Source organism: Cricetulus griseus, chromosome 2 (genome assembly GCF_003668045.3).
Source record: "Cricetulus griseus strain 17A/GY chromosome 2, alternate assembly CriGri-PICRH-1.0, whole genome shotgun sequence".
In the NCBI taxonomy this organism is placed as follows: domain Eukaryota; kingdom Metazoa; phylum Chordata; class Mammalia; order Rodentia; family Cricetidae; genus Cricetulus; species Cricetulus griseus.
In genome coordinates, this window is record NC_048595.1 from 372,357,696 (window position 1) to 372,496,213 (window position 138,518).

The 138,518-nt window shown below is 49.0% G+C and overlaps 11 protein-coding genes across 11 annotated transcripts; 4 read left to right on the forward strand and 7 right to left on the reverse strand.

The window, feature by feature from the left end:
- Positions 1–8,242: 8,242 nt before the first annotated feature.
- Jrk (Jrk helix-turn-helix protein) lies at positions 8,243–13,005 on the reverse strand. The gene is made up of 2 exons (XM_027403804.1): positions 12,866–13,005; positions 8,243–11,454 (listed from the first exon to the last, which is right to left on the reverse strand). The coding sequence occupies exon 2, from the start codon at positions 11,056–11,058 to the stop codon at positions 9,376–9,378; it is 1,683 nt and encodes a 560-aa protein (XP_027259605.1). The 5' UTR covers positions 11,059–11,454; positions 12,866–13,005; the 3' UTR covers positions 8,243–9,375.
- Positions 13,006–19,140: 6,135 nt separating this feature from the next.
- Psca (prostate stem cell antigen) lies at positions 19,141–21,823 on the forward strand. The gene is made up of 3 exons (XM_027403805.2): positions 19,141–19,192; positions 20,548–20,655; positions 20,930–21,823. The coding sequence occupies exons 1-3, from the start codon at positions 19,141–19,143 to the stop codon at positions 21,142–21,144; spliced, it is 375 nt and encodes a 124-aa protein (XP_027259606.1). The 3' UTR covers positions 21,145–21,823.
- Positions 21,824–25,296: 3,473 nt separating this feature from the next.
- Them6 (thioesterase superfamily member 6) lies at positions 25,297–28,537 on the forward strand. The gene is made up of 2 exons (XM_027403806.2): positions 25,297–26,009; positions 27,639–28,537. The coding sequence occupies exons 1-2, from the start codon at positions 25,497–25,499 to the stop codon at positions 27,750–27,752; spliced, it is 627 nt and encodes a 208-aa protein (XP_027259607.1). The 5' UTR covers positions 25,297–25,496; the 3' UTR covers positions 27,753–28,537.
- A 2,542-nt stretch (positions 28,538–31,079) lies between these two features.
- Slurp1 (secreted LY6/PLAUR domain containing 1) lies at positions 31,080–32,186 on the reverse strand. The gene is made up of 3 exons (XM_027403807.2): positions 32,129–32,186; positions 31,662–31,781; positions 31,080–31,234 (listed from the first exon to the last, which is right to left on the reverse strand). The coding sequence occupies exons 1-3, from the start codon at positions 32,184–32,186 to the stop codon at positions 31,080–31,082; spliced, it is 333 nt and encodes a 110-aa protein (XP_027259608.1).
- A 5,329-nt stretch (positions 32,187–37,515) lies between these two features.
- Positions 37,516–39,406, reverse strand: Lypd2 (LY6/PLAUR domain containing 2). The gene is made up of 3 exons (XM_027404301.2): positions 39,349–39,406; positions 38,112–38,231; positions 37,516–37,721 (listed from the first exon to the last, which is right to left on the reverse strand). The coding sequence occupies exons 1-3, from the start codon at positions 39,404–39,406 to the stop codon at positions 37,516–37,518; spliced, it is 384 nt and encodes a 127-aa protein (XP_027260102.1).
- An 8,501-nt stretch (positions 39,407–47,907) lies between these two features.
- Positions 47,908–51,566, reverse strand: LOC103159315 (secreted Ly-6/uPAR domain-containing protein 2). Its single transcript, XM_027403811.2, has 3 exons — positions 51,515–51,566; positions 48,307–48,411; positions 47,908–48,044 (listed from the first exon to the last, which is right to left on the reverse strand). The coding sequence occupies exons 1-3, from the start codon at positions 51,564–51,566 to the stop codon at positions 47,908–47,910; spliced, it is 294 nt and encodes a 97-aa protein (XP_027259612.1).
- Positions 51,567–56,100: 4,534 nt separating this feature from the next.
- On the reverse strand, positions 56,101–56,792 carry Lynx1 (Ly6/neurotoxin 1). Its single transcript, XM_035439170.1, has 3 exons — positions 56,741–56,792; positions 56,439–56,540; positions 56,101–56,297 (listed from the first exon to the last, which is right to left on the reverse strand). Exons 1-3 carry the CDS (start codon positions 56,790–56,792, stop codon positions 56,101–56,103), a joined length of 351 nt encoding a protein of 116 aa, XP_035295061.1.
- A 4,319-nt stretch (positions 56,793–61,111) lies between these two features.
- Ly6d (lymphocyte antigen 6 family member D) lies at positions 61,112–70,235 on the reverse strand. Its single transcript, XM_027403812.2, has 3 exons — positions 62,579–70,235; positions 61,784–61,882; positions 61,112–61,617 (listed from the first exon to the last, which is right to left on the reverse strand). Exons 1-3 carry the CDS (start codon positions 62,628–62,630, stop codon positions 61,385–61,387), a joined length of 384 nt encoding a protein of 127 aa, XP_027259613.1. The 5' UTR covers positions 62,631–70,235; the 3' UTR covers positions 61,112–61,384.
- A 20-nt stretch (positions 70,236–70,255) lies between these two features.
- On the reverse strand, positions 70,256–104,319 carry LOC113834493 (lymphocyte antigen 6D-like). Its single transcript, XM_035440670.1, has 6 exons — positions 103,861–104,319; positions 103,239–103,299; positions 102,271–102,365; positions 77,640–83,087; positions 74,525–74,623; positions 70,256–71,433 (listed from the first exon to the last, which is right to left on the reverse strand). The coding sequence occupies exons 4-6, from the start codon at positions 77,689–77,691 to the stop codon at positions 71,222–71,224; spliced, it is 363 nt and encodes a 120-aa protein (XP_035296561.1). The 5' UTR covers positions 77,692–83,087; positions 102,271–102,365; positions 103,239–103,299; positions 103,861–104,319; the 3' UTR covers positions 70,256–71,221.
- Positions 102,897–105,461, forward strand: LOC113834494 (lymphocyte antigen 6K-like). The gene is made up of 3 exons (XM_035438801.1): positions 102,897–102,978; positions 103,808–103,909; positions 105,149–105,461. The coding sequence occupies exons 1-3, from the start codon at positions 102,897–102,899 to the stop codon at positions 105,451–105,453; spliced, it is 489 nt and encodes a 162-aa protein (XP_035294692.1). The 3' UTR covers positions 105,454–105,461.
- Positions 105,462–127,597: 22,136 nt separating this feature from the next.
- On the forward strand, positions 127,598–137,204 carry Gml (glycosylphosphatidylinositol anchored molecule like). Its single transcript, XM_027403764.1, is given in 6 exon segments — positions 127,598–127,746; positions 128,949–128,971; positions 131,898–132,037; positions 132,039–132,207; positions 136,454–136,593; positions 137,097–137,204. Coding segments are annotated over 6 exon segments (729 nt in total).
- Positions 137,205–138,518: the final 1,314 nt, after the last annotated feature.

Below are 138,518 nucleotides of genomic sequence, written 5' to 3' on the forward strand. Positions count from 1 at the left end.
AAACCCATCCATAACATCACTTTACTTGTGAGCATTTGCTGTCTCCTGTGGAACAAAACTTTCTGGGAAAAGCTGAAGGGATTCTGGCCAGCTCAAGTGTGGCAAAGGCAGCTCTGGCAGGCCTTGCCTTTCTCCCCATTCTCTGCCTTGCTAAAAATCATTAGATTCCATTCCTGAAACTAGCTACTCAGGTCTAGTCCCTTATTTGGCCACTTCTTCCTCCAGAGGCTGACTACGAAGGTCCAGCTATCAAAGTATTGAAGTCCAACAATCAAAAACTGCTTTTGGCTTACCTAATTAACAAACCGAATTAAAATTAAACACCTCATCCTAATATGGGGTTTCCCCTTATACCTTTATAAACTGCTGTTTTCCTATGTGCCGTGTCTGTCTCCTCTCTATCTAGAGACAGTCCTTTGTCATCTCCTCCCCGCCCCCCCCAAGGACAAGATACCTCTTCCTCTTGTTCCCTTCCCCTTCTCCCTCATCCTATGTCTCCTGTTTTTGTCTCTTATTCCCTGCCATCGTCCCTCTGTGCTGAGAACTTGGCCTTGGGGTGTCCTTTTAAAACCCACCAAGGACCACTGCTCCAGTAAGTCTAGTCCCAAGTCCCTAACAGGATCTATGGGTCAGCTTATTCTTTGATAGTGGTTTTGTCCCTCCATGCCCTGGAAGAACTCCTTTTGAGTCTCCTGGTTCTCGTCTCATGCAGAGACTGCTGAGCTGTTCTTATGGGCACATCTGTGAACTCCCTGGGGATGTGGTTGAATCTGCCCAATCAGCAGCAGGTCCTCAAAGCAGGGCTAACAATGAGGTGTAGGGTGTAGATGGCCACTGCAGAGGGATGTTTGAGAAAATCTTTCAGGAGGACCCTGGCTGAGCCCAAGGGAGTAAGGGTGGACTGCCTTAAAGTTTCTACAAACTGAGCAAAAGATGTGCAAAAGTTCAAACTCTCTAAGGCAGAGGGAACAGAATCACAAGCTGGAGCTTTGTGGGATGGATGAGGCTGGCCACCTCTCATCTGTGGGGGAGAGGGACCATGGCCAGGCTAAAGGAGTCCTGCTGAGCCATCACTTCAGACAGCAGATGGGCACATGGAGACAAGGCAAGGAGTGCTTCTGACGCTGGCCCCTGTCTACCCAGATTCCTGCTGTTCCTTAGGAGGGGAGACGGAGCCAAGGTTTCCAGAAGGAAACTAGTTTCTCTCACCTACCCATTTCCCATGAGCACCCACAAAATTTAAGCCATTGGCTGACAATCTAGGACTGGACTGCAATCTCTACAATAGACCAGTGGCCCAGGACAAGAAAGATGAGACTGGCTGAAGTCCAGGAACAGCTTCCTCCAGGGTAGCAGGTGAGTGGCTGGAGGTTAGGACTCATAAAGCTGAGGGCTAGGGGTTGGTACAGCAAGAAGTAACTATCTCCTCTGCCTGTGACCCACAGTGTGCTGGGAGCTGTTTCAAACCCTGAAGGCAGGCAGAAAAACAAACACTTCTGTGAACTTTCTGCTTATTGTGTTTCCATCCCTTGGGCTGCTCTGCTCTTCTAGGGACATTCAGCAAATCCCTTCCTTTGGCCCAAATCGTGCCCATCCCTAAATGGTCCTTTATTTTCCCTGTGTGGGCCCAAGTGAGAAGAGAGCAAGAGGGCCATGGCAAAGCCAGGCTAGTCCGCATTGCTGGGGCCTGAAGCTCCTGCTTTCTGTGGCCTGGTCTCTTGGTCTCTCCAAAGTGACAGAAACTCATTGACCTACACTTCAACTAAGGCCAAGAGGACTGTGACTGGTGGCCTGTGGTCTGGATCCTGCTGTGACATTGTTAGCAGAGCTGGCCCCATCCTAGGCACATCCAGCCTCTGTGTAGCTGACAGGCTTGCCCCCAGACAAAAGGTGAAAGGGGACAGACAGTCTGAGCCAAGCTGGCTATTGGTCCCAGTTCATGGGTAATGATAGTGGTCCCTGGAAGCTTAGACCACCATACTCCATCATCTACCCAGAGAGAGACATCCTTACCTTGCCCAAACCTAATGGGATATGGAGCTGGGATGAATCCCTGGACCTTGATGTCACCAGAGCAAAGGTCTCATTACTATCATCCCCTAAGCACAGGGCTGTTCTGGATTCCACATTTCTCACATCACAGGACCTTTGAGGGACTCCAGTACCCATGCTGGGATCTAACACACAGAAAATGCTCAATAAATACTGAGAAAAAAATGGAGGGAAGCAAAGCTTATGAGAATCACCAAGTCTCCAAGACGGACTGAGGCTACCTGGCACTCAGCAGACAGGTGACAGGAGAGCCAGACCAGTGAGGTAGAGACCCATGGTGACCTCTCCACCCTTTAGTGACTCTGGGGTTGTTGAATGACAGGAACCTCCTTAGAGGCACCACTGCCGCCTGCCCTGGGTAACACTTCTTCTGGGGGATGCCAGGGCAGAAAGTCAATTCTGGAAGCTTCTGAATGTGATTCAGGGAGATAAGCTGCTTGACAAAAATATGAGTTCAGCCCAGATGAGTAAGAGGCAAGGCCTAGTCTTGTCCTCACTAAAGGGCCCTAGACCCATCCTGATGCCCATGGCCTATATCCATCCCTCAGGCTGGGTGTGGCCCCATCTACGGGGGACACTGACTTTCAAGGAGCAATGAGCAGACCACAAAATGATTTAGGAGGCTTAGAGGCTGCCCACCTCCACAGTGGGAGCCTAAGTAAAAAGACATGGGGGACCCAGCTCCTCCAGGCCTCGGGATTTCCATCTGCAAAGTGAGGTAAGACAAACTCATTTGTAGTATGCAATAAGTCCAGTGTAGGGGGAAATGCTGTCCACACCCGCTTGGGGGCTGGCACAGGTGACTCTGACCATGCATACTTGGGCATGGTCAGAGTGATGTAGCAAGGCTTTAAATATGAGAGTTGCATGCATGCAGCTCTCTCTGTTCCCTCTTCCGCCTGGTTGTATAGGACTGGCTCCATTGCATGAGTACTTCCTAATAAACAATCTGTTTTTCAAACTAGTTCTGACTCCATTGAGATGTGCACTAATTGTGTTTCACATTACATGATGCCAGAAGTGGGATGAATGAATGACGGATGAGCAGATGAATGGATAGATAGATAATGGAATGAAAGGTGTTTAGATGATACATGGATGGATAGATATAGATGATGAATGGATGACAGATGATGGATGGGAAGGTGATGACTGGATGATGCTTGGATGATAAAAGCAAGCAGATACATGAATGGATGAGTACATGTGCTATGTAGTTGGATGAATGGACAGAACTGTAGGTAGGTAGAAGAGTGTAATCGGGTAGGTGATTAGGCTAGTGGATGCCTGACACTATATATATATATATATATATATATATATATATATATATATATATGTATATATATATATATCTGGTTCTTACTTGCAACTGATGCCTGCCATCCCCTGAGTCCATGGCAAACACTCAAGGGGTCAAGGGCTCTCTCAAGTTGCTTTCTGACTTGACACTCAGGACATAGTGAATGTTTTCATGTGCAATGATATCTCCAGGGCCTTAACTTTAGTAGGTACTCCATAAATTCAAGGAAAGAGACAAAGCCAGTCACCTCTGATAGTGTAGCCATGAATAGCCACATGCATGGCCAACCTTTGCTTATGGTGTGACTTTTGTTTAATGTTCCTTCCCCTTGGCTCTATTTCTTCATGATCCTTTCCCAACCTTCTTTGATGGTTTCTCACAAGCCTTACCAAGGAGCACAGATATCTCGAGACAGGAAGTGAGGAACAGCAGCACAGGCAGCCATTTCTTCTCTCCCTGCTTTGTGTGATTTCTCAGGCAGTGGTTCCAACTCCCATGTGTGACTCTGTACCCTCTTTCATCCCTTCAGGCTTCCTGGATGTTGGAGGGCTCCTGGTGGTCCTAGTCTTTCCTCTGAAGCTTTCTGTGCCCATCCCAGACTGCAGGGTGAACAACTCCTCTTTGGATCCGGCTGGTAAAGCCACCATTAAGCAACCTTTCAGCCATCATTGTACTCACTGTTGTGTGGCCATCACTACACATTTACAAAACAGAACTTCTGGCTTCATTAAACATCAGCTTCCCACAAGAAGGGAAGAAGAGGAAGGATGCAGAGGTCATGAGGGAGCAGAAAGGTTGAGTCAGGTGAAGAATAGAAGAAAGGATATGTGATAGATAGGGTTTTAGTTGGTAGGGGAGGAAGGGAGGGAGAAGAGAACTGGGATTGTCATGTAAAACAATCTTGTTTCTAATTCAAATAAAAAATGATTAAAAAAAAAAAAAAAACAGCAGCGGCCGGGCGTTGGTGGCGCACGCCTTTAATCCCAGCACTCAGGAGGCAGAGGCAAGCAGATCTCTGTGAGTTCGAGGCCAGCCTGGTCTCCAGAGCGAGTGCCAGGATAGGCTCCAAAGCTACACAGAGAAACCCTGTCTTGAAAAACCAAAAAAAAAAAAAAAAAAAAAAAAAAAAAAAAACCAAAAAAAAAAACCAAAAACCAGCAGCTTCCCACCTGTCCAATCAGCCTCTACTCCTCTTTCTGCCTTAGGAATCATGCCTCTCTGTGAGGCTTCATAGATAGGGACCCCACACAATTTTCTGGATTGTTTCACCAAACAGACCTTTCATGATTCAATATGCAAATGACCCACAGCCTTACTGTGGCAACATCAGCACCAGTCACACCCAGACCTGCAGCCGATGCAGTGGGGAAGTCACAGACGACGTCTGGCAGATGTGGATGCTCTCAGGCCATTAAGAGGGGAGGTGACAGAAGACACTGGATGGCGGCCTGCAGAGGTTGGCATGGGGTTAGATACTGGGCATGGTGACAGGCATAGCTATCCTTTCTAAAGCTTTTAAAGGACTCACAATGACATTCTGATCCCATTTATCAAGTAAGAAGCTAGGCCTGTCAGCCCACATGCCACTTAATGTCAGCAAATAAAATCCAATTATTAGGAAAGTCTCAGAAGTCCTTGACCAGAACAGCAGCCAAGGGCCTGGCTTTCCCACCATGAGAGAAGCTGCTTAACCAGGTGACCTTGTGGCTGGGTGGCACAGTGGCCAAGCTACAGTGTGGAGCTTGACACAAAGAGTTGACAGAGTATACAGAGACCAGGCAGTCAAAGTAGAGCCTGTAGGAAACAGGCACCCAAGAGCTGCAGGCGTCTTCAGTCAGGAGTGCTCTCTAAATGCCCACCACGACAGGAGCTCCCAGGAAGGGGAACAGGTATGCTGGCTGCAGAATGCCAAGGCTTTAGGGAGTGTCCTTCATGCTCAGGTTTGCTTGTATAATTACTACTAAAACAAAGAGATGGAAACTTGGGGTTTGTGCAGTCTTCAGTAAGCATAAACCTGCCTAGCCTTGCAGGACTGGGAAAGATGTGGGTGTTCCTGTTGGGAGGAGTCAGGGGCTGCCAGTGGGTCCATCCTAATAGTCTCTTAGCATAGCTGTGCACATGCTCTTGTGGATGGGATGTTCACAGAGGTGGGCAAGGGCAACTTTCCACTCTCCCACCAGAGGACAAAAACTTTCTGGCTTCAGGTCTGTGCAGAGATGGCATGCAGGGAGAGGGCCCCCTAGCGTCTGTCCTTCCACTTCACACCTCTTCTCTGCCCATTTGGGGTACCCATGGTCGGGTATTCCTCCAGCCTTCCCAGAATCCTTGTGCAGGAGGCCCAGAAGCTCCAAGTTTCACTGTGGCCTGCTTCCTAGGAAGTCCTGTCTACAGGGCACATGCCTATCCCCAGTGGTAGGACAGAGGCAATTCAGAACTCTGGGCAGCTGCCAACACTGACTCAGAGATCACAAAGAACAGGGGCATGAGGGCCATAACGGCTGAGGAGTGCATGGTGAATTTACTACTACTAGAGAGGGCAGGTGGGGACATGGTTTTATTGGGTGGTGCTTCTGTTAAGTTCCACAGAAGGCCTTTATTCATGTATTTAGCCATAGAATGCAACTTCTGTCTACCTCCTGTCCTTTATGAGCTGTGCACAAAGCTCCCCATCTCTTAGGGGCAGCTCCCTTCATCTGGACAAACTCCTCCACAGGCTGGTGCTGGACTAGGGGGTTCAGAGGCAGGATGGTGCTGAAGGCTGAGGCTGTAATCTCAGGGACGCAAGGACATGAGACAGTAAGGGGGCTGGGCACTTAGTGGGAGGATAACCCTGGCCTAGGAGTCCTACAGAGGGAGTTACATCAACTCCACCCGGAGGATTCAGCATCCACAAGGGCCCTCAGGACCCTGCATACCCTTTCCTCATCATACAAAAGCTCCCACGGCTTTCCAATCTGAGGATGCTCCCCCACAGGGCACCACACCCTGGCTTACCTCCCTCCCCTGGAGCTTAAACCTCTGCTATTAAACACATGGTAAGGGGTGAGAAGATCTGGGGGTTGCATCTTTGGAACCACAAACAAAATAATCTCAATTCCTTAAAATAAACCAAGCTGCAGCTGGCCCTGTCACTCAGCAGGGAGCCCTGAACTCCTTACTTAAAAACCTATTGTTCCATGATCAAGGACAGCATAACACTTATTGGGGATGCAAGGAAAGCAAGCTCTGGTGGTGGGGCTGGTGGCAGGCAAAGGGCCATCATGTAAATGAGCTGGAGTCAGGACCAAGGCTAGTCCACTCCACATCCACAGCCCTACTCTCTCCCTGACACATCACAGCTTCTACCTTGCTAAGTTCAGGGTGTCCTCTCGCTGAGGGCCAGGTTTACAAGAGGATGACCCCAGCTTCCACTCCCACAGATGTGAACCCTCCCTCGGGGTCCTCTTCCAGCTAACCTCAGGTCCAATCTTAAGGAAGGAGTTGACAGCAGTCATCACAGCCCCATCCAGGATCTTCCAGACCACACAGCTTCTTTCTGAGATCACATGGTACTTAGGTCCAGTGCAGCTGGTCACGAAGAGACTGAGCAGCTTCCCAATAGTTACCACCTCAGTAACTGGGCAGGACAGCAGCCTCCTCTTCTGCCCACTCACCCGGTTAACCCTCCAACTTGCCCACCCATTCATTGCTCACCATCCTCCACCCACAGGACAAAGGCTTGACTTCCAGTCTTGCTATGGATGTACTTCTGTGGAGACAACACACAGGGCTGTGACAGGGCACTTCTGCTCTTCCACCGAGCATCAAATACTGTGAGGGGGACAGTCCTGCCCAGGCCCTCATAAGCAGGGACAATCTCCATTGCTTCCAAGGTAATGTGGAGGGTCTCCGACAAATACATAGGGAGAAAAAGTTCTGCTGGTAGGGAGCAGCCAGGGAACTGTGACACTGCAGTGCCCAAGGTCTGTCTGTCAATGGAACAACAGCCTGGCTCCTGGTAGGAAGCAGGAAGGAGCCAAGCACAGCAGCATGTGCCCATGATTCTAGCACACAGGAGGCTGAAGCAGGGATGCCAGTTCTAAGCCAGCTTGGGCTACATAGGTATCTGGGAGGCACAGGGGGAAGCAGACAGTATATCAAGGGACCAGAGCACATTCTGTCCAGGAGAGCTCAGGGTTTTCTGAGCACCTCAGTGGCCACTGGACAAAGGGAAGGGAACAGGGTCCTGCCAGGTCTGTCTCTACACCTGACACAATGTATCTACCATCTCAGAGTCCTGAGGCCAACACACTGGACTGCCTGGGCTTCTAAGAGGCTGGTTCTAAGGGGGAGGCAGTACAGAAATGCATGCTCTCAGGGAATTGACACCTTCCCCAAGTCTGCACTTAGGACAAGCCTCAAGGAAGCTAGCTGCCAATGGCTGCAGAAGAGGAAGGCAGAACATTTGGCCTTCATCTTGGATCTCTAAAGGCAAAGGGGCCTGCCCACCTGGGTTGTTCTGGAAGGTGCCCTGGGGACAGATACCACAAATCTAGTATGTGGCAACACCAGGAGCAGGTCCTCAAGGTCAACCAGCACTGGTCCTGGAATGTGGTCCGATGGCACAAACCTTATGGATCCAGGAGCTCTCCTAGCCCTGCCCCATCCTCCCAGGGTAGGACTCCCCCCTCCCCCCACCAATGTCCATCATTTGATGCTTCAAGCAAGTGTGACTTCCAACCTTGGACCTGCAGCAGCTCAAGTAGCTGCAACAGTAACACAGAAGTCCCCATAGTGAGCTAGAAACAACACAGCACATGAGCATAAAGATGTCACCCAGACACACAGAAAAAGTGGTGTGAAAGAACAATGACCCCTGTCAACAGGGACCGAAGAATCAAACAAAGATTTCTAAAAACAACCTGGTTATAATGTTCACACATGCAGGTAAAGCAAAAAGACATCCAGTCACAACTAGAGCTGTCTGAAACAGCCATCCTTTGTTTGGACAGACATAGAAACACAAACCAACATTCCCCAAGTCCTCCCCGGCTCTCAGAGGCCCAACAGGCAAAAGTCTCTTGGTAAAGCAGCTGTCGAACACTGGAATGAAAACTGTGGTAAGTCAGCTACATGAATCCCAAAGGCAGTGGAGGTCAAGGACAAAGCCATGATGGAAAAAGAGTTAATGGCTGCAGACAAAGGGCTCTGGGAGTCACAGGCCCAACAACCACAGTGCTACCCATCAGCTCCAAGGTCAGGAAAAGTTAAGTTCAGCTGGCTGAACCAAGCAGTGCAGAAGCGTCTTCCATACAAGTACTGCTAACCTGCCTATTCCGTTGAGCTCCGAGTCACCAAGTGCTGCGCTGTGACTTCATGCAAACTGTTCACATAAAAGCTGTTACTTCCAAGTTCTGGGGAGCACAGACTTGAGGACACATGGTGGGCTCTGAGCAAAGCTAAAACTAGCATGAGTGTCTCCATGGAACCTGGACCCTAGAGGTGGGGCCTGCTGCAGACAGGGATACTACAGAGTCTCTCTCACCACTGAGCTGGCTTGCCCACGGCTGAGGTGGGTTCAGGATGGCATGTGACTATGCAACTAATTACTAGTGGGGGATGTGAGCACTGAGGTCAGGAGCTGAAGCCAGTGCCCCAGGACTCGGCTTAGGGTCCACCGGTTGGGGAAAGCCAGCCTCCCGAGGGCTGGAGGTACACCCTTCAAGGCACTTCAACCTGATAATGTGGCTCAGTCTTCCAACACCAGAGGCAGATCCGGCCCACTGGACCCGGATGCAACTAGGGGAGGCTCCAGGGCACTGAGGGATAGGGCACGGGTCTCCTGCCATTCAAATAATGCACACCTGTCCTAGGAGATACAGTAAAACCACTAGCTAGAACCCAAGGAGCCCTCTGTGTAGACAAGGAGTCATGCTTGCTCTCGTCTGAGTATTGTCTCCTGCCTAGCAGACGGTCTGAGCCCCACAGCTGAACGTGCTACAGAGCAGAGCTGCAGGGTCAGCAGGCACAGGCAAGGTTCATCAGTTGTCACTTGATGCGGATGAGCAGGGCAAGGCAGAGTGGGTTGTGGCCACACACACACCAGGGTGCTCTTGAAGAGCCTCGAGTTTGATGACAGCCCTGAGAGTCACACGGGCCCGCCTCAACTGCTGCTGACTCCTGAACACCGTATGCAGCGCCTGCAGCTGCCCCATTTCTTGCATGGTGAAACACGGCTGCTGCTCTGCAAAGCGCACAAGTGCCTCAAAGGATGTGGCTGCCTGCTCCCAGGCTGCCTCATCATCGTCGTCACCAGCACCTCTCTCTGCCTTTTCTGCACGCCCAGTGGCCTGGGACGAGGCCACAACAGCAGGGGCCTCATCCATGTCCCTCCCTGCCACACTCTGCTCTTCTGCCCTGCTGTTCTGAAGCCTGCTGCCAGAACACGAGGGACCTTCTTTGACGAGCTCAAGGATGTGTGCGAAAGTCTTATTGTGAGGCTTGATGCTGCAGCACTCTGCTTCTTCCTCAGAGGAGGAGCCTTCAGCGAATGTGACAGTCGTAGGCCATAGCTTCCTCCAGGCCCGTCTGAAGACCCGGCTAGGCACAGCATTCCAAGCACAGGCCACATTGACTATGGCATCGTTCATGCTGTGGCGGGTGGGGAAGCCCTGGAAGGCCACAGGAGGGTTAATAAAGAACCTCATGAAGGCTCTGCGAATGCCTTGCTCTGTGGGCTGCAGTAAGGAGGTCACACTGGCAGGCAGGAAGATGGTGAAGACATTCTCTGACACGAGCTCAGACTCCTGTGGGTGGGCTCGGGAATGGTCCAGCAAGAGAATTGCCTTGCTGTCTTCAGGCAAGCCTATGGTTCTGAAGTGCTCTCTTACCGAGGGGACAAAAATATGATGGAACCAGTCTGAGAAAATCTCCTTGTCTACCCAGGCATTACCCTGGGCCTTGTAAGCAATAGGCAGGTGCTGGATACCTCTAAAGGATCTGGGGCCACCACCTTTCCCAATGGCCAAGGGCTTGAGTCTGTGGGAGCCTGTGGCATTGGCACACATTAGGACAGTCAGCCTGTCCTTGGCTTGTTTGAAGCGGGGCATAGTTCCATCATCCGGAGCAGAAGTTGGCAAGCACTGCCAGCCCAGCCCAGTCTCATCAGCGCTGTACACCTGCTCAGGAGACAGCCCATGCTCAGCTGCGAGGCTCCTGAAGAAGCCACAGAACTGCTCAGCAGCTTGGTGGTCAGCCACCTGCTTCTCGCTAGAGGCATCTAACTTTTTAATGCCATGCCTGGCCTTGAAGCGCCAAAGCCACCCTCCAGAGAACACACAGGGCTCTGTCAGCCGCATCTGTTTGTAGAAGTCCTTGGCCTTCTCGATGAGCATGGGGCCTGACACAGGGATGCCCTCAGCACGCTTTACCAGGAACCACTCATAGAGCACTCGGTCCAGGTGCTCCAGCTTGGGAGTATGCAGGGTACGCCGCTGCTCCAGTGCCTGGCGAGAGTCTGAGCTGGCAAAGAACCTGAGCAGCTGGGCCTTGTGAGCTTTGATGTCATACAGAGTGGACATGCCCACATTATACTCCTGCATCAGTGCCTTCCTGCTCTCACCACGCTCGAGCCGAGTACAGATGTCAATCTTCTCTTTCAGGGTCAGCACCACTCGCTTCCGCTTCTCCCCCTTGCCCTTGGCTGCAGCCTGCTTGGAGGCCATGATGAGGTGGTCTAGGATAGGCTGTGCCTGTCCTTCCCTATGTTTCTCTCTGGCTCCCTGGGCCAGTCTCTCCCTCTCTTGTCTGCCTTCACACAGGACTGATCCCTAGGCTCAAGCCAGGTTCATTCTTGGCTCTGCTCTCTGCCTACAACAGTGTCTTGCTTCAGTTTCCCTTTAGTATTGAGGCTCCAGCACATTCAGGCCTAGGAGTGTAGTCAGCTACTGTTCTCTTCAGGAGAGGTGAACAGAGTTGAGTTACCCTAGAATGCTGGAGCCTTGGGCCTTCACACAGATGGCAAGAGTGGCAGCTTTCCACTTCAACAGTGTCCAGGTTTCTGAACTGGGAATACTTCTTACCAGGATTCACAATGTTGTCTTACCCATACATTTCAGGAACTGGAAAGCAGAGGAGAAAGGTTACTAAGAACACTCAAAATGGGCTTAGAGTCACAGGAAAGCATCATCTCAAACATCAGTGCCATTCCGCCTGGGGTTTGCTATTCAGTCTGTTAACTAGGCCTTCCTTGCAGACCATAGATCAAGCAGCACCAGCAACCTTCAGAACTGTCCAGACAAGGTAACAGTCATAATGGCTTATGCCCACCCCCTCACCCCAGCCCACCCCCCCGAAAACTTTATCTTTTATCTGGGTGGTTTCTTCCAATCAAGCATTTGATGAACCAGAAGGTACAGGTTACTTCCATGAGCAGCACAAAAGTGTACCGGAGACCACAATGTAAGAGACATTTATTCAAATGTGCAAGAGTTCCAAAGATACACGGGGAATGCCAGCTTGTCACCAGCCAGCTGTTACCCCCTCAATCAGTCTCTTAGTCTCCAGAACTTGGTGCTGGTCCCTGAGGGCCTCCCATTCCAGTCACAGTGAGGGCAGTGTGCATACACTGGCACACAGGACACTTGCTGTGTGCACCTCACTGTGGAACAGAAGGAAATCAAGGCCACAGTCTACTCTCAGGGGGAATATTTAATAACAAACCAGGGAGTGAGGAATTTTGCAGCAACTTGAGGGGCAGACAAGCCTCCAGAAGGCGGCTCAGCTCATGATGGCTGTCTCTTGGTGCCTGCCCTGCAGATGTGTAGAGAGTGGTCAAGTGGCTGAATACACCCACATCAGAAAAGAAATTTTGCCGAGCTGAGTATGGCAGCTCAAACCTGTCATCTTAGCATTTGGGAAACTGAGGCAGAGCTGCTTTGAGTAGAGGGCCAGCCTGAGCTACCCAGTGAGTTCTACGAAGGGAGAAAGGGAAATGAGGAAGAGAGGGAAAATTTGAATCTTGTACCACTCTTAGAACCTCCTAAACGGGGCTGCAGAAATCCGGGAAGCTTCTAACCTTGGGACTTCAAGGGGAGCACTGACAATCCAGTGCCATTTGAACAGGGGCTTAAAGAACTACTTTTCTGGGGCGGGAGTGTAAGCTCCTAAGTGGAGAGGCAAATTTTTTTCGAGTCGGTCCTGAGGCATCTGGAGGACAGGTGTAAGAAACAGCCTGCCATCGGGCTGCAGCCCTGACGACACAGGCAAGAAACGAATGAATGAAGGGTCCTGGGAGGGGAGGAACAACCGAGCTTGTCCGGTCTGCGTGCTGGTGGAGCCCATGGGAGCCGAGGGGACCCGATCCCGAGGGAGGACCCCTGAGAAAGGATCCGCCAGTACCGAGTGGGACTCCATTCCCAGGCGCCCCGGGAGGAGAAACGACAACGCGCGAACGGCTCCGGAGCGGGAGCATGGGCCCGGTCTCCAACCAGTTCGCGGTGGCGGCGACGGCCCCGGCCCGGCCCCACTCACCTGTGGACCCCGAGCCGCCACTACTGGCCGGAAATGCCAGCCAAGCAGCTCTCCACCGGTCCGCTCCTCGAGGCCTTCCCCGAGCCACTTCCGGGGACGCTCTAGACCACTTGGAGGCTTCTATCTCAGTGGTGTCTAGCTCGCTACACCGCGGTTGAGCAAGGGAGCAGCCCCGGCCTGGCAGGTCCCCAGACGGTAGAACGATGAAGGGCAGTGGGAGTCGCACGTTCATGAGGAGCGGAAGCCCGGACTGAGCGTCCGGTACTGAGAGCCATGACCGGGCGAGCACAGACTGAAGGGTAAGTCTAGCGCCACCTTATGGTGGGAGGTTTCCAAGGCCTCGTGTTGCCAGGATCCCTTTCCATTCCTGTGGACCCTTCCTTTAACTAGAGTTAAAATGTGCCCAATTTAGACGATTTTGATGATGAGATTTGAAACGTAGTGCAGCGTGGAGGCTTTGGGAGACCTTGACATGTGATGAGCCATTTTGCATGTGAACCATACCTGAATCTTTGTTAAAGGATCCAATGAGAAAAGATTCTGCAATGAAGCCATTGAAGGGACAACAGGGGCTGGGTCCTGTGTTTTGAAGATGAAGGAAAGCTACCAATCAAGAAGTGCAAAGCGGCTTAGGGAGCTTCGAAAGGCCAGGAAACATTCTCTCTTGGAATACAACCCTGGTGGCACTCTGATCTCATCACCCTGACCTGCAGAAGCACTAGAAAACAGAATTGTGTTGTTCCAGGCCTCTGAAGGGACCACCTCCCCATTTCGGCAGCCATAACAGCTGAACATGTGTTTGTCTGACCTTGTCTTAGTCTCTAAGGTCAGATGCCTGCCCCTTTCGGCAGCCATAACAGCTGAACACGTGCTTGCCCTGACCTTGCCTTGGTCACTAGGAAGTCAGATGCCTGCCTCGTGGCAAGGGACCAATCAGAAGTTAGGTGGTGGTGCTATGCTTTACGCTATGGGTATGCTTTACGGACAAGTGCACAGCAATGACGCACAGAGCATAGCAACCACCCTGGGAGGGCCTATGGGCCATAACAACCAGTTGACCAATCAACACAGGGCAAAACCTCCAAGCCTGGAGGCATACCAATCCTGAGCCTGTGTGTACCCCTAGGCACTCCCCTTATGCTGCCCTATAAGATCTCTATGCGGCCGGTTCTAGCTGTCTTTTCTAGCCATCCGCCATGGTGAATGGATGAAAGACCCGAGCTAACATGGGGTTAGCTCGTTAAACAACTATAATAAAGCCTCATGCAGTTTGCATCAAGTTTCCACCTCTGCATGGTGATTGGGGTGGCTGTGGTCCTGGGCTAAGATCCTGAAGGCCTGAGCTTCCGGGGGTCTTACAGTCTCCACACTGGGGTGATTTGTCAAAGTTCCATAGAAACACAGACTATGGCAACTTGCTCCTCCTTCACTCACATTCTTGCCTGAGCACCCAGGACCCTCTGCCTGCTCTTCCCTACCCTCTCTTGTTGGATCCTTTGCTCTCTCCATTCTCACCCACTAGGGATCTCCAGTACTAGAGTTCTAATATCACGGGAGGCTGGGTGGCTCCCAAATCCATGTCTCCTTCCAGAATATCTTCCCTGATGTCTTTTGCCCAGAAACTGAACATAGCTGTCCACATGCACCTCAAACACAGTGTTTCTGAATGGAGGTCAGGTGCCTCCTGACCAGCCTGGCTCCCCACTCCCAATCGTCGTGTTTCCTGGCAGTCAGTCCTACTTTCCCATCCACTAAGGGTCACTCTGAATTCTCCCTTACATCCAGTGGACAAGTTCTGATTAGCCCTGCCCCCAGAATCCATCCTTTGGATTTCCCCTCTCCCTTCATCTGCCTGACTTTGGGTCCATGCTCTGAGCATCAATTGCCTCCTCCTTGGTCCTGTTGTTTTGCCCTTTCCTCATTGTCAGCTGTTGCTGCTGTACTGTGAGCTGCCCTCAGGCAGTAGCTTGGAACAGCCATTGTCTCAGAGCACATGACTCTGGATAATGAATTGAATGATAGAATCAAATGTGAGGAATGCAGAAGGAAACTGAGTCACAGAAGATGCCAGGCATGTTGTATAACTGGAACCCAGGACCCTAAGAAGTCTCTCTGACATTTTTCTGGACTCCCCTGGGATAGCTGACTCTGCCCCTGAGTGTGGCTCTCTGCTTCCACCTTGTGAACCTGGGATCACACACTTCCCTAGTGGTAGTGGCATGGGAGTAGGGCTTGGCACATGACTCCAGGATATTTGGTCTTATCGGTCATATCTCAAAGACTTGAGTTCACTTTAGCCATGGGGAAGTGGTAGGAAAGAGAGAGGAAGACTGGTGTCCCCTTGGACCTGGCACTAAGAGGTCCCCTCTGCTCCTTCCCACTAACTCATAGAGTTAAGCCCTTGAGATGACACTTGTACCATCAAAGTCTCCTCACCTGCCAGACTTGCCCTCCCCATTTATCTAAAGTGGCCTTGGAAAGGGTCAGTATGAGCAGACCACTTTTCATGGTCTAGCTTATCTCAGCCATCTTCCAAGTTCCTGGATCATCCTGTAAGACTGTTCCCTCAACCTGCAAGCCTTTGCCTGGAGGAGGCCTGGACTACAAGGGTGCCTGTTACTCAGGTGGAGAAATCACCAACATCCCCTTCCTCCTTACAAGGTTTCTCAGGCCTCTCTGTCTCACTGACTTGCCTCCAAGGAGTATGGGTATGGAATATGGGTATGTGAAGAAAAATGGAAAGACAGGGACATATCTAAAATATTTAAAGCAGAAGGCTAGCTGGTGACAGTTGGGAGCCCATGGGAAGGGGGTGTTGCAGACAGATCCATGAATAGTGCTGAGGAAAATAATCACCTCTGGGTAAGCAGGGAACATGGAGATTAAAACTGAGACATGTCCCAGGATGCAGCAGGACCTGTGGAGTTTTATGCCCCCAGTCCACTGTCCAAAGGGTACGCCAGGACAGTACCCCCAATACTCATATTTGCATATATGTTCACTCTCACAATACACAATTTGATCTGTACCCACACTCTTTCACATAGCACAAGTTTCTATACCACTTCATCAACATACCACACACAGAGCTTGCAAGGAGTGGCTTTGACTTCTAGGACTCAACATGGGGACCTTAGTGGGAGATGATGCCCAGCTTCATGGAGGCCTGGCTGCTCATGTCATACCCTGACCTGAAGGACCACGTTTCCAAAGACCTGCAGTGGCATAAACAGAAACCAGTTGTGGCTTTACAGTCCACATGCTGACTTTGCTTTTAAAAGCCATCTATGTGCAAAATAACGATTCCACCCAACCATGATTTGTGTACAAGCAGGGGGCCCTGTGATGCTCCCTAAGAAGAGGTAGGGGTCTAATAGAAAGGCATAGTTTTGAGAATCCACACCCAAAGGACAGTGGCTTCTTTGCTATGTGAATGGGCAGGCTCTCCAGGGAGTGTAATGAGCTGTGGTGGGGAGTGGAAGAAAAGGGAGAACAAGAAAAACTAGAGACTCAGGTAGTGGAGCCAGGCAGGCTAAGGGTAAATCATGTCAAGGTCACATCCAGACCACATTCACTCCTGGAGAGACTTGGAGGGAGTATGCCCTTTGTGACAGGCTTTTTCAGGAAGTGTGCCACCACAGTGCACCACCAGGCTACAAGGTTGCATTCAGTGCATGCCCTAAGAATGAAGGGCAAGGGTCAGGGGTTAGCCAGTGGCTAAGTTCAGAGCTAAGTGTGTGACTGAGATCAGGTCTCATACTGTATCCATAATCAGGCTCAGCGTATGAGCAGCACCAGGGCTCAGTGTGTGAGTAGAGTCAACTACTCAATATGTGGCTAGAGTAAGAGCACACAGTGTGACCAGGATCAAGACTTGGTGTGTGAGCCGGGTCAAAGATCAGCTTGCAACCAGAGTCAGGATCACTGTGCGAGCAGGAGCAGAGCTCACTGTGTGTCCAGGAGGATTAGGTAGTGTGACCAGGATCAGGGCTCAGTGTGTGTCGAGGATCAAGACTCAGAGTGTGACCAGAGTTAGGGCTTAGCATACAGTCATGGTCAAGCTCACGTCTGAACATAGCCAGGGCTCAGGGTGTGACCATGATATTTCGATATTTGGGGACATTTGGGGCCTAGGGTCACCAGAATGAGTGTTCAGTGTTAAGCTGCGGTCAGAGTTAAGCCTGTGGTAAGAGGTGGGGCTGTAGGAAAATAGTAGTCATAGCCTTCAATATTTGAGATGAGGTGAGGCCACTAGGCCACCCTTTGGCCAGAGCTCCCTCTCTGGGCACCACTGGTGTGTGTGGCCCAGTGGTTCTGCAAGATTCTGGTACTGTGGGTGTTGAGCAGACAGTGGCCTGTGCCCACTATATCATCCAGTGTCCCTGAGCTGAGCCAACAGAAATGCCTCTAGGCATTCATATGGGGAGAGGAGGCTTACCCCAGTAAAGAACCACTGCCTTTAGAATATTCATTTCATATCAGTCATGATCGACAAACATTTACACACCTATAAATATTTGGTGAATGACTATTCTAGTTGGTGCTGGGTACCGGTGCCTCCAGTGCTGGGACAGATAAGCAAGGTCTCTCCAGGGGCAGCCATCCCGGTGGGTGAGAGCAGGGAGACAGCCATCCACACATAGACACAACCAAGCTGCAGGTGCTTACAGCACTCCCTGGGCTGGGAGGCCTGTGGCAGGAGGGGATATTCCACAGGAAGTTCTAGGTAGGCAGAGAACAGGAAAGCATCCAGAAGAGGGTACTGTCACCCTGTGTGACTTTGAGCAGGATCTTGCCTCTCTCTGAGCCATGGGCTCTTTACTGTCAAAGGAGAGAATTTCCAGGGAAAAGAGGCCAGCCCAGGAGTGCTAGGGAGTTCACAGAGGGCAGGCGAGATCACAGAGGGCCTGGGGTAAAGGGATGTGTGGTTGCTGCAAGTAGAGGCCATCTGTGGTTGCTGCATGGTCCTGGCATTGCTGGGGCTTGATGTGGCTCCTTGAGGCTAGAGGGGAATACTTAATTCTCACCCATGCCTTAAATGCCAGGGTGTTTTCAGAGAACATTTAGGGTAAAGGAGTAGTCAGGGATCTATCAGCAGGGGCAAGAGAACATCAGAGACCACTGTCCCTGGTTGTGGGCAAGTGGATGGTGGCCATGACCAGCATTTCTACTCACTGGTATCTGGCCAGAGCAACAGTGTGCCCAGCGAGATTGCCAAGAGAGCCTGGCAGAAGAATGATGAATGTAGGTGAGCCTCAGGTAGAGACAAGCAAAAAAGACTATGAATCACCCCAAAGCCAGTAGCAGTAGGAAGCAATGGACCCCTAGATCCGAAGGAAACTGTGATCAGAGTTGGCTGAGGAAGACTGACACACAAGATCTGTGGCCTCTGCTAAAGAGAGACAGCCACTACCACTACAACCCAGCAGGAGGCTGAACAGGGAGAGATGGCCTGACCTCTGTCCCTCCCTGCTTTGTAGGCTGGATGCCTCCCAGACCACAGAGCAGTGTGCAAGGTGGGCCTGAGGACAGCAGAACATATCAAGTGGTGGCCTGGGAGCTGTGTTTCCTGAATCTCTTGAAGCTAAAGTTTCAAGTTGGGGGATAACAAGTCCTGAAGATAGATGCTTTAGTCCAGGGCCTGGCACATTCCAATGCTCTAAGACATGCCCTTAGGACTGTCCAAACTCCTCACTGGTTCTTAGGTCCCCTATCCAAGAAAGACAATCCCAGAAGAGCCCCTATTCAGTGACTCCTTCTAGTAGCCAGTCATTGTCATTTGTATCAGTGAACTGCTACTATGTGTATTGCCCTTCAATCCAGGCCTGTTTTCCAGGGGGCATGGGCCCCAGGAAGGCAACACAACTTTGGTTCTGAGCACTGGGGTCCCATGGATGCACCTTTGTCCTTGTCCAAATGACCTGGGGAGTAGAGATAGAGAAAGTAATGTTTCAGAACTGGCCTCACTCCTCTGAGAAGGGCAGACATAGTGTGGGTGTCTTTAGGACTTCCAGCCCTAGTTCTGTGGGTGGCTGAGAAAGTGCTTCTAGCAGAGACAGTGGCCCCACCCTGGATAGACTGTGCCCTCCAGCACCAGAAAGAATGACAAAGGCAGTGGGAGGGGTGGTATTCGAGATCAGATTGGAATGGGCTGGTCTCTGGCCTTTCACTGGCTCCAGGGAACCAGTCATTGTTGACTGTGGATAGCAGAGCCTCCTATCAGCCGAAGCCATATAAAGTCTTTGGAGGCACACTCCCAGCTGCCCACTGAGACCATGAAGGCTGTCCTCTTTGTCCTGTTGACCACCTACTTGGCCCTGAAGCCAGGTAAGCTTCAGACACCCATGGAGCAGAACTAGGGAAGGAGTGGAGAAGAAATGTCAGAAGGGCGGATGGATTAAGAGAAGGGAAGAGGAGAGACAAGAGCAAGGAAGCCAGCCAGCTTTGCAGAGAGGGCCCTCACTATTGTCCTGTGAGAGACAAGCTAGAAGGAACACAAGGACTCCCAGAAAAGCCACTGAGGGACAGATGTACAGGGTTACTGGCCCTTAGTCAAGGAAGCCCAGGGGCCAAAAGTCTCAAACTGAGGAGTGTTACAGAGGCAAGAAGGGAGGAATGGAGCAGGAAAGGGTACTTAGGATGTCTCTCTCTCAATTTTTTTTGTTTTGGTTTTTGAGACAGGGTTTCTCTGTGTAGCTCTGGCTGTTCTGGAACTCACTTTGTAGACCAGGTTAGCCTCGAACTCACAGAGATCTGCCTGCCTCTGCTTCCAGAGTGCTGGGATTACAGATGTGCATGCACTACCACTGCCTAGCTTACTTGGGACGTTTTGAGAGGGAAATCAAGGATCCATCCTGGCTACCTTTGCCTCCAGTGTGAGAGTCTACTGGGGTGGGAAGTCTGTGGTGATCTAGCATGCTGGGCTCTCCCACCAAGTGACTCCAGGAAGGTCACTATACTTTCAAGCCTCAGCTTCCTCTTCCAGGATGGAAAAACAAAACAAAACAAACAAACAAGCAAAAGAACAACTGTCCCCAAGGCCACTGGAGACCTAACAAGGACAAAGTTTGTAGGCACTGAAGTCTGGTGTTTAGCATCTGTTCCTATAAGTGTGACTTGAACCCCAGCTTTGCCATTTTTTGCAGAGAGAAGACAACCAACACACCTGACATCTGGGGCCACTTGCCCCAGACACAGAACAGGGTAGGCCTGGGGGTCCTACCATTGCTGCACAGCATTGCAGAGATCTAGGAGGGGTTGAGAGGCAAGCTGGGCTTAGGGAACAAAGACAGGTGGACCTCAGTGCCTAGTAGCATGAGGAAGTAAAGGAAGTGTCTCTCTGCACCTCCCCCCAGCCTAGGGCCCAGTGGGTTTTTTCCAGGTGTGACCAGTCACTAGGGCCTTTTACCCATCTCTCAGGAATCATAGGTATTTAATAAAGCTTTAAATTCCTAAATAGTGAGTAAACAGCACAAACTGTGGGGCTTTGGGTGACCAAGAGGAGGTAGACTGGCACAGAGCCTCTGTGAAGGGTGTTGGAGGTCTTTGGGCTTATGCTTCAGCAGTCTGGAGGGGACTGAGATGAGTCTCTCCATTCTGCGTGGAGATGAGCATGTCTGTAAGGCTCTCTTGAAGCACAGCTGGTCAGCCTCTGAGCCTCAAATCTCCTGCTTCACCCACAGGGGCTGCCCTGCAGTGCTATTCATGCACAGCACAGGTGAGCAACAATGACTGCCTGAATGTGCAGAACTGCAGCCAGGACCAGAACAGCTGCTGGACATCACGCATCCGTGAGTCCCCCTCTACCCAACACAGTTCTCACTGCCCGGCTGCCCTGCTATTTCACTGTCCTGCTTTTTCAGCCCTCCTTCTCTTCTCCAGCTAAGCAACAAAATATCTAGACCTTGGGCTTTGCCCCTGCTCACTCACTCGTTCAACAAATGTTTCTGGGACCCAGTGGAGTGGTCTAGAGCTTTAGCATGCTCGGGAAGGGGCCTGAGGCAGGGACAGGGAGGTGAATATCAAGGCCTGGCTTTAACCTAAGCTGTCACTCTGTCTTCCCAGGGGCCATTGGACTTGTGACAGTTATTAGTAAAGGCTGCGGCTCAAACTGCATGGATGACACCGAGAACTACTACGTGGGCAAGAAGAACGTCACATGTTGCTACTCCGACTTGTGCAATACCAGCGGAGCCCACACCCTGAAGCCAGCCACCACCACCCTGGGGCTGCTCACTGTGCTCAGCAGCCTGTTGCTGTGGTGTTCCAGTCATCTATAGGCTCTAGGAAGCCCTACTACAGCCTCTACTATGCAGGGATGACCCACCACCACCACCACAACTCCTAACATCCACACAGGGCTGGCCTTTGCCCTGCCCCTTCTGGTGCTCCCTCCTCTCAGCTGCATCTGTTTCTACAGCTGGCGCTTTGCCCCCCCCCTCCACCACATCAGTGCGATGCCCCGCCAGTTCTGCTCTGGCACTTCTGCTGCAGGGCTCCCTGCACCACCCTGCTCCCTAGGAGCTGAGCCAATCTGCACAGCAGCACTTGGGAAGGGCCTGGTGAAGGCTGAGACGAGATGGACTGGGCAGAAATGAAGCTGGGAGGTGGGTGTGAGGTTCTGCTAGTCCTAGGAGATGATCCCGGTGGGTGGACCTGCCCCATGTTTATAGAGCCCCAGAACACAGTAGGCCTGTAATAAATTCCTGTTGGGTAAGTTGGAGAAAGATTTTGTCCTTAAGCAGCCCATGATGAGCCTGGCCTCCACCTGGGCAATGTCCATCAAGGGTCATGGACATGCCGTTGACCTTAGGTGTTAGAGGCCTGGTCTTGGTGGGAACACATATGTGGCACCTGGCAGGGGGCAGGACCACTTATCTCAGGACACCCGCCCTTGCTGTATAGACTCAGGCACATTTCCAAGCTTCTCAGAGTCCTGTGTGTTTCTCTGCTACCCTCCCAGTGGAAGGAAGTCTCAAGTTTCCATGGATAAGAGGAACCCCTAGGAAGGAGAACATTCTGCAGCTCCCTCCAGATTCAGAAAATCTACTATAAAAGACTTTGTTCTAGCTGGGCCTGGGGCCCCTACTTTAATCCCAGAGCTTGAGATGCAGAGACAGGCAAATCTCTGTGCATTTGAGGGAGGCCTGCTTGGTCTACATAGCAGTTCCAGGCCAGCCAGAGCTGCATAGCAAGGCCCTGTCTCAAAACAAAAAATCCTTTGTTCCAAGAGTTGCATGCTTCAGGAACATAGGAAATACAAGCACAAGAGTCTTGGAGCAGGCAGCCAGCTGCCCCCACCCCACACCATGCAGGAGTGTGTCCAGCCCACACTCCCGTGTTCCTACTGCTGAATCTGTGTCCATGCCATTAGAAGCTTGGGAGGGGATGTCTACAGGAGGACATGCCCACCGCTGCCATTCCTGGGAAAAACCTTTTGAAGGGAGCCTGTCTTACACCTGGGAATAGCCTGAACCCTGGGTGGGGATCTGCATGAGGACTGGTTTCTACAGCTGATGCCCCCCTCCCCCCTGCCATACCAGTTGAAATAGAAGCATGAGGAAGTTAAGGAAGTGTCAGTCTGTACCTCCCTCCACTTTGTGCCCAGCAGAGCGTTTTCCATGTGTGGCCAGTCACTGGGGCCTCATACCCCTCTCTCAGGGATTACAGCTATTTAATAAAGCTTTAAATCCCTAAATAGTGAGCAACATAACAGGCTGTGGGCTTTGGGTGACATAGGGGACACAGGGGACATAGGAGAACAGTGAAGGGCCTAGGTGTGTACGAGCTGGGCATCAGAGCTTGAGTCCCACAGTTCAGTGGTGGTAGTGAGAGCCCAGGGGCCAGTGGGACAGGGGTCATGCTGAGAATTATCCTGGCCAGAGGCTCCAGGGCTCTCTTTGAAGCTGATGCCCTCACCCTTTGTGTATGATCTCAAGCAAGAGGCATCCCTCTCAACCCTGGGATAAGGTGAGCATCCATCCAGAGCTGAGTCCAGGCTCTAGGAGGCCCTGTGTTTCAGGAGGACACCAAAGATCTGGTCTTTCAACTATTAAGAACATGGTGCAGGACTTGGGGCCAACAGCAACCACAAGGGGGTAGTGCTTAGGGTGGTACTTCTGGCAGCACAGTCTTGGGGACCTTTTGGTTGAGGCTCACTGTCTTCCCTGGAGATAGTGGAGGACAAGGCACAGTTTGCAGGACCCTGTCTGGCTCTATCTGCTCAGCAGTTATAGGGCGTCTGCTTGGTCCTGAGGGCTGTTCCTGGAATATAATATCCGGCAGTTACCTAGGCTTGGCTGGGTTCTCCTTGGCACTCCTCAACACCCTAGTGCGCCCCTCCCCCAGCATGGAGCCTGCAGGACAGCAGATTTAGATAAATAAGAGAAATAGGGAAGTTTTTGTTCTCTTAACATAGCTGGGAGAACAAAGGGCAGAGGATGCCAGAGCTGGTTCATGCAGAATGGCCATCCTCACTGGGCAGACTCCATCCACCAGGGACCAGGCCTCAGCTGCCCTTTAGCTGAGTCTCTTTCTCCCCCATGGTTGGTGCCCAAACGGTCCTGTAGGCCAAGGTCCCCAGGGACAGAGGGACAAAGGGTGTCTCACCCTACCCTGGAGACTTCTTTGCAATGAAGTTAGAGTGAGGGAAGTAGAAGGCAGAAGGTGACCCAAGGAGTAGAGGGCATCCCTGGGTGCCAAGACCAAACAAATGACCTGGCATGGGCTTCTAATAGTTGCTCTCTCATAGTTGCCTCCAGTGTAGCTCTGCTCATCTAGCAGGGCAGGGCCAGGGGAGGATGGGGCGGGGCGAGGTCCAGGACAAGTCATCCTGCTGGGGCCACCCTGTGGTCAACCCGTGCCTTGTGTTTCCCCTGGTGGCCAAAATGGTTGGCAACCTGCCTCTGGAGTTGATACCGGGCTCAAGGGCTCCAGGAGCCCTGGAAAGAGCCAAAGTCCCTGAGCGAAGCCTCTGTACCCAGCACTCGTACTCGCCTAGTGCTGGCAGAGAAAGAGGCCTATTGAACAATCCTGTAGACACCAAGGTGTGTTAGGGTGATGAGGCACTCCTCCAGTCAGAATTCAGCTGTGAGATAGACAAGCATTACTTTATTCATGAAACTACAGCGAGGGTGCTCAGATCCCTTCGAGGGGACCCTGGCAATGTGGTCTAGGCTGGGAGGGGGGAGAGAAAAATGGAAGCAGGGTGAACAGTGTGTAGAGAGCAGCCAGCAGAGAGGCTCAAAGCGAAGCAAGGTGACAGAAGCAGAGGAGGCCTGGAAGATGGGGGCTCATTCACATCTTTTCCTGTCTCAAAGGCCTGTTTACCTGTTACCCATGGCGGGTCTCTTCCCTGAAGGAATGAGACACGATGGGCAGAGTAAGTCAGAAGGCCCATTCTCTGAACAATGGACTCAAATTTAGTCTCTTCCTCCTCAGAGACTGCCATTCCCCTAGCCAGAGTGCAGACCAGGACAGGTGGGTATTTCAAATAGAAGCAATGTGTGGGAAAGATTCTGGTCATCTGAAGCTACACTGATGGCGGAGTTCCTTACCTCTTGGAGTGTCCAAGAAGACCCCGGGCATTCACTGTGCCGTAGCTCCTGTCCTCAGAAGCAAAACCAAAAAGAAAACAACTTTTCTCTGGACAGAAACCACAGCAAACCCAGCCTAGTATGGGTCAGTTGGAGTAATGTTGCCCAGGGCATCTGGAGCGCCGTCAGTCCACCCATCCTTGGGCTCCGTGTAGTCATTTACACATAGGATTATCGAAGTCCAGGAGGCTATCCAGGAGAGCCGGCCCGACCTCAAAACCTTCCCCTACCCTAAAGGAAAGGGACTGGCATTCCACAAACCATGGCCGGTTCCTTTAGCTTAGTTGATAAGTCATTTGCATTCATCCCACTCCTCTCTACACCCCACGTCTCCTCCATCTTGGATGTTATTTGCATTAAAAGAGGTAAAAGGTGGTAATTATTGGGGTGCGCTTAGGGTGAACAAGGCTTTTTGGCGGACAGGGGTGAGAACTGGGGGACAAATGTGGCTGCAGACTGGGACTGAAAGGCGCCCGAGAGACGGGATCTAATTCTCTCTACACTACAGTGAACGCACCAGGGGCTTTGCGGAAGCGGGATGCCTGGACAAGCTTGTGGGTCACGGGCAGCCTCGCAGAAACAGCACCTATAGCGAAGCAATGTCCGTTTTCCTTGCAAAGTTCCTCAGCTGCTCCGGGGAAGTTCTGGAAATCTTTGGTTATGCTCATCTGAGCTACTGGATCGCAGGAAGGAGCGAGCAGGCATCCCTGTCGCTCCTGCCCCCGCAACGCCCAGCACAGCGGCCAGGTGGCGCTATACTGCTCCGCGCGTTCCCGCCGCGCCCCGCCCCGGTAAAAGCGAAAGAGGCTCTGGCGGAAGAGCAGAACACACCACCAAGGGCGCGCGCGGGAGGTGGGATATGACCGGGTGTATGTGAGACTCCAGCAGGCGACGCTACTGCCTCCGGCGCGCCTTCCCCCGAATTGCTGGAAGAAGTGGTGCGCTCCGAGCGGTTCCCGGAGCTCCTAGGCTCCGGGGCAGGTCCGCGGCAGGCACCTGCGCACCGGGCTCCTGGGCACCGGGCGCACGCTGCCAAGATGCTGGGGCTGCTGGTGGCGTCCTTAGCCCTGGCGCTTGCCTTCTTCGCGCTGCTGGATGGCTGGTACCTGGTGCGCGTACCGTGTGCGGTTCTGCGTGCACGCCTGCTGCAGCCGCGCGTCCGCGACTTGCTGGCGGAGCAGCGGTACGTGGGCCGGGTGCTGCCGTCGGATCTGGACCTGCTGCTGCACATGAACAACGCGCGCTACCTGCGCGAGGCCGACGTAGCGCGCGCAGCGCACCTGACCCGCTGCGGTGTGCTGGGAGCGCTGCGCGACCTGGGCGCTCACAGCGTGCTGGCCGCCTCTTGCGCGCGCTATCGCCGCTCGCTGCGTCTGTTTGAGCCTTTCGAGGTGCGCACTCGCCTGCTAGGCTGGGACGACCGCGCCTTCTACCTGGAGGCGCGCTTTGTCAGCCTTCGCGACGGCTTCTTGTGCGCCTTGCTGCGCTTCCGGCAGCACGTGCTGGGCACCTCGCCGGATCGCGTAGTACAGCATTTGTGCAAGCGCAGGGTGAGCAGCCCCACCCCGATGCCCCTGCCCTGTGCAACCCCCAGCCCCCTCCCACAAGGAAGACCTCTTTGAAGTTCTGGGACTGTTTTTGTGTCGGAACACTTCATCACTTTTCCTTTGGGTCCATGCTGATGCCCCCTTGGGGTCCCCATCATCTATGAATTAAGACTATACTTCAGGCTTAACCATTTTTGAACCTTCCCAATCCCCACCTCAGGGTTTCTTCTCCCATATGAGATTCTCAGACCATGTTTCTTTACTTAGAGTTCAAGTCCTAGTTCTGTGTGGTCTAGAGTGCTGAGTCACCCTCTCTGGTCTCTGACAGGTGCCTCTTTTTGGGCATGGGATAACAGTATGGCCAGTTAGAAGCAGTTGCTGGGAATTCCAGTGGACCTGAGACCCTCTTTAGCACAACTTGCAGCTGAGAAGCCTGGGGTTGTATTGACCTCAAGAGACCACAAGCCTTGTGTCTTTCCAAGGTTAGAGGGAATAGCCCTGTACCTTCTGGGACCCAAGGTTCTTCCCCAGGGCCCACTCCTCCAGCTTGGTGGCAGAGCCAGCTCCTTCAATGTGGCAACTGTGACCCTGGAGACAGCCAGGGTAGTGATGGTTGCCAGGACAGGCTCCTGAAAGGTGCCAGGGCAGGCCCCACCTTGTCACTGCCTTAGACAGGTGTCTCTTCTAGAGCACGGAAATGACCTTACATCGGTGCTGGGGAGCTGTGTCTGAAGGGGAACACAGACTCAGATGCTGGCCATTCACCCAGGCTGCACAGAGACTGGTGGTAGACAGGCTCCCTGGCTTTCTGTCTTTGTTGAGTCATGAACTCCTAGGGGCTGGTTGGTACTGATGGGAAGAGTGCATGTGAGGGACTGGAGGTGCTGTCACAGCAATCAATGACAGTGTGGAGGAGGCACCATGCACGCAGGCAGGTATCCCAGCTCAGTTGGAGGGCTGGGAGTTTCCCTGGTTACTGGATTGTGTCTTGGGTTGGGTTGGGTCCCAGGGAGAAGCAGATATGATTCAAGACAGGCTGAGTCTGAGGTTGGGCCCTGGAATCCGAGGGGCTAGTCCAGGGCCATGTGCTAGGAAGAAGTAGCAGCGACTACAGATTGATGGCAGATTGCAACCAGAAGGGACCCAGGCTTTGGGACAGCAGTTCCCACCTGCTGTGGCACTCACCATAAGAGAGGTAAGAGCCTTTGCTCAGCCTCTACCCTTACCCCTCAGTCCTCAGAACCTATCTGCAAGGACTCACAGGAAGCAGCCTTGTCTGGCATTCCTGGAGATGTGCCTCCCTGTGTCCTGCCCCTCATCCTTTTCCAGTCAACCTCATGGGCTTTTGCCTGGTTCTGGACACAGGCCTTAAGCATGGCCCTGCTGATGAGGCCTAGCCAAAGGAGATGAGATAGAAAGAGCTAGGAGGGAGAAAATAGGTTGGAGGAAATTGGGGAGGTCCCAGGAAAGTGTCATAATGGGCGTGGTTCCTGCCAGGTCACAGGCTAGAACATGATATAAGCAGAGATCCAGAGGCAGGAGGGCCTGGATGGTTGCCCCTTTGTTATGCCTCTCCCTCAACACACAGCAGCAGTTGGCTCTCTGGAGCCTTAACTTCCTGTCCCCCTGCAGGTGGAACCCCCTGAGCTGCCAGAAGACTTGAAGCACTGGATCGCCTACAATGAGACCAGCAGCCAGCTGCTCCGTGCTGAGAGTGGGCTCAGTGACACCAGAAAGGACCAGTGACCGCCACATCTGCGCCCTCCCTGCACTGCCTATCAGCCAGTCCATTCTACAGAATGGGCCACCTGGGCTGCATTCCTAGCCAGAGTGGCCATGGACAAGCCTGGCACCTTTTACCCGCTTTGATACTCCTCTGTGCTTACCTCATCTTGGGCAGCTGTTGAGGTGAAAATTGTTGTCCTGGCCGAGCTTTGCCTCCTGGGTCCCTATAGCATGACTGTTCTAGTGTGTCCAGATGAGCAGGATCCTGGAGCAGAAGGGCCAGCACAGAGCCCAAAGTCAGGACTGTTTGTGGCCAGGCAGGCCAGAGTAGTCCTGGGTGTGGCTGGGGCCTGCACCTTACTCAGGGACAGCCAGCCCTCTTGAGGGTCACCTTATAGCAGGGAAGATAGGCCAGGACAAGCCCAGGGGCCCCTTAGAACACAGAAGGGCACGTGGAAGCTGGTCCCTGGCCAAGATTCTGACGATGCCCACCACTCTAAGAGGATGTACCCTGTCTAGCCAGGTCATCTAGGCTAGGAGTCCTAGTGTAGGGGGTCCCATGACTATGCCGAGCACCTGCCCTGTCATCTCAGGGAAGGGGACAGCTGCTTGAAGCTAGGCACTGCCTCCCTGCTACCTCTCTGGGAATTATACCTGGAGCCAGAGCCAAGAGCTTCAGTGATGCCCTGACCCTCACTTGCACCCCCTATCCCTATGCTACTATGCTTGCCTTAGTGCTGTCAAGGGGAAGCTGCAATCTGTTTTATTTAAAGAAAGCACAAGATTAAAGAGTTTAAAGGCATGTATGTTGGGGAGGCTCTCATTTCTGCAGCCTTGCCTCCCCTGCACAGACTTATCCTCTCCCTGGATGCGTCTTCGGGAAGAACATGGATGGCATAGGTACCTCTGAATTCAGGCTAAGCCTGACGAGTCATGGGATTGATGCCAAGAGTGAGCAGCCTAGAACTCCAGCTGGCCTTCCTACCTACCCCTACCCCCAGCCTTTGAACTTCGCAGCCCTAGTCACAGGTCCGGGGCCCACCTTTTCTGTTTCCTTCCTTAGAGTCCCAGGAAGTCAGCAGGAAAGTAGGGTATAGGCAGCAGGGTGAGTAGGATCCTCGGGACTTAGAGCAGATGTTTTATGGGGGTGGGCAAGGGATTAGGTCTGTGCTTTACCCAACACAGTCCAGAGGGTCTGAAAAGGAGTGGGTTAATTTTAAGTAATTACTCAGCGATGGGGTAGGGAAGAAGAGGTTGTGTTAGTAGCATACAGCTGGGAAGACCTGTCCCATACCTCTGCCTTTGCCACCTCTGGCCCTGAACCTGTAGGCACATGGGTGGCTACTCATTGTCTTCATTTCAGGGCCTTTGGGAAAAGGGTTTTTCTCTTTCAGGGCTTGGTGGAGTAGAGGGCAGGAGATGGGCAGAGAAGAAAGGGCCAAGGGCAATCTAGCATGAGGGTCCTTGGGAGGAGGTAGGGCTGTATCATAGCAGGTCTCTTGAGTACTGCTAGACTCCCACTGGGACTCCAGATAGGAAACGTTAGGGGCTTCTCTGTCTCTGCCTGCAGGGCTGGAGGGGTACATTGCGTGAACTCGGTGTTCCCTGCTTAATGACCTAGATGTGTGGTCATTCATCTGGATGTGTACATAGGTGGGTAGCTCCAAGGTCAACCATGAGGCAAGGGCTGTTGCAGTTCTCTGTTGTCACTGGGGACCAGGTAGCTAAGCTAAGCTTGTGGCTCAGCGAGCTGCCCTCTCAGGTGCTAAGCCGAAGCTTTCCTGCCTCCCTGTGGACCCAGGACTAACTAGGGTTAGGCTTGATAGTTCCCACCTCTGTGTCTCTGACAGGGTTTGAGGCAGTACCCCAGCTGTTCCACTAGGGGGAAACATCTGCCCAGTCTTCACAGTGAGCCACTAGCCCTGGCCTCTGGCCTCCAAATCCCAAAGCTCAGTGAGAGTCTGAAATTAAACAGCAGTGCAGGGGAATTGCTCCATTGGGAGGACTGCAGGTATGGAGTTAGCCCTAGAAATGGTGTTAGAGGCTGGGTGGTGATGGTGCATGTCTTAATCCCAGCACTCAGGAAGCAGAGGCAGGTGGACCTCTGAATTTGAGGCCAGCCTGGGCTACAGAGCTAGTTCCAGGACACCTAGGGCTGTTAGACAGAGAAACTGTCTCAACCAAGAAAAGAAAAGAAATGGTGTTAGCTGGTGAGTTAGGGGGGCAGGTTGGCATCATAGATGTTAGGGGGAAACGGTGCTCCACACATCTCTCAGGGGTCCTGAGGGACCCTGCCATTGTCTAAGTTACTCTCCTCCTTGCTTGCAGTCAGTTGGACAGTCTGCTACCTTTTTCACAGGGCCCAACCCAGCCAATGGGACTCCAGTGCCATGGGCCCCTTAGCTGGAGAATCCAGGAAGTGCTTAGTGATGCAGCATTCGTGCCTGGGGTTATTCAGGCCCCACAGCTGCCACATGCTTCACAGATGGCAGAGCACTGTGGAAGGGACAGCCAGAGGCTACACTGGTAAGGGAAAGTAGCAGCCACAAGGCAAGGGCTCTTGGGTACTAAGGAGCATGAGCTCCTGGCTGGGGAGTCAGCCCTTGAGTGTCCACTGTCCCCTCTGTCCTCCATCCTCAGGAGCAGCCCTGGCCACTGCCCCTGGGAGTCCTCTGGGCCCAACATGGCATTGGGTCTGGAGTAAACATTGGTTACATTTGATTTCCCAGCTGTCTCAAGGAGTGGGAAGGCCATTATAAGAGGTGGCAGGGGTGTGTGTGACAGATTTTTGGAGATGGACACCCCAAGAAGACTAGTGTAGAGAGGTTACTAAGCATCTGTCTTCCTCTAGGCCCCCCTGTTGTGTTCTTGGCAGATTTGGCAGACCACAAATTCCTGGAAGCAATGAAATCCCAACTTCAAGCTTCCTTTCTGAGACATGGTGATGTTCAGGGTGCAGGGAGATATTATTAAGAGAGGGTTTCCTGGGCTGAGGAACCTGCCCTGGACTGAGATGGGCTAGTTTGCAGAAAGAGTGACCCAGTAGGCCTTTCTCCCTCTAGTTTTATATCTCTTCATCTGAGATACGAATGAGGGTCAGGAGCCTGGAACATGCCAGAACACAGCCTGTCTTCCCTGCAGTCTAGCTCTTTATATTCCCAGTGCCCAGCAAGGACAGGAGCCCCTTCGCCCTTGGCTTATTTTATTTTCCACAATTTGAGGGGAAAGCATGGGTGACCTGAGGCCCAGCGAGCTCTGCTCTCAGAGCCGTGCAGGCAGAGATGACTGCAGGATGCACCAGGCCCTGCCAGGAGAATAGATATAAGAGGAATGAGGCTCCTTGTGTGGCTAGAGGCCTGTCACCAAGCCTGGATCCCCTGAGTTGCAGAGGTCACGGAAGCAACAGTAGACAGGGTGGGCAACCCCAATGCCGTCAGGGTCGGTGGCCAGGCAGGAACTGGAGCAGGAGCGGGTCACCATAGGACTGTGGTTGAATGGGAACTCTGTAGGATGGGCAGATGTCAGAGCCAGAACCCACTACAGCTTCTGTCTCTCTGCAAACCCTTCCCATATCATTCTACCTTCTCAAATCCCTCCTGCAACCCACACCCCAGATCTGCCCAACCCTCAGCTGTGGCACATCTGCAAAGCATGTGCACTCCCAGCTCCTGAGTGGGGGCTCTAGCCCAAGTCACAGTAGCAAACACTGACAGCCATCCCCACCCCCTATCCACACACTACTATCTCAGTGCAGGTGCTTAAGGGCTGTCCCTCTACATGCACACACTGACACACAAGCACACATCATCCTGCCCCTCTGCCTCCTAGGCTGAATAGAACAATGGTGGATGAAAAGAAGCATGGGGTTGGGGGCAGGAGGTAAACCTGACCCCAAGTGTACCCTCAACCCTTGCCTTTGCCCAGCCTTACCTGCTTCCACTGTCTCCAGTACAGTCTTACAGGCTGTATCTTCCAGCTTGCACTGAGCAATATTCTTGCAGGCATTAATGGCTGTGGGCTGCTCACAGGTATAGCACCTGAAGGCTTCACCTATCAAGTGTTGGAGGCAGGCACAGTCTCACCACCTAGCTCCAGGGACCCATAGTGGAACCAGGTAGATGTGAGTGAAAGTGACCTCTTGAGATTCAAGACCCAGATGACTGACTGACAGACTCGAACACCATGTCTACCATCCAAGTCTGTCTCCCTCCCTGGAAAACAGGGCCATGGCCACGACTCCTGTCCCAGGACACAGTTGAGATCTAAAACCCAAAAGGCTCACCAAGGATCCAGAGGATGCCTTGGCTATAAAGCCTCCCAACACCTTTCATTAGGAGATGGGGTAAACTGAGGCCCACAGCAGACTCCCCCTGTTAGTCTCACTCCCAGCCACTCACCAGAGCCCATGTTCCAGGCTGCCAAGAGCAGCAGCCACATGGCCCAGCGAAAGGCCATTCTTCAGTCCTCAGGAGCTGGGAGCCTGGCTGATTTCATGTTTGAGGATTTATACTCAGCCTCCGGCTTCGGCTCCTGGGTGTTGTCAGGACCAGTGTGACTCAGTAGGGTGGCACAAGGCTGGGGATGTGGGTGGTTGATGGGAGCCATCATCACTTGCCATCCTGGGGTGGGGCTGCTCCACGGACATCTGGGGAGTCCCTGTCGGGAGCCCTGGTCCTACTTCTGCTGGCACACCTCCAGTACTAGACCCAGCCCTGCTGTCCCAAAAATGAGGAAGGCTTTTAGAGCTTGGCTCAACTGGCTCTCTAATGAGCCCCTTGCCTCAACTATGTCTGAGTGAATCTAATAAGCCAGATAGCCCCAGTCCTGAGGACTATACAGGAACTGCATCCCCATTTGCCTAGCCAGAGCCCAAGACTGATCTATGTACCCACAAAGTAGAGGCTGAGCCAGTATAGAAAGGGGGAGTGCCTGGTGAGGAGTAGGTGCTATGAGGGTGGATGGAAGTGGATATGAGGCATTAGACTGATGACAACTGCCAGACCCCCAACCATTAATGAATGGCTTTTCAATCAAGCTTGAGCTTCTTGCTTTAGTCCTGGCAACAGACTACCCTCAGGACTCCTGAACTGACAGTCTCTCTTGACTTCCTATGCCTTTTCCTGTAGTGGGCACACTGGCTATTTTTCTATGCCATAAGGACTATCTAGGCCTTCATCCTCCCCAGCCCTCCCCAGCTGAGGTCTCATTTTTTTCTCAGTTCTCCAAGGTTCTAATGTGTGGCCATGTGGGTGGGTAGGGGACAGGAAAATGAAGGAGGGAAAAAACGGCAAAAAGACAGGTGGATGGATGGATGGGTGGATGGTTGGATGTTGGGGTGGATGGGTGGAAGATGAGTGATAGACGGACAAGTATATGGACAGAAGCACGGTGAATGGATGATGAACTGCATGTATGGATAGATGGATAATACTTAGCTAAAAATAAGTGATGATAGATGGGTGACTACATAGGTGGGTCGGCAGCCTACATGTGTGTCTTTGTCAGGAGCTGGTAAGTGGGCCACCTGTTACAGACTGTGACAGCAGAGTTATAGCCTAATCTTGCGACAGAGTGGGAGTCAAGAAGGAGCGTTGGCCCAGGTGCCTAGGAGACATGGGTTTTTCTCGTGGCCTTTCAGCTTTTTCTATGTGTGGCCTTGGGATGCCCCCCTTGTCTTTCCAGACCTTGGTTTCCCATTTATGAGGTTGCTAGGGCAGAAGTGACCTGGCACTGTAGGGTGAGGCCATTGTACAAGGTTTGCATGAAAGTAAGGAGAAGGTGTGGCTAGCAGAGGGAGCGACTGCAGTTCCTACAAGTTAAATAGTGGGACTACTCATCCCTGGGGCTCTGTCCACAGACCACACCCAGAGGATGGGAGATGAGCCAGAGAATGTCTGATTCTGAAGTCTGGGAGACTGAGTCTAGATCTTGCCTGCTGGGTGACCTAGGCCTGCTCACTGGGCATCCACTCTGGTCTCCCATTCTTTCATCTGTAAATGGGCAGATGAGCATCCACTGTACCTTGCTCAGCAGAAGTGGGTTTTTATGGCCCTGTAAGGCCCTTTGTACCTCAGTGCAGGTGAACTTGGAGCCCAGGGCTGGAGAGAGAGAGTTGATGAACAGTACAGGCTTGTGTATTAAGAACAGGAGATCCTGACATGAGGCTGATGCAAGGCTGCCTGAAGGGCCTGCTTGTCCTGGCTTTGGAAAGGAGGGGTGACCTCACAGGTAGGGGAGGTGCTGGGTGGAGCAGCAGCTAGGAGAGGGGACACAGCATTCTTGTGGGGGATCATGCCACTCCTCTAGCCCCCATTGGTAGGGTTGGGAAGGCAGCATTGTGTCTGGGTCAACACTGCTGGGCAGGGTAGAATTTATGCCCTTGTTTGGCAGCTTCTTTATGTAAGTTCACACCCTCTTCCTTGGTCCCAGGTGTAGAACCTGGAGACCAGGTTTGAACTCAGCATAGGATAGTGTGAGACTTGGAGGGCTAACTCACCCTTCTGAGCCTGGGAAAGAGATTCTCCATGAACCTGAGTGCTGCAGATGCTGTGATGTGGCCCTGGGCCAGTCATTTCTCCTCTCTGAGCCAGTCTAATCTTTAAATTGGAATGATGACAGTCCTAGCCCTTGGGGTTGCTAGGATGCTGAAATGAGGGAATGTGTGTAAAACCTGCCCAGGCCAACCAAGACTGCCTGAAGAAACCAACAGAGGCTCTGACAAGATTCCCCCAAATTGTCTCTTGCACCTGCTCTGACAGGGACCTCTAGGTCTCTCTTCAGGTCTGTACAGGCACCCGAGGCAATCTCCAGCTTTTATGAAAGCTGGAACCATGGGCCACTGCTTGTTCCCTCCAATCCAGATGGCCATTGTCCAGCTCTAGCCGTCTGCCAGATCATCCTGTCTGTTTCTGGGAGTCTGGCTCCTCTTCCTTGACTGCACCCTCTACCTTCCACTGAAAGGCACTGGCTAAAATGCAAATCACACCACTTGCTACTCTTCTCAGAAACTTCTCCTGGATTTCTATTGCCTTAAGGGCAGAATGCTCCACCCCTTGGTATGTGATGCTTGCCCTTCCTGCCTCCTGCTGGAGTATCAACATTGCAGGTGGAGGAACATTTTTCCATTGCTTTAGGTCCCTTCCCACTTCCAACCCAAGCCTGGCCATGCTGACTGTTGAGGGCATTTGCTGGAGGAGGAAAGGAGGGATGGAAAAGAGGTGAATGGATAGATGGACAATAGAATAGATAGATGGTATGAGAGGATAGATGGATGAGTGGGAGATGAAGAAAATGGTGGGTGACTGGGTAAATGGATGAATGTTTGAAAAGATAGAGAATGGATGGGTAAATGGATGGGTGGACAGTGGACAGATGATAGGTAAGATGGATGGGGTGGGCAAGTAGATGAATAGATTAAAGGATGGGTAGCCACCAGGCATGGTGGTACTTGAAAAGTGGAAGCCAGAGGGTCAAGAGTTCAAAGCATCTTCATCCACAAAAGTGAGTTTGAACCATACTGGTCTGCATGAAATCCTGCCTCAAAAAGTGATGGGTAGGTAAAATAATGGAGAACTGATGGGTGTATGGATGAGAGGATGATGGGTAGATGATAGGAGAGTTGGATGGAAAGATTTGTTGTGGTTAAATGTATGGATAGGTGGGTAGACAAGATGATGGATGAATGGACAGATGGAATGATGAGTGAATTAGAAGATATAAAATGGATGGAAATCAATGAATAATAGAACAGATGGATGGATGGATGGATGGGGTGGTAGGTAGAGGGATAAAAGGGTGGATGGATGAATGATGGGGTTTGTGTACAATTAAGTCAGGGGTTTGTTATTTCTTCCAAAAAGATCTATGATATTGCTATCTATAGCCCAACCTAGACCTCAGACTGCCCTTTCCTCAAGGTAAAAATGGCTTTTCTTGTAGCCCTTTGTAGAACGCAGTTGTCACAGGCCTGGAAACCCCAGGAATGAAGAACTCACCTCCTTTTAGGACCACCCTGTGCTCCCCAAAACAAATCTGTCTCTGAACATATTGTTTGGGAACTTAAATTTAGTTCTCTGTTCAGGACAAGAGCAAGGCTGGGAATGTAGAGAGGTTGTTGGTTAGTTCTGATTTCAAAACCAGAAGGATGGTGTTGGGTGTGTGTTCTGAAGGTGTTAGGCCTCAGGAAAGGGTTGGAACTTACCATATCAACTAGCCCTGTGTTGGAGTAGACCACTGGACACCCAAATTGCTTTTCCTTCCTTGCTTGGAGCTGAATCTTCATCCAGCTGAAGTTAGAGGCCCTCAAACTATCAGACCGTTAGGCTAAACTCTGCCCTATCTTCTTCCTACTGATTGATAAACTTCCTGGATTGCACATTGGTCAGGCCCTTGGTAAGGATGGGCCCTGCTGAAGCACCCCACTTCTGACCAGTGATGTGGAGAGGTGGCCCGCCGACAGACTCAGTTTTAGCTAGTCCAAAGACAGGGACGAGTCTCTGGAAGAGAGGCTCACAGCCAACGAGACTGAGGTCAAAGAATGTTATGGGTTCCACATAAGCTATACCTGGGCAAAAGCTGCAAACTAAACCCCTTCTATGGTGACACACTGGGTCCTGATTGTGGTCACAGACAAAACTGACCCTAGTTTTAGGCTGCTTCCTGATCCCTGGGACTTAATCTCTGGTCATAGACTGAGTCTTGCTCTATGGTCATAAACCGAGCTCTGCTCTCTGGTCATAGACAGCCCAAATCTCTTATCACAGGCAGGCCTTGTCCTCAGCCTCTGTGGTGGCCTGTGGAGTGGCTGTCCATGTTATACAAGAAAAGTTAGGTGAGAAAATGTGATGTGATAACAGGACAATGCCCCCCACCCTGTTGACAAAGTCAGAACTCAGAATCACACACACAGATGTGGGTATCCAAGCTAGCACAAGAATTGTAGATTTTCATTATTAATATTCTAGAAGTCTACTCATTCTCCCTTCAGAGGCCTACAGACAGAGATCTATAATGCTTGGGATTGATTGTACCCCAAGACTTGTGGTGGGCCTCACTAGACTGTGGGAGCCCTGACCTCGGAAGCTGGCTCAAGACTGAAGAGCTCCACATGAGGCAAGAATGTAGACCCCCCAAGTCCCAAGGACAGGGAGCCTCATGTCCAGGTTTGGAGTGTCCTCAATGGCACTGGCCATGGGACCCTAGCCTGGGACCAGAGCTACCTTTGGAGGTTATGACCAAGAGGAAGATCCCTGGATCCAGGGTCAAAGATTGGGGCAATAATGGAAGCAAGACTAACTGAAGATGCTATCAGCTGAGTGAGGGGCTCACTCCTACAGAGTCCCAGAAAAGGGAAAGTAAGCAAGGTGATGCCAGTGAGGGGCAGCAAAGACATCTGCAGGTCAGGGAGGAGAGAGGTGGGTTCCATCAGGAGAGGCGGAGTCTAGTCTTTCTGGTGAGCTTCTTCTCTAGTCCAGCCTCTGCCCACTTATCAAGCTTCCCCACAGGCCCTAAGGCCCAGAAGGCAGCAATTACCTGGTTGACATGGGTGTCCCAGGCCTGGTGACTGTCCTTGCTTATCATTTTAAACTTTAGGAGAAAGGAGAGAAGAACAGGGATAGAGATGGAGTCAGAGATGTAACAAGGAAGACCCTCTCCCTGCCCATAAGGCAGGTCAGTACCCAGGAAGAAGACTCAAGAGGCTGATGCAAGTGGCCATTGTACTTCTTCAAGTCATCAGGGAACTGGACTGTCAGGGATAAAAGGGAAGAACAAGATGACCATGGCTTTACAGCAGGTGTTCCAAGATAAAGATAAGTGCTGGGGCAAGGACCAGGCCCCCAGGACTGCCCAGGTTGGGTGCTCCATCCATGTTGCATAGGTCAGAATTGCAGCAGGACACTGGCCGAGTTAACCCAATGCCATCCACGTCTGAGGGCTCACACTTGCTGGCACAGGACTTGGTCACCGTGGAGTCCCCCAAGAAGGGAAACACTGTAGGATGCAGAAGTGTCCACCAGAAAGATCAGTCCTTTACTGACTCCATACCCCAACCCCAGGGGCCACCCATGCTGGGTTCACCCACCCCACTGGCCTTTCACCAGGACCACAGGTGCCTGTGACATACAAAGGACATCTATGGCATTGGTCTGGAGGGTGATTTGTACATAAATTGTAAAACCCAAGCTGTAAGACAGCCAACCCTTCCCAGAGGATTCCAACAAACTACAAGTGTCTCCCATCATGAGGGGAGAAGGGAAAAGAGGGAGGCCTGATGGCTGGGAAATGGTGGAAGACTGTGTGGAAGCCCAGTGGGCCAAGATCACTGGTCTGGAGGGGCTATGACCCTGGACCTCAGTTCTGTCCCACCCAGAGCCTACTGACCAATCTCCCGGGAATAGAGCGTGGTCTTGCACATGGTATCATTGATGTGGCAGGTGGTGATGGCGACACAGTTGGACACACTCACAGGATCCTGACACGTATAGCACTGTAAGGCCATAGCTGGGAAAGAGGTGACAAGAGGACAGTGAATGGGCCAGAACCCATCTGCTGGTAATGCCCAGCTCTGCCATGGAGGCTTAGTATAAGGAGACAAGGACATTAGCCAAGGGGCCAGCTGCTCACTGACCAAGCCCAGGGATGATACCATGACCACTGAGCTAGGTCTTACAGAATGTGCCCCTGGAAGAATGGGCTCAGTCTGGGGCCAGGATGAGGCCAGCTAGTTTGGAATGATCATCAACACACACACACACACACACACACACACACACACACACAAACACGCACGCACGCACACACACACACACACACACACACACACACACACACACACACACACACACACACACAGAGCCACAGGCCAGTTTCAAGCAGACATGGTTAAGGCAGGTGCCCTTCTACTTCCTCATCGTCAACTGCTCTTTCTGTTGCAGTGCCACCTGTCCTGGGATCAGGCAAACAGGTCCTTGGAGCACTGGGTGGGAGCTACACCTAGGTTCTCACAGGTGCCAGCGTGGCAAATGTGTCCTCTCTCAGGGGAGGAGTGCAGGTATAGAGCCTGACACTTCATCTTGCCCTCATCCCAGCAGCCCCAGTATGTTTGACTGTCTCCAACTGGTCTAAACAATCCCGGATTCACAGAAAAGTCACCTCCCCACTCCACAGTCACTTGGTAGTGCTTCTGCCTCTGGCCAACTCAGTCTCTAGAAATGTATAGGACCGCCTGGCTGACGTCCATATCACGGAGCACCTAACTGGTTGCATGTCAACATCATGTAGCTACCACATATTCTCTTAAACCCTGAGTCCAGTGGTCACCCCATCTCTGGACATTCCTGGTCCCCTTTCTCCCTCTACATCTCCAATGTACACAGCACCCCAGGCACTCTGCTCCAGTGTCCCAGATTTCCCTACTCCCCCAGCTCAAAGACCTTCCCTAGAAAACATGCTAAGACTCTGTAGCCCCAGCTGGCACCTAGGACTTTGCTGATGGCTTCTGTCTGTCTGTCCGGTCCCAGCTTTGCCTTCTTCCTCTCTGAATCCCCCCCCCAGGTACTCTCTGAAGCCAGTCCCAAGAAACACCAACCCTGCTGCCCCCACACTCCCCTATGCTCACCAAGCTCCCCGCAGGTGGCCAATACCAGTGCCAACAGCACCATCCAGGTCCCCTGCATAGTCCCAGTGTTCACTCTGGTCTGCCAGGTGGGGATGCTGGAATGCCTACAATGGTGGTCTGACCGGTTGGCAAGGGATTAGAAAGGGATAGGATTTCTGGAGGGCCGGCCCTGCCTCCTCACCAACACCCCATTCTCAGGGGCACTCCTCAGGCTCCTTCCAGACCATACCCAGCCCCCCTCAAACTGTTCTTCCATCCCTTCCTGACCCTGGGGCTGCTTTCCTCTCCCATTGGGGGCCCTTCCACACCACCCCTGCAAACTCCTAGCCAAGGGGATCTTCCAGATTTCTCCTTCTGGGACAGGTCAGGGGTCTCCAGGCTGCACAGAATGGGATGGTGGGGTTGAGTTCTCCTGCCCACTTCCAGCTATCTTAAAGACCCTTTACCGTGTGTCCAGCTACTGTCTGCAGAGCAGAGCAATGGCCAGGCTGCTCTGGGCCAGAATCTTTCCAAGGTGATCTTGGCCCTCCCACTCCTCCAAAGTAGTCAGTGAGAAGATGGGGTGTGCTGAATTGCCACTGACAACCAGTCCAGAGTTTGCTCAAAGGCTTAAGGAACAAAGGCAGAACTTGCCTGATCAACAGAAAGGTTTCTGAAGGAAGGGTGCAATGGGAAGGGCCAAAGGTGGCTTTAAGTACTATTCCATGTTTCCTGGAGGGTCATCCACTCTGGGCTTGTCTGTACACCTCTATCTCAAATGTCCCATGGGTTGATCTCAGGCAGGAGTTCCCTGGGCCCACCTACCTCCCTCTACCTCCCTTCACTAAAACTCCAACTAAAGTTGGAGCAGTGGTTTTCAGCCTGTGGCTAGCCACCCCTTTAACAAACCTCTAGTTCCAAAAATATTTACACTACAAGTCATAATAATAGCAAAATTACAATAGTATGAAGTTGCAATGAAAATAATTTTATGGTCGGGAGGTCAGCACAACATGAGAAACTGTATTAAAGGGTCAGAGTCATGGCATTAGGAAGGTTGAGAACCACTGGGTTAGAGGAAAGGAAGTTTCTCCTCTCTCTCTCTCTCTCTCTCTCTCTCTCTCTCTCTCTCTCTCTCTGTGTGTGTGTGTGTGTGTGTGTGTCTTTCTGTGTGTCTGTGTCTATGTGTCTGTGTGGTGTCCTTGCCCCCAGATAGGAGGCTGTGACAGGGATCCCCATGGCCTGGCAGCACTAGCTCCCTGATTCCCCATAGGCATCTCCAAAGAGGATCCTATCTCAGTTGAAAAGCATAGGGGTGGAGGCACAGCAGCCAGATTCTTTGCTAGTGGTCAAGGCCACACTGTTGTTGGGCCTTCCAGGAGACTTGTGGACATCCAAACCTCACTCCTGTCCTGGCTTTACTCTTGCTGTACAACAGCAAGGGGTGCCCATTCTTGCCTCTTCCCTGCCCTTCCAGTTGAAGTGATCGTTGTGAGTCTCCATCTTAGTCCTTTTATGGTCCCGGGGATTTCTGCTAAGCAGTTCCACTGAAGTCTAGCTTCACCCTGCATAGGAGATCCTCATTTGCCTAGGCATGAACCAACCACTGGACTTTCCAAGCCTAGCATGAGTCAGAGAATTGGCCTACCAACTGTATTTTTCCTCATGACAGTTCTGGAGGAACAGAGTGCTAATTAATTTTAGTGTGGATAAAGAAACTAGGTTCCGAGAAGCTAATTGACTAAGACAAGGTCACCTAGCAAGCCAGGCAGCATCCCAAGCCTGTCTGATTTTGCAAATCATTCACCACACATGGCCATGACCACACAGCATTAGGCACAGATGTGCTGAAGTTAACTGGATTACAAAGCCTACTCGATGCCCAAGTGTCCTTAGGTCGAACCCAGTCCCTCCACCACACCCAGCTCAGCTCAGCTCCTTCCTGTCCTCAGGCCCAGGGGCCCCACCTCTGTCTCACCCCCTGGAATATACCTGTCCCCTAGGCATCACTGTCCCTAGAGTTTCCACCATTGCATTGGGAGACCCAGGCTGTACTTGGGAAACTTCCATCATGGGGCAGGGAGGAATGTAGCTCAGCCAGGGTCTGGGCTGGCTCTGTCTGGGAGGCCTCTGTTCTGAGAGGCCCACACCCTTCCCTTCTCAATTCCAGGAACCTTTGGCTCAAAGCTTAATGCATGACTAGGGTCAAGTCTCACAGTGTAACCTGATCAAGACTCAGAGTATAAAGGGATCAGGGCTCAGAGCCTGTGACCAGGGTCAGGGCTCAGAATATGATCCGAGTGAAAACTCATAGTATGACCAGGATCAAGATCAGGGCTCAGTATTCAACCATGGTTGGGGCTCAGAGTGTGAACAAGATCAGGTCTCAGAGTGTAGCCAGGAATAAGGCAAGGTGATTGGGATCAGGGGTTAGTATATAACCAGGATCAGTTCAGAGTATGACTGGGGTCAAGTCTTATGTATGTCTGGGCTTCAAGCTCAAAGGGTGACTGTGGAGAACCTCCACAGCACTGCTACTATGCTAGGACATTGTAGGTTTTCTTCTGGGGCTACTGACATTGAGAAGTCATGCTGGAACTGTGACTCAGTCATATTCCACCTTTTTGCCCCTCTCACACTGCACAGCCACTGATTTTCTAGGCATACCCAGACTCTGCAGGGGAGACACCTCCCTCTGGCTGCAGCACTAAAGAAATGTGCTTGATTGGTGCGTGAGAAGAAGCCCTTGAGCAGGGACTCTGCATGGATTCCTGCCACTGCCTCTCAAGGTAATGGATATCAGCCCCAGAGACCTGGCTTAGATGTCTGGGAAAGGGAGCCGTGGTTACCTCCCGGATCCCAGGACAAGCTATGGAGAGAGGGGGGTCTGTCTGGATAGGTGACCTCCCAAGTTCAGGAGAGCCCTGACTCTGCCTTCTCTGTCTGCACTGAATGTTGTGGATCTTCCTTCATCCTCTCACGCCATCTCCCAGGGAGCATCCATAAACACCGTAAGCACGAGAGCAGGTCATGCCAGGGCAGTTTGTAATCCTATACCCCACCCACAGCCACTCAGGATTATTCTGGCCATGCTCAGCCTCAACCCAGAATGTTCCATTAAGGGAACAATACCTACATGCCTTCCTCCCCGGCTAGCCATGGGTCCTCTCCCTGCAGCCAGGCTCTTCTGACCTTGGAAGGCCAAAGGGCTCTTATTCTTCTGTGCCCCACAAAGGGGCATCCAGGAGAGCAGACAAGTAGCTCTTTTTGCTGTTGTTTTGTTTTGTTTTGTTTTGTTTTGTTTTGTTTCTCAAGACAGGCTTTCTCTGTGTAGCCCTGGCTGTCCTGGAATTCACTCTGTAGACCAGGCTGGCCTTGAACTCAGAGATCCAACTGCCTCTGCCTCCTGAGTGCTGGGATTAAAGGTGTTCACCACCACTACCTGGCCAGATGAGTGGCTCTTAAAATTCCCACACCAAAAAGAAGTGAACTCACAAACAGGACCCAGGACAGTACTCTGGAAAGAGGCCACTGTACTCTGTTCCTCCAGGATCTTTCTAGGAGGATGCTGGTATGCATGAGCCCCTGTGCACCAGCTTTGGGACCCATGAGTATTAGATATTCACAGTTTCATCCTTAAAGGGAGGCAGTAGACATCTCTGTACCTTTTTACCCACTAGCCAGATGTCAGAAGAATGTTTCTAGAAGGGCAGAGTCTGGTCTCAGGGGAACTAGAAACGTCCCTCCTCACTGTCCCTGGAATCATAAGCCACCTTAGTCTTCACTGCCTTAGTGCACCTTTCCAGGAGGCACCCAGGAAGATAAACATGGCGGTAATTGTGGTCTAACTGAAGCCCTTCCCAAAGGACCTATGTGTGGAGTCCTCAGAAGAAATCATTAAAGATCACCCCACATTCAGACATCTTTAGACTCCGAAACTGCACTTCAGCCTGCTAGATAGTCCCTCTCCTGAAAGTCTGCCTTGAAGCCTCTGATTTTGCAAATTAGTCATCCTGCATTGACATGGCCACCCAGCAGTGGGCACAGATGAACTGAAGCTAGCTGGGTTAGACAAGAGACACATGTAGTAGCTTCTCCCCTTGCCAGGGAATTTGTGTTAGTGGCCACACCCCTTTGGGCGTGGCTTCGGGTGCGTATGTGACTGCAAGGTGGAGAAACGTGGAGGAGGGCACTCTCTCTTTAGGGTTGCGGATCTTGTCAGAACGGCAGAGACCGCGTCTTCTGGAGCAGGAACGCAGCGGCGGTCCTTACTATTATCTGTGTAAGTTGTTTCCCAATAAAACACCCATTTATCATTTCTCATTGCTACCCCACCTTCAGACACAGGTGTCTAAAGAAGCAGTATCCGGCAGACTTCAGGCTACTTCCGAGTCTGCCCATTTCCCTCCGAGGAGTAGCACCGGAGGCCACCTCCCACATGCCTCGCCCCAGTATCGTTCATGGACGCTCTTTAGTGCCTGTGTCATAGCCTTGATACTAAGTGTGATGAAGCTCTCTCCTTTCTCCCTACCTCAGCACCCCTCTTTTCTTGGGCTCTCTGTGTGAGTCCTCTGATCATTTCCTGTGGCACTGCCCTGTGGGCACACATAGAGTGTTTCTTGGCATGTAGGACAAATGTTTCCTTCTTCTTCTGCCTTTCAGTTTTGCTAACAGACCCCTTTTGCATAACACAGGCTGGCCTGAACCTTCAGTCCCAGACTCCCAAGTACTAGGAAGCTTCTGTGTGTATATTTTACAGATTCTTTTTTTTTTTTTTGTAGATTTTTTTATTAGTTCAAATTAGGAACAAGCTTGCTTCACATGTCAATCCCTTCTCCCTCTCCCTCCCCTCCCTCACTCTTCTCCCTTCCACTGACCAACCCCCCCCCGTATTTTACAGATTCTTATGTAGTAATTAATGATTAAAAATTTATATTTTGCATCTTGTTTATCTTTTTCTTTTTCTTTGTCTTTGTTTTTGTTTTTTTGAGACAATGTGTAGCCCCGGATGTCCTAGGACTCACTCCGTAGATCAGGGATTCTTCTGGGATTAAAGGTGTGTGCCACCACTGCCTGGCTATCTTTTCTTTTTAATTTTCAGTGGCTTTATTGACTATACCTCATGTACTTGGCAGCTCACACATTTCCGACTGTATCAGTTGTTGATTGTGGTGATGCCCACCTGTAATCTCTGCATTTTGGTGCCTGAGAAATGATTGCCAGGGGTTCAAGGCCAGCCTGGGATATGTAGTGGCATGCTGGAGAGAAAGGGTTGGGGGAGATCCCACTACTGAGCTCAGTAGTTTAGACATAGCCATAGACATCTGCATCTAGTTGGGTTGATATGCTCCATTCCTACAGCACTGGGAAAGGTACTCTTGGTTTTCAGCCAAATTTCTTGACACACAGCTCCTTAAAACTCTTGGAAACCCTGTAGCAATAAGAGTGTCATAATTTTATAAGTTGATGAGTGACAAGTGGAGGGATGCCCCTCATTATTAGTTCCAGGATGGGGTTGATTACCTGAGAGATACCTGCACAATAGGAGGGTGAGGACTTTTATCCTCACCCTAAGTCTCCTCTGGAGACAGGAGAGGGACTTAAAGTTGAACTGATCACCAGTGGTCAATGATGTAACCAATCATGGCCACATGATGAAACCTCCATAAACCCCCAAAGGGACAGAACTCTCAGTCTCTGGGTCGCTTAACAAGGGAGTTTCTGGGCTTCTTGGGAAGATAATGAGAAAGTAATTATGCCTGGAGAGGCATGGAGGCTCTGATGTTCTTTACTGAACCCCAAGAATTCAGGTGACACTTTTACCCATTTTTTTAAAAATCAAGGACATGACCAAAGATGCCAAAAACACAGTATCGAAAGACAGAGAGTGAAGGATGTGAGATGGGCATAGCCTTGGGGACAGAGCCTCAACCTCTAAGATCTGATGAGAGCTGCACATGGTATCTGAGTTGTATTGGAGAATGGTCAGCTGAAGCCCACTGCAGGATTGCTTGCTGGCTGGCAAAAAGCCTGAAAGTTAATGACCCCAGGATGAGAATTTTTCTTGTCAGATCCCATAAAACTAGACACAGGCAAGAAGATGTGGCGAGAAGACTCCTGTCCTGTCTGGGACAATGATTTCCTCAGGATCCCTGTCAGAGGTTTCTTGCTCGGCACACACCCTGTGCTTTGCATGCCCAGCACAAAGACTCACAGACTTCTGTATCTGCAGCAATTTAGACAAGGACAGCTGTGCCTTGGATAGCAGAGTCACCACTGACCACAGTGGCCAAGCCCCTCCCTACATTTTCAAGACCAACAGACTGCTACCCAAGCAGCTTAGGCACAATTCTCCCACTCACCTTTCTCTCTGCCACAACCTCTGTCACAATGACATGTGTTCCCATCCTAGTGTTCTGTCATCCCCAAATAAATACTCCACTCTTGGAGAATCTTTCTGCTATTTAGAGTGACCAAAGAAATGGACGAGCATCTTGGTGATGAGAGATGGTGAATGGTGCCACAGAAGGACATGCTTTTGAAGTCTCCTCTTGCCCTGTACACATCTCTCCAGCATCTGTTTCTAGTCTGCCCTAAATCTCGCCATTTCATGCAGAGTTCTAGAGAACACAGTATTCTGCAGTGTTTTCAAGGGTCAACTCTGCAGGAGTGTGTCAGTACCTTACTCCTACAGGTTGGTGACTAGGACTTTGCGGCTGGAAGGATGCCATATTGTATGCGTTCATTCACAGTGATGGGTGTGTGGGTTTCCAACCTGTGACTCTGCTCTGAGTGACTGTGGTTCAGTTTCCATGGACATGTTTCCTCTTCTGTGTGTAAGTCCAAGGGGTAACCCTTCTGGGTCGTACCATAACCTGGGTTTAATCATTCAATTAATCATTAGTGAGCACAGAGTCATGTTTGAGGTCTTTTCTCTTCTGAATGGGCTAGCATTTAAAGAATTTCTTTTTAGCCATGCAGGAAGCTGAGCCAGCCTAAGCTATACAGTGAGATCAGTTCTCAAAGCAAACAAAAGGTGTATGATTTTACTTTGAAGTTTTGAACTGGTGAGAGAGGTCTGGACCCATTTCTTCTTGACTTTACATCTGGGTACCAATATGCAGCTAGCTGTTCTTCCTGACTGCCCTAGGCATCACTGACTGCCCTAGGCATCACTGTTGCTCATCGCATGAGCTTCCTCTTTTCCGTGTTTTGGCTGCTGCTGAGGCCCCAGCTTTCTGTCAAATTACTCTCTGCTTGGATATTGTCCTTCTCATCAGTGTCACCTTTTACAAGTGTTGATTTTTGTGAGAACTTTGCCAAATTGAGAACAAGCAAGTTAAAGTCAGGGCCTGCCTCTATGCCTCTGAAACCAAGAACCCAAAACTTATCTCTAGGCCTGGTTGGGAGCCAGTGAGTAAATATTTACAAGTAACTTCCACAAATTCTGTCTATGTGTGTCTGTCATGTCTATACTGAGGTGAGTGGTTATGCTGTTTGGGCAGCTCTACCCAGATGCCCCAGGGGAACAGCTTTCCCACTGCAGATTTCTGATGGGTGCCTGGAGGCAGAGCTCCTACTCAGGGCCACACAGGGTTTGATAGATGGGCAGCCTTCTGAGAGATATAGGCAAGGTTAACCAGGCAAGTACATGATAGAAAGATAGAACAGGAAAAGGTGCCAGAGACACAGGCCAAGAAGATAGCAGAGTTCCCTGAGAGCTCCTGACAACAGGTGGGTGGTCCCAAAAGAGCTATGGTTAGCGAACATCACTCTCCTCTGCAGAGCCTTCCTCCTCCACCTGCTCAACTGTGGGTCTGTAGTAGGTTCTGTGGTCTCATTCAGAATAAAGATGCTCATTGATTTCAGGTCAGAGCTCCTTTCAGCCTTCAAGCCCCGGTCAGGGTGTTCCTCAAGTGTCCCAAACCCCTATCAAGGCTGTCCCTTAAGTGCCCTTATTCCAAAGTTAGAGTTCTCCCCAGCTCTCAGCCCCTTGTTTGGGTGCTCCTTGGCCCCCAGTACCAAGTTTGGGGCACTCTTCTGCATATCAGCCCTAGATCAGGGTGATGCTCAGGTGCTCCAGACTCAATTTGGGATGCTCCTCAAGTGCCTACAGACTCAGCTCCAACCCCTCACAGCTGGCTCAGAGCAGCGCCAGCCATCTGCAGCCCCCTGTGCCTTTCACACCCTGTGTCTACCTGGAAATAGGCATGCTCTTCGTGGAAGAGAGAAGGTCAGTGGAGGCTTCAGCAGACAGCCTGGACCAAGGAAGCCATGACTGACAAGAGATGGGACCGGGTTAATGAATTGCCTGAATCTGGTGCCTGATACACTACTTTCATTGGACAACTCATACTATGGGATCCAGCTGCTTTTTATTGGGAGGTTTGTTGACACTGAGGGTGGCCCACAGTGGATTAGGGCCTTACGTTTGTACCACAGTGGATTTATACAGGGTTTCACTCTGAACTTCCTGAGGAAGTCTGAGTTGGGGGCTTTGGGTTGGCCAGGCTGGAATTATCTCCAAGGACCAGGCCTGGGCATAGTTCTGTGGGGCTAGCTGGTAGTGATAGAGTGTGGTCAGTCTCTGTTGCAGAGATTGGACTGGCAGCAAACAATAGATACATGAGGACCTAAGCCCAAGCTGCGGACCTCAGGGCAGCCATTGTAGCACATCTTCGTCACCAGAGGCAGGTCTGTAAAGCTGATGGGAGATCCTGGGGGATAAGAGAGAGACCATGATGCTTCCTGAATCTTTGAGCTGCCCAAATCTCTGTCACATCAGACATTGTGCTGAGGGTCACCCCTAGGCACTGAGAGCCCCTGCCTGGTCCCTGCCCCAGACAGAGGTTGCCAGCCACCTTCCTACTCTGCTTTTGGTCTGTTGGCCATCACATTGGCTTTGGGCTCTGCCTGCCCATTAGGCCAGCTCTCTGTGCAAGAAGGGTGTGTCCAGCCCACCCCTCCCACCACACTCACGGGTGGCAATGATGACACAGTGGGTGGAATTCCCTGGGCATCTGTACTTGCCGGAACAGCCTCCAAAGTCCTTGCACAGGTGGCACCACAGGCCCTCTGTTATAGCTATAGGTAGACAGAGACAGGGGCAACTGGTGAGCAATTCCTGCAGAGGGTGTATCCAGGACCTCAGCTCCATTCTCTGCCAGCACCAAGTCTCTGTAGCCCAGCTTCCCAACTGTTTTTATATTGCAAAGTCCCTCTAGACCTTGGAGGAAAAGCTAAGTGAGATCCTGGTGTTCAGCCTACCACTGTGGGAGATACAAGTGATCCTGTTGGAACCATCTGGCCTGTGTCCCTCTGCTCAGAGCACCAAGAACTGGATGGAGCAGAGGTGAGAACTTCTGGAGGAGGGAAGTGCAGGTTCAGGTGCCAGGGTGGGGGAGGAGTGGGACCTGAGACTTTAGCTATGTCCCCTTTACCTCCAGGGACCTGAGAAGGATCAATTTATACCCTTTGATGTAAATGTTCTGTGGGTTGAGATGATGGGGGCTTTATCCAATTAGTGGGGGATCCAGGGCAAGGCCAGGCAGAAGGAAGGTGGGAACTCACTGAGTTAGGTTCACAATTTTCCTGACAAATACTAAGTCACTAGTCTTGTATTCAGCCCAGGGGGTGCCAGTCAGGCAAGTGGCCTCCCATGCTCTCTCTGGATTCCCTCATCTGTCTCTCTGCCTCTTCCCAGGCTCTTTGCATCTCTCTCGTGCTTCCTTAAGCTCCCTTCCCTGGATTACAAAACCCCTAAGCCCATGCCCATCCCTGTGTACTTTACAGCAGCTGCTGAACAATGATCCTGAATAAGTCCAGAGCTGACACTGAGTGGGAAGCTACTAGGCCCTGTCCCAGTCTAGCTGGGCCACTAAGTAGTCCTGGAGAGTGGAGCTCCCCCTGGGGCTCCCTCTATAGCCACAGCTCTACCAGACCTCACATGTAAGTATGTTGGTCAGTTCTGGCCCGTCTCAAAAGCCAGGCCTTCATCCTATACACTATGGAGCAGGGGACAGACAGGAAATCCACACCACAGCAAGGTCCTCACCACTTGCCTTGATTGTTTACCATCTCTGCAGAGCAAGCTGAGACCTTGTCAGGGACACAAAAGGTAGCAACAAAAGCCCCCGAGCCTGTAGCTATACCATGGATGTTAAATACACTAAACAGACTGAACATGGATTCTCCAGACAGCAGCTGACTGAGGAGCAGGTGTTTGGGGCACCAAAAGGAACAGGCAAGGTGCTGGGGAGAATAGCACTGGTACTACCTACCATTCCTCTTCCTCTCCAAGTCTCCTAGCTTTGCCCAGGCTCATCTTTCCATCATCCATGTAACACAAGCTAGCCTCAGCTCATAGATCATCTCCTCCCAGGGAGCCGCTTAACTCTGGGGCATCAGTCCTCCTTTGATGCATGGACTGGCCTTGTTATTTTCACTAGGGTTCTGGATAAGAATGAGGTACTCTTCCCATTCCCCAGTGCCCCACAAGTATCCATCATACTGCACCCTGGTGCACTGATGAGTCACAGGAGATGTTTAGAAAATAAATGAAAGAATGATCTCTAGGAGTTGGAGCAAGAGCAGGGTCATTAAGACAAAAAATAACCATCCCTCTTGTGTGTGTGTGTGTGTGTGTGTGTGTGTGTGTGTGTGTGTGTGTGTGTGTGTGTGTTTTCATCAAGGAGGAAGCCAGGAAGGTTTAGCTCTCAAAAAGAAATTGGCTCTGGGATCAGTGATAGGTCAAGGTCAGCACTTGCTTAGAGAGAGAGAACTTTGGGGAAGAGGGTGAGAGAGATGATGGGATGAGCCTTGGGGCAGCACTCCACCATGTCCAGGCCCACTGCAATGTTGCCAGGTACAGTTGACTCCCTCTGGTCCTATTTGCTCATTCTGAGGTCAGCTTAGGATGAAGCTCACCCTTCCCAGGCTGCTTTGAGCCCCAGGGAGATGGCATTACCCACAGGTGACAGAGCAGGCACCCAGAAAAGATGTAGGGCATGGGGTATACTGAGAGAGGCACATGGAGCCTGGCTCCCTCCAACTTCTAACTGTCCAGGCTTAAGGCTTTTGTCTTGAGGGGCAGGCATGATTTTCATGGAGGAAGGGACTTGGAGGTCCCATTGTAGAGTAGTCTCAGGCTTACAGACACTCCTGAAATATTAGGGCCTTGGGTTAAGACAGACAGGGTGACTGGCCCATGGCTGAGTACTCCATCTGAAACCTCAGCCCTGACAGTGACACAGGTCTCTCAGCTTTGAGCTCAGGACCATCAAAGTAGATTTGGTCTGTCCTGAAGGTTTTGGGGAGCACTTAGGGATCAATAGTTCAGGCTTTCTCAGGTCAGACAGTCCCCATGCCAAGAAGGGTGAACTACAGCCAGAGATGCACACATGGACCTCCCACCCCACCTTAGGTGGACCCCCAAGTCCTGGAGCATTCCCACCCATGGATAGAAACAGGTTTTTTTTGTTGTTTTTTTTTTTTGTTGTTGTTGTTGTTTTTTTTGCCTTTGAGAGCTGGGTCTGACTGAGTTTGGAGCTCGGGTTGCTGATGGACAATAGGAGCAACTTTTTCTTTACTCAGGCATTGGTTGGGGTTGGATATAGGAGCAACTTGGTCTCCACTAAATGATGCTAAGGCATAGGGAGTGATATTTGGGGGTGTCCCTGGGAGGCCACCAGCAAGCACCAGGGTCAAAGTTCCTATTACTGAAGCAAATGAAACTAGGGCATAGAAGTCTGAGGGGACTAAAGTCAAGTGGATAAGTTGCCCAAGGAAGGTGGAACAGATAGAAGAATCTAAGCAAGGAGGTAAGAGGGCATCAGGAGAGAGTGGCTGCAGACCAGCTGGGGCTCTAAGGCTGGTGGAGGGCAAAGTAGCAGAGGTGTGCCATGCTTGTGTGTGTGCAATGGTGTTGCTATGGAATTGAAGAGGCCTAGGGGTGGGTTTCAAACTAAGAAGTAAGCTGAGGAGGGCACTTAGTGTTGTAGGGTCCAGAGAAGAGGATTTAGGAATCTATCAAGGCAGACAACAGAGGCTGGTGGGTAGGGAGGGTCTTGGTGCCCAGGATGAGGAAAGGAGACAAGAAGGAGCTACCCACAAGGGCAAGTGGTGACCCAGGTTGGACGGACAGCGATAAGTAAGGATAGTAGGGAAAGCGGCCACACCCCCAACTCACCTAGCTCCATGCTCAAGACCACGGCCAGAAGGAACCAGAAGAGAAGCCTCATGTTCTCTGTGTTAAGGATGAGGCTCACTCCCTGGCCACCCCTTATACCTGCTCATGGGTCCCACTCCACCCTTGGCTCCCATAGCTGCTGGCTCCCAGCCCTGAGTCACTTGCAACCTGGCTCAGATGGGAGGTGGCAGAGCTTGCTGCTGTGTGGCCTCAGGGAGCCTTGTACAATTTCACAAGCCTTCTTCCCTCCTCTGTGGAGTAGGGATGTCCCAATCATCAGGCCCAAGGCTCTCAAGAAATGCCTTGTGCAGGCCGGAAGCTCAGGATAGGTCCACCTCACCCTGGAGCTGCACGGGGCATAGCATAAGCAAGCCACCCTCCCCTCCTCAGGCAAGTGTGAATGAAGCTGGGGCCAGGTGAAACTACGGTGCCTTTCTCAGCAGCTCACTCTGTATGGAGCATGGTAGCCAGGATTTTGGGAGGTCAGAGTTTCCTCATCTGCCAAATCAGGCTTCAGTCCTGTCCTGGCCCTCCCAGGACTAAGAAGCTCAGGAGAAGCATGGCTATACACATGGTCCTGGGGACAAGGGGTGAGTGTTACCTGTCAAGGGATGGTACTGACATGGTATCAAGGAAACTGTCCTGTGGCAGCAGAAGGGAGGAGCAAAGCCTTTGGCCTTAAAAGGTTCCAGGTAAGAGACAAAAGCAACATATAGCAGGGCAGGGGTCATACTGCCAATAGGATGGGGTACAGGCACTCAGTCCAGGCAACAGACCCCATGTGTCTACTGTGGCTGTCCAGGTGGCTTTGATTTACTATTATGCTTTATGGGCCCCCAAAATCTGTGGGTTGGACAGGGCAAAGGGCCAGAGATTCTGAGAGAGGGGCTGAAAGAGTCAGACCCTCTTCCGGAGAATTAGGTAGCAAGTGGGATCAGAAATCAAAAAGCCAGAAGGCAGTAGCCAGTGTGTGTGTGTGTGTGTGTGTGTGTGTGTGTGTGTGTGTGTGTGTGTGTGTGTGTGTTTGTGGGTGTGTCCTGTCTTTTCCCACTCAGTTCCTCAGCCAACCCTTGGGCTTGTTGGCCCATTGATGGGAACTGGTGGGTCTGCCTCTCTCCACAGAGTGGGGGTGAAGTTTTGGAAAGCCCCTGGAATCCTATTAATACCACTTTTGCCTTGGCTGGCTCTAATATCAGGACAGGAGCCAGGGACCTTCAAAGAGAATACAGGTAGAAGAAAGCAAGATAGACACATGTCCTTCATTTGTTTATTCATTCAGTGGGGGACATTGACATTGGCCACTCTGAAGTGTAGGTACATAGGACTGGCTAGGGGAAGGGAACTGAGGCCTAAAAGTGAATTTCATGCTCTTTCTGGGTGAGAGCTTAGGATTGGCAGAGGCACAACCAAGGGAAGTGCCAGGCAGCATGTATCCATGCATCCTTTGGGGTCTCCTCTATGCAAGTCCCAGGCTTGACACTGGCCCCCAAGAGCCAGCTGAGTGGGTACTGTCACTGTCATTTCACCAATGAGATGGCTGGAGTAGGAGCCTGTGCATGAGGAACCCAGAGCAGGCAGCTGCAGGATGCCATGGTGCTTGCTAGGAAGTGTTCAAATACTGCAACAAGGGCCACCCTACTCCTGGAAACCTTTATAGAGTTTCAGAATGTGAGCTCGCTGCAGAAGATGAAGAAGGTGGTCTGCCCCCCCCCTTCTCCATTTGTACTTTGGGGAGGCCAACCACAGACATGGTGGCAGAGAGTGACTCCCCTGGCAGCTTCTCTCTGGTGGGCTAGACCAGACACCTCACTCTGTAGCATGCCTTAGCTTCATGTGTTGAACCGGCTTCATCAAATCCCACAGAGGCACATACACTCTGTGATATCATTGCTTCATCCAGCAGCTTCTCTCCAGTGACTTCCAAGCTGATTCCAGAATGCAATGCCATAGGTAACCACTGCCAGCCGCCCTGGACACCATTCATGTTGAGGGACGAGTTTACTCTAGTGTGACAGCACCCACTGCCTTGATCCCTAGTCCCTGACAAAGGCAGGGTCAGCTTGTGACATCTGATGGAACTTTGTTCTTCTGTCTGTTACTCCATCCCGTGTTCCTTCTCTCTGTATCCACACACAGGGCTGGGCACCCCTGGCTTACTCCCCAGACCTTCAAACCTCCAATTCTGATGTTCCCCTCTAAGGCCTCAGTTTCATAAGCTTTTACAACTTTATGTTCTGAGGTTCTCCGGCTTATGACACCACAGTCATCCTGAAGCTTTATAGTCTTAAAGAACTCCAGCTACGGAAAAGCACCCATAAGATAATGGGTTGGCACTAGGCTGAGGAGGAGGTCAGATGGCCCAGGAAAAGTAAGACCCCTCTGTGCCTCAGTTTCTTTTTCTGTCATGACCCCCCCCCCACACACATTTACACTTTGCAGAACTGCTGGGGAGTGTGCAGAGCCACCTGCAGTGTCACAACACCCCAGGCAGGACTCAGAACAGGCCACCTGGCACTGTTCCCCTAATGGACACCTCCTACTGGCAGGCTTGGCTCTGTGTTAATGGAGCACCATTTGGTGCTCTGTGCTAAGCACCAAGGACAGGCTAGACAGGTACAATGCTTCTTGTAGGGATGGGTGGCAGTGTGGACCCTGTGGGGCCTGTCTGGATGGTGTCATGGGACATGTGAAAGAAACTGCCCCCAAACACTGCAGCACTCTCAGCCATAGGTAATCAAGGGCCTCTTGCACATCACTCCCTTGTGGCGGGAGGGAGGACCCGGTCTCAGACATCCTCCCAGTTCTGACCCAGGATGCCACCTTGACTGGGGACAATGGACTTGCACAAGCAGGGTAATGTTTCCCAGGCCTCACCCACTGAGTCAGGGGCCCGCCTCTGACCCTCCTTACCAGAGCTCTGTGGCTTGCACAGTTCAGTCCCAATGCGCGCTCTCTCTCTCTCTCTCTCTCTCTCTCTCTCTCTCTCTCTCTCTCTCTCTCTCTGTGTGTGTGTGTGTGTGTGTGTGTGTGTGTGTGTGTGCGCGCGCGCGCTCTATGCCAGCTTGGGTAGGGGTAGCTCTGACTTCCTCCCAGCATCCTGCCTGGACCTCAGGGGACACCACAGCCAGCGCTGCCTTTTGGGCTTTGTAGTCAATGTGCTGCGTATGCACCTGTGCTCCTCCCCATGACCCCTGACCTCCCATGAGACTCATGGGTAGTCAATGTCTCCTCATCTCTGGGCCATTTCCCACCCAATTCACCTTTGTAATAAAGCCTCACAGTTCATATTCCTGAGGATCGGGGTAAGCCCATCAGCAGGCTTCTATCTCTCATTTCCCAGTGGCCTGTCCCCAGAAGGGGAAACTGAGACAGAAAACTGTATCTTTTCAGCAGCAGAGCTCAGGTCTGCCTAAGAACAGGGAGGAAGATCCCCAGGATGGGCCTCCGTGTCCTGAGCTCCTACAGCTGGGTGGTTTGAGAAAAGCATTCAGGATGTGTGACCAGGAGGGTGTGATGACCAATAAGACTCTCCTAGCCAGCCATAATCCCACTGCATGGACATTGGCCAGCATCCTGACCCCTGGCCTGGGCTAGCTTCAGGGGTTTCCTCAGTGGCACATGAGTTGGGGTGCTAGTCAGAGAAGAGGGTAAGGCCTCCTGGGTCAACTATACTGGCGTGAAAGGTAGATCAGTGTCTCCTAAATCAGGGTTGGGCTCTTTGGAGTCTTGACACCCAGAAGTCTTCAGTCACAATCATCCGGGACTTGGTCTGGCTCCCTATGCATTTGTCTTTCCATAATTTACCAAGAGGCCAGAGGACCTGCAGAACCTGCCTATAGGACCTGGGAAGCCCGTTTAAGTCTGCATTGCTGTTCTGGTCACCTCACTAGCCTGCTCTGACCTGCCTTTCTTCACTTCCTGTCATGCCCAGAATAGCTCTGGCCAGTGTACAGGCCAGACAAAAATACAGCATGGGCCGCCTGCCCCATGTCCCTGCCAGCCTCAAGGCTCAGCAGCTGGTGTGAGGTCAAGGGACTGGCTGAGATGTTAGGGCTGGAGGGATCTTAGTAGCCTATGGATATGAAGCCATTGCTAGCTATCCTCAGCTAAGAGCTGTCCCAATACCAGGTCTGGCAGAGTTTCTGAGACAGCTGGAAATAACAAAAGGCTTCCTCACATGGTCTCCATCGTACGCTTGCCCTGGGCAGCTGCTGGCCAGTTCATGATCTTTTGTCCCCCTCTGGCAGGCCTGTCATCTACTGGGTAGACAGAGGCAGGTTCCTGATGCTATCAAGGTGGAATTTGGCCTCTAATTCCTTCAAATTGGTGTGGCTGACTGACTGACACGTCCTCTTCTCTCCAAGTTTCTCTGATGCCCCTGATCCTGGCAGAGAGTTCTAGATCCATATATCAGCCTTCTGAAAGTGAAAAGTGTCTTGGAGTGAGGTATCTGGATCTCATCGATCCTTTTGTAGATAGCCATGGGCCCTTGTTGTGGCGAAGGAAGAGGGTTTGGTGAAGCGAGAGGGTGCAACTGTCTTTGAAGAGCTTTGTGTCTGAGTGGGTCTGTCTGGGGAAACAGAGCTTTACAGCAAGCTCCAGAAGGTGGCCAGGAGTACGGGGACCAGGGCCAACATCACTGGGGTAGCAAAGCCAGCCCCATTGCAGAGGTAGTACTGGCAACAGGAGGTGGCAGATGCATGCTTGGAGTAGCCGTCGTACACGGTCTCAAAGCAGCTAGGTACACACGACTTCCTCACTTTCATCCGGTATGGGGTGAAGTCTATAGGGGACAGGACACAAAAAGGTTGCAGTGAGAGGATGAGGACCTTGGAAGACTCAATTTCAGCTTGTAGGTTCACCAGTGCAAGTGGGGTCTCCCTCCCTGTGCTCCTATCCCTATGCTCCAGGTTACCAGACTCACAAGTACGTGTGGTCATGCAGTAGGTGGCCATGGCTGGGCAGCGCATGGGTTTGAAGCAGTTGTCTCCATTGTAGGCACACACATGGCACTCCAGAGCCTGGGCTGTGGGCCATGAGAGGGGGGTCAGAAAACAGGAAGAAATCCCTTTTCTGCCAGTCAGACCCCAGCTGTCTCCAGTCAACCTCCCACTCCCATTAGGCACCAGGTCAGGACAGTCAGAAGGCAGGGGAACTCTGGCCAGCCTACCGACTTTCCACCTGCCTGTCCCACAACCAGGTCCCTCTAGCTTCTATCCACCTTACCCACAGGCAGGCCCACCAGAACCACCAGGAGCACCGTGAGCAGGGGTGTCATGATGGAGATATGAGGACAGCAGCTGGTCCTGGATGCAACTCAGGCCTGGGAAGAAGCAGGGCATGGAGGCACAAGGTAGGCTCTTGCCCTGCTTGAGCTCTTGGTCTTCTAGGAATAAAGCAACCCTACATGGACAATGACAGAGACTCGTGGTCACAGATGGCCTGGGGGTGGCACAAGCACCTCACAGTTTAGTGGGTGTTATTGATTTCCATTTACCTGGAGATGGGAGAAAGGAGCTGGATATGGGGGCATTCCAACAGAAGACCAAAAGCAAGCAAAAGGTGAGGGCTGAGGGAGCTAAAGAAGGGGAGGAACTGGCAACATCAAAGAAAATCGGGAGGCCCTGGGATCCTTGAATGTCAAACCCAAAGAGGATTTCACCTAGCTTTTTTTTTGGTAGGGGCCTTATGAAAACTTGGCAGGCAGTCTTCTCCTGGCAGAGCCCAGAGTGCAGGAGACTCTCTAGAAGACTGGAACCCAGGTGTGGTCTCTTTTGGGGGCAGAGGTCCCTTCGCATTTGCTTCCCCTGCATGGGATCCCCCCACCCCACCCCAGGAAAGTGTAGACTCTGCTGTGTGAGTCCTCCGCCATAGCATAAGGGGTCATGATGAGTGTTCAGGTCCTACCTAAAGACTCTTCGGATTCATGCCAGACGATGCTTGCCCAAGACAGAGGTCCACAGGCTGGGTCTGGTGTTTGGCACTGTTGGGGGGGGGGTGTGAACCACTATTCTCCTCACTGCCTATAGACGCGATCCGGCCCCTGCTGGGGTTCCAAAATACACTCCCCGGAAGACACCCATCCTTCATGACCCATTTCCCTAGCACCAGCCCAGGATTCTGAGATCCTGAATCAGGCCAGGCCCGCAGCTCGGGCGCCTCCTGCCCCCTCTCCGGGAACTCCGCCCGAAAGACTGCAGTCTTGCTTGGGGAGGACTCCCAGCACGGGCTGGGTGCTGGGTGACCTCGCCCTTGCCCTTCACCACCACAATCCCTGTAGCCATGGGAACTCACCCGTGGCCTCTCCCAGGTGCCTCCAGCGGTCTGATGGTGAGCCTGTGCACTCTTCACGCTGAGCTTGCACCGTATCTCAGGGTATCTCAGGCCGGTTAGGTTCCGCAGCCGCAACCGACCCGCAGTGCCAGCTCACTACTGGCTCCGCCCCCGAAACCGCCCAAGCCTTGCCCCCAAGCTAACGTCAGTAGGCTCAATCGTGAGCTCTTTGGTTATGGCCCTAGTGAGCAAAATCTGGGCATCAGAACAGTGCCACAGTAGCGATCCTGAGGCGAGTATTCACTTCCTGCATATTTCATCGAAGCTCTTCCCACTCCTGCTGCCCTGCTCTCACAGACCAAACAGCTGTGTGGATATGCTGACTCTGGGAAGAGGTACCACCTGAAACTCGCTGTACCTCTGTCCTTACATGGGATCCACCAGCAACATTTGCGAGCAAGTTTTAGAGGCATCCCATGGCTCAAAGGCTGCTGTCACCATCAGAAGTCCATCACTAAATAAGTACTTTATGTCACTGAAGTTTTATTTTTATTTTTTATTTTATTTTATTTTTATTATTCTGTTTCAAGCAGCCAAAACTTAATAGGTTTTTCACAAACCCTACTCCATCCCCTTCCCCCCGTTTTGTGAGGAAGAAAATAAAGAAGTAGCACACCTCCTCCAACCAAGTCAAACTTCTTTTAGTGCCACTTGCTATGAGCTTATGGGGGCAATTCCCTTCAAACTGGCACATATGGCATGTCTTTTGTGAAAGCAAAGGGAATAGTTCTCTCCCTGTCCTAGATGGGTCAGGGATCTGCCCAGACCTTTTTGTGGGGTTGCTGCTTTGCGGATGGGATTGCTATGGCATTGTCCGGCTGCTGCCTCCAGCTAGGATCACCATTGGGGTCCCTTTTATCCTTATTATTGTCTTATCATTACCTCACCACATTGTTGTGCAGGCCTTGGGACTGGGCTCCTGCAGGAGGAACCCCAGGAATGAGAGGAAAGACTTCTGTTTTACCACTGGCCCCTGGAAGTCTGTCCACACACACAGGATTGTATGTAGCTGGAGAGGGCTCCCGTCTTTTCATACCCTGCCAAGGGCTGTGATCAGGTGGGTTCTGGTCAAGTGAGGGTGAAATTAGGCAAGGTCTAGGAGTACCAAAGAAACTGTCCAGGGAGATCATAAAGGGGCATCCAGGGAGCTGGGCTTGAGATGCCTATAGACTTCAGGTTAGTAGACAGAGCTGGGCTAGGAGAATCCACTACTCTCAGCTTTTCTGTAGTACCTTGGCAGCCTCAGGTGCTGTTGTGTTCCATAGGAAGCCTGGGGTCCCTGATACATGCAGGCTGCCCCTTCCCACAACTGCCTGGAGCCTGTACACATTTCACTCCATTGTTTGACAGTGGTTGTGTAGCTTTTTTCTCCAAACTGAAAGACTGAGGAGGGAGGCTTTTTAAGACTCAGGACCTACAGGAATTTTACAAGTCTTAAGAAGTAAATAAAACTTCTTAGTCTTAGGAAGCCCCCAGAAGTTCATTAAGATTCATCAGCTCCCCCCACCCAAGCTTCTCCAGGCTAGAGATAGACTCTCCCTCTTTTTGCACTGCCTGTGAGATGTACCCTAAGGATGCAGCTTTTATGGGCTGTCACCCAGGCTGGAATGGGCATTTCAGTGATGTGGCTGCATTCCAGTCACCCATGCTGGGTATTTTGTTTTGTTTTGTTTTAATTTATTTTTATTTTTACGTGCATTGTTGTTCTGCCTTCATGTGTGTCTGTGTGAGGGTCCTGGGACTGGAGTTACAGACAGTTGTGAGCCTCCATGTGGGTGCTGGGAATTGAACTTAGGTCCTCTGAAAGATCAGCCAGTGCTCTTAACCACTGAGTCAACTCTCCATCCACACTGTTTTAGGTAACCATTTACAAACACTCCTGTAAGCAGCCTCAGTAAACTCCCTAAACTCGGGTGCAATCGTTGTTTTGTCATAAGTGCCATGTCTGGGGTTCATGTCTCACCAGGAAAGAACACGCAACAGAGCTGTCCTTTACTTCCCAGCTGGATAGCCTGGGAAAAGAATTCCCTCCCACAGGTGTCTTCCTGTCTTCTGCTGCCTGACCACGTACTGGCCACTAGGAGGCGTGCCAGCAACAGGCTTGGCCCTCAGCTCCAAGAATGGCGGCCCCAGAGAACAGAACGCTACCCAGCACAGAGTATCACCCTTGGCTCCTGGGAAGCTTCCTGCTTTCTGGGTTTGGAGCATGTTTGTCCTCGCCTTTTCCTCCATCTCTCTTCCTCACGGTGGATTAATGTTCTGCAATGTCTGGTAGACAGAGTCCATGCTTTCCAGCAGACCCGCCCCCGTAACAGGTTTTGGTGACTGGGTGTTGGAGTCTGTGTAAAAAACCCCAGGCTCAGCAAATCATGCACCTTGATCCAAGTGGGGTCCTGGAGGGGCCAAGAAAAAGAGACTGACTGGGTAGAGGTAGCAGAGTTCATCCCACACCAAGCAGCCCTCACCTGGACGCTGAGGCTCGGTTTAGGGAGCCTATATCACACTCCACCTCTCACAAACCTCTCTTGGAAGCAGCTCCTGGAAGATGCTTTAAGGTTCAGGTGTAGGTGCATGAAGGGAAGAGGGGCCCTTATCATCCTGATAGCTGCAAAGGGCAGGGTTTGCCACGCAGACCTGCCAGGGTGTTAACCCTGTGTCCACCCATGTGAGCTTGCAGGGTAGTGGCTGCAGTGAAATGGGCTAGCCTGCTTGCCATCAAGGAGAACTGCATGTTTGGGTATTTGCTGAAACCTCTCCCTCAGTCAGCCTTACAGCCTCACCACACTCAGTGGACTGCCCAAATCCAAGAAGCACACAGGAGTCTAGGCAGCAGCAGGAACCCATTGCATGGGATGGGAAAGCAGCTTTCCTACGGTTCCTAGGGCTGTACACCACTTAGGCCTCTCCCAGATGCCTCTCATTAGCTTATACTGAGTCACCCTTCCCACCCCAACATACACATCTAGGTGAGTTGCCACTGAGCATCCTAAGGAATGAGGTCATCCTGGTAGCTAGACTCACCTTGGACCATGGTTGTGTGCAGTGCCCTCATAACTCTAAGACTGGGGTCTCTTTACCGCCTTGGGGAAGTAGAATCTTAGGGTTGGGGCCCGGGCACAGTGTCCTTCCCACATGGGACTTGGGGAGAGTCTGCCCTTTCTAGGATGGAAATGTCTTTCAGGCCAGTTGCTAGACGCTACTACATGCTGCAAGTAACAAGTACCAGAGGTTCCACAGTCCCACTCACCACTCCACACAGCCACAGTATTTCTAGATCATTTATTTCCAAGTAGAAAAATAAATGGAACAAGTACAAAATCAGAGGGGATGGAGTCATGTCTGTCCCCATCTTCCATGCTGGGGAGCAGGTAAAAGCTTCCTGTTCTGGGGCAGACACTGTGTTATGTCATCAGCTCTTGGTGCCCTCCAAGACCCAGCCCTCAGCCTTTAAAGGCAGTCCCCGTCATGGCCAAGGAGGAAGCCATGGGGACCCTGGGAACCAGAAAGGAAGGGACAAGGAAAATGCCAAGTGGTGTCTTATAGGCCAAGAACCATCAGGGCAAGGAAGCCCAGGCTTATTGCCAGGCCCAGGGTGGCATTGCTGAACAGGGCACGTGCAGGTGCGGCGCTGTACAGCCTCTCGTTGCACAGGTCACCCTGGCAGCATTGTGTGACCCAGGAACCGCTGCTGATCTGGCCCTGCTGGCTGTTGTTGGAAGTGCATGAGTCTACACAGTCTTTCTTCACCAGATTCCCCGTCAGAGTGTCCACTGCACACAGGAGAGGAAAAGGCATCAGGCCTGGCTTACCATGCACCCTGGCTCCCACAGAGCACCCTACATTCCCAACCACCACCATCACCATGACTGACCCATCTCTAGTATCATGCCTAGGGCTGCTCTCTTGGCCCTGGCGGGTACTTAGACCAAGACTCACCTGTGGTAACAGTTTTGCAATACTGGGAGCTGGCTGGGCAGGTCTGAGGTTGTTTACAGTTGGTGCTGCTGCTGCACACATGACACCGGAGTGCACAGGCTGGAGGATGAAGGGGCAGAGAGTCAGTCAAGTAAAGGCCTTTGCCATGACAGAGTCTTCTGTTATTTGTCACCTCAACTCCTGCCCTGAACCCCACAAGGCTTATGTCTTGTGTTTAGCTCAGAGGGTGTCTGGATATCATCCCTTGGAGCCCTAGAGAGTTGTTCTAACATGGAAGGTGTTCTATCCTATGTCACCTCTGGGAAGAGGTGAGGAAGCAGAGAGGGTGTAGAGTGGAGAGAGCCCTTCTCTGAGGACCTTGGGATGGTCCTGGTCTTTGCTAAGGACGGAGCTGTCCCCACCCCAATGATCTGGATTCCTGAAGAACCTGGAGCAAGAGGGCCTTGGCCACCCCAGGACTGTCCAGAACAGATGTAAGGTGGGGGTCGTGGTAGAGGAAGCCTCTTCAATAGCTCCAGTTCTCCTCCCTCTCAAAACACTCCCAGTTCTAAGGGTTAGTGCTAAAATCCCCTGATTCTGAAATATTGCATTTTTATGATTTCATTGAGTTAAGATGTTAAAGTCATTTTGTTTTAAAGAGGCAAGCATCCCTCAACATCAGTGTTCTCTAAGCCTAAATTCCAACTTCTAGTATTTGATGACCTCTTTGTCAGGTGCAGCCTGCCAGACACTGAGGGTCCAGTATCTAGACAAAGCTACCTACCCCTTCCCAGTTCCCCAGGTGCAGTCTCTCACCTGGGCTAGTGGCTACAGCCACAGCAAGAAGGAGTAGCAGAGCTGTCTTCATCCTAAGCGTTGTCTGGAAGCAGTGGGGCTCTTCCTCTCCCCAGACCTTATAGATAGGGCAGGGGCTGTGGGAGGAGTGAGGGCAGGCCTGACAGTAGCGTGCTAATCAGGGTTCACCCCACCCTTCCTGGACCAAGTCCAGAAGCCCAGAACAGGCCTGACTCCTGCCAGCTGGAGGGATTGAGGTTCCTAGTCCCTCACTTCTGGGGCCTCCCTGAGCAGGGCTGGCCTTGTAGGCTGTTTAGTCCCTGCTTCAGACACCTGATGCTGTTGAGACTCCATCTCTCCCACTGTTGTCTCTGTTTTCCTTGTTGGTTGCCTGCCTATTCCTGGGTCACATTGTCGTGGACTTGCACTTCTGTCTGTTACTCTCCTTGCTGCCTTCCAATGGGTAGTTCCTCCAGTTACAGCCCATACTGGTTCTCTCGATACCCACAGGTTGGAAGGCATAGAGCTTACATTCCTCTCTGCTCGGAGCTCAGTGCTAGGTTGACCCAGTGGGAACTTGGAGCAAGGAACTCCAAGGAAGCAAATGGTCCTTGCTGAAGATGTGGAGGTGACTGTGAGGCAGGGGTCCTGGGAGCTAGGGGGTCTGGCCTGTCTGTGTACTGGGTATGGCCAGGTTAGGGCTATGAAGACCCTAAACCATGTGAGCTTGACTATCCCAGGAAACTGGGTATGGACAGGGTCGGACAGGATCTCCTGAGGAGCAGCAAGCTGTGGGAGCCTCTCATTGCTGCAGAAATATACGTTTTCCTCCACTTCTTCCTCCCTCTGCTCGGGCCTCAGGCCCCATTCCCATTAAGTCCCCAACTCCATCCTTCACGCAATGGTAATGAGAACACCTTATAAGTATTGCTCTGCCTCCCACCTTATAAGTATTGCTGTCTCTCTGCCTTGCTCCCCTGTGGTTGTGCACCCCTCAGAGATGACCCCCAAGGCCTTAGGAAGGCCCTAATAAAGGTCTCAGTCCTGCTTTCTAAGCCGCACCTTTGCTCTATTTGCATGCATAGAAGATTTTTTTTTTTTTTGCCCCGTGACTCTAGTTTTTAGTAGAAAGGTAACTGTCCCCTAGTTGCTGGTTCTGTCTACTCATTTGGGGGTAGTGTGGGTGGGCTCTATAGAGCCCTCCTCCTGCCCCTGTCCTGTGAGTCCAGGCTATCAGCAATTGGCTAGGTACAGATAGAGATCAGTCCTGGGCCTGTTCTTCCCGTACTCGTGCAAAGCAGATGAAAAAAAGCAGGTCAGGGCATGCTTCAGGGAGGATCGGCTTGGGCCAAGCTGAGGTTCTGAGAACCCTATAGACCTTGGGCCAGTCAGACCTGGGGCTAGAGATCCTTGGGCCCCATTCTCTGGGCTAGCTAGCTCTTGAGTTAATGGAGTGGGATAAAGCTAGGACCGAATCAAGTGCCCTGGGGACTCCATGTGCTTCTTCTTGAAATGATTTTTGGACTTGGAAATGTTGTGTTAATATAATTCATCTTTATCAATAAAAAATCAGGACCAAATATTGGGGTAAGAACCTGAAAGATCAGAGAACAGGGAGCAGCCGCCAGTTGCTTCCTACCTCTCTCGTTCCAATATCCAAAAGAGATCCTCTATTTCTCAGCCCTGCCTTGCCACTTCCTGTCTCCTCTCTGTCTATGGTCCTCCAAACCTCGGTGGTTAATTTCTGGTCTGTTAGTGACTGGCCCCGTTCTCTGACTCCAAGCAATCTTTATTTGTCAGAACACAATCAAAATATCATACAACATGTCAGGATGTGGAATCTGGGAGGGTCTTGGATAGGAGCCCCCGAAGAAGGCTCATCTCTGTCCCATGCTGTTCTCTGTTTTGCTAGGTAGTGCTTGGCTCACTGGGATTTGCTTAGGGCAGCTGGAATGCCACAGGAAAGGCCCACTCAGCTCCAGGGCCACCCCCCCCCCAGTACTTCAGATGCAGGGAGAATGGGTGGGTGGAGGGAAGGGAGTGTGATTTGAATCCCTGGGAACAGTACTTAGGTCTCCATGACAGGGTGGTGACGGTGGAGTTGGCAGGTGGGGGAAGATGACTCATTGGGAAAGGTATGGAAACTGCTGGAAAAGCAGGTTTGGAGCTTCTCATGGGCTTGATGGAGTTGTGGGGTCTGGGATGGAAGGGCAGAATAGAGGTGGGGGTCTGAGCCGGGTGTTGGTGATGCACACCTTTAATTCCAACACTCAGGAGGCAGAGATAGGCAGATCTCTGTGAGTTAGAGGCCAGCCTGGTCTACAGAGTGAGTTCCAGGACACGCTCCAAAGCTACACAGAGAAACCCTGTCTCGAAAAAACAAAACAAACAAACAAACAAAAAGAAGTGGGGGTCTGAGCCTGAGATCCAGAGCAGTGTATGACAGACTTCATGCTCATACCCAGGGCAGGAGGAGGCACCTGCATGTTAGCATGCCCCCAGGGACCTCAGGCTTCATGGTGGCCATAGATCTTGGAGCTGGAGACCGTAGGTGAGGTCCATGGTGGGGTACATGGTGAGGTCCATGATGAGGTTCATAGTGGGAAGGGTATTTGTCCTTGGCAGGATTGCTAGGAGGATGTGTCAGTCAGCTATCCTCAGCTGGGTCCCAGCAGAAGTGTAAAACAGTCACATACCAAATTCACCTTTAGGAGAGAGTGGGTGGCAGGAGCTCTTGGAGTTACTGGGACAGTTAGCAAGAGTCTTGTTGGAGGTGGCCAGGCTAGTACTTGGAGGCAATTCAAGATGGAGTGGGCACAGGAGCCATCACGTCCCTTACACCTGCCTTTTGTACCTCTTCTCATGTGGGCATTCCCTGCTTTGAGGGCACGGGCCCTCCCAGCGCTTGTTTGTAACTCCCTGGGCTGTGGCTGAGACAAGACTTCTACCTTTGAGATGCTGGCAGAAGAATATTGCCCAGGATGTGGAATGAAGGGACTCAGGGCAGGGAATGCTATCACCTGTCTCTCTGGCTTGCCTGCTCCTTGACCTCAGCAGGCTGGCCAGGAAGTTGAGAGACAAATCTGGACCTCTGTCTGGAGCAGAGGTCTCCCTGCTCTTGTCCCTCCCCTTGCATTCATGTTGGTGACACAGAGATCATGAGAATTTGAGAGGCCCAGAGGGAAGGTATATGGGTGCACACAGGCACAGCGTAATACCACAGCCCTTTAGAAAGCTCAGCCCTGGGCCCTTTCCTGGCCTGAAGAGGGCACTCAGTATCAGGTCAAATCCCTAGGCTGAAAGTGTCCAAGCACCTTGGGGTATAAAGACAGGCACAGCTCAGGGCCCCCCAAAGCCGCCTTGTACTTCTAGGCAATTTACTCACTCATTCATAATATTCCATAAGGGCCCACTGTGCTCCAGGCACTACTGGTGTAAGGGGAGAGACAAGAAGGACAAAGATAACCCAGTGCTGTGTGTAATGCACTGCATGAGCATGACAACTAGAAAGGTGGGTGGGGGTACTGAGGCACTGTAGGAGGGCTTACCTAGGTAGATCTGAGTGAGCTGGGACCTGAGGGTAAGTGGCCATCAACTGGTGGAGAGGATACCAGACAAGGGCATCTGAGTCTCCACTTCCCATACCACACCCTAGCTCTAGCTCCTTTTCTGCAAGGCATGCAAATGCTCTGTGAGTCAGGCAACAAAGAGAGGGTTGTTTCCCTGGGGCCTATTCTGTCTTTAATCACACAGGTAAAGCCTCAGATGACACAGAGATGGGCAGAACCTTGGTCAGCATCAGTCAGGAAGAGGAGCCATAGCTGGGCCTGGCCTCAGGGCCTAGGGATCTTCCTCCATACCCCGTTCTTCTAGCATAAGAGTAACCTTTACACATGGAGCCACAAATCTAGACATGGGCGTTGCTCATCTGCTGTCTGGCACCTGGTGTAGCTCTGCCACACCTTAAATTATTCTCTGGGACCCTGGCCACCAGCCCCACCATTCGTCTATCAGCTATTCACTCATGTATCCATGTACTCATTCACTCACCCCTCCATTTCTCCATCACCTGTTTATTATATGCCCATTCACCATACATCATTACATCATCTATCTATCCCCATCCATCCATCCATCCATCCATCCATTCATCCAACAACCACTTATCCTTCCATCCTATCATCTATCCATCCATCCACCCATCCATCCATCTACCAATCCTTTACCGATTTATCCACCCTTGCATCCACCTATCCTCCTATGCATCTACATGTCTATCTGTCCACATATCCACTCACCCATCCATCCATTCACTCATCCACCCATCTTCTACATACCCATCTGTCCATCCATCCATCCATCCATCCATCCATCCATCCATCCATCCATTCCTTAATATGATCAGCCATGCGTACAAGGCAGAGTCCTGATGTGACAGAGCTCAGATTTTCAGGATGTCATTCACTAAAGACAGCAAACTGAATTTTGAGAGATCAAATATGAACAAGGGCAGCAGGTGGAGTGATAGAGGCTGTGTTAGATTGAGTGGTCCAGGAAGACCCAGTGGGCCAGATTTTGAGTTCAGTTGTAGGTTAAGGGAGTTACTCATAACTCTATGATGGGTGATTGCATTGAGTGCTTGCCAGTTTCTCACCTGCACCCCAACAACAGGGTGTGCTCTTGACGATCCCTGGGATACTTCCAGAGCCTCTGAGTGAGTTCCTACCTCACCCACGAACCCCTCCTCTATGACTCAGCGTAGACTTGCTCCCAGTGGAGTCCCACAAGGACTGTGGAAGTGAGGTCCAGCTTGTCCCAGAAAAGGAATAGTAGACCTGCAGCAGCTCTGCCCTCCAGCCCTTGTCCCTAGCCTGTGATCTCCATTGATGTGCTCTGCTATCAGGAGACTAGAAGCTACCCTGACAAAAGAAAGCTGAGATCGCCAAGGGCAGGAGTCCAAGTCAGCAAGGCTGAGGTTAGCCACTCAGGGCCTGTGATACACAGGTAACTGGAAGGATGGGAGAGGGCTTGGGGAGAGAGTCTCCAGTCCTACCCTAGAGGGAAAGGGATGCCTCACCACACTAGTGTTCTATTGACCTGTCTGTCATCAGTGCTATCCTTGGAGCAGGTGGCTGTCCTCGTGTGGCATGACTGGCGTGGAAGGATGGGGCTCCACCCGCTCCTTCATCCTCAGGTGGCTGAGGCTGGATCAAGAGTCTCAGCCAAGTACCCTTAAGGACTCCAATGCTGTATCCAGAGCAAGGGTGTGTTGCCTGTGAGGAGTTTTCATGGTGCTGTAGTCTTCTCTGGGTGTGGGGACAGCCCCAGGGCAGGGAGGAGGGTCCTAAACTGCCCTGCCAGGGAGCTTCACTACTATAATTCTAAGAGCTTAAGAGATCAAGAGACGTGTTATCTGTACCCAGAGTTACATAAGAGCAAGGAATGGCTAGGTCCTTGGGGTGCGGAGATGGCAGCGAGCAAAGTAGAGGATGCATCATGCAAGGTCAGATGGCCAGCTAGGCAGTTGCAAAGGACACAGATAGCACTGCCTTCATTCCAGAACTCTCCACTGACTGTCACAATGGATTTAACCCCAGAGCTGGCCTTCCATTTCTGGCTCCACTATGAGTTGTATCTTAGCCTGAGCCCCGGGGAGTTCTAGTTGCTTCTTCTCCACCCCAGCCTCTGTTGTGCTGGGAAGCCAGCACCTCAACGGTGCCAACAGTGACACTCCCTGTGTGCATCAACCTCTTCCATCTACACCATCTCCAGACCCTGGGGCCCATACCTGGCTGTCTCTACCTCTCAGTCAACCCCATGTCTGTCAAGCTGGGGGGCTGTGGCTACATCTACAGTTCCACCATCTTTCCCTCACTTCTTTCCTAGAGCCAAAGCCTTAGACATAACTGGATGGAGTCCCTTTCCTGCTGACCTAGTGCCCTTAGGGTCAAGCCCAGTCTCCCGTATCCTGCCCGTGAATACTGCCTGGGCTGGCCATTCCACTTTCCACTGACCCTTTCAGGGACTTCACTTTGTTTGCTCCTTCAGGCCCCTCAAGCCACCTCTAAGCCTTGCATGTGCCATGTCACTGTGGGTCAGCAGCTCTGGTACTTCCCCATGGAAGTCTGGACCACCCTCTCCCTGCAGGCCTGTTCATCCCTCTGCTTTGGCAACCCCTGGCATGGATTTGCAGCTATGATGAAGGTTGCCATCTCTTGCCACAGGGCAGGGAAGAAGCTGCTGTCATTAAGGGTTCCACATGTAGCAGGAGACCTGTTTGCAAGAGGCTCCCAAGTGTGCTGAGTCCAGACCTGTGGGCACTCTGAGGAATGGAGAGAGCTCATGTTACCTACACCATCTACCTCCCCAGGGGCCATAAAGGTTGGTTGGGAGCACTCTAGAAAGTTCTATGCACGATGACTTCCTTCTCTGAGACAAAGAAGGGTTCTTAGTTTGGCATGCATCCATTCCCCTGCCCTGCCCAACTTTTGAAAGCAGAACCCTGGGATGTGACACTTATGGCCACAGAATGGGGACTGGCTGCTGTGAAGGGTGAGGCTCATCTGGTTAGACAACAGAAAAGCTGGTCAGACAAGAAAAGGCTCCATGTTCCTGGATGGCTGCCTCTCACAACTCTAGACCTCCAGACTCCATAGAAGTAGGCTGGCCAAGCAAGGAAGACATACAAGGAGGTTCAGGGGATGAGGTATATCCAGTTTCCAGGGGGGTCTTGCTCAGCACCCTCAGCTCCTCAATATTCTCATCCTCTTCACCTTGTCTTCCACAGCAGCAGGTGTGTGATAAGGTGGGATCTGTCTCCACCAACCCAGCTTGTTGCTCCCAAGGCTTCAAAACATTGCCCAGTGTAAACTTCTGATGTGGCCAGTCTTTGAGAGCACGTGAGGCAGGACACTTGTGTCTCGACACTAGGGGATTGTGTCTCTGTGAAGCTAGAAGGCGTCTTCTGGGATGTGTGAAGACACACAGAGAGGTATAGGGGCTCTGGGGCTAAGTGGGGGGTATTAAGCAGGGAATCGGTGGCTGTGTCCTGGCTGGTTGTCTATGGATACAACAGATGAGAAAAGGGAGGCTGAGCTCTGTTTCTGGACTATGGGTGCAGTGTGATCAGATACTCTAAGCTCTGGTTGCCTTGACTTCCTTACCATGATGAACTAGACCTTGAGCTATAAGCCAAAATAAACGCTTTCTTCTGCTGCATTTTATTACAGTGATAGGAAAAAACCAGCAGGGGTGGGAAACAAAACTTTCTAGAGTTGAAGGACTCTGATTTTGCCCTTCAAGAAGAGCCCCAGAGGAGACATGGCATTGGGTGGTCTCAGGGTCCTGGTGATTGTCCATAAGGATGAGGGTTTCCCATGCCACCAACCAGGGGTATGGACTTCTGGGGTCCTGGGGGAACTGTGAAGGATATGAACATCTTGCCAGTACAGTAGCAGCATCAGGGACATCACATCTCAGAAGGGGTATCAGGGGACCCCTGTGAGTACCCCCACTTGGGGTGCGGGAGAAGTCTGTTCCCTCTATCTTGGCCAAGGAGACCCAGTGTAAACACAGGAGGCAGAGTGCAAGGCAGAGGCACCACTCTTGTTCCTGGGTTTCTGCGTTAAGAATTCCACCCTCTTAAGTGCCATGCCTGCCTCTGAGGATGAGACTGACCAAGGACCAGAATTCCCCAAGACCCAACACCTCGGACCAAGCAGACTTACACATTTATTTTTCTCTTAGGACAGCATCAGGGAAGGAGTGGCAAAACGGTGCTTCCAGGGAGACAAAGCGATTTCCCTATGCCCAGAGAGGATGGGCACCTATTCCAATGCCTGACACCAAGCCATAGGTGAGCAGCCTCCTCCACCCCCCACCCCTGCCACAGAGGGCAGTCGGGGGACCTTTTAAAAGTTTGTGTTCAGTTGGACAGGAACTAGTAGGGTTCTTGGACTGAAGAACTTGGCTGACAGATAAAGACCCTGGAAGGCCCTATTAGGCAGACTCTGATGGGTCTGTGCAACTAGATGCATGGGTGTATGTATGCATGCATGGACGGATGAAGGGATGGATGGGTGGATGCATGGATGGATGGATGGATGAAGGGATATATGGGTGATTAAGTGGGTGGATGGACAGAGAGAATATTGGTGGCCATAGAGTACAAAGAACTGGAAGGATCCAGTATCCAAACCTTATAATCACATCACCATGCCAGGGTCACTTCATGCATAGAAGAGGCCCAGAGGTTCAGATGGCCATTTACAGGGTCCTGTCAGTCACGGAGAGGGTAATACAAATGCCAAGCCTAATTTCTGTTGGATGCTCCTGAAATGAGGGTGGAGGGCTTGGGGGAAGACAGCGGCTCTTCACACTGAGGGTTTCTAGGCACTTCCAGGACTCAGCAAAGGTCTGAGGTCTCCTAGAAGTGGGAGTTCTTGGGGAGGTGCATTCTTGTGCCCTGTTGGAGGATTCTCTGAGGCAGGAGGAGAGCTGGGACCTTTGGGGGCAAGTGCTGGTGTGTTCTTTCTTCGAGAGAAAGGAAGACTGAGTGTGTCTTGGGGGAAATGGGGAGAGAGATTAACAGCCTGTTGGATGGGTGTAGGATGCTGCTGAGGCTGCAAACAGATCCCTGATGATAGGGAAAGGCCACCCAAGCCCTCACCAGGCAGCTCGAAGCAGTGCCCACAGTACACTGACAGAGGCACTGGCCCATAAGGCTCCAAGGCTGCTGGTCAGGCCTGAGGCAGCGCTGCGGTTGCACTGGCTGCCCTCACAGCAGAAGACAGAGAGAGCACGACCATCGGAAGACACGGTGCTGTTGGGGCAGGCTGGCGCGCAGGACTTCATAACCAGGATGCCGCCAGGGCTGGCTGTGGAAACAGGAGGAATGGCTATGGGTATTGTGGCCACAGTCCCCACAGATGTCACTACCCAGCCAGCTCTCAGGGGACCTGCAGCCTGGGGCCACATGTTTTGAGGTAATTCCTGGGACTCTGTGTGTTTGAGGTGGCAGCTTGGGGTGTCCCAAAGAACCTTGTGAATGGATGTCCTTCCTCAGTGACTGTGGGGGCATGTCTTCTTTATGATGGGCTAGATTTCATGATATCTGAGGCCAGGGACTTGAAGACTTCCTCCCTCCCTCCCTCTCTCCCTCAGTTTCTGGGTTCCTCAGTTTCTGGGTTCCTCAGTCTCTGGGTCCCTCAGCTCCCTCTATTTTCCCTTTCCTGAGAGATATCTGGTTCTACAATCCTCTCCTCTCTTTCCCCCACCCCTTCCTTCTCATTTCCTCCAGGTTTCAGATACCAGAAGATAGGCTTATCCCCTATTTAGCTCTCACACCTCTTGGGACTGGGGCAGACCAGACAAGACTGAGTGAACATGGGTCCCCGGCCTGTACAGCAGCTCATAGGTTTCATAATCCATGAGAAAATCAGAGGCAGGGCTCACAAGGGCCCCCTGGGTTGAGGGCGTCTCAGGAAGTACCACTGGGCAAGACATGCTCTCTGTGTGCTCAAAAGGGGATGAGTTGCCGTGTGTTTGCACACACACAGTGGGGACAGCAGGACTCTTGAGAACACACGGCCCTTGGAAAAGTAAGTAGCTGCCCTTAACCTGCACTGTTCAGAGATTCTGGGAGCTGTGACTCCAGACCCATGAGCCTGCCTCTGGCCTGCAGTTAGCACAGACACTGTATGAGGAGGTGGGATAACTATCTCAGGATGCTTGATCTTTCTATGCCTAAGTTTTCCCACCTAGAAAACACAGGATAACAAGGGATTTGTGGATAGTTTGAGAGCTGTGCTGATGTGAGGAGAGTGCAGGCATGGTAATCGTTAGTTGGCAGTAGCTAGTGGCTGAGCTCAGTACCACTCTGAACAGCGGTACTTGGCAACACAGGGCACAGAGGTTCAGAGTGGATTGCAACTGCTTCTGGACAAAAGAGAACCCAAGTTCACTGGCAGGTAGTGCTAGTGGCCATAAGGACATAGCCTGGGGCAAAAGGGACACTAAACTTCATATATTGCAGTAAATGCCTAATTCTAAAGTAGGGACCTTTGCTGTTCCAGATGAGACAAGAGAAGTTGTTTCAGCGGCTGTGTGTGAAGAATTTCTAGGAGATAATGGACACTATAGCACAACCATCTTCTCAGGGTTTAGAGAGATAAAGTTCTACACTGGTAATCAACCTGTTTTCTCTCTCCCTGGAAACCCAGCAGCTAGATGCTTCCCCAACCCCATAGGACTGGCACACAGGGCTTGCAGCAGACCACTAATGTCATTGCACCCCTTTTCTTCCTCACCTTGGGGCCAGGGAGGTTCTTGGCCTGCCAATGTCACTTCACTAGACAGGGGCAGGCACAGATGCCTCTTTCTATCCACAAAGGACTCTCCTACCCAAAGCTCTTGTCCCCTACCCATGTTGCTTCTCCAGGAAACTTCCTGCTGCCTTCTTAAGGCTATATTTCAACTCTGCTGGACTGTGACCTTTGAGGTCCTGGAGTACAGGAATGACTCCATGTATCTCAGTGTTCCTACAGTCAGCAGACAGCCAGGGAGATGGATGGAGAGACAATAGGCCAGATAGACACATGCTCAGCAAGGGGCAAATGCCATCAAGGGCAGGGACAGGACAGGAGCCCAGGAGTACCTGAGAGAAGCTCTTGTGCAGGGATGGAGCTTTGGGGCACTCTGAGTCCCGGGTACTTTCCCTGGAATTACTGTTTTCTGTCTTGATCTCAGAAGGGCCCCTCTGCTATGCCTTTGCTGGATTTGGTCCTGATGCGGCACTCACCCATTGCTGGACAAAGATTCCCATCCTCACTGCTCTTGCCTTGTGCCCTGGGAAATTGTGGGCCTACATCCCACTAGTTGTTTGCCTCTTGCAGCATTACTTGGTTAACTAAAGGCAGCTGCCTCTGGGAAGGATGCTCTGCTGCAGAGTGAGGAGGGTCTTGGAGGCAGTGGAGGAGTATATGATGTTTCCTCCTAGAGTCCTCTGAGCCAAGCAGCATAAGAACCAGCCAGGGTGTGGACAGGAGTATCACATAGGGTCTGGGCTGGGTGAGTGCGTGACTCCACCAGGACACAACCTCTTCATAAAATAGGGATAGCTCCAAGTCTGAGCTAGAAGTGCCTGTGCCACCACTGAGATTTGTGGGAAACTGTTGTGATGGACAGACCAGGGTCACTGTGAAGCCACCTGGTTTCCTTCCCCTGGTCCCAGAATAGGATCTTGGAAGAAGCTGCCCAGTGATCATAGCAACTTCCATTCACGGGGGCCAATGTCCTCATGACCCAGTTCCAATGGCAACAGCAAAGAGAGTACCCCCAAACCCTTCTAGACCTAGAGCGACACTGTCCACCTGGATCCTCAGAGTCTGAAAGGTTTGTCAACCTCCCTGATACACCCATGCTTTCTTCTGGGAACACTTCAGATAAGTGACTCCCTGTCCCCAGCTACACTCCAGCACCAAGCCTGAACCCCATTACAGCTACCATCGTAGCCCAACACACAAGCTCTAGGCCCCAGCTCAGCCCCACTGCTCAGGAGAGAACCAGATGCACAGTGGGACATAAAGGAGAGGGCCTGGCCTGGGAAAGGAGAGTACCCGTCAGCGGCAGGATTGACTTCTAGAGTAATGGCAGGGTACCCAGGGGCAGAGGCTATGGCCAACTGATTGGAGGCAGGGATCTCGGTGAGCAGGAAGGGCTCAGAGGCGCCTGGGAGAGCATGGTGTGATGTTGGTATCTTTAAGATGCCAGCCTATACCCAACCCTCCTCCCACTTAATCTTTAGCCTAGTTTAAAGTGTGGACTAGAGAGTGATAGTGTCCCTAGAGTCTGGAGTGGGGATACCAAGCGCTTCTGATGTAGAGGATGGAAAGAGGTCAAAGGGGGCCAGAAAATGCTTGTGTGATGCTGGTGGGGTGGGATGGGGCCTGCGTGGCCCAGGGTACTCACTGGACCGAGTGATCACACAGAACTTGTCCGTCAAGGCGCACTCCACGAGAGACTCGCAGTTCTCGTGCCCACAGCACACATGGCAGTGCAGGGCCCGGGCTGGGGGGAAGCACAGGCCATCAGTCTGGGCTGGGGCTGGGGCTGGGGCTAAGTGCCCAGCTGCCTGCCTAGTGGCCCACACAAGGTCATGCGCTCTGATCCTCCTCTCCCTGCAGGAGTTCCCTCTGGGAGGGTCTGAGAAGCTAGGGACTTCTTGGTAGTGATTCTGAGAGTTCCTCCCTCTGTTCCCTCTGGCCCTGTGTGTGTTGGTATCAAAGTGTCAGCTTGAGTGACAGGCCGGTGTGGGGTGTGATGGCATGCTACCCTAAGGCTAGACTCAAAGGTCTTCTGTCTAAAGCTCCCTCTCTGCTCTGTATTGATCTCTCTGTTAAGGAGATTGGGAACATTAGTGAATAGCCTTGTCAGCTAAACCAGGAGATCAGATGGATAGGTAGATGCATGTATGTATATACATATGAAGAGTCGGGTGGATGGATGGTTGTGTGGATGGGTGGGTTAGAGAAGGGGTGAATGGATGGATAGAGGGAGAGATGAATGTATGTACCGTTGGATGGGCAGATGGGTGGGTAGAAGGTTGAAGCATGGATGACTAGATTGACAAATGGATTGATGAATAGGTGTGTGGTTATATGGCTAGACAGACAGGTGAGTGAATGAATGCATGTGTGAGTGGATGAGCAGAGGAATGGATGGATAGGTGGTTGGGTGTGAAAGAGTGCATGGAGGGATGTGCTCGTGGGCAGATGGATGTTTAGATGAATACATAGGTAGATTGATGGGTAGGTGCATGAATGGAGGAGAAAAGGTGGATTGTGGGAAGGATGGAGCAGTAGGAAGCAATATAAAGAGGGCTGATTTAGAATTTCTAATCCTTACTATCCCTACTGCAATCCATGTTGTACTCACCTCTAACATGGGAATAACAGTGTTCTCAGCTTTCTCAGATAGCAAAATGACAAAATTCCTAATGCACAAGGCTCCTAGCCCTTCCTTCCTAGAAGAGGACTGAAGGGAGCTTCAAGGGCCAGGGACAGCTGGCTTCCTAGCCAGGGCAGACTGGCTCTAATGACTTTGTATCTCTAAGCATCAGTCGGCACTTAGATGCTGTTTATCTGGAGGGAAGGAACAGCCTGACCCTGCCCCATTCTGCCTAAGGCCTGCTGGCAGCCCACACCTCCAGGCTGAAGGCTGAAGTGCTAGGGAGAAGGCAAGCTCTAGAGACGGATAGCTCCAGATACTGTGTCATTGGTCACAAAATCTGACAGACCCTTGAGAGAACACAGGCTACCTAGGCATGGCTGATTCAGTGAGCAGCGAGACTCCTGTAAGGGCAGCTGAGGCAGCAGGTACAATGATTACTCTATGGTGACTCCTGAGAGGCAACATGGTTTGTGAGTGGGTACAACAAGGCCCCACATCTGAGCCCACATGGGTGGATTTCTATGTATGGTTGGGAACAATTTCATCGGTCAAAGGTGTGAGGCTGCAGAGACAAGGCCAGCTTGGAGACTTGCAAGGACCCTTTAGCTGCCACAGGACATGCTAGGGGTTCTGTGTGCAAAGGCTGGGTTGTTGGACAGATGTTTTTGTGGCCAGGCTTTGGGAGGGGTGTCTTGCAAGGAGTGTCTAGTAGGAGTTTCATTTAAGGGTACTGAATAGCAGATATGTTTGGTAGAAGTGTCTTGCAGGGGGCAGGGGAATGTCCTTTAGGAGTTTCCCTGTATGGGTGTCAGGTAACAGGTGTCCTTGGCAATGCACACCTGCTTGGACAGAATTAGATGGTCACACCTCCCACATAAGAATCATCAGTGTTGAAGTTGTGGTGGCCCTGTGTTCAGAGTTGGGAGGTGTCAGGTTAGGATCTCTGGAACCCTCAGGAAAAATGACTTCCCCATTGGCAGGGTCTCCTGGCTATCCTCTCCCGTTCAGTACCTCTGCATACTAGTCCCCAGTCCTGTTTGTCTGGGGAGACATTCCTAGGTTATTCTAGACAAGAACCTCCTAGTACCTCCGTTTCCTCATTGTGGTCCTCAGAGACCCTCTGCCCTAAGAGCTGGTGAGAGTTCCTGGGCTGTTCTCCTTAAGCCTTCAGAGGCCCAACAAGTTTCCAGCAGGCACCATCCTGCAAGAATGCTATAAGGTCAACCTCTCAGGAAAGCTGAGCCTTGAGGACAAAAGTGTCCCAGCCAGTCAGTGTCCCCACCTTCTGACTCAGCCCTCCCACCTTCCTGCCTTGTAGCTGCTTCCTGCCTCCAGGGTTGCCATTCCTGATTGGTGTCCTTGATCTGAGACCTTTCTTGCTTCTTCCTTGTGTTTTAAGCAATCTCCCAACCTGACCCTGACCTCCTCCTTGCTCTCCAGGCCAGCCTCCAGCCCTCATCCACTGTCCCCCCATCGTCCTACATGAGCACCTGGTGGCTAGACTGCTGCCCAAGGCTGTTTTCCTTTTCCCTCCACCCCCTCCCCAAGCTCAGGGGAAACTGATGGGGTTAATTATCCTGGAGATGATAATTATTCTACTGTTAATCACAGGCTGAAGTACCTCCCTCCCACCCCCGGCCTCATTTCTATCCCTAAACCAGGTCATCAGGGTCAGGGCAGAGTGTGTTGGAGAGGTTGACCCATGCAGTCTGTCTTGCCCATGTCCTTCCTTCCTTTTCTAGCACCCAAAATCCTGCATTCCTGAGCAACTCATCCTGGGAAGAGGGAGAATAGTTGGCCATTCTCGCTAAATCCCAGGTCCCAGTACTCACAAGTGGTACCCAGGGTACTTCCCCTTCTTGCACCTATGGCTTCTCACTCTAATTTTTACTCCCCCACTACACAAAGAGCCAGAAAGGTACCACATAATATCTAAAGGGAAGAGGATTCTGAATTTGGGTGGCCAGGGAGCTACTATAGGAGCCTCTTTCTCACTCCCTGCAGCCTCCTCAGCAGGCCAGTGCTCCAAATGGTACCTTCTCTCTCAGCTCAGAAGCCCCACCTGTCCCATGCTCCCGAACCCTTCCCAGAGGCTGCTTGCCTCCCTTCAAACCAGGTGCAGCCAGTGTCTTACCCAGAGAAGTACACACAACAGCCAGCAGCAACACCACCAGGAGGGTCCTCATCTTGAATGTCCACCAGCAACTGGCAGCCACCAGGGAGAGGGTGCCTTTATAAGGCCAGTGAGTGCCTGGGAAAACCTGGTAATTTGGCTGGAGGATGAGCTTGGGGTGGCAGGGCTGGCCTGACTCATGTCCTCCAGGCTCCCTCAGCAACACCTCCACAGTGCCCTTTGACCTGCCCTTTGGTGCAGAGCCAGAAGCCTCTCTTCAAGCAATTACCAGGAGACCCCAGCTGCATCAGGGAAAAGGAAGGGGGTCTGCAGCGACAGCCCTGTCTTGTAGTCTGAGAAGAATGTGGCTTTCCCCTGGGGGTCTCTGAATATCACAGTCCCTCCCCTCCTGCTTTCTCCCTCACATCAGGCAGTCAGAGAGACACCAAACACAATTTAATGGGAGAAACTAGAGTACTGTGGGCTAATCTGGCCCCTTCAATTTTAATATATGTACAGTTCCTGAGGACCAGGTCAAAAAGCTAATTCTAACCTGGAGGTCAAGGCTGAGGTTCCACCTATATAGGCCAATCTGGATCAAGGAGCTTCATCAGGGCACAGACTAGGTGCACTGACAGCCTGGTGCATATCCCATCCCTGCATCTGGATCCCACCTTGGGAGCTGTGCAAAGCCCAGGGTTCCCAGGGGAGACAGGAAATGACTTGTACTTATATTATGGGTCTTGATGAAGTCTGAGGCTGAGAGATGGGATCTCACATTTCTTACCATCTCTCCTGTCCCATTCTATGGTTGCCCCTGCCCAGGCCTCTCCATGCCTAGACCTCCTGGTCTCCCCTGCTTTATGTGTCTGTCCAAGTGGATTCTGACTCCCTCAGCCCTTAGTATGGGGCATGCTTGTACCTTTAGACCCTCATCCAGGCCCATCCTTGTGCCCAGAACATACCCTCTCAGGAAAATCACCTTTATCAAAAAATTCTTCTTAGGCCCTGCTCTGGCCTGTGCCTAGGAGGTGCTTACACAGCCCCAGAACCCTTTCTAGATGTCTTCTAGAGGTTTAGAGATGCAAGAGCCTATTTTCTGTCTCCCTTGGGTCTGAATAAAGATCCTGGGGGCCTTACTGGGCTGCGAGTGACAAAGGATAGTGGTGGAGCAAAGGAAGGAAGTGAGGTTGCATACCCAGGAAAGGGAGGCTGGAGTCTGCTCCTGGGGGTAGGGAACTGACTCTCTCACCTCCCCACCAGGGTTGTAGAGTCAGACTTTGACCTTACATCATGTGGTCCAGGCAGCTCTGCAGTCTTATTTGAATGGTTTCTCAGATTCTTTAGAACCTTCATGGTTTGGGGCATATTTGTTCCCACTTTTCTCAGCCTCTAAATGGCAAAGAGGAACTGACCTTTGTCAGGAGCCTACAGAGTGCTCTGTGAGAACTGTGGGGATCTGGTCTCTGACCAGCTTCCTGTCACAAGGGCCTTCATATGCTGCATACCAAAGGTAGTGTTGGCTGTGACCCCTGGTGTTCTCTAGCCACTGTTCTGCTTACCCACCTCACCAGATCATGCCCCCTCTGAGCTTGGAACATCCTACATGTGGGAAGGATTGTGAGTGAGCTTTCAGGGTCCAGTGGCACATAGCAGCCTCAGCCCTCCCTGGTCTGGAGTTGGGACTCAACTTCCCGGGATGCCATCAAGCTATCTGCCAAGTCTTGGTGTCTCCTTGTTCTGCTAGCCAGCCAAGTAGGAATGGTGTGATGGACCAAACCACCAAATGCTAGCCAGAAGTGCATGGACCCCAGAGAAAAAAAGAGGTAGACCCAAGGCTGTACCTGTAGATTTTAACACTTCTAATGGGTGGACCCCAGATGGGCACCTCAGTACAGGAGACATTTTACCTCCAGGAATATGTAAACTGCCACTGCCACCTCAAGTGATTTGATAGGACAACATTGTTTTCTCTCCTTCTAACCTGGATGGACCTGCTTCTTAGCCTCTCTCCATCCCTGAACCCATGAAGCTATGGGGCTCTGTGTGAAAGAAAAAAGGGAGCAGAGGCATCAGGAGTGGGCAAAATTGATACCCCTGTTCTAGGCAATGAGCCAGCTTCTTGGTACCAGTCTGGGAACCCTTGATGCAGAATACAAGCCCAGGGGCTTGGGACGGTGCCTGTGTGCACGCACGTGGTGGGACCCACATTCATAGAAGTGATCATGGCCAGATGGCAGCTGGGCCAGGGGCCAGTGGCACTTCTTGGAGAAGCTGCAGGGCGTATGCACTCTAGAGTGTGAATGGAATCTTGAATGGAAGAAGAAAACTAGCCAGTGTGACTCAGAAACAGGCCAGGATCTCAAGAGCTCTGTGCTGACAATGTCAACAGGGTGGCTCTCAAGTCAGGGTAGATAATTTGGAGATCTGCAAGGACAGTGTGTCCCCTAAGAAGGAACTGATGAATTCTGGCCCCAACCAACCTGAAAGGGCTTTTAAGAGGCAAAGATTCTGTAGCCTGCATGGGGTGAAGTGCTCCACTGCCTGCCAATGGGAAGAGGATGCCCATAGGGTAGGAGCCACTGGAGTTGGGCTGGTATGCAGAGGCTGCAGCTATCTGTGAAGGCCTCTTGTTAAGCTAATGAGCCACCCGAATCCCACTGCCATGCAGTCGGATGGGTGCTAGTTATAGCCTAGACTCTCTTAGCTAGTCCATAATTAACATTTATCTTTCTAGCCTGGCATTAGCCTCCACTCCCAGAAGCCAACAGGGGATAGGACTGCCACTCATGGGAAGTGCAGGGCAAATGAAAGAACCTGGCATGGGCCAACCATCTTTGCCAGTCCAGAGGAGTTCAAGTATATTTCAGAAGAATTCTGGCTCCCTGTCAAGAGCCCAAGACCTCCCTGTGAACTAAGGGCCTAGGTCTGTTCTTGTATACTCTGAGACCCTGGCTTCCACCTTGCCCTTTTCTACCTGTGCTGGGAACTTGGCAGAGTAGCCCGCTCACAGTGTCTGAAGTCACTCTATGAGAACCAGGCTGGAGACCCGGCACAGCAACCCAGAGCTTCATTCCACATGCTAGCTTCCAAAGTTTAAAGCCCGTGTGTAAGCTAACTCGATGCTCAAGTATGACCCATGCCTGTCCACTTATTCACAATGAGTCATCCCTCAGTTGCTTACAATGTCCCATCCAGTGGAAATGCTGTGAAAATTGTTATACCTTGTTAAGGGAGCAGCAACAAAGGAGGCCTGGGTGTTCAGATAGATCCCCCCCCCATACACCATACACACACCCAAGAGTTTTGGTTCAGGTGAGTTGGATGCATAGAGGTAGATAGTGAGAGCCAAATGCATTTTAGAAGCCACAACTCAGGCACTTGTGTGTCCACAGATCTTCGGCCTGCCACCTGCTGAGCCCAAACCACACCCCCCCAGACCCATTCAGACCTGCCAGGGCCTCTCTCAGGCATAGTTGACAAGCCAGTAAGGAGAAAGCGGGCCCCTGAGCATAGTGACCTTGCTAGTTAGTGAACGATCTGGAGCTTAGGCAGCATAAAATCCCTGCTCCCTTCACAAGGGGTAAACTGAGTCTGAGTGAGCTGGGGCTTTCAGCTGGCAGATAAATCCTGGGATTGGGATTTGAGAAGGTGGGCTTGGGATGGTTTCCTGTGGTTCCTGTATCAAGGTACCCAATAGGGGACCCTTGTTCTCAGGAAAAATAGGATAGTTTGGGAGTGCAGGGCCTATACTGGGATCAGTTAGAGTAAGTTCAAGAGCCCTAGGGGAGAGATAGGGTCTTGGGAGACACCTACAGTCAGATACCTGCACTCACATGCACCCACACTGCAGGGTGTTAGGCCTGTCCTAACCCCTTTTTGTAATCTGAAAGATCAAGATCAATAATAATATTGATGGCAAATAGTGGGCCCCACCAGGTAGGGCTTGCAGACTGAACAGAGAGACTGATAGATAACCTGGACAAACAGGCAGCATGCCCTCCCAGTGCTCTTGACTCCTGATATTGCTCCGTCGTGAGAGAAATGAGATTTCTGGGAGAAATGACTGATTTAGAGGTCAGACAGGGAAGACTGTGATGAGCACAAGGCACTTTTATTCAGATATCTGTTTTCAGATGTAATTTACATGTCCATGCTTTATTCCTTCCATCCCTTGGGTAGCCACAGCTCTCACCAACATCTGTGTCTGCCCCTAAAACATATCCGGTCCCATCAACAGACTCCCACCTCAGCCCTTGGAAACCCATGGCCTATTTTGCATTCCTAATGATTTGCCTCTTCTGCATGTTATATGTTGTTGGAATCATATAACACATCGACATTAGTTCACCCATGTTGCAGCATGTGTTAGCACATCAATCCTTTTTTTTATAATAGAGTAATCTTCTCTCAAATGGACTGGGCCACACTGTGCCCACCATGAGCCAGCTGATGAACATGAAGTTATTCAGCATCAAGAGGGACCAGCAGTTAAGAAAATGGTAAAAAGCTGGATGTGGTGGCCTGTTCCTACACTCTCAGCACTTGGGGGGCTCATGTTTCTAAACCCAGAGTATAGCTCAGTGGGAGATCACTTGTCTAGCATGTACAAGACTCAAGAGTCAATTCCCAGTACCGCACAAAATGATAACTAACAACCAGAGGGGGAGATCCATCTATATATGAGAATCCCACGTGAAGTACCTAGTTAGGTGGCAGCCTGCCTGGAAAGAGAAGAGCCCAGGTGGCATCTCAGTTGTGGCTGTGTTCAGCTTTAGAGCATGCCTCAGGAACACCAAAGGACACGTGGAGGCAGCTGGTTTTCTGGGGACCTAAATCAAATACTGTAGAAAGCCTTGCAACCAAGGAGCTACCAGAAAAGCATGTTTCTTCTGCTTCTTCCTATCTTCTCAGAAACAACCTCCCCAGCCCAACCCTCCCACCACACTGAGGGACATCCCACCATTTGCTCACAAAGATCCTAGGAAGTCAAGCAACATCTCTAGTCACCTCTTTCCAGGGGGAACTTAAGGGGTCATGAAGACTAAGTGTTAGGGGCTGTCAATAGGATTCTGCAGCAGAAAAGAGACATTTAGGGAAAACCAAAGAAAATTGCACAAAAACATGGGCCAAATGATGATTCATTAACCTTAATGAACAGACCACAGGAATCTAAAACGTGGGGGTAGGGAAAGTCGAGGGTAGGGAATGTGGAAACATGTAGCTACACTGTCTTTGCAAATTCTTTGTGAATCTACGACCATTATAAAAGGGAAAGTTGATATTAAAATATTGCAATGCCTACGGAAGGCCAGGGACTCAAGGTGTGTTGTGTCCTCAAATGAGCTATGGGGCAACTGCCACCTTTCTCATATTCAAACAGAGTGGGAGTGGCTGCTGTCCTGGCAGCCAGAAGATGCCTCGGGAGTGGTTTTGTTTTGCAGGCAATGATAGGATCTCTCCAGCAACCTGAAGAAGGTAAAGAAATTGTTTGTTTTAGCAGATAAGATGCTGAGATAATGAAGCAAAGGCCACAATTCAGGCCATCACTCATTAATCCATAATGATTACCCTGGCTTCCAGGTATGCTTGAACCCGGGACTTGGTCACCCTGGCCCTGACCTTGGTCACACCCTAAGCCCCTATCCTGGTCACAGGTGAGCTCTGATCTTGGTCACAGCTCTTGTCACACACTGCACCTTGATTTTGTTCACACACAACTGAGCTCTCTGATCTTGTTTGTATTCTGAGTCCTTATCCTGGTCACATACTGGCCCTGATCCTTGTCACATAGAGCCCTGACCTAGGTAACAGAGATTAAGAGTTGCCGTCTCAGATCTCAGAACAGAGCTTGGGAGAAACAAAGTGTATAGAGTAAGTACCCCACAAAGGGTCAAAAAGGCAGCTGTGATTTAGATTATAAGATTGCTTGAAAGTTAGGCAGTTGAGGGGATCCGGGAGCTTATTCTGGCCAACTTCATTTCATCCCTCATTTCAATCCCACGTATTACGTCTTGACTGCCCATTGTCTTCCTGTAAGGGTGGACACCAGCTTCCCCCAGCCCATCTTGGGAGAGCCTGTCTTGGTTCTAGGTTCACTCAATGCTACAGTTGCTACACTGGCTCCTGCCTGCCCAGGCATGTCCTGGCTGCCCACTCCCTGAGCATTGCTGGTTCCTAGTGGGGAGACAGGGGCGGGGAGGCAAGAACACAGATAATTTGTTTCAAGTGCCTGGGGCGGCTGGCTGTACCAGTCCTGGTCCTGGGAAGCAGGACTGGTATTTTTGCAGTAGACAGCTGTGTAAACAATGACATTCTGCCTGCCCTCCCAGTTCCTAGTACTTTGGGGGGTGACCTGACAGTTGCCTGCACAGGCAGTTCCTTCAGGGCAGAAAATTTGGTGAATGAGGCTGTGTCTTAGGGGACATTTGCCTGAGTTTCTTTCTCAGGTCATGGTACCCATCATGGTTCTTTCCCCATTGCCAGATAAAAATGTTGGCACCTTCTGGGCAGGGCACTGGGTTTCCCTGCTTAGCATGGGGCTCAGGGACAGGTGGTGCCAACAGAGTAAGGCTCCCTCTAGCACCTCCTGCTGGCCAAGCAGAAGCATGCCTTGTAGAGCTGTTGCCAGAGCCATGCTCAAAGGCTGGGTGCAAAGCTTGGCAACCAGCACCCCAACTGGGCAACTATGGCTCCTTCAAACTTCGGGAAATGATGTCCCAAGAGGTTCCCACTACCTCCAGATGATGACTGTAATGGTGATACTGCCCAATCTGTTTTCTCAATAGAGGTGAGTCTGAACAAGTTTCCCACAGGGCTGTGAGGCCTATGTCCTACAACGGTGGCCTGCTCAACAATGCATTTCCTTCATTGTTTCCTTGGACATGTCCCTTCATGCATAAGCCACTTGTTCTGTCACCTTCATTTTATGATCAGATTCCAGGAGAACCAGGACTCAGCACCTACAGAATCTGCACAGAGGTGCAGGCATAGCAACAGCAGCAGACATAATCCCAGGAGTTGCCAGAGGTCTCCAGGTGGGACACAGATTCTCTCTGTGTGTACCTAGAGGATCTAGGGACCAGGTTGCCATGATATAAATATGGGTTGAGTGTATCCCCCGAGCCTCAAATGTTGGAAGCCTAGTTCACAGTAGTGATGCAAAGAGATAGCAGACTCTTAGACACTGGAAACAGATCATTGAGAGTACTGCTTTCAAAAAGAATTAAGGTAGGGCTGGAGAGATGGCTCAGCAGTTAAGAAGACTGGCTGCTCTTCCAGAGGACCCATGGTTCAATTCCCAGCACCCACATGGTGGCTCCCAATCATCTGTAACTCTAAGTCCAGAGGATCCAACATCCTCTTTTGGCCTTCAAGGACACAAGACATGCATAGGGTGCATGGGCACACATGTAGAAGAAATATATGTACACATAAAAATAGATAAATAAAAATTTAATTAAAATTTAAAGCAGTTCTCCTGGTAGCCTACTTAGTTCTCACAGTGTGGATTGCTGTAGAAGAGCAAGGCTAGGCCCTAAACTGCTCTGTTTCCTATCTGGCCATGTGATCATTTTCTCTTGTATATAATCCTGCCTCATGGAATCTACCAGAAGGTGACTTTGCTATGGCAGTGCCCCCGCCAGCAGGGCTGCAACGAGGACCCAAACCTCAAAGGACCTGGAATGTAGGAACAAGAGACAAAGAAACAGACAGCAAGACAGGATCTCTGATCAAGCTGCAAAATTTTATTTTTCTCAGAGACCTTATATAGTGGTTGAGGCAGGAAGCTTGGCAGGGCGGGGATTCCTCAGGGAAAGGCCGTTGCCTGGTAACCAAACCTCAGAATGTCCCTGTGCTTGAGTCCTTGAAGGGAAGCAGAGAGTGCAGGTGTAGATAAAGCAGGATGCAAGCAGGGTGGGGGAGTGCGCAGGAGGAAGGGTTGCTAAGTAACCTGACTGTGGAATGTTTCTTTCTTTGCTGTTATCTGTTTCTGTAAGCACAGGTGCTATTTATCAGGAAGTTGGGGAGTGAAGGATTGATTGGGACTGAAGGTAGCCATTCTTCCAACATAATGCACTACTCCAAAAATTTTGGTTCATGGGTGTGTCACTGGCTTCTGGACTGTCGTGCCAGGAGTGATCATTGTTGTATGAGACCTCTTGTAAAAGATTGCCAGCATTTTTTGGAGTAGCCCATTATGTTGGACCTTCAGTCCCAAACCCATGAACCAAAGAACCATAAGCAAAAATATTTTCTTTATAAAGGAGAGTGCTTCAGAGATAAAATGTATTACTTGAAATATGCAATATCCCAGTGTGATAAACATACAAGGCTCAATGCAGCAAATGCCACCACTCTAATTGGTTGTCAACAGACCTCACTGATGTTTCTCACATCCACAGGGAACCATATGTTTGGACACAAATGGCAACTGGCATTTTTGGAAGTGAGGAGACACAGACAACACCTGTGGGAACCCAGGTGAATTCTTTGCTGAGCTGGACAGAAGTTTTCAACTCTGGAAGAGCAGTTTGTGCTTTCACAATGTAAGCCCTCCAAGAACATGGATTTCTGCATTATTAATATGCTCTGTCACATGTGTATATGTGTACATGTTGTGTGGGCACATGTGTGGGGGTGCACATGTATCTAAAGACTAGAAGTTAGTACTGGATGACTTCTTTGGTGACTTTCCACCTTTGCCATTGTTACGGGGGCATCCCTTGCCAATACTGAAATGTCCACGGATCCAAAAAGAGCCATGAGATAAACCACTCTGGAGATGGTTTAGGGAACAGTGTCTACTTTGTTGCACCACTTATATAGTGGAAACCTACCTCAGAGTGAACAGTGAGCTCTCAGACCACCAGTGTCTCTATGCAGAAGGAGCACTTTACAGGACAGTCCACTAGTGGCCAGTTACCAGCTACTCACGCTACTTCAGTATTCAGTGCTCTGACTTCAGGGGTATGGTGTGCCATGCTTCATATTTTTAGAAGCTCAGTGTGCCAAATAGGCTGGTCACCAGGTCATGCCTGCATTTTCTCCTGTGTGACTTACATTTTAAGATTGGTTTTATTTTAATTTTATGTATATGGGTTTTTGCCTGCATACATGTATGTGTAGCATGCCTGCTACAAAAGAGGGTACTGGAACTGGAGTTAGAGACAACTATGATCTGTCATGTCATGTGGGTACTGGGAACCCAATGCCAGTCCTTTCCAAGAACAGCAAGTGACCTTTCCCACTCTTCAGCTACTTTTCTTTTAAAAACAGTCTCCAACAAAAGTTCCCCGATTCATCTAGGCTGGCTGCACAATTAGCTCTAGGGACTTCCCAGTCTCCGTCCTACCCATGTGGGAGTTACAGGATATGCATCCGACATAGCTTGTACCATTATGCTGGACATCTAAACCCAGGTCCTCAGGCTGTGTTGCAGGCACTTTATGGATTGAGTCAGCTGCCCAGCTCCCTATCGCCTTCTTATGTCTAGATGATCAAAAACCAGTTAAGACCAGATTTCAGTATTTGTCTATTTCTGCAGCATCTTCATTTCTATTGCTATGACAATGACGATGACTTGTGTGGGAAAGGGTTGAGTTTACCCTAAGGCTTACCATCCTTCATTAAAGGAAGTCAAGCTTGGAAGTCAAGGCAGGAACCTGGGAGAAGGAATTGAAGCAGAGACCATAGAGGAATGCTTGCTCCTCATGGCTTACTCAGCCTGCTTTTTAAAATATCTATTAGGACCACCTGCCTGGGGTGGATGGCACTGCCTACAGTGGACTGAGCTCTCCCACAATAATCATTAATCAAAAAAAAAAAAAAGAAAAAAGAAAAAAGAAAAGACCCTGTATGGACAGTAAGCCACACCTGTTAGAGGTTGGCTACAGGTGTGCCGGTTAAGGCCTGTTAAGGCATGGTCAAGGTGAGGTCAGGATGACACCGAATGGGCTCTTAAGAGGCCACAGAGCACATCGAAGCCCCTTCTCCTTCCCCTTCTCCCTGGCCTTGCTGCTCAGCTGCCCTGGGCACGCTCTGGCTTGCGTTTGGCTGGTATTCATCTCAATAAAGATATCTTAAACCCACAGGCTCACGTTTTACCTGGCGCCCAACTGAAATCCACAACCCACTCATGCTCCGTGCAAGCCCCATTCTGGGAGGACCTTTGCTTGAGGAGCCGAAAGGCCAGAAAAGGCCCCACAGCCCAGAAGCTACGCAAATCGAGAGGGCTTTAGGATCTGCTACACTTTAGGTTTCCGAGTTGCTCCGACCCGCCAGTGAAGGAAAACCCACAGCCTTGCACCCTGACCCGACCTCCAGCAAAAACAGTGAGTTACCGCCTTGCTCGCCACCCTGTGCTCAGTTGCTGCCTGCCATCCACCCGGCTGGGAGAGTTTAAATCTTCCACAGGCCTCTCTGCTGGTTTTACTGCTCCAGGCAGCAATACTGCACTGCAGCTGCACGTTCATTTACCGCTAGCCATGTGCATGCACCAGCGGCTCTGAGCTGTGATCAACACAAGCTTGCCCTTTCTGTGCCGGCCGCTACAGTTTCTGTGGCCTGTAGCTGCTGGCGGAAAAACCACAAGTCTGCTGCCCGCCGCTTTCAGCCACACGCTCTCACTCAAATCTAGCTGCATGTGCACGCCTGCGGCCCGAAATCAAGAGCTGCGTGGCTGGTCCACCCGCATAGCTCCCAGTCCCGAAGCTGCGCTGCCCGACGCATAAGCTCAGCTATGAGCCCCTGTCCAGCTACATCTGCCAAGCTTGGTCTCCACCAGGCACCATTCGAAGGTTTTTCCCATACCTAGTAAAAACATACCCCCAATCCGTTCTTAACACACTCTATAAGGATTTTTTCAGGAAATTTCAGGTCCTACTCAAAACAACTGCCACCTGTGCCACCTGCTGGTCAAGTGTTTACGGCATCTGGAGTAAAAGCTGCTGGTGAATATGGCCTAATATCTCTCATTGGTCTCAATTGGTAACATTTTCACTTCTTATGTAAATTCAATGTTAGAGGAAGAGGTTGATCTGCCGAATATTGACCTATATGCCTTGCTAGCTGTTAGCGTGCTAATACAGGTATTATCACTAGCCAGAGTCCTCAGGAACGGGGATAAAGCTAATTTCACCACCTGCCTACAAGATATGAAAGCTTTACGTAATGAAGTTTTGGAGACCAGACTGACCCATGATATGTTTATGCAGCATGTAGAACAGAAGCTAGATGATAGGCTTTGCTTTATGTCTTGTACGATACAGGCAGAGCTGTCCATTACCCAAGTTGAAATGCAGCACATTTATGATAAGATAAATGCAGAGAGATGCTCCATTTCAGAGGCATTAGAGGCTAGGTGGTCAGAGGACCGTGATGAACTAAAGAATATATGTAGCCAACTGGAAACTCAGATAGCTTCTCTGTCCTGTAGTCTGGATACTAAGATGCAAGATACACAGGATGGGTTTAAACAATTGGATAATGCCATTAAATCAATGAAAATATGAAAAATATGAGAGGGTACATAATAGAGTTGAATCTAAGTTTGGAAGTTTGCAAGATGAATTACAGAACAGAGCTGACAAACTAGAAAGGTCCATCAGGTTGATTGCTGAGGCAAATCACGACCTTGAGTTTAAATTTCAATTCCGGGACAGCAGTCTCCATGCCACCCAGATGCTAGCTAGGGACGAACTATTAAACACCTAGAAAACCGTATAGAACAGCAGTCACAGCAATTCATGGATTCATGCCTTGAATCTTTCATGATTAATGAGACTGAAACTTTCCATGAAGATATCGTTGCTAGACTCAAGGATTGTTTTGAGGAAAGGAGACAGAATCACTCCACTCTTAGGCACCTACTCCACACAGGTATTGCAATCATTCTAAAGTCATTACGTGTACACCAGCAATATTTGTAGAAAAGCCACCAACTAAAAAACACTCCCAGGGACAGGTGGCTTATGTATGGCAGCCTATACAGTTGAAGGATCTTAAGCATATTAAAGAATCAGTTGTCTCATATGGTCTTCATTGCCCATACGTAAAACAGCTTTTACATTCATGGGCCACCTTTAGCAGGGTAATGCCCGCAGATTGGATAGGACTGGTGTCGGCTGTACTTGAGAATTCTTGTCACATTGAATGGAAGGCATTAATCAGAGAAGAAGGAAAGCTTCTTGAACGTCAAGCCATTAGGACGGTCATGATGTGCCTCTTGAAAAAATCCTGGGAGAAGGTATTTATGCTGACCCACAGGTCCAGACTGTATATGATGACCATATGCTGTCCCTATGCAGGAAAGCAACATTAAACACATGGGATAAGGTTTGACCAGAGCAGTAGATTTACAAGTAACAGATCCAGCAATAAGACATTTCATTGTGTATATAATAGCTTATGACAATGCAAACCCAATATGCAAAAGAATACTTTTGCCTTTAAAGATCAGATCAGCTCTGCTAGAAGAATGGGTTTTTCATACTTGCCCACATTGACTATAATGTGCAAGATACTGGAATCTGGGCAGGAGAAGCTATCCCAAGAGGTTTCAAAAGGCAGCAGGAGATTAAGAGTCCCAGAGATGATGACAGAAGGGTTTGGGAAGGAGAAACACCTTACAGGGATCGATATAGGTACCAAGAGGCCAGGGTTCATCACTACTATGAACCAGAGCCTCGGGTATAAGATCCCACTCCAGAAATCCACGGAAGCATCAGGAAAATAGATGTTTCAGCTGTGGTAGAATGGGACATATAAGGAGAAATTGTAGGCAAAGAAATTCTAATGATCCTTCACTCGAAAGGCCACTGCCTTCTGGATTGTGTAGGAGATGTGCTAAGGGCAGACACTGGACTAATGAGTGTAGATCGACCCTCATTCATGCAAGGGAACTCGTTAAGGCTGGGAAACTCCAAAGAGGGTCTCGAGAAGTCCCCCACATTGAAAAAGGTCTGGTCATTTCCAGTAGCAGTGGAAGACAATCTCTCACAGGACGAATAAATAGTTCTTCGTCTATTGTGAAAGATGATAATGCCATAGATGATAGATTGGCTAGCAATAAAGAATCAGATTAGGCTGGACAAGATGAAAAGCACATATTTTGGCAGACCTCAATCAAAGACAAACGACCTCACTTAAGGGTACAAATTAATGATAAAATTATTAACGGCATAGTTGACACTGTGCCAACATCACTATTATTACCCACAAGTCCTGGCCGAAGGAATGGCCACTCAGGGAAGGGAATGTACAATTTCTGGGTATTGGAACTCTATCTAGAGTACAACAGAGTGTGTGCTCAGTGGTCTGCATTGGATCAGAAGGACAGAAAGGGAGACTAAAACCTTACATGGCAAATAAAGCTATAAACCTCTGGGGTCTTGATATCTTACAGCAGTGGAAAACTCAAATTAACATCCCTCCAGTGTCAGATACAAATTATGTACAGTCACTGGATAGTAGAAAAGATCGGGTAAGACGCTATGGGAAATGGTTACCAACCATCCAGGCTGTACAGAAACTAAATACAAATGATAGACCTTCAGAGGAACCAAAGACCCTGCCATTAAAATGGCTTACAGATGAACCTGTCTGGATAGGGCAATGGCCTTTGACCTCTGAGAAGCTAGAGGCTCTAGAAAAGTTAGTACAGGAACAGCTAGAGGCTGGACACAAAGAGGAGTCTACCAGTCCTTGGAATTCTCCTGTATTTGTTATCAAAAAGAAGTCAGGTAACTGGAGAATGCTGACAGATCTGAGAGCCATAAATAAGGTAATTCAGCCTATGGGCTCTCTACAGCCTGGAATGCCATTACCTTCCTTAATAACCAAAGGATGGCCAATCATAGTAATTTACCTGAAAGACTGTTTTTCCACTATACCATTACAAGAAAGTGATAGAGAGAAATTTGCATTTACTGTACCAACTCTTAATAACTCACAGCCAGTTAGAAGATATCAGTGGAAGGTTTTAACTTTGGGGATGCTAAATAGTCCTACTTTATGTCAATACTTTGTACAACAATCTTTGGAAATAATTCATAAAAATTTCCACAATTCCTCATTTATCATTATATGGATGATATTCTTTTATCAGATTCCAATAAGGAAACTTTGGAATGTATATTTGACATGGTGAAGGAAGTTCTGCCTAGATGGGGTTTACAGATTGCCCCGGAAAAGATACAAAGAGGAGATTCTATTAACTATTTAGGTTATAAGATAGACTTACAAAGAATCAGGCCACAGAAGGAGCAAATTAGAAGGGATCGTTATCAAACTCTTAATAGTCTTCAGAAGGTGCTAGGAGAAATTTCTCAATTACAGACAATTATTGGGGTAGAAGGTCATGACTTAAAACATTTAAAAATGGCTCTTAAAGGTGACAAGGACCTAAACAGTCCACAAATATTATCTGCTGAGGCAGAAAAAGAACTACAATGGGTAGAAAACAGAATATTGGATGCGCATGTAGATCAGTTAAACCTTGATTTAGACTGTATTCTGGTCATCTTGCCATCCAAAGAATATCCTTCTGGAATTCTGATGCAGAGGGAAGACACTATATTGGAGTGGATATTTCTGCCACATAAACAGAATAAAAAGCTAAAGACATATATAGAAAAGATTTCTGATTTGACTTTAAAGGGTAAATTAAGACTTTGTCAACTGACTGGAAAAGATCCAGCAGAAATTATAGTACCTTTAACTAATGAGGAAGTTTCCTCCTTATAGAAGGATAATGAATATTGGCAAATAGCTCTTACTGACTCTCTGGGAATGATTAGCAACAACTATCCCAAAACTGACAGAATTAAATTCATAAAAAAGACAATGTGTATCCTTCCATAAGACAAACTCCTATTTCTGGAGTTCTTATCTTCTACACTGATGCCAACAAATCAGGTAAGGCAGGTTATAAATCAGGAGAGGTAAGTAAAGTAGTTCAAAGTCCGGATACATCTGTACAGAAGGCAGAATTATATGCATTCGCATGGTCCTTATGGATTTTACAGAGCCTCTTAATATAGTTACCAATTGTCAATATGCAGAGAGAGTCGTGTTACATATTGAGACTGTAGAATTCATTCCTGATAATACAGAACTAACTTCACTGTTTATACAATTGCAGGACACTATCAGAACAGAACTAATCCTTTATATATAACTCATAACAGATCCCATACGGGTCTGCCAGGCCCACTACCACAAGGCAATGATGAGATTGATCATTTATTAATAGGAAGTGTGCTAGAAGCCTCAGAATTTCTTAAGAAACATCATGTAAATTTCAAACATCAAAGGTTTGAAAAAGGACTTCTCCATCACTTGGCAACAAGCCAAGGATATAGTAAGAAATTGCCCTACCTGTTCATTCTATAATCAAGCTCCATTGCCAGCAAGCTATAATCCTAAGGGCATTTGGAGAAATGAGGTTTGGCAGATGGATGTCTTTCACTTTGCAGAATTTGGAAAGTTGAAATATGTGCATCATACTATAGATACATCTTCAGTGTTTCAATGGGCTACTGCTCTTAGCTCTGAAAAGGCCGATTCTGTTATAACACAGCTGTTAGAGGTGATGGCCATTATGGGCATACCTGCACAAATAAAAACTGACAATGCTCCAGCATATGTCTCCACTAAATTGGAACAGTTTTCAAATATTATGTCATAAAATATGTAACTGGTATACCACACAATCCTATAGGATAAGCAGTGGTAGAGAGTTCTAATAGAGCACTAAAAGAAATGCTCCACAAACAGGCTAGGTAAACAAAACCTCCCAAACATAGGTTACATAATGTGTTATTAATACTTAACTTTCTTAATGAGAAAGGACAAACAGCTGCAAAGAGACAATGGACTACTGAAAAAACTGCTGAACTGAATCAGCTAGTATACTGTCCCGCGCACTGTATGTTCTCGCCGGCAAGAAATACACGCAGGACACTCAGATCCTTCTGCAGACAAGCTTTAATGCATCTTGAGAGGGGAGAGCATAAGCTTACCAGAGTGGAGACTCTGAACCAAGAATCCCATTCCTAAATAAAGGCTGGCAAGCCGCCTGGGACGTGTTACCCTATGAATGGCTTCAGCTCCTCAGGCCAAATGAGCCACGGGATAGGCAGAGATCAAAGGAATGGAGATTACCCAGCGCCTGTGAAGTAATTTACATCTTGGTGTCTTCAGGCACCATTATTGTAATGGAGAATGCAGGAACCGGCTCCCTACAGTATACTTCAAAGATGTACTGACTTCTGTATGGAATCCAGAACATGTGTTCCATTGAGGAAGGGGTTTCGAATTTGTTTCCACAGGAGAAGGAAAAATTTGGATACCATGAAAGTTAATCAAGATTCGAGTTGAAAACGGAAAAACCTCTCAATGAGGAAGAATGACAGGTAACATACCAAGGAATATTTCATAAATTGTATAGAAACCTCCCAAAGGAAAGAGAAGTGTTTTGCTTTTATCTTCACAGGAAAACTCGTCTCCAGAAGTCAAAGGTCACTCCATGGTTAGATACTTAATAAGATAAGGTAGCTATAACCCTCAAACAAAAGGAATGTGCCATATGGTTAACTTACAGCTGTCTCTCAGGGAACTCCATTTCTCTTTATTTCCTAGTCCATATTCACTTAAATCAATGCTGGACTTAGGGGTGCATTTGGCTTTCCTCCTCTAATCCAAGCACGTTGTTTAACTAAACATTAGAGTTTCTGTATTATATCAAGAATCCAATTTATATAATACAGAATAAGAGGAGAATTTGGGGACTGTCTTTTGTCTTTTCTTGACTCTTTCTTTCAAGGTGTACACCATCACATAATTCTTATTTTCCCATGGTTGCCTTTCCTGGTATGCATACATACACAAGCAAACATTTCTCTGCTGACACTTATGTTCGAGTCCCATACAGTCAATGAAGACCTGCCTGACAGCAATCTCTGAAGTCTCCAAAAAGAAAATGGACGACACCTACTCAAGTACACTGGATCTTACTTGCTTCATTTCAACTGACACACCTGCCAGAACTTCGGGTACTGACTTCAATAAACACAAGAACTTCAATCAAGATAACGATTTCAGGGGCTGGAGAGATGGCTCAATGGTTAAGAGTACTGACTATTCTTCCAGAGGACACTGGCTCTATTCCCAGCACCCACATGGCAGCTCACATCTGTGTATAGCTCCAGTTCCAAGGCATCTGGCACCCTTACACAAAAATACTTGTAGGAAAAATACCAATGCACACAATAAATAAGTAGAATTACATTTAAAAACAAAAGATAAGGACTTCAACCTAGACCTTCAATCAAGCATCTCCCACCAGACACAAACTGGATATAACCCATTCAGGACTTTCACCACAATAACATGCCTGATGAGCATCATAGTCCTGAGGGATGGGCCAAGAAAAGGATGGCATCAATGTGGAGCCCCGGAAGTGAGTCAGAACCCTGAAGGAAGTACAAGAGAGAGTCAGAGCCCAGGGGGAAGCATGTCAAGAGAGTCAAGTGAAGGTCCAACTCCGAGCGAAAGTTCACCAAGAGATTCTGAACTCTGATAGAAGGACACCAACACTCGATTTGAGACTTGAGAGAAGAACACCAAGAGAGGAATGGAGGGCTGTGAGACGAAGAGGAGCAAGAGAGACTGAGTACTGAGGTGTCAGAACCATAAATGAAAATCTCCAAGACAGTCAGAGTCCTGAGGAAAAAGCAAGCACCAAGATGGGGACAGAGTTCTACAGAACTGCACCAAAAGACTGTTGGAATTATGAAGGTTTAGAATAGGGATTCAGAACCCCGAGGGAAGGACACTGAAAAGATGTAACTGAAAAGTTACTCTGCTACTAGATTGTCTCTCCCACACGCCCTGCTTTCACTGAGGTGACAGGATCTTACCCATAGCTAAACCCTGGCAATTGCTGCTTATTTTCAAATTTTATTACCTTTATTTTTTCTGTATGTGTGTGCATGTATGTGGACCTACTTGGGTGTGGGTTTTCTTCATATCTAAAATGCAGAGTAAATCTGCATATGCATACACACCAGCCCATCTACAGAGTGTGACAGAGAAAGGCAGAGAATCAGTGATATGGAGAGATTTACATGAAAAAATTGCTTCTGAATGTGGTTGGCATGAGCTTTTAATCCCAGAACTTAAAGATGGTGTTTGGTGGGTCTCTGTGAGTGGGTGGTCAGCTTGGTGTACAGGTGTCATAAAGAAGAAAAAGGAGGAGGAAAAGGAGGAGGAGGAATATTGGTGATGATAGGTATGACTTGTTCTAAATTTGTGGACCAGTGCATCAGGCTTGGGTTTAGTTAGGGATGGTCTGATACAGCAGCTGGGAGTTCAAATTCTTTGACCCACAGGCTAGAAGCACAGAGTGTCTAGGTTGCAGTGTGTAAAGGAAAATCCCATTTGAAGGATCCTCCTTCTTTGCTCACAAGGCCCTCAACAGAAAGGGCTGAGGCTACCTATATTCAGGAAGTCTACCCATGTAAAAGTCAATCACATTTGAAAGTTAGCACTGCAAGAGCATGTAGACTGAGGTGCCTCCCATGCTTAGTACCACACCCAAGTGGACAAGAAAGATCAGTGTCACCTTTAAAACTGAGTATTGTGGGTCTATGTCTGGATTATTATTTTTTTGAGTGGTGCCATCCATGTCATAAAACAGAGGAGGGCTCCATGACTGTTCAGCTGCTTTAGTCACAATGTCTGGATGTGTAAAGTAGAGTGAACATGATGGAATTATGTAGACCAGGGAAACTAGCCTAAGAGCAGCATGTAAATTAATAGAAATTGGTTAATTTAAGACATAAGAGCTATCTGTAAATGAGCCTAATCTATTGGCCAAGCTTTTGTAAGTCTCAGTGTAGTTATTTGGTATCTGGCTCATGTGACAGGGAAAATCCAAGTACAACTCTGTATCATTTGCTTCGAAAGTGAGGTCATCGATATTTAAAATTAGCATTGAATGTGAATAGTGATTGCAGTCATTGTATTGTTGACTTTTAGTGGTGTTGTTTGTGTGGTCACTGCTGTTTTGTGTTTCAGTAATTATAGCTTTGTTGTCTTTCTACAATCTCTTGGTTATGCTCCCTTCTCCCTTCAACTTGCAATATTGCAACACATGTTTTCTTTAAGATTGTTTTTGTATATAACATTTTAGACTGTTTATATCATGCATAGTTTTTCTCTCTACTTCAATTATGGCATACAGCTTGCTGAGTGCATTAGTATAGGCTTCTAGTCATGGTCTATTAGGACTTGGAATGCACTGCTCCAGCCTATTCTGACTTTCAAAATTCCATGAGAAATCAGTTGTTATTTGAAGGGTTTTGCTTTGTATGTGACTTGTGCTTTCAGCTTTCAATACTCCTATGATCTGTACATAGTGTTTGAACTATGATACGGTTTTCTTTTCAGGTCTTGTCTAGTGGGTTTCTTGGTGCTTCTTGTTATCAGTATGTGTGTCTTTCCTCTGTTTGGGATTTTTTTTTCTATGATCATGTTGAAGACCTGCCTATGCCTTGGACTTGGGAATCTTCTCCCTCATATATTCCTGTACTTTGAAGGTTTCATCTTTTCATGGGGTCCCATAATTCCTGTCTGTTCCTTTTCCTTCTTTTCTCATTATCTTTGCCTATTTCATCTAGATCCTCTGCTTCAACTTCAAGACCTGCTATTCCATCGTCTGATTTATTTATTCAACTTGTAAAGCTGTCCCATGAGTTTTCTATTGGGTTATTGGGAGCTTTGATCACATGTTCATTTCAGTTTGAGCTCTCTTCAGTGTTTCTCTTTATTAAATTTTGTTTTTAATTCTTGGACTCTCTTTGCCATTTCCATCAGTCTTATGTTCATATTTTCTTCGGATTCACTCAGGTGTTTATTCTCTTTAATTTCATTATCTGTTTCTTTTGATGCCTTTTTTCTTTTGAAGTCAAATTAGAAACAAGCTTGCTTCACATATCAATCCCTTCTCCTTCCCTCTCCCCTCCCCCAATCCCACCAGCCCTCCACCTCATTTCCCCTCTGCTCCCCAGGCCCTCCATGGGGGTTCCCCTAAGTCTGTCATATCATCCTGGGCAGGACCTAGGCCCTCCCCCATGTGTCCAAGCTGAGAGAGTATCCCTTCATGTGGGATGGGCTCTCAAAGTCCCTTCTTACAACAGGGATAAATACTGATCCACTACCTGCAGCCCCATAGAGTGCCAAGGCCTTCTCATTGACATCCATGTTCAGGGGTCTGGATCAGTCCCGTGCTGGCCTCACAGACAGCAGTGTGGGGTCCATGGGCTCCTCCTTGTTCAGGTCAGCTGTTTCTGAGTGTTTCACCAGCCTGGTCCCAACCCCTTTGTTCTTCATTCCTCCCTCTCTGAAACTGGGCTACAGAGTTCAGTTCAGTGTATAGCTGTGGGTGTCTGCCTCTGATTCCATCAGCCACTGGATGAGGGCTCTAGGATAGCATATAAGACAGTCATCAGTCTCATTATAGGGGATGGGCATTTAGGGTAGCCTCTCCACCATTGCCTAGATTGTTGGTTGGTGTCATCCTTGTAGATCTCTGGAAATCTCCCTAGTGCCAGATCTCTCCTTGGACCTATAATGGCTCACTCTGTTATGATATCTCTTATCCTGCTCTCCTCTATTCTTCCCCCGACTCAACCTTTCTGCTCCTCCATTTCCTCCTCTCCCCTCCTCTTCTCCCCCTTGTAGGGGACAAGAAGCCACGCCTGTTAGAGGCTGGCTACAGGTGTGCCTGACCATGCCTGTCACGGCATGGTCAAGGTGAGGTCAGAATGACACGGGATAGGTTCTTAAGAAACAGCGAGCACATGGAAGCCCCTACTCCTTCCCCTTCTCCAGGGCCTCCCTGCTCGACTGCCCTGGGCATGCTCTGGCTTGTGTTTGGCTGGTATTTATCTCAATAAAGATATCTTGACCTTACAGATTATGGATTGTCTCTGGAGTCATGTAATACCCCCTCTCATTTTGCCAGCTCCTTCTCCCCTAACCTCATGCTTCCAATTAGCTCAGGAGATCCTGCCCCTTCCCATTCTCCAGGGTCTATGCATTTTTCTCTTAGAGTCCTTCATGTTTCCTAGTTCCTTTGGTGATGTGGATTGTAGCCTGGAAATCCTTTACTCTATGTCTAAAATTCATATATGAGTGAGTACATACCATGTTTGTCTTTTTCTGACTGGGTTACCTCACTCAGGATGGTTTCTTTTAGATCCATCCATTTGCCTTGGAAATTCAAGATTCCATTGCTTTTTTCAGCTCAGTAGTACTCCATTGTGTAAATGGACCACATTTTCTCTATCCATTCTTCAATTGAGGAGCATCTAGGTTGCTTCCAGGTTCCAGCTATTACAAACAATGTGCTATGAACAAAGTTGAACATATGTCCTTGTTGTATGAATGTGCATTCTTTGGGTATATGCCCAAGAGAGGAATTGCTGGATTAGACTGATTCCCATTTTCCTGAGAAACCATCATACTGATTTCCAAAGTGGTCATACAAGCATAGACTGTTCTTTTTCTCCACATCCTCTTCAGCATAGACTGTCATTGTGTTTTTGTTTTTAGCAATTCTGGCCAGCATAAGATGGTATCTCAGAGTTGTTTTGAGTTGCATTTCCCTGATGGCTACAGATTGTGAGCACTTTCTTAAGTGTCTTTCGGCCATTTTAGATTCCTCTGTTGTGAATTGTCTATTTTGTTCTGCACCCCACTTTTTAATTTCATTGATTGTTGTTTTGGTGGCTAGCTTCTTGAGTTCATTGTATATTTTGGAAATCAGCCCTCTGTCAGATGTGGAGTTGGTGAAGATCTTTTCCCATTCCGTGGGTTGTCGTTGTGTCTTACTGACTGTGTCCTTTGCCCTACAGAAGCTTCTCAGTTTCAGGAGGTCCCATTTATAAATTGTCGATCTCAAAGTCTGTGCTACTGGTGTTGTGTTCAGGAAGCGGTCTCCTGTACCAATTCATTCAAGGGTATCTCTCACTTTCTCTTCTAGAAGGTTCAGTGTGGCTTGATTTATGTTGAGGGCTTTGATTCAATTAGACTTAATTTTTATGCATGGTGATAGGTATGGATCTATCTGCCATAGTCTGCATGTCAGAATACAGTTGTACCAGCTGTATTTGTTCAAGATGCTTTCTTTATTCCATTGTATAGATTTAGCTTCTTTGTAAAAATCAGATGTTCCTAGGCGTGTGGGTTAATATCGGGGTTTTCAATTCGATTCCATTGGTCTATGTGTCTATTTTTGTGCCAATACCAAGCTGTTTTCAGGACTATGATTCTACAATAGCGCTTCAAGTTAGGGATGGTGATGCCTCCAGAAGTTCCTTTTGTACATGTTATTTTTGGCTACTGGGTTTTTTGTTTTTCCATATAAAGTTAAGTATTGTTCTTTCAAGGTCTGTGAAGAACTGTGTTGGGATTTTGATGGGGATTGTGTTGAATCTGTAGATTGCTTTTGGCAAGACTGCCATTTTTACTATGTTTATCCTACCTATCCAAAAGCATGGGAGATCTTTCAGTTTTCTGGCATGTTCTTTAATTTCTTTCTTTAAAGACTCAAAGCTCTTAATGTACAGGTCTTTCACTGTCTTGGTTAGTGTTACTCCAAGATAATTTATGTTGTTTGTGGATATTGTGAAGTGTGATATTTCTCTGATTTCTTTCTCATTGCATTTATCATCTGTATATAGTTGGGCTACTGATTTTTTGAGTTAATTTTGTATCATGCTCCTTTGCTGAAAGTGTTTATCAGCTGTAGGAGTTCCCTGGTAAAGTTTTTCGGGTCACTTATGTAGATGATCATATCATCTGCAAATAGTGAAAGTTTGACTTCTACCTTTCCAATTTGTATCCTCTTGATCTCCTTTTCTTGTCTTATTGCTCTAGGTAGAACTTCAAGTACAATATTGGAGAGATATGGAGAGGGGACACTCATCTCAGCAGAGGTCTTTTGATGTCTCTTAAACCCATTCAATTCTTTGAAGAAGCTTATGATTTTCCTTTCAAATTCTGTGTCCTAGACTTCATTTAGGTAATTCTCATTGGTATCCATTTCCATAGAACTGGTGTATATTACTGCCTTGATTTCTCATATTGTCTACATTTTCTCTATGAAATTTGGACATGGAGGCTTCTTTTGTTATATCTGTCTCTGATATGGCAGAACAGTTTGGACCAGGACAAAGGATGTATGGATCAGGTTGCATAAAACTTAGGTAGATTGATGAAATAGACTCAGGGAGCTGGAACTGGGATTGGTATATAAAAACATGTCAATAGAATTAATATGTGTAAAAAATTTTCACACAGAGACACTCACGCATTGCCCAGACACACACACACACACACACACACACACACACACACACACACACACTGCATTTGTGGTGGTATTAAGAGGTGCAGAACTTGGAGACTGGTTAGGCCATGAGGGGTCCTCTCAGGCATGGGCTTGCTCTACTTTTAAAAGGGATGCTGGACGTAAGATCAACCCTTCCTCCCTTATACCCTGTATCTATATGCAGTGCCATCTAAAAATGAGCCCTGAGCAAACATAGAGAATCCTGGCACCTTGAACTTGAGGCTGCTTGCCTTTACAGCTGTGAGGCATATATAAATCTAACTTGTTTGTACCCTCATGCTTCTGCATTTAAAAGGAGACTGACAAATGCTTTCAAATGAAAACATCTCCTTGCTTAAAGTACTGGCAACAAATGGGAAGAGGCAAAGATGTGAATTTCTATCATTGAAAACAACAAAGTATCTCACTATAAAGAAACCAATAGGAAAATGGAACACAGACACACATGGAGAGGTCGTGGGAGATAGATAGATAGATAGATAGATAGATAGATACATACATACATACATACATACATACAGACATGAATGCGTAGATAGATGAGATAGAGATACATAGATGCTGCTATCAGCTGGAAATAAGGACACTGGTTCATAGCATATCACATAGAAATAAAGATACATGTTCAGTCCAGTTCATTAAAAAAATTGAGACTAAAAGTTAAACCAGGATCTGTGTGAATTAATAAGATAGAATACAAAGGATAGATAAGAATGCCCTTTTCATTTTTTCTAAAAAAGTGCATGACCTCACACATTCATTTATTTTGACATGAGGCAAAAGTTACCCACTAACAGATGCAGCAGTTGGGGAATACTGGTCCACATTGCATATGCAACTAGCCCTTTGTCTTTCTACCTCATTGCTGAAATCCTGCCTTTGTGGAGACTGCCACACACTGAGAGTGACATTCTAGATAACTCAGTACTGCATATACCATGTAAACTACAGCCCCAAACGTCACTGTTATGTTAAAGGACATGCTGTATTAAATTTCGGCTACAGGAGACATGCAACTGAGGAAAACCGCGAGAAACATTGTCACTGGATCGTGGAGAGAAAGCCAGGTGAAAAGGAAGCAAGAGACACTGCAATGACTTTGGCTGGAGTTCTATATGGGACAGCTTGTTGACAAATCCGAAATAGCGCTTCTTGTGCGAGGTGGAAGGAGCTGTGACCCTTAACCCTGTCACTCCTGTACTGTGTGCGTGCTTATTCATTCATGGAACTAACCTGAACACAGACTTCTGTGCCACATCGGCCCAGGAGGCATAAGAAAGCCAGAGTGGGGCTGTCGTCTGGTGGCCAGCTCCCAGCAGAGAAGGGGCCTATCGAGTGAAGAATAATTACAGTGAGGTCAGGCAGAGGGCGCTGTTTGTGGAGTGTAAAGCCGACCCTGAGTCGCCCCCTCTGGATGGACCTCAATGAGACTGGCATGGTGGAGCTGGAATGTTCCAGAAGGAGCACCAGTGGCACCCTGTAGGGGGCAGTGTGAGAAAAGAGACCCCAAACCAGCTTTTTCTCAGACCTCGACTCAGATGCCAGGACTCATGGACCCGCTGAGGCAAGGACTGCTGAGGAAGTGAGTGTGGTTGAGGGGTGTAGGCAAATTAACCGCTCATCCCTCGGGTCAGCAAGTGGCCCAGAGCATAGACTATGTGGGTCAAAAAGTGTGAGAAAGGTTCTGAGGTGTGAGTGCATGGGGAGCTGCAGAACAAGGAGTGAGGGTGTCTTGGTGGGGATGGGGTGGGGCCGGGGAGTGGATTCGACCAAGAGAGGAGAGAGTTCTGTTCCAGGGAGACCTGGAACATCAGTGAGCAGAGCTAGCCACGCCTCTCCTCCACAGGTGTAGGCACCCTATGGAGATGTTGGTCCTGCTGGCCTTGCTCACCACCATGGGCTTACCATTGGCACAAACCAAGGACAGGACCAAGCGAGAAGGTAAGTGCTGCATCCCTGTGTCCCTAGAAGGTACAGGATGATGAAGGTTAGTGGCTCCAGAGAGAGTCCACTGTGGTAGGGTACACTGAAGTCCAGGAATGTGAGACCCGAGATCAAGAAGGCTACAGTGGGGTTGGGGGTGGGAGGTGGGGCACTGACAGGAGTGGGGGTACCGCAGATGGAAGGGTGGAGGTTTGGGGATGGAGGGAGTGGGGGATGTGCTTTGGGTTTTCGGCTTCCTCTAGGGCAAGCTTGGGTACCTCATTCTCCTGGGCGCCCTGGTCAGTCTCTCCAGTCACTCTTCCTTCTTGTACAGAAGTCCTAGAAAAAAAACCAAGGCCACCCTGACCTCTGAGCTTCAGCCCTGTCTGAGGATGGGGAATTTGTGGGAGAGGGGGCCTCCATTGTCTTCCTCAAAGTGGAGCTGCCCTATCCTGACCCAGAAGTGTTTATATTGCCCATCTAGGATGGGACCTGGAAACTAGGAGGGTGCGCAAGGACAAACAGTGTTTGAGGAACTCTGATGTTGAAAGTAAAGGGACAAGGGTGGCAGGGAAAATGGATGTCCTTCAGAATTTCTGGACGCTTCAGTGTCCGATTGAGAATATGGGTTCATGCAGTGTGCCCAGATGTGAAGGACCAAATGCAATCCCCAGCAGACAGGAGAGGGAGCCTCCAAACAGAGGCTGAGCCTTAGGTGTCCTGTACAGACTGCGGGCATGGGAGAATGGGGCCTCACTGGACTTGGCAGAGGACACTTGGATGACAGGTTTGGACTTGCAGGAGGAACAAAGGTCCCATTTTCTCTCTTTTCCAATCCCTACTTCAGAAAAATTCTCCTGTCATGTCTGTGAGTTAGAGAACAGCTTTAACTGCACGAACCCAACGGAGTGTCCTTCTGACAAACAGTTCTGTGTGATGGCTGCCATTCGTAAGTGTTACTTCCTTCTGGGTGCTTCCTAGGATGCTGTGGGCAGGACAGCAAAGCTGTCAGGAATAGGATCTGTCAATAAAAAGGGACCTTTACAAACACAAAGAAAGAAAACTAAACTACATAGCAACAATAACAAAAACAAAAGCCCAAAACAACCAAAGAAAAACACTGAAGAGGAAAAGCCATGTAGGGATGCAGGTGCAGGCCTCAGTGCTGGGAAGCACAAGCCTGGCAGGAAAGCATGCAACAGTAGCAGTTGGGCAGTAGGGTTAGCATGCTGGGACACTAATAAGATTTACCTTTTTCTCTAAAAAAATGAAACTCTAATAGGAGGCACAGTTACAGCTTTATGTATATCTTGGAGAATGGCCCATGCTTTGGTGTTTGCACACTGGCTCAGTCTGCCATGATTCACTACAGAAATTCTTTTTTTGTTGTTTTGTTTTGTTTTGTTTTTTTTTTTGAGACAGGGTTTCTCTGTGTAGCTTTGGAGCCTAATCTGGAACTCGCTCTGGAGACCAGGCTGGCCTCGAACTCACAGAGATCTTCCTCCCGAGTGCTGGGATATAAGGCGTGTGCCACCAACGCCCGCTTCAGAAATTCTTGATACAAGACGGGCTTCCCAAAATGGATCCATGGAATCTGTGCCATCCTAACTACAGTGAGGGTTTTCAGCACCTGGGAATTCGAATTCAGTCCCTCCAGCACTACCACACACATCCCTGTGTGCCTCTCTGCGTCCTGGGAGTTTGTAGGATGGTGGAGCAGCAGACAGGACTTGGCTCAGCTAACAGGAACTTTATTCCTTAATATGAAAAAAACATAACAACCAAAAACAAAACAAAACAAAACCGAAACAACTATCTTGTGCAATGCAAGATGATGTCCAAAGACTAGCCTCTCATTTGGATCTAAGTCAGAATGGACAGAGTTCCTCCTGATATGTGCCTGTCCTTTTCAGTCTTGAGTCACTTCTGTGTTTTAAAAAAGGTGAGGATCACGCATCCGCATCCTGTGTTTCCAATAGTGGCACAAATCCCCATAGCATGTGGAGGACCACACTGTCCCCCCTAGGGCAGTGCGGCCTTCTTCCCCTGAGTAGTGGCTCCTACACTCTGACCTGATGCTCTCATTGAGTAATAATTTCTGATGGTTCTCAAGGGGTACAGATAGTGCACAGAGGCTCTGCTATCAGATCCTTGAACTCATAACATCCTTTTCTTTCTCTCCTATTAGGATTATTTGAACGTTTCTACCTTACTTCAAAACAGTGCTCCAAATCCTGTCCAGTCCCTCCATATGTCAGACAAGAGAAGTTTGTACCTCCTGAGCCTAAGCCCTTTCTGCCCCAAAAACCCTTGCCCTTCATGTACACAAGGTGCTGCAAATGGAACTTGTGTAATGAGGGTGGGCCAAGCATATCTGTTTTCAAGGAGCAGCCTGGAAAAGCCAGTGAGAGAAGACACAGATACACTGAGCTGTTCCTCACTGGCTTCATAGTCCTTTCTGCTTCTGCTGTCACAGACCTCAGCCTGTTCTAAGCTGCAGAGGGACCTGGAGCATGCCTTGTGGGATATGAATTCCCGGTACCCTACTGAACCCTTCTAATTAAATTTTTTCCTTGTAAACCTCTTGTCTTGACTCCTGTGGTCTCTGGATTGGCTGCTGGGAAGTCAGGCTCCATGGCTGTCAGCCCAGATGCTCTTTGGCTTCCATAAGAGCCAGTGGCAGGTCTTGCCATAGTTTTGCTGGCCAGTGGCTCTGAAATTAAGCCTTGCCCCTCCCTTTTATGTTCCAGTGCCTGAGGGCCTCTGAGTTGGTGCAGAGGGAGCCCATTCTCCTCCACAAACACAACACACAGAGAGACCCAGGACCAAAGGGGAAGATGAATTTTCTGGTGGTTAACATCCTGAAGGAAAAACTCCTCTTGACCATCTAGCCCAGCACCTGACACATGTGCTTCCATTTGTAAATGTCCACCATGGCCTTTGCTGGCATCAGAAACTTGGGCCAGACAGATGGCAGCAGGAATATGTCGTCCATGTTTCTGGTGACTGCAGCCATCCATATGAGCTGCCCTCTACCAAAGAAGAACTTCCTGCCATTGAATTTACCTAATGTCAGGGCAGGGTATAACTATACACTCCATCTCATTCTGGTTTAGGGGGCTAGGCGAGGGATGCCTCGAGAACTCCCTAGGAAAATCTGTGTAGTGTTTCTGAGGCATGTCTCTCATAGGAGTCAAAGTCTAATATGGACAGGGATCAGGACTGGAATGGACCTTTAATATCATCTGTCCATCACAGGCTATGAGTTCACACCCCACCATTGATCCACTAGCTAAAATCAGCCATTTTACTACTTAACTACTCCTGTGGTGTAGTTAAGGTATACTACTGTTGTTAGGGCAGATAAAAGTTGAGTAACCTGAAGAAACATATTTGGGTAGTGTGTGGTGAACATGTAAGAGAATTAATATGATGTCCTGATAAATGCAGTTCCACAGACATTAACTGGGGACCAAGTACTCAGATGCATGAGCCTGTTGTGACATTTCTCAGACACCCCTTAGCAAACTGTTCCTGAATCCAATGAGTCTGTAGCTACCACAAATTCCAAGTTTTTTGCAGTTCACCTCAAAATACCCCATGCCTTAGCAGTTGCACCACTGTTGTGAATTCTAAAGTATCTTCTGGGACCCTAGGCCATCTCTTAACTGTGAGTCCTCTAAAAAATAAAGCTCCAAGTCATACATTTCTTACCTACAAAGACTATGAGCAATTGTGTCCACTCTGAAAGTGAGAAAGAGGGGCTGTCTTAGTTTCATTTTTGTTGCTGTAAAAAGCAGCCCAACAACATCAACTTATGAGGGCAAGTATTTGTTTCGCTTACAATTCCAAGTGACAGCCTATCATTGATGGGACATCTAGTCAGGAATTTCAAATGACTAGGCACATCATATCCACAATCAAGAGCACAATCATGTACTCCATATTCTTATGTTTCTCTCTGCTTGATTTCTTCACGTGTAGATAGTTTAGGCTCCTTAACTAGGGAATGTCACTGCTCACAGTGGCCTGGGTCTTCCAATATCAATGAACACAAAAGACCTAGTCACCCACAGACAAGTTGTAGGAAGCCGGTTCCTGCATTATAATGTTGCCTGAAGACACCAAGGTGTGAATTACTTCACAGGCGCTGGGTAATCTCCATTCCTTTGATCTCTGCCTATCCCGTGGCTCATTTTTGCCTGAGGAGCTGAAGCCATTCATAGGGTAATACGTCCCAGGCGGCTGGTCAGCCTTTTATAAGGGATGGTTTTCTTAGTTTAGTGTCTCTGCTCAGTCTCTGTTCAGTCTCCACTCTGGTAAAATGCATTAAAGCTTGTCTGCAGAAGGATCCGAGTGTCCTGCGTGTATTTCTTGCTGGCGAGGAATACAGAGCGGGCGCGGGACATATGGTGCCGAAACCCGGGAAGCTTAACATCTCCAGCACCGCGGAGACCCCTTGGCTACAAGGCGGATTCAGAACTGCAGGATGGTAAATTCGGAGAGGTATGATTTTTCTGGACTTTGGCTTGGGACAATCTTAAAGAAGTCCAGAATTACATATCAGAAACCGAATGTAATGAGAGAAATTCGGAGAGGTATGATTTTTCTGGACTTTGGCTTGGGAATGTTGCTATTGTGGGAGGTTAATATAGAGGCTTCTATGCTTTTACTAGGAGCTATTTTGACTTTTCTCACTGTTGTAGCAATCTTAAAGAAGTCCAAAATTACATATCAGAAACCAAATGTGGTGAGAGATGGGGCGCGCCTAACAATAAAATATAAGAAAAAAGGACCTCCCGGAATGTCTAGTGACATGGGAGTGTGTGTAAGAAGAGAAACTGCAACGTATAAGAAAAAAGGACCTCCCGGGGTGTCTAGTGACAAGGGAGTGTATATAAAAAAAGAAACTACAACAAAAAGTTCAAGAGATAAAGTTTTAAAAGAAACAGCTCAGCTGGATGAGGGAGAGACAGAGAAGGAGGGAGAAAGAATGGGGAATGGCCGGTCACACCCCGGTAAATTTAGGAGAGATGAGGACTCGGAACCTAGCCTCTGCCCTACAACGAAACTGGAAGCCTTGGAGCTGAGCAGCTCAGACTCTGAGATTTTAGACTCTAACAAGGAAACAGAGCTAGAGGAGGAGCTGCCAAAAGTAAAAACAAATATGAGGCCATCGCCTGTTAATTCAGCGGGTGTACTTCTATCAGCACACCCACTATTTGGAACCGACTCCTTCTTACCATCAGAGGAGCAGAGAAAATTACAGATGGCTTTCCCAGTCTTTGATAGGGGAAAAGGCCATGCCTGCTATTCAACACTTCTTAAAGGCCTAAAATGCCTGGGGCTTTAAAGCCTCATTTACATTAACGCTGGGGGCCATACCGAGGCCAAGCGTCTCACCTCAAAAACTAAAAGGCCAAAAGGAAATGGTAAAATGGAAAGATATCTTAACTGATTTTTGGAAAGGCCCGGATCCTATTCTCATAAGATCCAGGGGAGCGATATTGTGTTTTCTCACAGGATGAAGAGAATCCCCTGTGGATCCCAGAAAGATTCAACCTAAAGAGCCTCTCCAGACCTTCAAAAGTCGGAACTCCACCCTCTACCCCCGGGAGTTGAGAGCCGCTATTGTTATCCAGATTAACTCCTGCCCTTGGCGGAGAAGGGGTGGAGGTGATTGTTTGATGCAGCCGTTTGCAGATTGCTGTTATTTTTGGCTGGTCTGTGAGAAAAGGGGTGGGTATATTTGTTTGATGCAGCCGCCTGCGAATTGCTGTTACTTCTTTGGCTGGCATGTAAGCTCCAGGGCTCAAACCAAGAGATCACCCAAGCGCTTATATTTTGGCTAAGCAATAGGCCGCCGGCCAGACAGCTCTTGCACACCCGGAGCCTAGGCTCATTGCACAGGGTAGAGTGTCTGGTTTGTGCAGCCCCAAAGAGGGATGCTGAGCATAGGCATCGCACAGAGTTGCCTATTATGCAGGCTTCTCTGGGAGGTACGTTGACCTGCATAAGGGTTACCTGCCCTGAGAATTTCCCTTTCCCAGAAAAACGGCAGAGGACAGGTCGGGAGTACTTCGGGTCAAGCTAACAGCCTGATGGTGACTCCCGTACACAGTCTTAATGTTTGATTTTGGGAAGGTCAACCTCTACCTCTATCCCTCAACATATGGGTGACCTATTTGCTTGTAATAATATAAAGCCTTTTCATTAATTAATAAAAAAAGGGGGATATGTAGGAAGCCGGTTCCTGCATTATAATGTTGCCTGAAGACACCAAGGTGTGAATTACTTCACAGGCGCTGGGTAATCTCCATTCCTTTGATCTCTGCCTATCCCGTGGCTCATTTTTGCCTGAGGAGCTGAAGCCATTCATAGGGTAATACGTCCCAGGCGGCTGGTCAGCCTTTTATAAGGGATGGTTTTCTTAGTTTAGTGTCTCTGCTCAGTCTCTGTTCAGTCTCCACTCTGGTAAAATGCATTAAAGCTTGTCTGCAGAAGGATCCGAGTGTCCTGCGTGTATTTCTTGCTGGCGAGGAATACAGAGCGGGCGCGGGACAACAAGTAGATAGGCTGACCAAATGTAGACAATCCCTCATTGAGACCCTCTTCTCAGATGATCCTAGGTATTCTCAAGTTCACAATTGAAGCTAATCATCACAGGGACACAGTGAATGAGGGTCAGTTCAAAGCAAACCTGGAACTTAAAGGGGCAAGAAACAAAAGGCTTAAGTTCCATGTTTGGTTGGCATCTAGAGATCAAGATCGCATCATCAGGGCTCAGTGTGCTTGGCAAACCCTACGTCTTTAGGGCTGTTGATTGTAGGCTGATGTCTCTGTCAACCAAGTTCTACTCATGACTTGTAGTTCTCCTTGGCAGACACCCACATTTCCAGCATCTCTACTATCGTGAGGTTTTCACTGCAGCTTAGGGTTCCTCCTCACTTCTTCCTGAACAGCCCACTCAAGCGTTTCATGTTGCCCATCCTCAGCAGCTTTCTACACACTCAAGGAAAAGCCTCTTTCATGCCCTCACTTGTACACCCTCCATCTCTCCAAAATCATCATCATGTGGATGATGCCAGAGTTCTGCTGCCAGCAGAAGGTATATCCAAGGGCTCCTTCTACCACAGCCACAGTGATCCCCAGTGGTCTCTGAACACCACTCTGTATGAAACTGGGGAAATGTTTCCCTAGAATAGAAGTTGTCTTAATCATGTGTATTTGACCCTGAGTCCTAAGAAAGACTGGATGTTTTATCTCCCCAAGCTTGGGTTCTTAGTTTCTATATGCCAGTCCTCTTATTCAGGTGCAAGGGAAAGTGTTTTGCTTATTTGTGAATCTCTCTAATATTATACCACTGATCTTGACTCTTCTCTTTACAATATTAACTCCATTTATACCCTTTTCTTCACCAAACTGCAAGTTTTCATGTCTTTCTGATTCCCTTGCTGTATATCTAAGAATAGTGAGTAACCAGCCACATCAATATTTTGCTGTCCTGAAATTGTTTCAGCAGAAAACTTAGTCTACTATATTTGATTTGGCTGCATTTCAATTCCAAGGCATGTTTAGAATGCAGCCAGATGCTTCGTAGACTATCACAAATGCTCTCTAATCCTATTCACAACAAAGTCCTTCTTTTCTTCTAGATGCTCACAAGAGCTTCTAGACATTACTGCCCTAATATGAGAAATCATTATTTTAAGATTTTGCAGAAGTGAGTGTCAGGGTCAAGAGGATGTGAAATTGTAGGGAAGGAACTGTGCTTCCTGTGTTCCCTAATCTAAAATGTATTCCTACTATCTTTTCCTCATTCAGGCTGGTCCTCCAGAGAGTTACCATCTTCCCATACAGAACTAGCACAGCCTCCTTCCCAATGTCCCTGTCTTCCTGGGGCTCAAGATTCTCCTCTCTCTCCTTTGAGGACACATGCATTCAGTCATGCAACAGACTGTCCGATAATCTTCAATCCTACAGTGAACCCAGAGAGACTAGACTAGCGGGCTCCAGCTTCTAGCTAGAGAAAGACAGGAACCTACTGCCTCCCAATTATTTGTGATCCCCTGATGGAATCTAAACATACTTCACCTTGAAAGCAGACCATAAGGATCCATTTCTTTTATTGTAAAGAGAACTTGGGTACCACAATGGTTAAGATTGGGGGTTGAGGTGGGGGATTAATCAGGGAAGGGTTAGAAGATCAGGCCAGAAGGTTAGAGCTGACATGACCGGAGCCAAAAGGGAAATGCAGGCTTCCCTTCAGAAACCTGGAGACGGGTTCCATCAGAAGCTTAAGGTAGGTGAATAACAGAGACAGGGGAGACATCCAGATAGGCCAGGGTGAAGGCAGGTCTAAAGGAGAAAGAGAGCCTTCAGAGATGTTCCCTGAACAAAGGGACTATCTGACTTCCAAAGCTTTTCAGACAGGGAACGGGAAATTCCACTTGTGAACTTAGTGCCAAGAACCCAGATGCTGGCAATGATCACAAATTCATCTGGCAGCTCTGGGGTGGGGGAGGGGCTGGGCTTGCTTCCATCCTCTATGGATCTCTCTGCTTTACAGCAGGGACCTGTCTGCTGCAGGGGCATAGCTTGGTTTCTGGGAGCAAGACAAGTATAGCACCTGAGATCTAGTGGAGCTTGGCAGCAAGCAGCTGTAAATAGGGAGGCAGGAGACTGGCACTTCATTTCCTTACAGATGTCCAAACAGGAAACACAGAGCAGACACAAAGAGAGTAGGGCCAAGTGAGAGACCCTACACCCACCACAGAGGTCCATTTTCTTCAGATAAGTCCCCCCCAGAAAAAAACATTTTGTAGTCTCTCCAAACAGATCAGCTTATGTGTTTCCATAATTTGCCTCAAGCAATTGCCTCCAGCACTTCTACTCTTAGGCTTATACCCAAAAGATGCACATTCATACAACAAGGACATCTGTTTCACCATGTTCATAGCAGCGTTATTTGTAATAGCCAGAAACTTGAAGCAACCTAGATTCCCCTCAACTGAAGAATCGACAGAGAAAATGTGGTACATTTATACAATGGAGTACTACTCAGCAGGGTGGGGTGGGGGGATGGAATCTTGAAATTCGCAGGCAAATGGACGGACCTAGAAGCAACCTTCCTGAGTGTGGTAACCCAGTTGCAAAAAGGCAAAAATGGTATGTACTCACTCATATATGGATTCTAGATCCAGAGCAAACAAGTAGCAGCCTACAATCCACACCGCCAAAGAAAAAAGGAAACAAGGAGGACCCTAAGAGAGACACACAACATCCCCCAGAGAAGGGGAAAGGGACAAGATCTCCTAAGCTAATGGGGATCATGGGGGAGGGGAGAGGGAGTTAGAAGAAAGATAAGTGGAGAAGATGAGGAGAGAGGAGGACAGGCGGGAGCAGGAAGATGTAGTCAGGGGTAGAATAGAGGAGAACAAGAAAAGAGATGCCATCATAGAGGGTACCTTTACAGGGTTAAAGAGTATTCTGGCCCTAGGGAAATGTCCAGAGACCTACAATGTTGACCCCAACTAGCAATCTAAGCAATAGTCAAGAGGCTACCTTAAAAGCCTGTAACAGTAAGGCTTTATCCATCCGTCTGAGCCCACCGCCACGTGGGTGCCTAGAATAACATGCAGAGCCTTATATTAGTTTACAATCTGGTGGCCAACTAACTGGGATTTCTTATATGCTAACTCAGTCTTAATGATCATAAATCTATATATTTGATAAGACTTATCTTATTGAGGACACCTCCAGTTGGCATCTTCTTCCCAGGATCATGTGGAGACTCCATAGAGAAGAGAGCAGGAGGAAGAAGGAGAGGATGATTTCCTGTTGTCCCTCTTATATTCTGAGTCAGCCTGCTATGTCACTTCCTGCCTGGATCACAAGACTTCTTTACTACATTTCCCAGAATCCTTCTCAACTCCTAGTCCCACCTATCCTGCTTTCCTATTGGCCAATAACACTTTATCAACCAATAAGGCAAACATATACACAGAAGGATCTCCCCCATCATCTCCTCTTTTCTGTCTAAATAAAAAGAAGGGTTTTCATTACCATTTATAACCAATCCCATTTAAATGAAAACAAACATTTATAAACAATATTTGGCAATCTGGGCGTTGTTCATTCCAAACTGCTTCCTGCTGGCTGGGGGAGATGTCCATACCATGGGAATCATGATAAAAGACAGAAATCCCGGCTGTTGTCAACTATGACAGCATCATCTCAGCTGTTTTGGATGTAGGCTCAGCTGGGCCACTGCTTCAGAGGATCTTGCTTGATCAAACCATAGCAGTCTGGAAGGAATCCATAGCTTTTCATTTTCTGTGGAAACATAAGTAGAAATTCTTTTTCCAAGTAGCCTGTCCTTAGACTTAAATTTTGAAGTCAAAGAATTTTTTAAATGTATAATTTGGATTAATTTAGGAACATCAATAAAATACAATCAAATGTATTTTAGCAGCTTGTGCTCTTTCCTCAGCAATCAAACTATTTAAAGACAACGATATAACATATAGTATCCAGACTCTCTGTGTATTTTCCATCTTTACATTACTTTTTCTTTATCTTTTACTTTTTGTTTTCCTTTTATGAGACAGGGTTTCTCTGTGTAACTTGGACTGCCCTTGAATTCACTCTGTACAGCAGGCTGGCCTTGAAGTCACAGAAATGTGCTTGCCTCTGTCTCCCCAGTGCTGGGAGTAAAGGCATGTGCCATAACACCCAACTACTCTATTTCCTCCTGTTTCTTTTTCTCTTACAAGACTACATACATTTTTAAACACAGCATAAACCTTTAGAGGTTTTTCTTCATCTGAATCTGTATTTATTATAAATTTTTACCTTTTTCTGGCCATGCAATCTTTTATCTGTTAAACAACACTGCTAAAATGAAAGCAACGGCTTTTTTTAGCCGCTGTCTTTCCAAGATGGTGGGGTATTTTTACTAACTAGCTGTGCTCACTGCCTTGGTCTATGCTGCTATCAAGAAGCAGGCTGAGGGCTTGGAGATGTGGTCACTGCCACTGCCAGCCTCTGGTACATGCCATACAATTGTCAGCCAGGCGTCTTTAAGAGCCCAGTGGTTTTTGCCACTTATGCTGAGTCAGGAAACCTCCCTTAAAGGAGCTGTGAGCCTCTGCTTGTCTCTGCCTAACAGAGACCACCCAAGAAAATGCTGCTACCAAGAAGTTGTGCTTGTCTCTGTTCTTTTGCTTCTAAAATACTTTTTAAAGCTTTTGTGAAGTTTTTAAGTGGAAGTTTGTAAACCCACGTCCTGACACCATTATGTAATGATAACTCTCTACTCTATCTGCCCGAGCCCTGCCACCTCATGGGTACTCAGAATAACACAGAGAGTCTTGTATTAGTTTACAATGCTGCTGGCCAATTGACTAGGATTTCATGTATGCTAGCTCAGTCTTAATCATCATAAATCCATATATTTTATAAGACTTACATTATTGAGGATGCTTTCCACTGGTGTCCTCTTCCTGGGTTCACATGGCAGCTCTGTAGATAAGAGAGCAAGAAGAAGAGGAAGCACCCTGCTTATATTCTGAGTCTACCTGCTATGTCACTTCCTGCCTGGATCACAAGACTTCTTACTACATTTCCCAGAATCCTCCTGGACTCCTAGTCCCACCTATCTTGCTTCCTCATTGGCTGAACAGTGCTTCATTCAACAACCAATAAGATAAACATACACAGAAGGACATGCCCCATCATCTCCTCTTTTCTGTCTAAATAAAAAGAAGGGTTTTACCACTAACATAATAAAATATATAACAAAACAGTTAAAAGTAAGAACTATAGTTATGATTTACAGTCCATTAGCATTTAGCAAGATTTAAAGAAAATAATCTATCATCTATCTTATCATTGTGAGTCTAAGGTAGTAAATGTAACTTATCTTTTATAATATGTAAAGAAAGCCATAAACATAACTATCTGTCTTCAACTCCATCAAAGACCATAGAAGGATAATATATAAACTCTAGAACTGACAGACACATCTCGCTACCTGGACAGTCACCCAAAATTCCTCTGTAATGTTGGGGTATCCGTCTTCAGCCTATAGGCCACAGTGTGTCTGGCAGACTTCTCCATTTCAGCAGGAACCCTTCAGGACTGTTGATCTTGCTTTGTAAGTTCAGCAGTCACTTTCTTGTGGGCCCTGCATGTCCAGTTTATACAGGAACAAACAGTCCAGGAAAGAGCAGTTTCTTGCCCAAATGGCAAATCTTGCCATGTTGAAGGCAAACTCCATACCGAGTTTCTTCAATGCCCATCTTCCTCTCAGGTGTAATTGGTGTGCCAGGAGCAGTTGTGTCTCACTGCCATGAAAAACACTAAACCATTTAAATGCCAATTATTCTGTAGGTCTTTGAAAGGTTTGAAGAATATGTATCCATCACAAATACATCCTTGTATATCTAGAAAACCTAACTAACCTAACTGTAAGTTTTGACTATAATAGGTGACTATATAATCTCTATTTAATTGTGCCTGACATTTTAAAAGATCTGTATGAACACAATCCCAAACAAGAGGAGAAATTTACATATAACAAAATTAACCTTAAATTTGTGTCAATAAATGAAAATCCATACCAATGTGTTCATCACCATATCATATTCCCCCTTTTTTTCCTTTAAAAAGAGATTGACTATGATCATTACCATCCACTTCTGACACCATTGTGTAATAAGTCTTTACTCCATCTGCCCAAGCCCTGCCACCACATGGGCACCCAGAATAACACACAGAGTTTTATATTAGTTTACAATGCTGCTAACCAATTGTCTAGGATTTCTTATATGCTAGCTCAGTCTTAATTATCATAAATCTATGTAGTTTATTAGACTTGTTGCAGGGGACATTGTAACCAGGCCTACTAGGGGCTGGCTACAGGTATGACTGACCATGCCTCTGAGGGCATGGTCAGGGTGATAGAGAAGGTTTAAGAGTGAGGGGCATGCACGTGGAGCTCCTTCTTCCTTTTCATCTTCAGTTTGCTGTGCTTACTCCTGCACTTCTGGCTGGCTAGGTCTCTCTGTAAGTAAGGCTTCTCCCTAATAAATACCCTTATTTTTTACCTGACTCCATATTGGTAATTCCCACATTAACTTATCTTATCGAGGATGCCTTCCTCTGGTGTCCTGGTCCCAGAATTACATGGGGGCTCAATAGAGAAGAGAGCAGGAGAAAGAGGAAGATTTGGTGTTAGTCCCTGCTTATATTCTGAGTCTACTTCTTTACTACATTTCCCAGAATCCTCCTCCACTCCTAGCCCCACATATCTTGTTTTCCTATTGGCCAATAGTACTTTATTTATGAACCAATAAGACAAACATATACACAGAAGGACCTCCCCCATCAAAAGCCCTTCTCCGATAATGAGATGGATGATTGCCTTATATGCCATCCTAGTGCCTTCATCCAGTAGCTGATGGAAGCAGATGCAGAGACCCACAGCTAAACACTGAGATGAGTTCTGGAATCCAGTTGCAGAGAAGGAGGAGTGATGAGCAAAGGGGTCAACACCATAGAAACAACTGACCTGAACAAGGGGTTGCTCATGGACACAAGACTGATAGCTGGGAAATCAGCATAGGACTCTTCCAGACCTCCTGAAGGAGGAAGTCACTTCGAAGGTCTGGAAAAATCTATAGGGCCATGGTAGTGGATCAGTATTTACCCCTAGTATACAAATGAACTTTGGGAGCCCTCTCCACATAGAGGGATACTCTTTCAGGCTAGACACACTGGAGAGGGTCTAAGCCTTGCTTGAAAAGATGGGACAGACTTTGTAGATACCCCCTATGGAAGGCCTCAGCCCCCTGGGGAGCAGAAAGGGGTTGGGATAGAGGGGTCAGTGGGGGGCAGGGGAGAAGCAGAGAGAGAGGTAACTGAGATTGACATGTAAACAAAGCTTGTTTCTAATTTAAAGAAAAAAGAAAAAAAGAGAATTATGGTTGGTTTGGCCACTCACTCATCCACCAAAGAATACCTGGCTCATTTCTAGTTTGGGGCAATTCCTGATGCAGCTCCATCTTAGGATATAGCTCTGACTGGCCTAGAACTCTTTGTGTAGACAAGGCTGGCTTCAAACCCACAGAGATCTGCCTCCTTCTGTGTCTTAGTTACTTCTCTATTGCTGTGAAGAAACACTATGATGAAGGCAACTTATAAAATAAAGCATTTAATTGGAGGTTTTATTACATTTTCAGAGGATGAGTCCATGGCCATCAGGGTGGGAATCATAGCAGCAGGCAGACAGGCAGGCATGGTGCTGGAGAAGTAGCAGAGAGCTTACATCTGATCCAACAAGTAGACAGAGAGTGAGACAGAATGGTGGGTGGGTTTTTTTTTGAAACCTACAGTGGGACACTTCTAACAAGGCCACACTTGATAATCCTTCCAAAATAGTTCCACCAAGTAGGGATCAAGCATTCAAATACATTAGTCAATGAGTGTCATACTCATTCAAACCACCATAGGCTTCCTCTCTTGGAATCTGTAGCTGAAAACATATACCACCACATCCAGCCTAACAATAGTTCTCTTCCTTACATTCCTTTTATGAAAGATGTATGTATTTTTATTTTATGTTTGAGAGTGTTTTGCCTGTATTTTTCTGTGCACCACATCCATGCAATGCCAGAAGAGGGTTCTAGATCCCCTAGAACTGGAGTTACAGAAAGTGGAGGAAGATGGATGCTGGTGCTTGGATTATCTTCTCCTTCTATGTAGTCCTGGACTCCAACATATGGAACAGAGCTGCTTACATTTAAGGTAGTTCTTCTTATCTCAATGAACTTAATTTAGAAAATCTCTCACAGAGATATGTCTTCTAGATGATTAGGGATCCTGTCAAGTTGACCGAATTAGCTGTCACCCCTACACACCCAGTCCAGTTGACTACTCTTTTGAAACCAAGGGTTTTCTTACTCTGTGGCATTGTGGAGTGGCTCTCTCTCAGTTAAATATACATCAGCCACTTGCTTTCCCACTAGTGTACATGGACTGCTACCAGGAAAAGTCTGTACTCAATGACATTCCCCATGACTGCTCCATGCCTCCTACCCCATGACCTCCCTTCTCTCTTGCCTTGAAGGAATGCTCCAGTTTGCTATCATGATACTCAAAGGCCAGCCTCATTTTGAACTCTTGTTCTGAGACAAGCAGAGAGACGTGGCTGTCAGAAACGAACATGGTTTCCAGGTATGGTGGCTCACACCTGTATTCTAGCACTCAGGCAGCCTAGGAAATAGGGTCACAAGTTTGAAGCTACATTGGGCTACAAAACAAATTCCAAGCCAATCTTAAGAATAGAATGAGACCTTATCTCAAGGAGAAGGGGCATTCTTTCCCCTTTCCAGATATTTAGTTTAACAATGTCATTTACCGAACATTGACCACCCCAACCCTCATCTCAAAACTCACCCCAAACTCCACCCCAGTCCCCTCTGCTACCCCCACACCACACAGGTTTCTGTGTGGTCCTGTTGCTATGCCAGGTTGATGGGATAATGTCCCTGGCCTTCTAGTGGTGTCTGGCCCAAGACTTGTCCCCTTTCCACCTGGTTTTCCTGGAGCCTGCCCCTGAACCAGTGGGGCTGTGTCTGCTTGCTCTTAGTGAGCTTGCTTATAAGGTAGTGCCCATCCAAATCCCAGAATTTCCTAAACACTAACCTCTGCATATCCTTCCTTCTGCAGAGACTTTTCTGGAAAGTGAATCTAACACTTGCAGACAGCATATCCTTATTTCATTCTAGCTCTTCATACCTATGTCAGTCTGGTACAATCACAACCACAATTAAGTTCATGAATACGGTTCTTCCTAATGGGACTGAAGACCCACCAGTTCCAAACTGAAGACTATTGTGTGTATATTTCTACAGGCCTATTTTGTATTGAAGATCAGACCCATTTAAATAAACTCTGACAGTACTTTGCCTTGTGACCTAGTATGCTGTCTGTTGCTGTGGTAAAACACCATCACTTAAAGCAACTTGGGGAGGAAAAGGTTAGGTGGAGTTTATAGTTGTCCATCATGTGGGAACCTAGGGATTCAGGCAAGAACCAAGAGGAAGGAGCTAAAGCAGAAACCATTAGGAGGTCTGCATCATAGCCTGCAGCCTGTGGCTTGCCCACTTAGCTGATTCAATCCAGGACACCATGGATGGAACCACCCGCAAAGGGAAGGGTACTCCCACACCAGTCATTAATTAAGAAAAGGTCTAAACATATTCACTCATTGGACAAACTGATGGAAGCATTTCACCATATATGTTCCACTTCCAAGGAGATGCACAGACAAAAAATACAACCAACTAAACAACAACAAAACATTAACAACAAAAACTTTAACAAGACATCATATTCTCTTACAAGTTCATCACACCCTACCCCAACCTGTTTCTTCAAGATACTCAATATTGTCTGCCCTAACAATAATAGTGCATCTCATCTTCAACACAGGAGTGTAGCAATGGCTGGCTGATGTCAGCTAGTGGATCAGTGGTGGGGTGTGAACTCATAGCCTGTGATGGACAGATGACATTAAAGTTCTATTCCAGTCCTGATCCCTGTCCATATTAGCCTTTGACTCCTATGAGAGACATGCCACAGAAACACCAAACAGATTTTCTTAGGAAGTTCTCGAGGCCTCCCTCGCCTAGCCACCTAAACCAGAAATGAGATGAGTGTATAGTTGTACCCTGCCCTGACATTAAGTAAATTCAATGGCAGGAAGTTCTTCTTTGGTAGAGGGCAGTTCATATGGATGGCTGCAGTCACCAGAAACATGGACTACCTGCTGCCATCTGTCTGGCCCAAGCTTCTGATGCCAGAAAAGGCCATGTTGGACATTTACAAATGGAAGCACATGTGTCAGGTGCTGGGCTAGATGGTCAAGAGGAGTTTTTCCTTCAGGATGTTAACCACCAGAAAATTCATCTTCCCCTTTGGTCCTGGGTCTCTCTGTGTGTTGTGTTTGTGGAGGAGAATGGGCTCCCTCTGCACCAACTCAGAGGCCCTCAGGCACTGGAACATAAAAGGGAGGGGCAAGGCTTAATTTCAGAGCCACTGGCCAGCAAAACTATGGCAAGACCTGCCACTGGCTCTTATGGAAGCCAAAGAGCATCTGGGCTGACAGCCATGGAGCCTGGCTTCCCAGCAGGCCATCCAGAGACCACAGGAGTCAAGGCAAGAGGTTTACAAGGAAAAAATTTAATTAGAAGGGTTCAGTAGGGTACCGGGAATTCATATCCCACAAGGCATGCTCCAGGTCCCTCTGCAGCTTAGAACAGGCTGAGGTCTGTGACAGCAGAAGCAGAAAGGACTAGGAAGCCAGTGAGGAACAGCTCAGTGTATCTGTGTCTTCTCTCACTGGCTTTTCCAGGCTGCTCCTTGAAAACAGATATGCTTGGCCCACCCTCATTACACAAGTTCCATTTGCAGCACCTTGTGTACATGAAGGGCAAGGGTTTTTGGGGCAGAAAGGGCTTAGGCTCAGGAGGTACAAACTTCTCTTGTCTGACAAATGGAGGGACTGGACAGGATTTGGAGCACTGTTTTGAAGTAAGGTAGAAACGTTCAAATAATCCTAATAGGAGAGAAAGAAAAGGATGTTATGAGTTCAAGGATCTGATAGCAGAGCCTCTCTGCATGATCTGTACCCCTTGAGAACCGTCAGAGATTCTTACTCAATGAGAGCATCAGGTCAGAGTGTAGGAGAAGAAGGCCGCACTGCCCTAGGGAGGACAGTGTGGTCCTCCACATGCTATGGGGATTTGCGCCTCTATTGGAAACACAGGATGCGGATGCGTGATCCTCACCTTTTTTATACACAGAAGTGACTCAAGACTGAAACGGACAGGCACATATCAGGAGGAACTCTGTCCATTCTGACTTAGATCCAAATGAGAGGCTAGTCTTTGGACATCATCTTGCATTGCACCAGATAGTTGTTTCGGTTTTGTTTTGTTTTGTTTTGTTTTTTGGTTGCTTTGTTTTTTTTTTTCATATTAAGGAATAAAGTTCCTGTTAGCTGAGCCAAGTCCTGTCTGCTGCTCCACCATCCTACAAACTACAGGACACAGAGAGGCACACAGGGATGTGTGTGGTAGTGCTAGAGGGACTGAATTTGAATTCTCAGGTGCTGAAATCCCTCACTGTAGGTAGGATGGCACAGATTCCATGGATCCATTTTGGGAAGCCCGTCTTGTATCAAGAATTTCTGAGCCGGGCGTTGGTGGCACACGCCTTATATCCCAGCACTCGGGAGACAGAGGCAGGCAGATCTCTGTGAGTTCGAGGCCAGCCTGGTCTCCAGAGTGAGTTCCAGATTAGGCTCCAAAGCTACACAGAGAAACCCTGTCTCAAAAAAAAAAACAAAACAAAACAAAACAACAAAAAAAGAATTTCTGTAGTGAATAATGGCAGACTGAGCCAGTGTGCAAACACCAAAGCATGGGCCACTTCTCCAAGAATATACATAAAGCTGTAACTGTCCCTCTTATTAGAGTTTCATTTTTTAGAAAAAAATAAAGGTAAATCTTATTATTGTCCCAGCATGCTAACCCTACTGCCCAACTGCTACTGTTGCATGCTTTCCTGCCTGGCTTGTGCTTCCCAGCACTGAGGCCTGCACCTGCATTCCATGGCATTTCCTCTTCAGTGTTTTTCTTTGGTTGGTTTGGGCTTTTGTTTTTGTTATTGTTGTTACTGTAGTTTAGTTTTCTTTCTTTGTGTTTGTAAAGGTCCCTTTGTATTGACAGATCCTATTCCTGACAGCTTTGCTGTCCTGCCCACAGCATCCTAGGAAGCACCCAGAAGGAAGTAACACTTACGAATGGCAGCCATCACACAGAACTGTTTGTCAGAAGGACACTCCGTTGGGTTCGTGCAGTTAAAGCTGTTCTCTAACTCACAGACATGACAGGAGAATTTTTCTGAAGTAGGGATTGGAAAAGAGAGAAAATGGGACCTTTGTTCCTCCTGCAGGACCAAACCTGTCATCCAAGTGTCCTCTGCCAAGTCCAGTGAGGCCCCATTCTCCCATGCCCGCAGTCTGTACATGACACCTAAGTTCTCAGCCTCTGTCTGGAGGCTCCCTTTCCTGTCTGCTGGGGATTGCATTTGGTCCTTCACATCTGGGCACACTGTATGAACCCAAATTCTCAATCGGACACTGAAGCGTCCAGAAATTCTGAAGGACATCCATTTTCCCTGCCACCCTTGTCCCTTTACTTTCAACACCAGAGTTCCACAAACACCGTTTGTCCTTGCGCACCCTCCTTGTTTCCAGGTCCCATCCTAGATGGGCAATATAAACACTCCTGAACAGGATAGGGCAGCTCCACTTTGAGGAAGACAATGGAGGCCCCCTCTCCCACAAATTCCCCATCCTCAGACAGGGCTGAAGCTCAGAGGTCAGGGTGGCCTTGGTTTTTTTTCTAGGACTTCTTTACAAGAAGGAAGAGTGACTGGAGAGACTGACCAGGGCGCCCAGGAGAATGAGTTACCCAAGCTTGCCCTAGAGGGAGCCGAAAACCCGAAGCACATCCCCCACTCCCTCCATCCCCAAACCTCCACCCTTCCATCTGCGGTACCCCCACTCCTGCCAGTGCCCCACCTCCCACCCCCAACCCCACTGTAGCCTTCTTGATCTCGGGTCTCACATTCCTGGACTTCAGTGTACCCTACCACAGTGGACTCTCTCTGGAGCCACTAACCTTCATCATCCTGTACCTTCTAGGGACACAGGGATGCAGCACTTACCTTCTCGCTTGGTCCTGTCCTTGGTCTGTGCCAGTGGTAAGCCTATGGTGGTGAGCAAGGCCAGCAGGACCAACATCTCCAGAGGGTGCCTACACCTGTGGAGGAGAGGAGTGGCTAGCTCTGCTCACTGATGTCCCAGGTCTCCCTGGAACAGAACTCTCTCCTCTCCTGGTCCCGAATCCACTCCCCGGCCCCACCCCATCCCCACCATGACACCCTCACTCCTTGTTCTGCAGCTCCCCATGCACTCACAACTCAGAACCTTTCTCACACTTTTTGACCCACATAGTCTATGCTCTGGGCCACTTGCTGACCCGAGGGATGAGCGGTTAATTTGCCTACACCCCTCAACCACACTCACTTCCTCAGCAGTCCTTGCCTCAGCGGGTCCATGAGTCCTGGCATCTGAGTTGAGGTCTGAGAAAAAGCTGGTTTGGGGTCGCTTTCCTCACACTGCCCCCTACAGGGTGCCCCTGGTGCTCCTTCTGGAACATTCCAGCTCCACCATGCCAGTCTCATTGAGGTCCATCCAGAGGGGGCGACTCAGGGTCGGCTTCACACTCCACAAACAGCGCCCTCTGCCTGACCTCACTGTAATTATTCTTCACTCTATAGGCCCCTTCTCTGCTGGGAGCTGGACACCAGATGACAGACCCACTCTGGCTTTCTTATGCCTCCTGGGCCGATGTGGCACAGAAGTCTGTGTTCAGGTTAGTTCCATGAATGAATAAGCACGCACACAGTACAGGAGTGACAGGGTTAAGGGTCACAGCTCCTTCCACCTCGCACAAGAAGCGCTATTTCGGATTTGTCAACAAGCTGTCCCATATAGAACTCCAGCCAAAGTCAATGCAGTGTCGCTTGCTTCCTTTTCACCTGGCTTTCTCTCCACGATCCAGTGACAATGTTCTCGCGGTTTTCCACAGTTGCATGTCTCCTGTAGCCGAAATTTAATACAGCATGTTCTTTAACAGAGTTCAGAATTTCTTGGTGAACTTCCCCTTGGGGTTGGACCTCCTCCTGACTCTCTTGACATACTTCCCCCTGGGCTCTGACTCTCTCTTGTACTTCCTTTAGGATTCTAACCCATTTCCGGGGCTCCACATTGATGTGATCCTTTTCTTGGCCCATACCTCGGGTATATGATACTCATCAGACACTCCTCTCTAGATGTTTGGAATATATCTCTGTGCCCATATTCCAGGGATTCATCTGTCTTGACAGTAGCCCTTAGTTCTCAGAGGCTTTCAGTGTATCCTCTCCTCAAAAGATTGGAACCTTGTGGGTAGAACACGAAGAGAGTATCGGAACAGTAAGGGTAGGGCACCAAGACAGGGTAAGAACTCTACTGAAGTGAATCAAAAGACCGTTGGTGATTTGAGGCTTTAGGGGTGGGGATCAGGACCGTTGAATAGGCCACGAAGAGAGTTGGAAGACTGAAGAAGAGGTTCCAACAGAGCACAGCCAGGCCACAAGATAAAGTTAGAGCCATGAGGTAGGAGCATCAAGAAAGGGAGGGAGGGAAGGAAGGAGGGAGGAAGGAGAGAGAGAAAGGGAGAGAGAGAGAGAGAGAGAGAGAGAGAGAGAGAGAGAGAGAGAGACTTAATGAAGGGTATACAGAAGTGGTTGGAACCCAGAGGGAGGATCTGAATCCTGATGAAAAGAGACAGGTACCTCAAAGGAAGGGCACAGGAGAGGGTTAGAGCACAGAGACCGGTGGTGCCAATCGATTGAGTGGCAGTGAGGAAAGAGGTGCCAAGACACAGTTGGATCCTAGATGTTAGGCTCCAGAAAAAGTCTTAGGTCCTCACAGGGACAGCCTGGAAAGTTGTAGTCTTAAAAGAATGGCGCCAAAAGTGTTTGGAGGCCTGAGGAAGGGCATTAAAGTGGTGAGAGAGACTTGTAGCTTTTAAGGAAGTATACCAAGACATGGTTAGATCCCGGAAGGATAAAGTGAGAGGGTCACAGGGTCAGAGCCTTGAAAGAGGGTACCAAATAACAGAGTTCTGACGGGTTAGAATAGAGGGTCAGGACCCTGAAGGAAGTGGATCAAGAGTGTTCATCCTTCATGAAAGGATTCCAAAGACTGTTGAAGCTTCGAGAATGGTATAAGGCCCTGAGAGAGAGAGTTGTCAAGAGATCCTCAGTGCCATGAGGGAGCAGGAGCTGTGTCAAGAAAGTGAGTGCCCTGAAGGTGGGGCACCAATAAGGCATTTCCCTGAGTGAGGAGCTTCAAGTGAGGATCAGAGCCCTGACAGAAGATTGCCAAGAGAGTTACAGAGCCCCAAGGAGAGGTGCAAAGAAAGGAGAGTCCAGAGGTGGTCCAGAGAAGTTGTCAAAACACAAAGGGAAGGGCGCCAAGAGAGACAAATGGAGAGATTGAAAGACAGAAAGAGATATAAAGGGATGGAGGAGCCTTAAAGGAAATGAACAAAGAGATGTTTGGACCCGACCCCCCCCAACTAAAAAAAGGAAGATGAGGGTGGGAAGGGTCTGAACCCCAGGGAAGCTCACAAAGAAGGTTGGAGCTATAAACAAAGTTTACTAAGAGAAGTTTAGAACCTTGACAAAGAGACTCAAAGACATTAGCCACACTGAGGAAGAGGTGTCATGAGAAAGTTGAAGTTTTGAAGTTGGGTTTCCAGAAATTTTGAGCACTTAAGAAAGGACCCAATAGAGGCTTGGAGTCCCGAGAAAGGGCTCTAAGAGTGTTAGCGCTTCTTTGAAAGGACACCAAGTGAGGTTGAAAGAGACAGGAGGAACCATGAGTCCACCATGAAATGGTTGGAGCCCTGAAGCAGAGACGTTAAGGGAGGTAGGGGCATTGAGGAAATGGTACCAAGGCGCAGCACCCAGAAAAGTCAGATTGAGTGAGGCATGAGTGAGAAGTACAAAGGAGTCCCAGATCATTGAGGGCAGGGGATCTAAGGTTGGAGCTCTGAAGTCAGTGCACAAAAAGGGATCTGCAGCCCAGAATGAAGGGAGATGGAAGTTTGGAGGGAGGGGCCTCAGGTGGGGATTAGAACTCTGAGAGAAGGCTGCCAAGAGAGGGCCAGAGCCCTCACAGAAGTAGTCCTAGAGTTCTAAGCACTGAGGGATGGGTGCCAAGAGAAGGATGGAGCCCCAGTAGAGTCTCGAGAGAAGTGTATGCTGAGAAGGTTCATTAGAAGAGAAGGTCAGAATCCATGGAAGTGTCCTAAGACAGAAGAAGAATTCTGAATAGAATTTAAGAACCAAGAGAGGTTTAGATCACTGAATGTGGGTTCTAAGATACTTGGAGCACTGAGGGAAGGAATGACCTGACCCTCAGGAGACATTTGGGGCATTGAGAAGAGATGGGAGCTCTGAAGGAAGGACCTAAAGTGAGTGTGAGAGTTTTGAGAGAAGGGTCTCAAGAGAGGGTGGGAGACGTCCTGGATAGGAGCCCTGTGAAGTTCAGAACCCTGGAGGAGGATCACAAAGAGAGATGTCGGTGGAAGAAGGGGGTCAAGAAAGGCTCAGAGCCCAGACGATGCTAATAGGCTGGGTACTTAGACGGAAACTGGCCAATAGATGTTCTAAAATCGGAGGGAGAGTTATCAAGAGGAGGAGGCCGGTGGGAAGGCACAGGAGCTGCTTAGAGCCCTAAAGAAAGGGCTCCTAGAGAAGGTCCCAGTCCAGGGTAAATGGAGCCAACAGGACTGGATTCCTGAAAGAAGGGAACAAAGAAAGGGTCAGAATCCAAGGGAATGGTGCTAAGAGAGATACACAGAGAGAGACAGAGACAGAGAGAGCAACCCAGCTGGAGTCGTGTGGGAAAGGCACCGAGAGAGAATTGGGGTCTGAGGGAGTGGTGCAAAGAGTTGGTCAGAGGCTTGAAGGAAGGACACCACTATGTTCAGAGACCTGAGGAAAAGGCACCAAGTGACGTTCAGAGAGGATCAAAGATGATCAGAGCCTAAATGCACAGCTCCAATAAGAAGCTGAGGCACCCGGATAGATATCCTGAGGGAGAAGCACCAAGAGAGTACGGGGGTCTGAGGAGTGACAACAACAGAGTTTCAGAGCCCTGCAGGAGGAATGCCAGGTGAGGGGTTCAGCCTTGAGTGAATCACTCTGAGTGATGGTCAGAGATGTGTGTAGGGAGGAAAGGGCACTCCTGAGCTTGAAATCTGAAGGAAGGAGTGGAGGAACAGAGACCCTTGGGTGTGGACAGTCCTTAGGATGGTCTCCAGAAAGAGGATGTGGCTCAACTTCCTCAGGTAGGGCCTTCTAAAACATTCCTCTGAGGACAGATAAGTCCAGTGGGGCCAGCAGCTGAGGGGTGCTTCCAGAGCTTGAGTGAGTTAGCTGGAACATTCCAGGAGGGACATCAGATTCCAATGAAGCACAAAGTTCCAGATATGAGATGATAAGACCCAGCCCAGTGGGACAGTTCCATAAGCAGAGCCCAGGGGATTCAGCAGGATTATTCTAGAATGCATAAGAAAATGAGCAAATTTTCCAACAAGATTAGGGTAAACTTAAATCCAATAATAGGGTAGAGAGGACAGTTTAGGTGGATACAATGTGGACTATATGCCTGGGAGGAAGAATGTCTAGAAGGGGAGATGGCAGAGCCATTAGGACAGTTTCAGAAGTGGGAAGCAAGACCCACGTAGGGAGCAGAATAGGATGGAGTAGGCAAGGATCTGAAGCTCCCATGGTAGGACCACTAGGTTAGGCGTCTGAGGCTGAGGCCATGGCCATGGATGTCTTCTCTGTGCACTGATGCTGAGGATATGGACCTGGATCAAGAGCCTTGCCCTTACACTTGCTCATGGTTCTCTTCACTTTCAGGTTCACAGGTGTGTTTGACATGATGCTCCCCTTCTTCTGGCTAATTCTCCTGGTTCTCCCATGGGTAGACACCAGTGTCAACAGTACCAGCGTGGGGGACAACAGTACCAGTAGGTTGGAAAACAGTACCACTGGGTTGGACACTGCCATTCAACCTAGGCAAGGCAAGTATGGTCTCAAGACTCCCAGTGTATTGGATGGATGGATACTCCACCTAGAGCTGACTAGGGTCATAACAAGGCTTGTTTGGAATTGGGCTCACCAGAACCAGATAACAAGAGACTTTACTCACTGAGCCATCTCATTGACCCCTTTGTTGTTTTGAGACAAGGTTTCTTTCTGTAGTTCAAAGTCTCAGAGATTGCCCTGCCTCAGTCACCCATGCCCTGAGGTTATGGGTGACCCAAGACAATGAGCTGCTGCCACTGTTCCTAATTTTAACAAAGGGCTGCAGCCAAATTACTAAGAAAGAACTCAAGAGCCTGTGCATCATTCTTGTGCACTGGGTGAATTGTCTTTCTGAAGACATTGGAGTTGCTGGACATTGGTGGTGAAAACCTTTAATCCAAGCCAGCATTCATGAGGCAGACGCAGGTAGCCTGGTGCACAGAGTGATTTCCAGGCCAGCCATGGCTACATAGAAAAACCATGTCTCAGAAAATCTAAAAGAGAAGGAGGCTAGTGTCTACACCAGGCAGCTCTGTTTACTAGCCATGTATCATGAGGTCACAATGACACTTTTCCATTTCTAGTAGCCAAAACAAGGAGGAGAATTATTTATTTCTTATTTTGCCTCATAGTAACTTTCTTTCATCAATTTTAGACATGGTTTTAGCATGTAAACATGCTTAGAGAGGTACTCCTGAGATTCATCATGGTTGAGTAGACTGAAGGCTCCCACAGAGAGCACTGATCAGGAGACCTAATGAAGTATGTGTCCACAGCACTTCCCTGCAGGGACAGAAGGTGTTGAGCCCAGAGAATCCCTGGAGGATTGTAATGTCCTGGGTGGCTACTGTCTCACAGAGGGATGGACATCTTTGAGGAGCCCAGCTGTTTTCCATGTGATCAGCCTTTAAGAAAAGGAAACTTTCTTGATGGGTCCATGGCTGTCCTGGGACCTGGTCAGGCTCTGCATTAGACTATTGCAGGACCTGAGCTCTGCAGGTCTTTGGGTGGCTTGAGTAGAGAACTGCATGGGGAAGCAGCTGTGAGAGGTGGGTAATGGGGTTCAATGGAGGAAAGGCTGTTTGGGGAGGCACACAACAGGAGATTTTTACTTTTGCAGAGATTGCAATGAAATGTCATAAGTGTTATTAGATAAACACCTTCAATTGCCCTAACTTCCAATTCTGCTCACCTATGAAAAGACGCTGTATGACTATTGCTGTATGTAAGTATCTGTACTTTGGTCACAGAATAAATAAGCCTACCTGCACAAGTTTGGGGGGCAGGGTCTGCCTGTTCTCTCTGCAGCCAGATGCACCAAAATTCTGGCAGCTCCTTGGATTGAGAGTTTCTTCACAGTAGCTGGGTTCAGCCCACTGATACAGCACTGAGCATCTGCTCATGGAGTCAAGGGCCCGTGTCTGATAGTGATCTGACAGTCTACACACCCTGTGTATCCAGGGCAGGAGAACCCTGTGGCCCCCAGACCTTAGCCTGAGCATCTCTGTGTTCATATGGGCACACACACTGCTTCAGCTCTGCTGAACCCTTGCAGGCATATTCGTTCTGATCTTTAGCATTCACATCCTGCATTAGTGACTTTTCTATTGCTCTGATAAAACAGCCTGACCAAGATACTTCTAAAATAAGGTGTTTGATTGCGCTTATGATTGGAGTCCATGATGGGGGAGGAAAGGCATGTTGGCAGGAACAGCTGAGAACTCATACCTGGATCTGCAAGCCGGAGACAGAGAGAGCTAACTGGGAAAGGTTCTAGGGTTTTGCAATCTCAAAGCCTGCCCCACACTGACACTCCTCCATGTGGCCACACCCTCTACTCCTTCCCAAATGCTTCTACCAACAGGCTAGCAAGTATTTATACATTTGAGCCTTTTGTAAGGGCCAGTGCTACAACTTCTTGCAGGTTCGGGCAAGGGAATCTGAGGATTGAATAAAGACAAGACAACAGGTCATTCTTGGAAGAGGAATGCCATTTATTTCAAAGGGGAAAAGACTTATATACCAACAGTGGCCACAGTGGAAATTTACTCAGGTCAACGTTCTTAACCCAAGCCCTTCAGGAATGAGCAGATAATTTGCATTCTTGCATACAGGCCTAGTCTGAAGGAGGGAATGAGAAAGTAACACCTAGTCAGGAGACAGTCAATGGATCCTAAGGACACTGTGGGTCAACCTTAGTTAAGAAAAGAATAGCAGACCACAAAGGGATCCCCAACATGAGCCCATGGGGGTCATTCTCATTCATACCCGACTAGTCAGATTCAAACACTGAGGTGCCAAATTACTCAACGTGATGCCTGCTGATGAGATGCAAAAGCGAGGGCTGGACCAGGGCACACAACAGGCAGAAGCAATTTTAAAGTGAACAGTGATCTTTTGTGGAGGAGACAGGATAGACTGCAAAGAAGATGTAAAAATCCTCAGTCATGTACAGTGAGTTACACATGGTGACAATAACCACTAGACTCAGGAATGGGCAGGGCAAGGGACAGTATTTCTAAAAGGTAGGCAATCAGGCAGCTCTGAAGTTCCCATTCTAAGTGTCCCCTGCCATGGTGTCTAGATTGAACAGCACAAAGGCTACACTCATTATGGCTCTAGATCGAGGATGGAAGAACTTTGTCTGGGAAGGAACAGACAACAATGGTCTTAGTTCTCCTGCCTGTGGCTGGGAGGAAGTAGCCATAAATAACACGTTGCTGCTTTGTTCTAACAGTAGTGTGTTTCCAGATGCAGGGGAGGGACTGGACCTGGCCCCTATGCTTTACTTTGCCAACATCAACAACAGGCAACCTGATAACAAAAGGAAGTCACCAAGAGTCCAAGACAGAAATGGCCAAAGGCACACATTTTCCCAGATTCCCCACTCAGGTTCATGGAATTAATAGAAGTGTGTGGTGTTGAGCATTGGCAAGGTCGTCATGAATGGAGCTATGTGGAGTTATTTCTTCATCACAGTGCAGTCAACCTGTGAGTTATTGTGAGGGAAGGGACTGCAGGCTCCTTGACAGGGAGGAAACTTTCTAAGTAGGCTGGAAGACAGGGCGGCCACCCTGGAGTGAGGAAATATTGGGAGTAGAATGATTCATGAAGAGAAGACTTATCAAAACTGAGTAGAGATCCCTGACAGCCAAAGTTCAACTATGGAGTGACACAAAGTTATGTGGGCAAGGGGGCTGCTTGGTTCCTGGTCACGAGGGCCTTCTGATGTTGGGCAGCAAACAGGTCTCAGGGATGTGGATGCTAAAGTAATCAGGGTGATTTCCACAGCAGAGGAACTAAATAATGTCTGTAGACTCCCAGGGGAACAAGCAGCAGGAAGGACTCAAGACTTCAGCTCAAGGCTTCCAGTAGGGTGGTGCCAGTGGGGCTCACTTCACACAACTGTAGTTGGCTGAAAGCAATGGCGATGGTGGTCTTGATCTCTATGGAGCCTTGCTCGGAATGGGCCATCTAATCTGTGCTGGATAACATGACATCAAGGGCCCCTGTGGTTTGGACATAGATGGTAAGGCTTGGATAGCTAGGTAGAGGGTTGGAAAGGACTTCATTCTGCAGTTGTGAATGTGGGCTGTCCTGTGTGTCTTGATCATCTCTGGAGTGTCTAAGAGCATAGCTTCGGGTCACTGTTTCATTCTAGACCCTGGTAACAAACAATTAGAATAATATTAAAACAAGCACTGAAGAAGATATTTCATTAGCATTGTTGTGTGTCTTGAGACTAAATTGTCAACTGGGTAGGGACAGTGACAGACAAAGATGGGAGCAATGCATAGACAGGTAAGTGTAGAATTTGGTACTGGAGCAGTCAGGCTCTCTTGCATACCTGCATCTTTTCTGTCAAGCATTCGTGACAATATCTTGTTGAGGAATAATATTTTTGTCCACTGTGAGGAAGTGTCACTCCTTCTGGTCCAATAAAATGCTGAACAGCCAATACCTAGGCAGGATTTTCAGGGCAGAGGGAGTGCTGAGATGAAGGGTGGAGTCACCAGCTAGACCAGGAGGAAGCATGGGATGTAGGATATGAGTTTACAAGCCACGTGCCATGGGGCTAGTTGTGGTTGCCTGTGGCTCTGGGTTTACAATGAAGATGAAGGTGGTTATTCTCCTGATGGCATCCTTTCTAGGTATGAACTCTCGGGAGCTCTTAGTCTACAAACAATATGTGGGTAACTGCACATTTGTGATCGTTCAGCCTCCACCAACGGTTATAATAAGACGGCTTCCAAGCACCAACAGCTTCTACTATTCCCTCTGCTGCTCAGGTTATTTATTGCAATGAGGGAGGACCTACTAATGTAGAGAGGGACTTGTTACCTCCTGTTGTGTTTGAAGAACAAGTTATTGCCAGAGCTGTGTATCTGGTAGAGTCCAATCTTCTCCTGAGCCTTGCCTTAATCTTCTCCTGCAGCATACTGAGCCAAGAAACCCTCCATGGTGTGTAACCATCTTCCTACGGTTGTAAGCAATTTTGTTCTTTGATGTTTCCTTGTGAAGCAGTGTCAGTGTTGAGGGAATCTGTGTGGGGCTGTTCATAGCTTGTTTTAAGAAAGAAATAATAGTATCATTTGTTGAAAATGTCCCTGGTTGTTCTTTTCTTGCTGTGTGGGAGCATTCAGCTTGGGATCTACTCAGACCAGCTCTTTCCTCTTCTACATCCTTAAGAGTTCCTATGTGGGATTGAAGGATCAAAAATTGGTGAAGGTTGGAAAGACTTGGGCTCTGAAGGGAAGAGAGAGGGGGAGCTTCTGATTGCTGGGAATGCCATGGCTGGCTCCTGAGCCCTGCTCCCAGAGAAGCAGAGGTGACTATTCATCTCTCCTGTTGGCATTCCTTTGCTGACTGCTGGTTGTAAAGATTCCCCAGCCCAGGGGATAATTGACAGACCCTGTAAACCCCACCACACCCCCAACCTCATGCCCTGTCTTATCTCAGTCAAATATATCCCCCTTAAATTGTATAGTCACTAACTAACTCTGTACTTTGTGTGACCTTAAGTAACCATAGAAACTCTGTAGTTTATGGCCTCCACCCTTATGGTCTGCCTTTTTGACTGGATGGTATCTCCTTTGCCAGCTATGCAATGAGATCCTGAAGGACCCCAACCTAAGATGTTTCCTTTGCAGATAGGTGAGAATCTAAACTTATGACCTTACCAGGAAAGGGCTGTTAGGGTTGAGGAATTCCACCCTGACAAATGGTTCCCAGGAATAGAGATGTACCACCTGAAACGAGCCAATCAGAACTGTTACCCTCGCTCACCCCAGACCCCATCTATTTGCAGTTTTTTCCTTTAAGAAGCCCCCTAGCCCTCAGTTCGGGGATCCAGCTCCTCTGCTCCTGCGTGAGTAACGTGCTGGGCCCCTATGCACCAGTTACTGAATAATATAACCTCTTGCTCTTTGCATCAAGTTCTCGCCTCTGTCTGGTGACTGGGGGTATGGCCTATCCTGAGTGTTTACCCCAGGGTGTCACCCTGGGGGGGGGGTCTTTCAGGACCATGGTTTGAGCTGCTTGGCACCCTTTAAATACTGTAGGCCAAATACTCGTTTCAGTTGGTAGGTCCAACATTTCAGACAGTCTTGGTATATGGGCGTTTTGAACAAAAAACAGAAATGTTCTGAGTCAGTGTGTTGGCTGATAAGACAGGTAGGTCCAAGTTAGGCTCCCATGACCACAGTACTTGCTAGATTCTTTTAGTCCTCCAGTCATGGGAGTTGGGAACAGAATCAGTGCCTGACAAGGAGTGGCACGTTAGCCTCTGGGCCCGATAGTCATGTTTGTTTTTTCCCTTTGCTGTGGGACAAATTCCTCAGCAATTGGTTTGTCTCTACCACACCTGCTGCTTTCATCGTGACAGAATGTTACCCATGTCTAAGCCCTGGAAGTCTCCAACAAATTTCAAATTTTTCCTACATTTATTCTTTCTGTATATGTGTGCATGCATGTGACCCTATTCGGGTGTGGGTTCCCTTCACTTCTAAAATGCTCAGGAATGTGCACAGGCAAGTACACTGCACTAACACAGCTACAGCGTGTGGCAGTGAGAGGCAGAGAATCAGTGAGATAGATGGAGAGATGTACCTGAAAGAATTGCCTCTGAATGTGGTGGTGGCACACACTTTTTTTTTTTTTTTTTTTTTTTTTTTTTTTTTTTTTTTTTTTTTGGTTTTTGGAGACAGGGTTTCCCTGTGGCTTTGGAGGCTGTCCTGGAACTAGCTCTTGTAGACCAGGCTAGTCTCAAACTCACAGTGATCCACCTGCCTCTGCCTCCCGAGTGCTGGGATTAAAGGCGTGCACCACCACCACCCAGCTGGCACACACTTTTAATCCCAGCACTTGAAGATAGAGGCAGAGGATCTCTGTGAGTTGGAATCCATCCTGGTCTACAGAGTGAGTTCCGGTACACCCAGTGCTACACAGAGAAACCATGTCTTTAAATCCAGAAACCAACCAACAAGAAAGAATTGTCTCTGATAGGTCTGGCTCATTCTAATTTTGTGAGCCAGGGCATCAGGCTTGGGTTTAGTTAGGTCTGGCCTGACACGGCTGCTGTTAATTCAAATTCTTCAATCCTCAGGCTAGAAACACAGAGTGTCTAGGTGGCAGTGTTTGGAGGAAATTCTGTTTCAGTCATTGCTCACTAGGCCCTCAAGAGAATGAGCTGAGGCTACCCACATTCAGGAAGTCTACCCATGTAAAGGTCAAGTACACTTGCAAGTTACCACTGCAGGGACATCTACACCTGGTGCCTCCCATGCTTAGTACCACAACTAAGTAGACATGAGCAAGTATTGTCATGTTTCACACTGAGTGTCTGTGGGTCTAAGTCTGTTTTTTGTGTGTGTGTGTGTGGTGTCTTCCATGTCATAACACAGATGAGGGTTCCATGCTTGTTCTTTGCTACTTTAATCATTATGTTTGAAGACTTTGTAAGTGACAAATCACATAATGTTCCAGTCACCCATTTAATGTCCTGCGCAATAGTCTCGCCGGCAAGAACCACACAGGACATTCGGATCCTTCTGCAGTAAAGCTTTAATGCGTTTTGAGAGGAGAGCATAAGCTTACCAGAGCGGAGAACCCGAGCCAAGAATCCCGTCCCCTTATAAAGGCTCACAAACTCTGAGCGATGCGTGTACAGCTGGGATAGGTGCATGACTCGTCACCCTATATGACGCCATGGAATAGGCGGGGCTAGGCAGTGGAAAAACACTGGGCACATGTATACCAACGTTGTTTACTTGATCCGGCAGCGGATGTCAGCGCCATCTTGTAATGGCGAATGTGAGTGCGGCTCCTCACATCTCCCCCTATATAATTATATAGAAACATAGAGGCTATAGACCAGCCAAATGCAGAGTGGAGATAGAGGTCAACTCCCCAAAACTGGCAGGACTCCAGACTCTGTGTCCAGAGCAGGCCCAGACCCGTCCTATAACCTTCATGCAAGATGACATGTCTCCCAGAAGAGCCACAAGAAAAGCCACAGGCCCTTTCTGTGCAGTGCTTAGCCTTACAACTCTTTTGACCTGCCGAACCTTGCTCACTCTATTCCGTGCAATGAGGTCAAGCCTCCGGAGGTGCAGGAGCTGAGCAGTCGGCGACCTATTGCCTCAACATGCTTAGCCAAATGCCGGGGGAGATTCCATTCTCTAGGGCGGCGAGTGCCTGTGCAACCACTACCTTACCTTTTTTGTTTGGGTTTTGAGTCTACACACAGTCCCAAGCATAAACACCACACCACTGCAGAGAATTGTGCCAAAAAGTCCCACCCCCACCCAATCCTTAAAATAGGAGACAGGTGAAGCGATCCATGATGACAATCCCTCCGTCAAGGACAGGTCAAGGTGCAAGGAGTTAATCTGGATAATAGCGGCTCTCAACTCCCGGGGAGAGGGTGGAGTTCCGACTTTTGAAGGTCCGAAGGGGCTCTTCGGGTGAGTCTTTCCGGGATCCACAGGGGATTCTCTTCATCCTGTGGAAAAACACATATAGCTCCCCTGGATCTTATGAGAATAGGATCCGGGCCTCTCCAAAGACCAGTTAAGATATCTTTCCATTTTACCATTTCCTTTGGCCTTTCAGGTTCTGAGGTGTGGCGCTTGGCTGCAGTATGGCCCTGAGCGTCAATGTTTAGAAAATTAAGGGTTGCAACTCTTGGCACCGAGGGTAAGGATGCTCCCATTCCCTCCTTTTGTTTGATTAAATAAGACTTAAGTGTGCGATGGGCACGTTCCACAATGCCTTGTCCTTGAGGGTTATAAGGTAGGCCAGTCAGATGGGTAACTTCCATCTGTCTGCAGAAGTGCCGGAACTTTTGAGAGGTGTAAGCCGGCCCATTATCTGTTTTTAGGATATGAGGCTTTCCCCAGGCACTCCAGGCCTCCAAGCAGTGTTGAATCACATGTGCGGCCTTTTCCCCTGTCAAAGGCGTGGCACAAATTATGCCTGAGCAGGTGTCCACTGAGACATGAACATATTGGAGTTTTCCAAAGGAGGCAACATGTGTAACATCCATTTGCCACATCTGTAGCGGCCTAATGCCGCGCGGATTTATTCCTACATGAGGTGCAGGTAAAAATTCACAGCAGTTTTTACATTGAGTCCTGCCTTGTCAAAGCAAATCGACGGCGCAGGGTTTCAGCCGTCACATGTAAGCGCTGATGAAATTCTTGTGCAGCTTGTATCTGGGTAGACAAGGCGGCAGCCATCAACTTTGTGGCCCGGTCTGCCAAATCATTCCCAGAGGACATAGGTCCTGGGAGCCCCGAATGTGCTCGAACATGGGTGACAAAAACAGGGAACCTCCTGTTTGATAGGGTAATTTGTATTTTTTGAAAGATACCTGCAACTCTGCTGGAGGGTCGTATTATACCAGCAGTTTCAAGGAGGTTGACCGCATTAACCACATAGGAGGAATCTGACACAATGTTAAGTGGCCCCGGAAAGGCCTCAAGGACTTCCAGCACCACTTGGCATTCAACGATCTGGGGTGAGGTTTCATTGAATTGTTTAGAAACTACCTTATTCCCTATAACATAAGCCCCTACACCGGTTTTGGAACCATCAGTATAAACCACCGTCCCATTCGGGATTGGATGCTTTGCTGTCATCTGTGGAAACACTATAGCCTGATTTTGTGTAAATTGTAGGATTGGATGTTTTGGGAAATGATTATCAATTTTCCCTGAAAAGGAGGTAACCAACACCGCCCAGTCATTAGATGTAGCTGTCAGAGTCTGAATTTGTGCAGCAGTGTAAGGTACAACCAAGAGATGAGGGTCCCTGCCAAAATGAGCGACAGCTGCTTTTATTCCCCGAAGTGCGAGCTGCGCGACAGCATCCAGATACCAATCAATGATCTTAGCGGGGGAAGCATTTGGGTGAACCCAAAGCAACGGCCCATGCTGCCAAAAGACGGTGGTCGGTAACTTAGCCGTTTTAAAGACACATAGGCTGAATGGCAATGTCTCATCTATGTGATGCAATTGTGCATCCTGCAAGGCCTTTTCCACTTTTTGTAGGGCTTGACAAGCAGCCGGAGTAAAGCTTCTGGGGGAAGAAATATGAGGTTCACCTTCCAGGATGTCGAAAAGGGGTTTTAAATCTGCAGAGGGGATCTTTAAAAAGGGTCTCAGCCAATTTATATCCCCCAAGAGTTTCTGGAAGTCATTTAAGGTTCTCAGATGATCCTTGCGTATTTCTATTTTTTGTGGGATTATTTTTGTTGGGGTAATTACCGAGCCCAGGAAGAGACCGGTATCTGAGACCTGGACCTTCTCTGACGCTATCTCCAGTCCCCATTGTTTTAACTCAGCTACCAGCATGGGAAAGGCTTGTTGCAGGACCTCTATCTTCCTATGGCAGATAAGAATATCATCCATATAGTGAATAACACTTTCCATTGGAATCTCTTATCTGGCTCCATGTGATTGAGTGAGGGAACAGTAAAGGCAAACCTTTGCCGGTCCCGAGGATAGAGGGGGATGGAGAAAAAACAGTCCTTAATATCTATAATAATAAGCTTCCAATTTTGGGGTAGTGCAGAGAGCAAAGGGAGGCCTCTCTGGACAGGGCCCAGAGGGCGCATTTGGTTATTAATAGCCCGCAGGTCATGGAGCAACCTCCATTTTCCAGATTTCTTTTTGATAATAAAAATTGGGGTGTTCCAGGGAGAAGTGGAAGTTTCTAAATGCCCCAACTGTTCTTGCTCCTGTATAAGTCTTGTGACTGCTTCCAGCTTTTCAGAGGATAATGGCCATTGAGAGACCCATACCGGGTCCTCTGTATTCCATGGTATGGGTCATGAAGCCTCAACGGCCTTTTCTACTTTGATTCCCTTTTTGTTCAATGGGCTCTATTCTACCTTGCTCCCTTCTGCCCAGGCCCTTTCCTGGTATATAGCCCATTTTTGTCATTATAGCTGATGCCTGAGGGGAATACTCATTGGTCAGGGTCATGCCCATGGCTTGTAACACATCTCGCCCCCACAAATTTACTGGGAGGGGCAAAACATAAGGGGTAAAGCGTCCCTGCCTGCCCTCAGTGCTCCGCCAAACCAGGGCCACAGCACTAACGGCTGGAGAGGATTGATATCCAAGGCCTTGAAGAGAATGAGCTGAAACCACAGTAGGCCAGGATTTCGGCCACCAATGCAATGAAATGATGCTTTTGTCCACCCCTGTATCTGTAATCCCCTCAAATTCTTTTCCATTAATCAATAATTTCATAGTTGGTCTCTCATC

What these genes read in the sequence shown, in the direction of transcription:
- LOC103159315 (XM_027403811.2), bottom strand. Translation starts at nt 51,566, where the DNA reads ATGAGGCTTCTCTTCTGGTTCCTTCTGGCCGTGGTCTTGAGCATGGAG. An exon ending in GGTCTTGAGCATGGAGCTAG is followed by an intron (nt 48,412 to 51,514) that starts GTGAGTTGGGGG and finishes GTCTACCTATAG; the next exon opens with CTATAACAGAGGGCCTGTGG. An exon ending in CTGTGTCATCATTGCCACCC is followed by an intron (nt 48,045 to 48,306) that starts GTGAGTGTGGTG and finishes CTTATCCCCCAG; the next exon opens with GATCTCCCATCAGCTTTACA.
- Slurp1 (XM_027403807.2), bottom strand. Translation starts at nt 32,186, where the DNA reads ATGGCCTTTCGCTGGGCCATGTGGCTGCTGCTCTTGGCAGCCTGGAAC. An exon ending in AGCCTGGAACATGGGCTCTG is followed by an intron (nt 31,782 to 32,128) that starts GTGAGTGGCTGG and finishes AACACTTGATAG; the next exon opens with GTGAAGCCTTCAGGTGCTAT. An exon ending in ACTGGAGACAGTGGAAGCAG is followed by an intron (nt 31,235 to 31,661) that starts GTAAGGCTGGGC and finishes CCCATCCTACAG; the next exon opens with AGTTCCCATTCAACCACAGT.
- Lypd2 (XM_027404301.2), bottom strand. Translation starts at nt 39,406, where the DNA reads ATGCAGGGGACCTGGATGGTGCTGTTGGCACTGGTATTGGCCACCTGC. An exon ending in GGCCACCTGCGGGGAGCTTG is followed by an intron (nt 38,232 to 39,348) that starts GTGAGCATAGGG and finishes CCTCTTTCCCAG; the next exon opens with CTATGGCCTTACAGTGCTAT. An exon ending in GCTCTATTCCCGGGAGATTG is followed by an intron (nt 37,722 to 38,111) that starts GTCAGTAGGCTC and finishes TGCATCCTACAG; the next exon opens with TGTTTCCCTTCTTGGGGGAC.
- Psca (XM_027403805.2), top strand. Translation starts at nt 19,141, where the DNA reads ATGAAGGCTGTCCTCTTTGTCCTGTTGACCACCTACTTGGCCCTGAAG. An exon ending in CTACTTGGCCCTGAAGCCAG is followed by an intron (nt 19,193 to 20,547) that starts GTAAGCTTCAGA and finishes CTTCACCCACAG; the next exon opens with GGGCTGCCCTGCAGTGCTAT. An exon ending in CTGCTGGACATCACGCATCC is followed by an intron (nt 20,656 to 20,929) that starts GTGAGTCCCCCT and finishes CTGTCTTCCCAG; the next exon opens with GGGCCATTGGACTTGTGACA.
- LOC113834493 (XM_035440670.1), bottom strand. Translation starts at nt 77,691, where the DNA reads ATGAGGACCCTCCTGGTGGTGTTGCTGCTGGCTGTTGTGTGTACTTCT. An exon ending in TGTTGTGTGTACTTCTCTGG is followed by an intron (nt 74,624 to 77,639) that starts GTAAGACACTGG and finishes GCTTCCCCCCAG; the next exon opens with CCCGGGCCCTGCACTGCCAT. An exon ending in CTGTGTGATCACTCGGTCCA is followed by an intron (nt 71,434 to 74,524) that starts GTGAGTACCCTG and finishes CTGTTTCCACAG; the next exon opens with CCAGCCCTGGCGGCATCCTG.
- Them6 (XM_027403806.2), top strand. Translation starts at nt 25,497, where the DNA reads ATGCTGGGGCTGCTGGTGGCGTCCTTAGCCCTGGCGCTTGCCTTCTTC. An exon ending in AGCATTTGTGCAAGCGCAGG is followed by an intron (nt 26,010 to 27,638) that starts GTGAGCAGCCCC and finishes GTCCCCCTGCAG; the next exon opens with GTGGAACCCCCTGAGCTGCC.
- Jrk (XM_027403804.1), bottom strand. Translation starts at nt 11,058, where the DNA reads ATGGCCTCCAAGCAGGCTGCAGCCAAGGGCAAGGGGGAGAAGCGGAAG.
- Ly6d (XM_027403812.2), bottom strand. Translation starts at nt 62,630, where the DNA reads ATGAAGACAGCTCTGCTACTCCTTCTTGCTGTGGCTGTAGCCACTAGC. An exon ending in GGCTGTAGCCACTAGCCCAG is followed by an intron (nt 61,883 to 62,578) that starts GTGAGAGACTGC and finishes TTCATCCTCCAG; the next exon opens with CCTGTGCACTCCGGTGTCAT. An exon ending in TTGCAAAACTGTTACCACAG is followed by an intron (nt 61,618 to 61,783) that starts GTGAGTCTTGGT and finishes TCCTGTGTGCAG; the next exon opens with TGGACACTCTGACGGGGAAT.
- LOC113834494 (XM_035438801.1), top strand. Translation starts at nt 102,897, where the DNA reads ATGGAGATGTTGGTCCTGCTGGCCTTGCTCACCACCATGGGCTTACCA. An exon ending in GGACAGGACCAAGCGAGAAG is followed by an intron (nt 102,979 to 103,807) that starts GTAAGTGCTGCA and finishes TCCCTACTTCAG; the next exon opens with AAAAATTCTCCTGTCATGTC. An exon ending in CTGTGTGATGGCTGCCATTC is followed by an intron (nt 103,910 to 105,148) that starts GTAAGTGTTACT and finishes CTCTCCTATTAG; the next exon opens with GATTATTTGAACGTTTCTAC.
- Lynx1 (XM_035439170.1), bottom strand. Translation starts at nt 56,792, where the DNA reads ATGACACCCCTGCTCACGGTGCTCCTGGTGGTTCTGGTGGGCCTGCCT. An exon ending in TCTGGTGGGCCTGCCTGTGG is followed by an intron (nt 56,541 to 56,740) that starts GTAAGGTGGATA and finishes CATGGCCCACAG; the next exon opens with CCCAGGCTCTGGAGTGCCAT. An exon ending in CTGCATGACCACACGTACTT is followed by an intron (nt 56,298 to 56,438) that starts GTGAGTCTGGTA and finishes TGTCCCCTATAG; the next exon opens with ACTTCACCCCATACCGGATG.